The sequence below is a fragment of the Scyliorhinus canicula genome, chromosome 12, assembly GCF_902713615.1.
Source record: "Scyliorhinus canicula chromosome 12, sScyCan1.1, whole genome shotgun sequence".
NCBI classification, from domain to species: Eukaryota; Metazoa; Chordata; class Chondrichthyes; order Carcharhiniformes; family Scyliorhinidae; genus Scyliorhinus; species Scyliorhinus canicula.
In genome coordinates this window covers 14859338-15001295 of record NC_052157.1, presented here as the reverse complement: position 1 = coordinate 15001295, position 141958 = coordinate 14859338, and the positions used below count along the sequence as shown (strand labels likewise).

The window sequence follows — 141958 nt, the reverse complement described above, 5'->3', positions numbered from 1 at the left end:
AAAGTGCATTGTCACAGAATTTCTATGGTGCAACTTCTCTTTGTATCTTGGCATTTTTAAAGTGAAGAATATGTGAAGGTATTTCAATAATAGGTGCATAGAAAACCAAAGCAAGTTACTTCAGATGCTGGAAGTCTGAAATGAAAAGAGAAAATAGAAATGGTCATTAGCCTTTCAGCCTCTGGAGATGCTAGCGTACCTGCTGAGTATTTCCAGGATTTTCTGGCTTTAAAAGATTTGCATTTATACAGCACCCATGATCAAAAGGCATCTTTACAGTTAATTACTTTGAACTGAAATCCAAAGTAGGAAACTGAACAGCCTGTTTGTGCACACAATGAATCAGCAATATGATAATGGAATAAATACGAGCCAGAACACGAGGAACAATTTTTCAAAATACTGCCATTGGATCATTCACATTCAACTGAGAGGATAGATGGTACTTCTCTTTAACATCACATTCAAAAAGTCATTATGACACAGAAGAGGAGGCCATTTGGCCCATTGAGATCATGCTGGCTCACAGTGCAATCCCATTCCCCTGCTCTATCTCCAGAACTGTTGCTTCACAGCGCCAGGGTCCCAAGTTCGACTCTTGGCTTGGGTCACTGTCTGCGGAGTCTGCACGTTTTCCCTGTGTCTGTGTGGATTTCCTCCGGGTGCTCCGGTTTCCTCTCACAAGTCCCGAAAGACGTGCTTGTTAGGTGAATTGGACATTCTGAATTCTCCCTCTATGTACCCAGACAGCCACTGGAATGTGGCGACTGGGGAATTTTCACAGTAACATCACTGCAATGTTAAATTTAGCCTACTTGTGACAATAATAAAGATTATTATTATAACTAGGCATGTTTATTTCCCGTAAGTGGTCATCGTCCCTGCTTTGACCCTTCGGCAGCATGTTCCAGGTCATGACCTCTTACTCTGTAAGAAAGTCCTCCCTCACATTCCATCGGCAACTTTTTTTAGACCATAACAGCGCAGTACAGGCCCTTCAGCCCGCGATGTTGTGCCGACCTGTGAAACCAATCTAAAGTCCATCTACACCAGGGGTGGGCAAACTTTTCCGTGCAAGGGCCACATTCAGAAATTCACAATTTTAAAGGGCCGCATAGTATATTAAGTAAAATAATTACTTCACCCGGTTATGATTCTGGGCGCCTCATATAGAACATAGAACAGTACAGCACAGAACAGGCCCTTCGGCCCTTGACGTTGTGCCAAGCAATGATCACCCTACTCAAGTCAACGTATCCACCCTATACCAGTAAGTAACCCAACAGCCCCCCCCCCATTAACCTTAAAAAAAATAATTAAAACATTTTTTTAAAAAATTAAAAAAAATGTAAAAAAATTTTTTTTTTTTTTTAATGACTTGGTGGGCCGCATAAAGACCTTAGGCGGGCCGCATGCGGCCCGCGGGCCATAGTTTGCCCACCCCTGATCTACACTATTCCATTGACATCCATATGTTTATCCAATGACCATTTACATGCCCTTTTTGTTGACAAGTCCACTACTGTTGCAGGCAGGGCATTCCATGCCCTTACTACTCTCTGAGTAAAGAACATACCTCTGACATCTGTCCTATATCTATCTCTTGCCCTCAATCAAAATTCCGTGTCTCCTCGTCCTTGTATGATCAGCAATTGGGAACAACTTTTCTATATCTACCTTAATTAAGTTTGTAACCATCTCGTACACCTTGTCAAATCTCCCCTCAATCTCCTTTACTCCCTGAACAATTCCGTCTTCTCCATTCTAACCTGGTAGCTAAAATCCCTCCTCCCTGGAATCATTCTGAAAAACCTCCTCTGAGCTCTCTCAAGGATGTTCACATCCATTTTTAAAAATAAATTTAGAGTATCCAATTAATTTTTTCCAATTAAGGGGCAATTTAATGTGGCCAATCCACCTACCCTGCACATCTTTGGCTTGTGGAGGCGAAACCCACGCGAACACGGGGAGAACGTGCAAACTTCACACGGACAGTGACCCAGAGCCGGGATCGAACCTGGGACCTCAGCGCCATGAGGCAGCAGTGCTACCCACTGCACCATCGTGCTGCCCCACATCCTTCTTTAAGTGTGGTGACCCGAAGTGAATGTTGAGCCAAGAGCGACTAGGCGGGTGACAAGCCTAGTTAAAGAGATAGGATGCAAGGTGTTTACTTTAAAGGGGTAAATTGTAGAGGCAAAGTGTAATAAATGCTTAACGTGCTCACATATTTTATTGGAAATGGGTTGACCCTCCTGTAAAGGTGGTAGAGGGAGAAATTAGTTATGAATGGGACCTTTAAGCGATCATCGATAATAGAGCCAACAGCAATCACTATCTTGAGGATCTTCTGCTGCATTTTAAATTCTCTCTCAATCTGGTCACCTTGAATCAAAGCCTCTGGCCCCTCATTGATTTTCTCAGCTCTGGATGATACACATCAGACAAATGCAGATACATCGCTTGCAATTCTGAAAATGTAAGCTTGCAACTAGCTGTGAGCAATGCTACTGTACAAATGCTTGATAGATTCACAGCACATTCTTCTTTCTACTATTAGACAGCTGCTGTTAAAATAGTGGAGTGGGAGGAAGTTAATAGAAATGTGTTAAGGTTTACTAAGATAGAAATCAGTGACTGTCAAATCCGGGCTATAATTATTGCATTTAGGTTTATTAGCACAAGATCCTCTGATGACCCAATTGTTCACCCACCACAGGGCAGGGCATTGAGCCAATGGAGAGCAAGTAGTTTCCAAGTTTGATTCCCGATAAGGAATTTACGAACAGGAGAAGGCCATTTAAACCTTTGAGCCTATTCCACCATACAAGTAGAATGTGGCTGATCCATGTCTTAACTCCAACCCGCAGCCCATCCCCCCCCCCCCCCACCCTCCCCACCCCACCTGCTCCCTGACCCCTTCCGAGTCGCAACAGCTTTTTATGGGGCTGGTTTAGCACAGGGCTAAATCGCTGGCTTTGAAAGCAGACCCAGGCAGGCCATCAGCACGGTTCGATTCCCGTACCAGCCTCCCCGAACAGGTGCCGGAATGTGGCGACTAGGGGATTTTCACAGTAACTTCATTTGAAGCCTACTTGTGACAATAAGCGATTTTCATTTTCATTTCATGAGAAGATAGCTCTCAAATTTCCATTACCCTTTGAGTCAAGGAATGATTCCTGCCACCACCTATGGACAACTTAATTTTAGGATTATGCCCCCCTCGTTCTTATCCACCCCACCAGAGGTAATCTTTATCCATTTTATCACTTCTTCGCTTATTAAGATTTTTATTTGGTAACGGGTTGAAAGGTTATGGAGAGTGGGCAGGATGGGGGAGTTAAGGCAAAGATGAGATCAGCCATGATCGAGTGGCGGAGCAGACCCAATGGACCAAAATGATCTAATTCTGCTCCTATATCTTATGTCAAATGCCTCTATTTGATGCAACCTATTCTCACAATTTAACCCTTTCATCCTGGCCAATATAATTCTGGTCAATCTATGCTGTAATTCTGGTCAATCTATGCTCATCCAACAGCAATATGTTGAGTTAATTGCTATCAGACTGTATGATCGTTGTAATGCTGTAATCAACATCGGTGTACGCAAGGCGAGGACAATCGGCACAATATCACACTCCTGGACAATTTGAAATCATGGTTGTTGGAAAGGAGGGATGAAAGACGACAGGAATAGGCGGTACCATTCCCTCTGGCAATTAACCACCTTGTTAGATTTATATCCCTGACATTTACAATCATGCGGGGGGGGGGGGGGGGGGGGGGGGGGGGTATAACATTCGCGGCTTGTAGGACGATGTAGGATGGGGAAGGCCAGCAATATTGGAGACGATGGGATCATCCGCGATAAGCTATCTTATTCTGTTCACAGGATGTGGGCATCGCTGGCTCGGCCATCACTTGTTGTCCGTGTCTCAAGGGAGGGAGTGGGCATGATTAACAGGGGCAAGGTCAAATGCATTCCCTATTATTTCATGTCTCAGCCCCTCCTGCCTGTTCATCTTGGAGACGTTTAATATTGAGGCCAATAATTCCTCAAAAGGATTTAATGGCTTTACCATTTGTGATGTTCTGAGAACAGTACTAATATTACAGAGAATTAAGGGATTCTAATTACTTAATAAGTCAAAACTTGAAAACAAAATTGTAATGCGCCAGGAACTCAATCTATTTATATCAAGCATTATTACTACAATATTGAGGTAATATGTTACATGAATTAAGGAGCAAGATTAAATTAAGGATGGTGGTGAACGTGGTTTATTATAACTAAGTTAAACATTGGTCTCTTGTTGCTCATCATGTACTAGATATGTAAATATACTTGCAGCCTGAGCTTGATAGCTCTTTGCTATTGTGCTCTTAGATTCTGCAGAGACCAAATTTCCCCCCTGAGTGTTTGTTGCTTGCTGTGTTTGTCCCCACTTATTTTTGTATGTATTTGTATAGCAAGGAATATGGAATTGCATCTTGCTTTACGGCCCCAAGGGGATTGTAAAACAGTTGCAATTCAGGGCCGGCGGGGAGAACATAGTTTCCCTAATAGAGAACCAGCCCTATGTTCTCCCTCTGCTACTGAACCGGACATGACTTGCACTCAACCTGGGAGCGCTAATCAGAAAGCGATTCCCAACCCTTATCCATGCAAAGTTATAACAGCGAGGATTGCGAGGGATTCCCTAAGAAATCCCACTATCGTGCCACCATATTGAGTAGCCGGCCCGATAGCAAGGTCCCAAGGTTGGCCACCCCTCCCCCCTGCATTGCAATTCAGCCCCTCCCCCCCATATCATAAATCAGCACCCCATCCCGAGATCTTCTAGGTTCCCCTCCTTCCTCCAAGTACTGGGGTGACCTGACACACCCGCCCCCCCAGAGACCTCAAAATATGAGTACCCGCTCCCCCCAGAGAGCAGCCCAGAGAGAGGCAGTGGAAAAAAATACTCACTTAGTAAATACACACCAGCTGACCCAGACAGAGGAAGCACCATATGTCAATTCCTGGAATGAGAAAGCAGTGAGTTATGTTTGAACCCTTCAGATCCTTGGGCTGCAAGCCATTCATTCATTTCCCTTAGTGGACTGTGAATGACAGCTTCCACACACACACAGCTGTGAGCCTTGCTTCATTCATGTTTCATTAACTCTAAAGTGCTGTAACCACGATGTTTACAAACATCAACCACTTCAAAGAGAGTTAAGTGCATTCCAAAATCCCCCTTCAAGCTTGAGTAATTTTGAAATGCTCAGCTGCAAATTGAGCTCAGCACTTACCGCTCCAAAATGCAAGCTGGATGGGTCACCAGATTGGTTACCCCTGCTCACCTAAATAATTATGGTACATTCCAGTGATGAGTTTAAATTGGGCCCTGTAGGGCGGCAAGGTGGTGTAGTGGTTAGCACTGCTGCCTCACGGCGCTGAGGACCGGGGTTTGATCCCGGCCCTGGGTCACTGTCCATGTGGAGGTTGCACATTCTCCTTGTGTCTACGTGGGTCTCACCCCCACAAAGCCAAAAAGATGTGCAGGATAGGTAGATCGGTCACGCTAAATTGGGAAAATACATTTTTTTTAAATAATAAATAAAACAATAAATTGAGCCTTGAGACTCTGTATTATAGCCCACCATTGCTGAGTGTGACTGGAATTGAGCTCAATCTGAGGAACTAAAGGTATTTAGGCCGCAATATGGCTCATATTGCCTCATTTATATTCCTGAGGTAGATATTTGTGTTCTCCTGCTGGTGGGTTTTCAGATGGGGGGTAAAATACAGCATTTAGCTTGCTCACTGCCTAGCTACCCACCCTGACCTGTCCCCCGTTTTACAGGAGGTGGTGGATGTATTGTCCACCCACCTTTGGGCATATTGAGGTCCGGAAGTAGCAAATTCTTATTTTTTTCCTTTACTCTTTCATGTGGGTGTCACTGGCAAGGCCGGCATTTGTTGCCCACCCCTAATTGCCCTTGAATTGAGTGGCTTGCCAAGCTATTTCAGAGAGCAATTAAGAGTCAACCACTTTGCTGTGGTCTGGAGTCACAGATCGAGCAGGCTGGGTAAGGAGCATCAGCCTGGGCCTCTGGTTTACTATTCCAGTGAAAGTACCACTACGTCACCATCTCCCACTGATAGTTACCAAAGTGCTTCATCTGCACCAACCACCATGCACCATCCCCTTCCATTACCATCGGCAGGGCGATGCCCACACCAGGTGGGTAGCCTGACTGGCAATTTTATTTTGCGCACTAATGTTTGGCAAGGGTGCCCTCTGGCCATCAAAGCCTCCCTCCCCTTACAAGGTCATGCTTTAACGCCCAACCCCTGGCCTCTCAAACCCAGCCCCCACTCACCACCACCCCCTGCCGCCGCATGCTGGGGGTCTCCAACTAGGTCCCACTGACCTGAAGTCCAGCCTCCGTTAAATCCTCTTCTTCAGCGACTGCCTGCAGACCCAGCAATGGCCACCGCTTAAACCTACAGAGGGTCCGGGTCTACAGAGCGACTAGCCAAACAGATTGACCAGCAGCTCTGGGAGACACGGGCGTCCTCCCCAGATGCGGGTGCAAGTCTTGCCCTGAAGCAATTGCTGGTCCGCTGAGCATTGAACGGCTGCGGGGCATTCTGTGTCAACTCTTCAGGTGGCGCAGGCAGGAAACCCCCGGCCCCTGGTCTCCGATAGGTTGTTTAACAGCTCCTGAAATTGACCTTGGGTTTTTTTCTGCCTGTGCACGAGTTACTCTAGCGGATGGGATTAGGAAGATTGTAATGTCCAGCAGAAAAGGTTAAACTTCTTTCTTTGAATTTATTTCAAAGCAATGCACAACAAATGTGCAATTACTGTAATAGACCAATGGGTCATGTAAAATATTCATGCAGCATAATTCAAAAATAGAAGCAAGCACTGAGTCTAGCAGTGACGCCCGAGTACAGCTTGCTTACAAGGGCTGCGTATTAAATACTTGCCGCACTAATGGTTCCTGCAGCCTCTGCTTTTCTTCTCTGCCATTTAGAGTGAGTGAGCTTATGTCGTGGGTCACCTACCTTACAGAGTACAGTACTGCTCATCTGGAAGGAAGATATTCTATTCGCCAGTCTTTGAGATAGACATCACAGGGCGCAGGGCTTCAGTCAATCATCTTTGAAAGCTTTTTAGCACATTAGGGTTTCATGTACTGGATTTGCCTCTGGTGCGAAGCTTTTACTTCGGATTTGAAAAGTGCCTGTTTCTTTTTAAGTCCATCTGCCAATTTGATTCAACCTTCATTCAAGTCATGAAACAGCTGCGGAACAAGATGTAGCACTCCAATCACTTATTTAAGTCCAAGTTGCTGACATACGCTACACAATCGTAGAATGTACAGTGCAGAAGGGGGCCATTTGTCCCATCGAGTCTGCACTGGCCCTCGGAAAGAACACCCCACTTACGTCCAACCTAGCCCCATAACCCAGTAACCCCACCTAACCTTTTGTTTTTGGACACTAAGGGCAATTCAACAAAGATAATAAAGGGAGTTTGATATCCTAGATAGAGAGATATATTTAACCATAAAGAGTTGAGCAGAGTCCAGAACTAAAGCAGAATAATTTCAAATCAGAGCTCGATATGTTTTCGGTGATGAGCTGGATTTGAACCCACGGAAGAGAAGGAAGTCTGTGTACCCAGCTGTTGGAATTATTTGTGCTAATTTAATTTTTTTCCTACTTGCTTTTAAATTTTCTGTCTGCTGACGTACGTTTAAATCTATGACACTCCAACATATCTTTAATGGGCAAAATGGTGGCACTGCTGCCTCACAGCGCCAGGGACTGGGTTTAATTCCAGCCCTGGGCGACTGTATGGGGCTTGCACGTTCTCCCCGTGTCTGCGCAGGTTTTCTCTGGGTGCTCCGGTTTACTCCCACAGTCCAAAGATATGCGGGTTAGGTGCATTGGCCACTATAAATTGCCCCTTAGTGTCCAAAAGGTTAGGAGGGGGTACAGGGATAGGGTGGGGGCAGGGCCTAGGTAGAATGCTCTTTCAAAGGATCGGTGCAGACACGATGGGCCGAATGGCCTCATTCTGCACTGTTGTGGATACATGAAATCTTTTTATGGGATGTGGGTGTCTCTGGCTATGCCTGCATTTATTGCCTGTCCCGAATTGATCTTGAGAAAGTGGTGGTGAGCTGCCTTCTTGAACAAACTCCATCCTGACTTCTGGTGTGTTGCTGTTAGAAAGGCAGTTCCAGGATTTTAAAACAGAGGACGTGAAGGAACGGCAATGTAGCTCCAACTCAGAATTGTGATTGCCTTGAAGTTGCAGATGGTGGTGTTTCCATATATCTGCTGCCCTTGTCCTACTCGGTGGTAAAGCTTATGATTTTACCGAGAATGTATTAGACGCACGATTGTGCCAGTGTTCATTTCAAAGCACATTGATAGTGCTACAGTGAGACACAGTCCCACGATTGAGTTAGCATTGATACAAGATGGAATTTAGCAGATTGCGAGTCGGGTTACTATTGTACATCACGCCCACACCATAAAAAACACCTGTTTGAAACACGGCCACATCGTCAACTTAAGTGGAAGCGGTTTGGAAGCACAATTAATGACACCAACAAACATGTAATAAATCTCTCTGACCATGTACTCAGGTTGTTCCTGTGCATGGTTTCAATTTTTGTGTCCCACGTCACACAGGAAGAGATATTTGCTGAATTTGAACTCTTCTACTCCCAGCTACCCCACCACAAACCAACATCCATTGAAGATGCTGAATCTTTGAAAGTGCAGTGAACTGATCTGGTGCACACATGTGACGGGATTCTAAATGGTGGCACAGTGGTTAGCACTCCTGGCTCACAACGCGAGGGACCCAGGTCCGACCTCTGGTGACTGTCTGTGTGTAATTTGCACTGACTCCCCTTGTCTGCGTGGGTTTCCTCCGGGTGCTCCAGTTTCTTCCCACAGCTCAAAGATGTGCAGGTTAGATGGATTGGCCATTGCTAAATTGCCCCTTAGTGGTCAAGGAATAGGTGGGGTTACGGGGATAGGGCTGGGGATTGGATCTAGGTATGGTGCTCTTTTAGAGGGTCAATGCACAGCAAATGGACTGAATTACCTCCTTCTGCACTATAGGGATTCGATGATTCTATGACTTGGCCGAATTTCACATACAAACTGAATGTCTAGTAGCATTGTGGGGCCTCAATGTCAAACCTGACATACATATCTGTAAATCCAATATAGGGGCGGTCATGTATGACAAATCTGTTAGAGTTCTTTGAGGAGGTAACAAGGAAGTTAGACAAAGGTGATGCAGTGGACATGGACAAGAATGGAGATGGGAAACACATCAACCATGATTGAATGGTGGAGCAGACTTGATGGGCCAAATGGCCTAATTCTGCTCCTGTGTCTTAAGGAATCAACATAGAATAGAAAGGAATTATCTCTTTAGTGGAGGGGTCAATAACTCTATGCCAATTAACTCATGGATCAGGTGGTAATCCAGAGATTATCACCGTTTTCATAGAATCATAGATTATTTTTCTACAATGTTTCTTCACAAAATCACCAACTCCATCATCTGAGATAAAATCTTGTGATGGCGCACATTCATCATTATCAATGGAATAAATTAATTGTTTCACTTCATCTTCAAAAAGATTTGTGTCTTTGTTCTCCCGATAGAATTCACTTAATTTATTTCTGCAATGGCTTTTAGTTTAAGAGAGATGTGCATGGAAAGTTTTTTACGCAGAGGGTGGTGGGTGCCTGGAACGCTTTACCAGCGGAGGTGGTAGAGGCGGGCACGATAGCATCATTTAAGAAGCATCTAGACAGGTATATGAATGGGCAGGAACAGAGGGAAGTAGACCTTGGAAAATAGGAGACAGGTTTAGATAAAGGATCTGGATCGGCGCAGGCTGGAAGGGCCGAAGGGCCTGTTCCTGTGCTGTAATTTTCTTTGATGTGGAGATGCCGACGTTGGACTGGGGTGAGCACAGTAAGAAGTCTTACAACACCAGGTTAAAGTCCAACAGGTTTGTTTCAAACACGAGCTTTCGGAGCACGGCTCCTTCTTCAGGTGAATGGAAAGGCTTGTTCCAGAAATGTTTATATAGACACAGGCTGTGTCTATATAAACATTTCTGGAACAAGCCTTTCCATTCACCTGAAGAAGGAGCCGTGCTCCGAAAGCTCGTGTTTGAAACAAACCTGTTGGACTTTAACCTGGTGTTGTAAGACTTCTTACTGTAATTTTCTTTGTCCTTTGTTCTTTGTTCTGTCATCAGATAACTTACCCATACTTTTGGTGGATGAGGATGATTGTGCAGTTTGTGCACTGTTCAAAACGTCAAACTTTTTAAAAGTAAAATGACAAACTGTCTTCAAGCCTACCTTTATCCTTTTGCTGCCTCTTCACTTTTCTGCTTTTTTGATGGCACATTAATAGTGTTGCCTCGTATTAATTGATCTTTCTTGATTTTAACGAATATGAATTTTAGAAAGAGCAGGCTTTGTTAGACCTCCTGAGCCCTGGGGTTTGAGTCATCCCTGCTCTCCTCAACAGCCAGCGCCTTGCACATCCCCTCGCTCTATTACCTCATCTAGCTGCTGGTTGCCTGGCTGTAGCCTTGCCTGCCCAGCCCTCCTCAGCCCTGGCCTGGGGGTCGAGTCTCTCCCTGCTCCCCTTGATAACCTTGCCTTGCGGCTGACTCAGGCTGCCTGATTATGGTGTCGCCTGACCATCCCACCTCAGCCCTTCATGGAGGTCGAGTCGTCCCTATTCCCCTCAATAGCTGTGCCTTGTTGCTGGCTATGCCCTGCCTGCCCATCCCACCTCAGCCCTTGCATGGGTGTCAAGTTGCCCTGCTGCTCCGATCGACGACTGCATCTTGCGCCTCACCTCGTTTGACGACCTTGCCTCGCTGCTGTCTGCCTGGCCATGGCCTGCCTCCTGAGCCTTGGGTTGAGATCGAGTAACCTGCTGCTTTTTTGCAAAAACACAGGAGATATTTGCCTTGACTGCTGCCTTTCTCCCTCCTGGTCACCTCAATGACTTTGGACCTGTCTTTTCCTGCTCTAAGGGGTCTCAACCAATCAGAGTCTGTTGCCACTCTGCATTTCCTGCTGTTAGGCTCAAACTTCATATGTAGATATTTCGGGCTCTGATTGGTGCCCAGGAACTGCCCACACGCACCGACCAGCATTAGGCACTCCCATTGGTCAGGGTCCTGTGCTTAAGCATGGTGTGTTTCATTGTAACTCTGCCCCTGACTGCAGGAACTCACTAAGGCTCCTTAGGCTCCTTCCAAACCCATGACCACTATCATCGAGAATCACAAGGAAAGACAGAAGATACTCGGGGACCCCGCCACCTGGAACTCCCCTGCCAAGCCACATATCATGCTGACTTGGAAATATGTCGCCAATCTTTCACTGTTGCTGGTTCAAAATCCTGGACATTCCTTCCTAACATGGATTCTGGGTCTACCTACACCACATGCACTGTAGCGGTTTAAGAAAGCAGCTCATCACCTTCTCAGAGGCAATTAGAAATGGGTAATAATTGATAGACAGCAATGCCCATGTCCTGTGAACAAATAAAAAAAGAGCCTTCAGTGCTATTGCCGGAAAGTTGTCAGGGGCTGTAACCTTTGCAGTTCCTGCCAAAAAGTGTCATTGAAAAGAAGAGGAGAGAAGACTATGGGCGGTATTCTCCGCCCGCTCCAAAAATCACGGAGGGCGTCGTGAACTCGGCCGAGGTTCACGACGGCCTCGGGGCCCGCTCCCCGCGCCTAATTCACCCCCACCCGGGGGGCTAGGAGCGGGTCCCCGTCGTTCCCGGCCGCAGCCTCGGCCGCCGGAAATGACGCCCGTAAGGCGCTTCGCGAATGACATCAGCGCGCAGACGACGCGATCCCGCGTATGCGCGGTGTCGTCTTTCTCCACAGCCGCCCGGCAAGACGTGGCGGCTTGATCTTGCCGGGCGGCGGAGGGGAAAGAGTGCGTCCGTTTTGGACGCTGGCCCGACGATCGGCGGGCACCGATCGCGGGCCTGTCCCTCCCGAGCACAGTCGCAGTGTTCCCGTCCAAATCGGGCGCCTGGATGCCCCAAGCGGGCATCTGGCACCCGTTTCACAAATGCAGCGACCAGGTGTGGTTGCTGCCGTGGTGAAACGGGCGTGAAGGGCCGGCCGCTCGGCCCATCGGGCTCGGAGAATCGCCGTTCGCCGTGAAAAATGGCGAGCAGTGATTTTTCCAAGCTGGTGGGGGGGGGGGGAGAGAATTGCTGGGGGTGCCAGGGAGGCGTAAAAAATGTCGGGAGGCCCTCCCATGATTCTCCCACACCACTTGGGGAGCGGGGAATTCCACCCTATGTATTGAATATTGGTTTTGCTTGTTCCTTTTACCAGTAGAGCACTGTGTAGTTATTTCCTGTGGAATAATATTTCCAGAATGTAAGGCGACATTTCCTAATATGTGGTTCCGCTTCTAATGCTAATATCCATTGACAAACACAAAGACACTAAGCAGCTGAGTTAAATAGCCAAAAGAACTGCCCTGCATCACATTATACAGCAGGTGGTTGTAAATGAAAATCCTGGTCAGTGTTTCATCTCCAAGGCTTCTACATAAATGACTCATACCATTGTTCGTTGAGATCAGAGTTCTGAATATCGTTGATTAGAATATTTGTCTGAAGTTTTCTTTCCCCCAGGAGATAGTTGAGACACTGGATGAGCTGAAAATCGATGCCAAGGCGATATTAAGAAAGCTGACAGCACTTAAAATTATTGTTCATTGACTCTGTCTATACCTCCCACTGCCTTGGGAAAGTGGGCGTCATAATCAAAGACCCCTTCCACCCGGGCTATTCACTCTTCCAACCTCTTCCATCGGGCAGGAGAGACAATAGATTCAAAAACAGCTTCTTCCCCACTGTTACCAGACTCCTAAATGACTCTCTTATGGTCTGAATTGATCTCTTCACACATTTTCTCCACTGAGTAGTACGACACGCCTCTATGCTTCACCCGATGCCTTGTGTCTGTGTAATTACACTGTGTATTTATGTATGCCCTATTTTTTCATGTATGGAATGATCTGTCTGGACTGTACGCAGAACAGTAGTTTTCACTGTACATCGGTACATGTGACAATAAAACAAATCCAAATCCAGTCCAATTAAGTCACCAGGACCAGATGGGAGACATCTGAGGGTTTAAAAAAAATATTTAATGGAATGTGGGAATCACTATCAAGGCCAGCATTTGTTTCCCGTCCCTAATTGCCCTTAAACTGAGCAGCAGCTGAGAGCCATGAGTCACACGTAGAACAGACCAGGTAAGGATGGCAGATTCCCAGATGGAGACTTTTAATTCCAGATTTTTATTGGATTCAAATGTCGCCATCTGCTGCGGTGGGATTTGAACCCAGGCCCACAGAGCATTACCCAGGGTCTCTCAATTACTAGATCAGTGACGATACCATTAAACCACCACCTACTGTGGCAAATAGGTAAGGGGTGGAAATTATGGAGCCGCTGGGCATAATATTCCAATTCTCCTGATGTACAGGGCTGTTGAAGAGGACTGAAGAATTGTAATTTCTAATTGAAGATTCGCTGCAAAATGGGTGTAAGGATAAACCTTCTGATTCTCGACCAGCCAGATTAATCTCCGTGTTGGGAAAACTTATTGAGGTGTTAATTCGGGACAAAATTAAGTCATTTGGAGAAATTTGGGTTAACTAAGAAACGCCAGCATGGAGTTGTTCAAGGCAAATCATGTTTAACAACATTCATTGAATTTTTTGATGAGCGAACAAGGAAGGTTGATAAGGGATGTGGCTGATGATGTACTTCCAGAAAGTGTGTGCTAAAGTGCCACATAACGGAACATAGGTATGAACTGGTTGAGTGACATGACAACAGTGGTGAATGGTTGTTTTTTTTAAGCTGGGGAAAGGTATAGAGTTGGGGTGCTCAGTAGTCAGCACTAGTACCCCATTAATGACCCAGACTTGAATGTGCAGGACACAGTTTCAAAACTTGCTGATGACACAGAAATTATAAGTGTTATGACTGTGAGGAGGATAGCGATAGACTTCAAGAGGACAAAGGTTGTTGAAATGGATGGTCAGTGTAACAAATGAAATTTAATGCAGAAAAGCGAAATGATACACTTTGGTAGGAAGCAAGAGTAGAGGCAACATAAAATAAGTAGAACAATTCTAAAGGGGGTGCAGGGACAAAAGGGTCTGAGAGTAAATGTACACAAATGCTTGTAAGTGCCAGTGCAGGTTGAGGAAGCGGTTAATAAGACATTGCCGGGTAGATGCCATTGTTGTAGCTGTACTGGAACAACTTGGCTAGGGTTGCAGCACGTTTTAGAGTACAAGTCTCCAGTACTATTGCCAGGATATTGTCAGGGCCCATAGCTTTTGCAGTATCCAGTGCCTTCAGCCATTTATTGATATCACTTGGAGTGAATCATATTGGATGAAGACTGACATCTATGATGCTGGGACCTCCGGAGCAGACTGAGATGGATATCCACTCGTCACTTCTGGCTGAAGATTGTTGCGAATGCCTCAGCCTTGCCTTTTGCACATATGTGCTGGGCTCCTCCATTATTCAGGATGGGGATATTTGTGGAGCCTCCTCCACCAGTGAGTTGTTTAATCGTCCACCACCATTCACGGCTGGATGTGACAGTGCTGCAGAGCTTAGATTTGATGTGGTTGCTGTGGAATCGTTTAGCTCTGTCCTATACTTGCTGTTCATGCTGTTTGGCACACAAGTAGTCCTGTGTTGTAGCTTTACCAGGTTGCCACCTCATTTTTCGGTATGCCTGATGTTGCTCTTGGCATGCTCTCCTGCACTCTCCATTGAACCAGGATTGACCCCTGGCTTGGTGGTAATGGTAGAGTGGGGGGGTATGCCGGGCCATGAGGTTGCAGATTGTGGTTGAATGTAATTCTACTGCTGCTGATGGCCCTCAGCGCCTCATGGATGCCCAGTCTTGAGTTGCTGGATCTGTTCGAAGTCTATCCCATTTAGCAGGGTGGTAGTGCCACACAACACGATGGATGGTATCCTCGATGTGAAGATGAGAATTTGTCCACAAGGACTGTGCGGTGGTCACTTCTACTGATACTGTCATGGACAGCTCTTCTAACTTTGGCACAAGCCCCCAGATGTTAAACTTTGCAGGGTCAACAGGACTGGGTTTGCCATTGTCGTTTCCAGTGGTCCAGCCGCTTTCATTCCTGTTTTGTGTTTTCGTAGCCCGGGCCACTTCAGAGGGCATTGCTCTGGAGTCACGACGTAGGCCAAACCAAGGATGGCCGATTTCCTTCCCGAAAGGAAATTAGTGAACCACATGAGCTTTTACAACAATCGATCCATGGTCATCATTCGGCTTTTTTTTTTTTTTTTTTTTTTTAATTTTTTTATTGGAATTTTTTGCAGAAAATATAACAAAAAGTATAGCAAAAAGCAGTAATATGCAACTAACAGCCCCATAACACCCACAATTCCCCCCATACCGTAACATCACATGTATCACATTCCCCCACCCCCCCCCCAAACAAGAGAACTTAACCATAAATTAAAATTAGATAAATCAAATTTAAATAAAATAAGCTAACATAATCAACGCCCCCCCCCCCCCCACCCCCCCCCCCCCACCCCCCCCCCCCCCCCGGGTTGCTGCTGCTACTGTCCCAGTACCCTATCGTTGAGCCAGAAAGTCGAGGAAAGGTTGCCACCGTTTAAAGAACCCTTGCACCGATCCTCTCAGGGCGAATTTAACCTTCTCAAGCTTAATAAAGCCCGCCATGTCATTGATCCAGGTCTCCACGCTTGGGGGCCTCGCGTCCTTCCACTGTAGCAAAATCCTTCGCCGGGCTACTAGGGACGCAAAGGCCAGCACACCGGCCTCTTTCGCCTCCTGCACTCCCGGCTCTACCCCAACCCCAAAGATCGCGAGTCCCCATCCTGGCTTGACCCTGGATCCCACCACCCTTGACACCGTCCTCGCCACCCCCTTCCAGAACTCCTCCAATGCCGGGCATGCCCAGAACATATGGGCATGGTTCGCTGGACTCCCCGAGCACCTGGCACACCTATCTTCACCCCCAAAGAACCTATTCATCCTCGTCCCAGTCATGTGGGCCCTATGCAGCACCTTGAATTGAATGAGGCTAAGCCGCGCACACGAGGAGGAAGAATTTACCCTCTCCAGGGCATCAGCCCATGTCCCGTCTTCGATCTGTTCCCCCAGTTCCCCCTCCCACTTCGTTTTCAGCTCCTCTACTGACGCCTCTTCCTTCTCCTGCATAAGCTTGTAGATATCGGATATCTTCCCCTCCCCGACCCAGACCCCCGAGAGCACCCTGTCACTCACCCCCTTCGCGGGGAGCGCAGGGAATCCCTCCACCTGCCGTCTAGCAAATGCCTTTACCTGCAGATATCTAAACATGTTTCCCGGCGGGAGCCCAAATTTCTCTTCCAACTCCCCCAGGCTCGCAAACCTTCCGTCAATAAACAGGTCCTTCAGCTGTCTAATGCCCGCTCTATACCATCCCCGAAATCCCCCATCCATGTTCCCCGGGACGAACCTATGGTTCCCCCTTAACGGAGCCTCCATCGAGCCCCCCACTTCTCCCCTATGTCGCCTCCACTGCTCCCAAATCTTGAGGGTAGCCGCCACCACCGGACTCGTGGTATACCTCGTGGGAGGGAGCGGCCACGGCGCCGTTACCAGGGCCCCCAGGCTTGTATCCCCACAGGACGCTCTCTCCATCCGTTTCCATGCTGCCCCCTCCCCCTCCATCACCCACTTACGCACCATCGACACGTTGGCCGCCCAGTAATACCCCGAGAGGTTGGGCAACGCCAGCCCCCCCCCCATCCCTACTCCGCTCCAAGAAGACCCTCTTCACCCTTGGGGATCATTCGGCTTTTAATGCCAGATATTTTATTGAGTTTAAATTCGACCACCTGCCGTGGGATTTGAACCCAGGTCCCCAGATTATTCTCCTGGATATCTGGATTACTAGCCCAGTGAGAATATGAAAATGAAATGAAAATCGCTTATTGTCACGAGTAGGCTTCAATGAAGTTACTGTGAAGAGCCCCTAGTTGCCACATTCCGGCGCCTGTCCGGAGAGGTTGGTATGGGAATCGAACCGTGCTGCTGGCCTGCTTGGTCTGCTTTAAAAGCCAGCGATTTAGCCCTGTGAGCTAAACCAGCCACTGCGCCACCGCCTCCCGATGAGTAGTGGAATAGGACTAACCGTATTGTATTACGAGAGAGTCAGTGGAGATTTGATGGCCTAATTGGCCTCCTACTGTATCGCACTGAGCAATAATTCTGAGGAACTCCACTGTGTAAATGATTTGTAACAACATTTCTAGAAAGCCTAGTTTAATAACTGTAGCCCTACTGGTTATGGTAATCAATCAATTGTTTCCAATTAACTGCTCAGGATTGAAGCTGCTGAATACTGTTGTCCTTATTATTTATTGTTTACAGCACTCCAATGTGGTTGGAAATATATAATATGTTGTTACACAAATAGGTTGCAATAGATTTTTTATATTTCGCAAAATAGTAGAGGGTACAAACTTATTTTAAGTTTAAAATTAATTAAAGTATTTGGAAAATAAATATATTTACACAGAGGATGAAATTCTCCAGAAAGCCATGCCCGTAAAACTCTTTTAAAGGTACTGCTGGAACTCAGTTGAAAAGAGGAGTATTAAAGGGCTCAGGGAGAAAGTAGGAGTTGAGACAGATCAAGTGATAAAATGCATTAGCACAGATCTGTTTCTGAGATCTAACATTTCTGTGATTGTGTAAATATCACAATCAACCATCCTGGCAAGTCTTGCTGCAGTGGTATAGAACCTTGGTAAGGCCGCACGTGGAATATTACGCACAATTTTGGTCGCCATACTACCAGAAGGATGTGGAGGTTTTGGAGAGGGTGCAGAGGTTTACCAGGAAGTTGTCTGGTCTGGACTGTGTTAGCTGCGGAGAGGCTGAATAGACTCGGACTGTTTTCATTAGAATGACGGAGGTTGAGGGTGACCTGAACCTCAAGATTATGAGAGGCATGGATAGGGTAGATGGGCGGGCACTCTTTCCCAGGCTGGAGGGGTCAGTCACCAGCAGACATAGATTTAAGGTCCATGGGGCAAAGTTTAGAGGAGATGTACAAGGTAGGTTTTTTACACAAAGGGTGGTGAGTGCCTGGAAGGCGTTGCCAGGGGAAGTTGTAGAAGCAGAAACATTAACACCGTTCAAAAGGCATCTGGACAAACACGTGGGGCGCGATTCTCCGACCCCCATGCTGGGTGGGAGAATTGCGGGAGTGCTGGGCGAATCACGCCACGCCGCCCTGGCACCCCCACGCGATTCTTCCATCCCCCCCAAAACGGCATGTTGCGTTTTGCGACAGGCCGCTCGGAGAATCGCTGCTCTGATCGAGCGGCGATTCTCTGGCCCTGATGGGCCGAGCGGCCTGCCGAATCCGACCAGTTCACACCAGCGCCAACCACACCTGGTTGCTGCCGGCGTGAACATCGCGCGACCGCTGCATGTGAGGCCTGTGGGGGGCAGAGGGAGGATCGAGCACCAGGGGCGTGCTCAGGAGGGGTCTGGCCCGTGATCGGTGCCCACTGAAAGACGCACTCTTTTCTCTCCGCCGCCCTGCAAGATCAATCCGCCTTGCCTTGCGGGGCAGCGGAGGGGAAGACGGCAACCGCGCATGCGCAGGTGACATCATTTAGGCGCCGCCGGCCGCGTCATTCAGGCCGCGCTGCTTTGACGCAAGCATCAAGGCCCGGCGCACGAGATTGATGCGCCGCCGCTCTTAGCCCCCCCCGGGGGGTGGGGGGAGAATAGGGGGCGAGGAGCGGCCTCCGATGCCGGAGTGAAACACTCCGGGTTTCATTCCAGCGTCGGCACTTTGTCTCCCTTTGGGAGAATTTCGCCCATGGATAGGATGGGTATAGAGGGAAACGGCACAAGGAAGTGCTGAGGGTTTTGGCCAAAGTTAGTATCATGACCGGTACAGGCCTGGAGGGCCGAAGGGCCTGTTCCTGTGCTGTGTTGTTCTTTGTTCTTTGTCTTTGTGCAGAACTGTCCAAGAGGATTCAGTGACCAACTGTCAGTAACAAGAGCCCTGACTGATGACCCTCCTTTCCCTCACCAGGTCAGTAGTGTCAACTCTATCCAGTCTGCTTTGACAAAGTATTACATTCAAATTGCTGCTGGGGCAATTGATTGATGTCCTGTTCCATTGCAATTATCAATAGCCTTGGTCTTGCAGCAGTTGACCTCAGCCCGGCACAGGAATACCTAAGGTTTAGAGCTCCTTAATCACATTAAGGGTAAAGACAAAATTTAAAGAGATTAATGAAAGCCTCGGTTTGCCTGAGGTAACTGGTACCACCGAGAATGGTCAAGAACGGGCGCTGAAGGGCAGCACGGTGGCACAGTGGTTAGCATTGCTGCCTACGGCGCTGAGGACCTGGGTTCGAATCCCGGCCCTGGGTCACTGTCTGTGAGGAGTTTGCACATTCTCCCCGTGTCTGCGTGGGTTTCGCCCCCACAACCCAAAAGATGTGCAGGTTAGGTGGATTGGCCACATTAAATTGCCCCTTAATTGGAAAAAATAATTGGGTACACTAAATTTAAAAAAAAAAAAGAACGGGCGCTGATCCTGAAAGCGTAAAGGCCTGTCAGTCATAATTGTGAGGATGGCAATCTCATTAAGAACCCGATTGAGACGAACGAGGGCAAGATGATAATGGCACACCATTGTTTTAAGGTGTTGCGTGGAGTTCCAGAGCTGCCTACAAAAGACACCAACTATTTCAGCAGTGCCTGAATTTCAGTGCACAGAGCTCCATCTTGATAAATTAGTTATAATTTCAATTATAACCCTAACCTTAACCCTAACCCTAATTATGACGAATTTCAGCACATCTGCGGTTTACGGATTTTGTTATCTCTCAGCTAAACTCAAAAGGATTTCCCGGTAATGCACTTCCTTGTTGAGCAAATCATTTTTGTTTGAATGCAGGTTTTAGCATTTCCTCGAAGCTCAAATTTAAAAATCTCAACTTTGTTTTTATATCACTTTATAGTCCTGTCTCTGTCGATCTCTGGAACCCCAACCCCATACAGACAAAGTTTCCATTCCTCTGATTCTGGCCTCCCTCTCACCACTTTGTCTCGCCATTGATGGCTGGGTGTTTATCTGCCTGAACTCATGTCCTGGAATTCCTTCCCTAATTCCTCCTTAGAAATAGTCTCCCCCACCAAGCATTGGTCACCCCTCCTAATAGTTGGCTGTTTCTTTTTTCCTCATGTCCCTACAAAGTGCTTTGTGGCTGTTTTTCAATCAAACTTGTGTTATATAAAGGCAAATTGTTGTTAAAAATGAAAATAGTATTTCACAAAAATAGATTAATAAGTAAAACCCCAATTTTTACATTTTGCCTTCAGTTACTGGGGAAGCAGCAGGACAATGGGACCAACTGGTAGCTCTATTGTAAACCCAGCAGACTTAATGGGCCATTTGGGACAAATGGCCTCTTTCTGTGCTGTATTATTCTTGATGTGGAGATGCTGGTGTTGGATTGGGGTGGGCACAGTAAGAAGTCTTACAGCACCAGGTTAAAGTCCTACAAGTTTGTCTGGAATCACTAGCTTTAGGAGCGCAGCTCCTTCATCAGGCGAGTGACTCAGGTAAGTAAAAGCTGGAATAAAAATAAAAATGTTATAAATTCTCAGCGGGACAGGCAACATCAGTGGAGAGAAAAGAAGTTAACGTTTGAGGTCAATGATCTTTCACAAGAACAGTAGGGTGATAGAAAGGAAAGAGTTTTTAAGACAGTAGAAGAAGAGGAGGCAAGAGGAACAAAAGGGAAGATTTGTGATAGGATGGAGGGAAGGAGGGATGAACTAAGAGAGATGAACAGAGTTTAGAAGAATGAGAGTGTCTTTACTGAGACATATAAGATTCTCAGGGAGCTTGACAGGGTAGATACTGAGAGGATGTTTCCTCGTGTGGGCATGTCTAGGACCAGAGGGCATAATCTCAGAGTAAGGAGTCATCCATTTAAGACAGAGGTGAGGAGGAATTTCTTCTCTCAGAGGGTAGAAAATCTATGGAATTCCTTACCGCTGAGAGTGGTTGAGACTGGATCATTAAATATGTGTAAGGCTGAGATAGACAGATTTTTAATCAGCAAGGGAATCACGGGTTATGGGGATAAGGTAGGAAAGTGGAGTTGGAGATACATGATATCATTGAATGGCGGAGCAGACTTGATGGGACAAGTGGCCTACTTCTGCTCCTACGCCTATGGCCTAATGATCTAATACCTCAGAATGCATTGTGTTAAAAGGCTAGAATGGAGGTTGATACTTTTCTTTAGCTTTCACATAATTACATCTATTTCCCAGAAACCCTGTTTAAAGGATTTGGAGTGGGTTTATTGCCACGTATACTGAGGTACAGTGAAAAGTATTTTTCCGCGTACAGTCCAGACAAATCATTCTGTACATGAAGAACATAGAACATACGATAGATACACAATATAAATACAAAGACATAGAGATCGGGTGAAGCATACGGAGTGTAGTACGACTCCGTAGAGAAGATGCATGGAGAGATCAGTTCAGTCCATAAGAGGGTCATTCAGGAGTCTGGTAACAACGGGGAAGAAGTTGTTTTTGAATCTGTTGTCGCGTGTTCTCAGACTTCTGTATCTCCTGCCCAATGGAAGAGGTTGGAAGAGAGAACATTTAATGCCAGTACACCTGATCAAAATGGGATTGATGAGTGGTATGACAGAAGGTTAATAGTGAACAACTGACCACAGATGGGATGCAAGAAAGAAAATGAAAGTAAGGAGCAGATACAATGAGCAACAAATGAAGAGGAATCTCAGTAGAATGCATAGCTCCGAAGTACACAACTCTTCCTTGAGGCTGCTTCCTGCCTGGTTGATGCCCTGAAAAACGAAATCCTTTTATTAAGAGCTCCCATCACACTGAGAGGATTTCAGACCAATCCATACCAACATCGAATACAGTTTGCTAAATTGAAGGAAGTACAAGCTGTTTTACTTGGAAGAAATGCTCCCAAACATCAGTTTCTCTCCACAGATGTTGCTTGACCTCCTGGGTGTTTGCAGCATCTTTTGTTTTGCTTTTATTTCAGATCTCCAGAGTCCGTGGTATTTTCTTTTTTTAATTAGACATAAAATCTGGCAGGGGCTCTCCCAACCACCCAAGGTGGGATTGGCCCCCGTTTGTTTTGGCCTGTCATCAGGGTTACCCCTGGCCCCAACAAAACCCCAGGCCGTGAATTGGGGAATGCTTATTTCAGTGACTCATTAATTTTGCCTTGTTTCATTATCAATGATTTCATAACGGGGCTGGTTTAGCACAGGGCTAAAGAGCTGGCTTTGAAAGCAGACCAAGACAGGCCAGCAGCACGGTTCGATTCCCGTACCAGCCTCCCCGAACAGGCACCGTAATGTGGCAACGAGGGGCTTTTCACAGTAACTTCATTTGAAGCCGACTTGTGACAATAAGCGATTTTCATTTCATTTCATAAGATGGTGACTTTTGATTCTAGGGAACATTACTTGTGGTTTAAAAATGTTAATGGCTGGATTAATATAAATAGTAGAGATTCTCCTGCAATCTGCATGAGCTAATTGTCTGCTTATTCTGAATTGATTAAAAGAGTCAACTTTAATAGAATTAATAGGATAGATTTGCTCATTAATTGTACTTGATTAATGGGAAGCAGCGGACAAAACTAATGAGAGGAATGGCTATGAGGCCCACCTCAAATTTCTATCCATTTAATGCCTCATCTACTTTGTGACGGCAAAAATAACCCCCAGATTTGATCGTTTTCGAAAATGTGTTCATGGGACTTAGGCGTCCCAGGCTGGGCCAGAATTTCTTGCACATCCCTAATTGCCCTTGAGGGGGCACAGTTAAGAGTCAACCACATTGCCGTGGATCTGGAGTCACATGTAGGCCAGACCAGGTAAGGACGGCAGATTTCCTTCCCGAAAGGAGATTAGTGAACCAGATGGATTTTTATGACAATCAACAATGGTTTCATGGTCATCATTTGACTTTTAATTCTAGATTTTTGTTGAATTCAAATTTCACCATCTTCAGTGGCGGGATTTGAACCTGGGCCCCTAGAACATTACTCTGAGGGCTGGATTCTTTGGCCCCCTCCCGCCGCATGATCGCCACGGGCGGGACGCGGACCATTGACAACGGGCGGGAATTTCCGGTCGGCGGGCACTGGCGTAGAATCCCGCCCTGGGTCTCTGGTTTGCTAATCCAGTAGCGATACCACAATGCCACCGCCTCCCTCCTGCCTCTGTGTTTGTTGGACCTGTGAAAATTGCAAGATGTGTTTGTGACCCAACATTTTTTGCAAAGGCTGAAGCATTGCAAACATCAGCAGCCTTGACACAGGCTTTTAATCACACCCACGGGGAGTTACTTTTGCTTTGGACTGCAATGAGTTGCTGCACAGGCATATTTACAACACCCAGTTGGTATATTAAGACTCCACAATCAGAATGACCAGGTAGCCCATTTCAGTGGCAATGGGCAAGTAAGAGATTTTGACCAGGGGATTTCCCTAATCTTTGATTAGTGCTATGGGGCCTTTAACGAATCACCAAGCCAAACAGACAACATCTCGCCTCAGGAACAGAATTTGCAACAAAATCTAGTGGCACTACACTGAAGTATCAGAATATATTGTCCAATTAAGCTCCTTGTATGAGGCTTTAACGGGCAACTTTGGGCCCAACGGCGCGAGTGTTACCGTGTGAGCAACCCTACAGTAATCAAAACCTCAATGATCGCATTAGCACTGATGACAACACCATAATAATAAAACAGCAGTTGAGGTAATTCCTCTGAATTTCCATCAATTTCTCAATTCCCCATTCTCATTTCGAAAAGAACTGATGTTGTAGAGACTGGATTCTGTGCTGATGCAAACCAAAGTAATTACAATGATGTGGAGCTGGGCCGAAGCAACGCCTTTCTGAGAGTTGATGCTGGCACTTCTGACAATAGAACATTATTTGAAGGTTTGGGAGATAATCATCAGAAAGAGGTACGATCATTTTTTTTAAAAATGTATTTTTATTGAAGATTTCAAGCTTTTATAATTATCACATCAAAACAAAAGAGAAACAGAAAAAACTATAGGTATTAGTGCAAAAACAGGTGAAATCTTTGCAAACATAGGAATGAATAAGACCAGATGAGTCAGGGACAATGTCCCCAGAGTGTTCTTCCCACGAACACAACATCCGTTTGCACCAAGCAGGATGCAGTTAACAACACAGAGTTACATCACACCCATAGCTTCAAAGAAAGAATAATCGAGGGATAAAAACCCTAAGAGCTCTGGAGCTGAGGCGGAATTACAATGACCCCCCACAATGCATTCAAACTCCATTCCAGGCCCAGGACAGAGCAGACAACCATCATATAATGACAAGGCAAGACGGAGTGGCTGGGGTATCACAAGTCCAAGGATATTTCAATCCTCAGACCTCAAACCTTAAACTCGGGATCTCCCAGAGAAAATTAAGAAAGGAGTAAAGAGTAAGAAACAAGCACACAAGACCCAAGCTACCTAACTCCACCCACCGGGGTCTTAGCTCCAAGGGAGGAACCGGCTGCTGGATCATCAAACAATGACTCGCCCCCTCCAGGGACACCAGAATAGCCATGAGACTCGAGGTCAAGAAAGGTATCAAATCCCAGCGGGAAAAGGGGTACTCCGCCCCTGAGAGGAGAGGGCTGTCAGGGCATCCCCTGAAATGGGGATACCCTTGGGAGAAAGGGAAAGCCCGCCCCTCCACCCCCTGGACTAGGGCACCCACAACCAGATCAATTTAAGAAAAAAGGGTATGGCTGCCACAAGACCACTTAGCAAAAAAGCCCGCTCATTTGACCATGGCACCAAGACATCACCACAAGTAGTCAGGAGAAAAGCAAGAACAAGAATAAAGTGAGGGACTCAGTGGAAGTGTCATCTCCAGGCTCTCTCAGAAGGAAGAAAGGAAAAAGAGAAAGAGCAAGAGCTATCAGAACTAATCGCTCAGGCGATAGAAGAGCCCAGACTACCCTCCAAGGCATTCAGAAATGGAGGAAAGCCAGCCAACTGAATCATGGGGGGACCTCACTCATACCCCAGGGGAAAAATAAAAAAAATAGGGTGGCATAGTGGTTAGCACTGCTATCTCACAGCGTCAGGGACCTGGGTTCAATTCTGACCTTGGGTGATACTGTGGCGATTGCACATTCTCCCCGTGTCTGCGTGGGTTTCCTCCGGGTGCACCAGTTTCCTCCCAAAGTCCAAATATGTGCAGGTTAGGTAGATTGGCCATGCCAAATTACTCCTTTATGTCCAAACGTTTAGATGGAACTATTGGGTTATGGGGATAGGGTGGGAGAGTTGGCCTAGGTAGGCTGCTCTTTCAGAGTGTCGGTGCAGACTCAATGGACCAAATGGTCTCCTTCTGCACTGTAGTGATCCTATGATTCTTAGCTACAACACACGGTCTTTTGCAAAATTGTGCTAGACCCAACTGCACCAGGTTCCCTGTGTGGACGCCTTGAAAAAGGGCACCTCCATTCTTTGGGGATAGCAGGATACCTGCCATGACACTGTGCCTGGCCTAGCCCAGTGCCATCCCCAAAGACTCAGGAGAATCTAACCTCAGACAACTCCAACCCTTTCACCCCATCGAGATTGCACCAATCCAGTGCCAATCAGGATGAGGCATTCCTCACCCCCCCCCCTCACCCCCCCCCCCCCCCCCCCCCCCCCCCCATCCAACAAGAAATGACATACAAATTGGCCTAGCCAATGGGGATCCCCAGCACCGAGGAAGGAAACCATCAAGACACCCACATTGCGGACGCCCTGAGATGGAGGGAGAGCCGGTAACCCCCCCTCCCACATCTAGGGGCCCACCACATAAGACCAAGCCAGCGCCAGAACCATCGCCACCCCCCACCCCAGACGGGAGAAAAGAGATTAAACCCCCCTCCGCCGGATAGCAGAGAACAACCCCGTCAGGGCCAGAGAAGCTCCAACAGTAACAAAGACAGCCATAGAGGGAGACCCATATCAGCAGAAAAGCTTGGCTCAATCGAAGGGTGAAGCCAATAACAGTTCAGTTCTCATCAGGATAACAAGCAGTCCCCTGAGGGCCTAAATGGATGAAAGCATTTATGGATGGAATGCTCTAAACCGGAATTAAAAGAAACCAAAATAGAAAAAAAAAAAATCCAAAACTGATTATCTCTGACTGGGTGGATCTTCCTCAATCATAGTGAGGACAAACTAACCCTACTGACCTCCAACCTCCACCCCTTACCTCGCCCCGAAACTGCGCATCTTCCTTTTAGGCAAGACGGCGAGGGGGTGAAGCAAGCAAAAGCACCCGCCTCCCTCCGTCATGTGGGTTGTCAGGCTAAGATTCAAATACATTTAGGATAAAGACTGTTCACAAATCCCGTATTCAACACTCGGCTGAACATGATATGAACTTGTTAAATCAGGATAATCAATGATACTGGCCGTCATATCCACATTATTCATTTCCCTGTGCACCAAGCAGACAACAACATGATCAACAGGGAGAAAAGTCCAGGATAACAACCGAGATGCAGAAATGCAGGCAGTCCTCAGGGTAAAGACTTCTGCGCAGCTGCACAAAGAAAGCCAAAATTAAGGATGAGGCATGATCCACCCTGCCGCCTCACCAGAACCCATGCCGTCAATAACCTAGGCTCCAGTCAGGGGCAGGGAGGGGGGAAGATTCTGCCACCTCAAGCCTCTCACGACCAACACCCGGAAATGGACAACACAGGACCTGTGGCTGGAACGTCACGTCCACCCCAGGCTCAGGAGACGGTATTAAATGTGCCCCATCGAATTCCATTTGCCCAGCCTCCAGATCGAGATTGCCGAAGCATGGCACCCAATTCTCGAACTCAGCTGGGAATCCTCTCCACCATCTGACCTCAGAGACCAAGCAGAGCACCACTCCTCTCCTCTTCCCTTTCTCTCTCTCTCCCGAATCTATCAGGAAGGACGACAGGCCATGCGGCAGGGGGTGGGCTCCCACCAGGGACAGTGCTCTCTCTCTCTAGTGTAAGAACCCTCTTGTGCGCCACCATTGCCTCCATAAAAACACTCCACAAACCTTGGAATTGGGCCTTGACAACCCATACCTCAGAGCAGATGTTTACAGCCAGAGCAGCTTTTTTGTTTGTCATCCGCCAGTGCACATCGTACCGTCAGGGCAGAAGCCCCTTGAAAAGCAATTGCGCCACTAAAGATAGGCCCCATCCCCACACCTTCCAGCCACCACGAAGAAGTGAGGATTTAAACATTCTGACTCTTTTTTTTTTTCATAACTTGATAGTACCCAATTAATTTTTTCCAATTAAGGAGCAATTTAGTGTGGCCAATCCACCTACCCTGCACATCTTTGGGTGGTGGGGGTGAAACCCACGCAGACAGGGGAAGAATGTGCAAACTCCACACGGACAGTGACCCAGAGCCGGGATCGAACCTGGGACCTCGGTGCCATGAGGCAGCAGTGCTAATCACAGCACCACCGTGCTGTCCTTAAACATTCTAACTCAACTCTATTATGCAGAAACACCGACCAACCATTCTTGGAACAAAGTAAAGACCAAGAAAAGACAAAAAAGAAATGTGCACAAGGATGAAAAGATGGGTTAAAAGACGCGTCGAGGCGGAGCACGCGAATATGCAGACGCTCCCCTGCTCACCTCACGTGACTCCTTGATCATTTTAATTACTGAGCAGAGCATCCCAAACCTTTCCAGACCTCCCAAGGGGACTGAGGGAACCTCAAAGAAACATTTTTATTATGTTGAAGCGTGAAAGCACAAAAAAATGATTGTTTTTGTGCAATAGGTACAAACATACAAAAACAAGCTGCTAGGTTTTTTCAATTTCCTTTATGCAATACATTTATTATAATTAAAAAGTAATCTTACTCAACAAAGACTTACCTTTTCTTTGTCATTTTTAAGGGAGATTGATGTGATAATCCCCACACGTTCCTGTTGCGGATAGTGCTAAGATTGTCAGAGAATACAACAGGATATAGATAAGCTGCAAAATTGGGCAGAGAAATGGCAGATGGAATTTAACCCGGACAAATGCGAGGTGATGAATTTTGGTAGATCCAATTCAGGTGGGAGCTATAAAATAAACGGCAGAACCATCAGGAGCGTAGAAACACATCTGGGCGTGCAGGTCCACACATCCTTAAAAGTGGCAGCACAAGTGGAAATGGTGGTAAAGAAAGCATACGGCATGCTTACCTTCATAAGACAGGGTATTGAGTATAAAAGCTCGAAAATGATGTTCCAATTATATAGAACGTTGGTTCGACAACATTTGGAATACTGTGTCCAATTCTGGTCACCACACTACCAGAAGGACGTGGAGGCTTTGGAGAGAGTACAGAAAAGGTTTACCAGGATGTTGGCTGGTATGGAGGATATTAGTAATGAGGAGAGATTGAATAAACTGGGATTGTTCTCCTTAGAAAGACAGAGGCTGAGGGATGACCTGATAGAAGTTTATAAAATTATTAGAGGTATAGGTAGGGTGAACAGTTGGAAGCTTCCTCGCAGGGCGGAAATTACAATTACAAAGGGGCACAAGTTCAAGGTGAGGGGAGAAAGTTTCAGTGGAGATGTGTGGGGCAAGTTTTTTACACAGAGGGTGATGGTGGCGTGGAATGCATTGCCAAGTGAGGTGGTTGAGGCAGATACGTTAGCGACCTTTAAGACTTATCTGAATAGGCGGGGCATAAAAGGATAGGCGATTGGTCTAGACAGGACACATGGTCAGCGCAGGCTTGGAGGGTGCGGCGCTAACAATTGCACACAAAGACTTGAGACATGTACAATCGAGGCTTTATTGCTGTGTGATGCTATTCCTCCGGCGGCAGCTGTAGAATAGGATCTCAGTGACTCACAAGCATATTTATACACAGGTTGCCTGTGGGCGGAGCTAGCCGGCAGGGGCTTACCGGAGGAACCTGTATTACAGGTACAGCCATACATCCCCCTACTGCAAGTACGCATATCTACAGTGGTTATATCACCACATTCACCCCCTGTAAGAAAATTAGTCCGGCGGGGCTGACGTGTAACTACAATACAAAGGATGATATATTTACAAAAGGGTTCAAACAAAGAAAACCAAGAGTCCATCCTGTTAGCAGGTTACAGGTTGAGCCGAATCGGCGGTCGAACGTTCCGCTGTGATCGGCGTAGCTGTGGTGGCGACGTCGGCCCAGGCGGTGATGACAACGATGGTGCAGGTGCTGGCGGTGTTGGTGCTGGCTGCTGGCGGGATGACTCCAAGAGCGAGCCAAAATCTTCCATGTCCTCCAGTGTGGGCAGGGGGACGAGGGATGGACCTGGTGGGGACGAATAGGGGGGCGCCGGGGAAAAGGAGGGTGGCGCGGGGGGAAAAGGGGCGTGGGCATGGGATCGGCACCTGAGGGAGCCAGGTCCCGGAGTGAGACTGGCGGTCGTCAGGGAACTCCACGTAGGCATACTGAGGGTTGGCGTGGAGTAGGCGTACTTTGTCCACCAGGGGTTCCGCCTTGTGGTGCCGGATATGCCTACGGAGAAGGACTGGGCCCGGAGTCGTGAGCCAAGTCGGGAGCGACACCCCAGATGTAGACTTCCTAGGGAAGGCAAAAACACGTTCATGGGGTGTACTGTTAGTTGCGGTGGACAGTAGTGACCGAATGGAATGGAGCACGTCAGGGAGGACCTGCTGCCAGCGAGCGGCTGGGTGGTTCCTGGACCGTAGGGCCAGCTGGATGGCCCTCCATGCCGTCCCGTTCTCCCTCTCTACCTTCCCGTTTCCCCGAGGTTGTAGCTGGTCGTCCTGCTGGAGGCGATACCCCTGCTGAGCAGGAAATGACGCAGCTCATCACTCATGAACGAGGATCCCCTGTCACTGTGGATGTAGTCGGGGAACAGAGCGAAAATGGAATCCAGGGCCTTGATGACGGTGGCAGATGTCATATCCGGGCATGGGATTGCGAAGGGGAACCTAGAGAATTCATCGACCACACTAAGGATGTAGGTGTTGCGGTGGAGGGGAGGGGCCCTTTGAAATCCACGCTGAGGCGTTCAAACAGGCGGGATGCTTTCACCAGGCGCGCGTGATCTGGCCGATAGAAGTGCGGCTTGCACTCGGCACAGACCTGGCAGTGTCTGGTGACTGTTCGTACTTCCTCGACGGAGTAGGGCAGATTGCGGGCTTTGATTAGGTGGTACAAGCGAATGACCCCCGGATGGCAAAGGCTCTCGTGCAAGGCACGGAGCTGGTTCACTTGTGCGCTGGCACATGTACCTCGGGAGAGGGCGTCTGGGGGCTCGTTGAGCTTGCTGGGGCGATACAAGATCTCGTAGTTAAAGGCGGAGAGCTCGATTCTCCACCGCAAGATTTTGTCATTCTTGATCTTGCCCTGCTGTGTGTTGTTGAACATGAAGGCTACCGACCGTTGGTCAGTGAGGAGAGCGAATCTCCTGCCGGCCAGGTAATGCCTCCAGTGACGCACCGCTTCAACGATTGCCTGGGCCTCTTTTTCAACAGAGGAATGTCGAATTTCGGAGGCATGGAGGGTGCGGGAAAAGAATGCCACGGGTCTGCCTGCCTGATTCAGCGTGGCAGCAAGGGCGACATCTGAAGCGTCGCTTTCTACTTGAAAAGGCAGTGTCTCATCTACTGCGTGCATCCCGGCCTTGGCTATGTCAGATCGAATGCGGGCGAAGGACTGTTGTGCCTCGGCCGTGAGGGGAAAATGTGTGGACTGGATAAGTGGGTGGGCCTTGTCCGCGTATTGTGGGACTGACTGGGCGTAATAATAAAAGAACCCCAGGCAGCGTTTGAGGGCCTTGGGGCAGTGGGGGAGTGGAAGCTCCATGAGGGGGCGCATGCGGTCGGGATCGGGCCCCAGTAGTCCGTTTTGGACTACGTAGCCGAGGATGGCTAAGCGGTCTGTGCGGAACACGCACTTCTCCTTGTTGTACGTGAGATTAAGGAGAGATGCGGTGTGGAGGAATTTAGAAAGGTTGGCGTCATGATCCTGCTGGTCATGGCCGCAAATGGTGACATTGTCGAGGTACGGGAAGGTGGCCTGGAGTCCGTACCGGTCAACCATTCGGTCCATTTCTCGTTGAAATACCGAGATTCCATTCGTGATGCCGAAGGGAACCCTAAGAAATTGGTACAGACGACCGTCTGCCTCGAAAGCAGTGTAGGGATGGTCCAATTTACAGATGGGGAGCTGGTGGTAGGCGGATTTCAGGTCAATAGTAGAGAAGACCCGGTACTGTGCAATCTGATTGACCATATCAGATATGCGTGGGAGAGGGTACGCGTCGAGCTGCGTGTACCGGTTGATGGTCTGGCTGTAGTCTACAACCATCATGTGCTTCTCCCTGGTCTTAACCACTACCACCTGGGCTCTCCAAGGGCTGTTGCTGGCCTCGATGATACCCTCCCGAAGCAGCCGCTGGACTTCGGACCTGATGAAGGCCTTGTCCTGGGCGCTGTACCGTCTGCTCCTGGTGGCGACGGGCTTGCAATCTGCGGTCAGATTGGCAAAGAGGGAGGGAGGCTCGACCTTGAGGGTTACGAGGCCCCAAACGGTGAGGGGAGGTAGGGGTCCGCCGAATTTGAGGGTGAGGCTCTGGAGATTGCATTGGAAATCCAGGCCTAGTAAGAGTGACGCGCAGAGGTTGGGGAGAATGTACAGACGGAAACGGTCGAATTCCACGCCCTGTACAGTAAGTTTAACCAGGCAGAAACCCCGGATTTGGACAGAGTGGGAACCGGAGGCGAGAGAAATCTGCCGGTCGGCGGGATGGATTGCAAGGGAATAGCGCCTTACCGTGTCCGGGTGGATGAAGATCTCGGTGCTCCTGGAGTCGATGAGGCAGGAGGTCACATGGCCATTGACCATCACTGTTGTGGAAGAGGGTGCCAGGTTGCGAGGACGCGACTGGTCGAGCGTAACAGAGGCGAGTAGCGGGCGATCGGCAGTCGAGTCTGATGAGTCCGACGAGTAACGGTAGCAACCCGTGTCCCGTGGCCCCGTCCCGGGAGGACAAAATGGCGGCATCTGGAGTACCTGTGTGGGAGAAGATGGCGGCAGACAAGATGGTGGCGCCCATGGAGCGCACGTTGTGGGGTCGGGACAAAATGGCAGCGCCCATGGAACACACATGGTGGTGGGGGATGAAGATGGCGGCGCCCATGGAGCGCACGTGGCGGGGGCGGCGGAAGATGGCGGTACCCACTGATCGCACGTGGGGTCGGAGGAAGCGGATGGCGGGGCCCATTGTGCGATCGGCTGAGATGAGGGGGGGAACGGGGGCGCGATAGCGGCAACCGTCCGGGACTGACACACCGCTGCAAAGTGGCCTTTCTTGCCACAAGCTTTGCAGTCGCGGTGCGGGCCGGGTAGCGTTGGCGGGGGGGGGGTGCTTCTGCTGACCGCAGAAGTAACAGCGGGGACCCCCAGGGAGCGCGGTGCGGCGAGCAGCGCAGGCGTAGTGCGCGGGGGCGGCTGCTGGGGGGGGGCGGTTGCGGGGTCCACGAGGGGTAGGACGGGTGGGCCTGGGGGGCCGTTTGCGGGGTCCACGAGGGATAGGATGGAAGGGGCGAGTGGCTAGTGGAGTAAGATCGTGTACTACGGAATGCGGCCGTCATTGAAAGCGTCAGGGCCTTTGCGGCCGCGAGGTCGGGGGCGGCCCCTTCCAGCAGTCGTTGCCGGATGGGGTCCGATGCAATGCCTGTAACAAAGGCATTGCGCATGAGTAAATCAGAGTGTTCTGTGGCTGTGAGGGCCCGGCAGTCGCAGTCTCGTACCAGAGGTATAAGGGCCCTCCAGAAGCCCTCAATCGACTCACTCGGCTGCTGGACGCGAGTAGAGAGCAGATGTCTCGCAAACAGGGTATTCGTCGACTGTGCATAGTTCTCCTTGAGCAGTTCCATAGCTCTGGCGTAGTCAGGCGCATCTTGAATTAGCAGAAAGACACTGGAACTAAGTCTTGAGTACAGTTGTCTTTTTTGAGCCTCCATCGGGGGAGGGTCCGCTGAAGAGATGTAGGCTCGAAGACTGCAAGCCAGTGAACGAAATCTTTCCTGGCGTGAGGCGACTGCGGATCCAGCTGCAGATGGTCAGGCTTGATCCTGATGTCCATGGTGTACGGAAAATCACACAGCAATAAATTGTGGCGCTAACAATTGCACACAAAGACTCGAGACATGTACAATCGAGGCTTTATTGCTGTGTGATGCTATTCCTCCGGTGGCAGCTGTAGAATAGGATCTCAGTGACTCACAAGCATATTTATACACAAGCTCCCTGTGGGTGGAGCTAGCTGGCAGGGGCTGACCGGAGGAACCTGTATTACAGGTACAGCCATACATACCCTACTGCAAGTACGCATACAGTGGTTATATCACCACAGAGGGCTGAAGGGCCTGTTCCAGTGCTGTACTGTTCTTTGTTCTTTGAGCGGGCGGCAGGCCCGCCCAGCTGGCACTTGTTAACGGGACCTTTAACTGTAGCTCGCAAACCCGCACAGGCAGCTCCCGATATCCTGGGCCGGAATGTTGTTTTGTGAGCCATGATAGCGGCTTTATTTTCAGTTTAATAAACCAGTTTGACCTTTCATTCCGTGCCTGCTGGAATTATTACAGTTCACATTCCTTTAAAATTAGGAGTGCTGCAGGAGAGCTGGATGTCAGAGACACTGACACGCAGACACACACATACAGACACAGGCACACTTACACACATGCACACACACAGACACACATTTACAGACAGACTCTGACACACACACACCCACACAGACTCAAACACACACACCCACACAGACTCAGGCACACACACACACACACAGACTCAAACACACACACCCACACAGACTCAGGCACACACACACACAAAAACACACAGACACACACACACTGAAACACACAGACAGACTCCGGCACACACACACACACACACAGACTCTGACACACACACACACACAGACAGACACAGACACACTCAGACGCACACACAGATACACATACACACAGACATACTCAGACACAGACAGACTCAGACACACGCACTCAAACACACGCACTCAAACACACGCACACACAGACAGACTCCGAAACGCACACACACACAGACTCAGCCACACTCACACACACAGACTCAAACACACACACCCACACAGACTCAGACACACACACACACACAGACAGACTCAGACGCACAGACTCAAACACACACACACAGACTCAGTCACACTCACACACACAGACTCAAACACACACCCACACAGACTCAGACACACACACAGACAGACTCAGACACAGACACACTTACACACACACACACACAGACTCAGGCACACACTGACTCAGACACACTCACACAGACAGGCTCAGACACACGCACACACAGAGAGACTCCGAAAAACACATACACACTCACAGACTCAGTCACACCCACACACACACAGACCCAAACACACACACCCACAGACTCAGCCACACACACCCACACACCCACAGACTCAGACAGGTTCCAACCCCGGGGGTGCCTCTGATGTCAGACAGATTAATCACACTAGGTTAGCAGAGAGTCGAACTCACAGAGGATTGAGCTAACTGTGTGACAGGTTCAATAAATCATATTGAACTAATTTGAAGGTGTGGAGTATCTCTCAGGTAAAGCTGCATCCAGTGGCAGCCCGTATTATCTTACTGTGCTTAACACAACATCCTGCAGGGGCCAGAATTGCGTTTCTGACGGCGTCAACACTTCGCCTCAGGATCAGAGAATCCCGCCCACACACTGAAACACACACACACATTGACTCAGGCGCACACACACTTACGTATGCACAGAATCACACACGCACAGACGCACACACAGGATCACACACACAGACTCACAAACACACACATACTCACACACTCATACACACAAACAGATGCATACAGACTCACACAGATATACACATTGATTCACACACACATACAGACATACACACACTCATATAAACTCACACTCATGCACACTCACAAACACAGACTCATACTAAGTTACACACACACAGACTCACAGTCACTCCCACTCTCTCCCCTTCTCACTTTTCTACCCACACTCCCACCTCTCTTTTTCTTGTTCCCAGGACCCTGCTACCCCAACCCCAGTCCTCATATCCCGCTCACCAGCCCCTGCTCCCTGGCCCCTGCTTCTCTGATCACAGGCGGGATTCGCCGACCCACCCCCCCGCCAGGTCGGAGAACCCCGGGGGACAGCACGAATCCTGCCCTGCCACTCCGACGCTGGCTGCCGTATTCTCCGGCGCCGGTTTTTGGCCGGGGGGGGGCGGGGTTTATGCAGGCTACCGTATTCTCCGGCGCCGGTTTTTGGGCGGGCCAGAGTTTACGCTGTGCCAGTCCAAGGCCGTTGGCAGCGCCCCCCCCCCCCGGCAATTCTCCGGGCCCCGATGGGCTGAGCGGTAGTCGTTTCCTGGCCAGTCCCGCTGGCGTGAAAAGGACATGGTCCACCACAGCGGGACCTGGCTTGTAGGCCGGCTAGGTGAGTCCTGGGGAGGCGCGGGGGATCTGGTCCCGGTGAGGGGGGGGGGGGGGGGGGCACCCACGGTGGTCTGCAATCAGGGCCCACCGATCTGCGGGCGGGCCTGTGCTGTGGGGGCACTCTTTCCTTCCGCGCTGACCTCTGTGTGGTAGTATGTCTAGGGGTATTACGGTAACTGGGAGTGTGAGCTGCCATTGGTGCAGAGGGCTCACTGCCCATTGGCCCAAGTATCGTGTTCTTTGAACGCCTCAGCATGGACTTCAAAGGTCCCCTCCCCTCTACCAACCCCAACACGTACTTCCTCAACGTGATTGGCGAGCACTCCCGCTTCCCGTTCGCCATCCCCTGCCCCGACATGACCACCACCACCATCATTAAAGCCCTACACACCATTTTCTCCCTGTTCGGATTCCCCGCTTACATTCATAACGATAGGGGGTCCTCCTTCATGAGTGACAAACTGCGTCAGTTCCTGCTCAGCAGGGGCATTGACTCCAGCAGGACGACCAGTTACAACCCCCGGGGTAACGAACAGGTGGAGAGGGAGAACGGTCCGCTCTGGAAGACCGTCCTGCTGGCCCTGCGGTCCAGAAATCTCCCAGTCCCTCGCTGGCAGGAGGTTCTCCCAGATGCCCCCCACTCAATCCGGTCACTTCTTTGCACATCCACTAATCAAACGCCTTACGAACGCCTTCTTGTTTTTCCCAGGAAGTCTTCCTCAGGGACCCCGCTCCCAACCTGGCCGACTACCCCCGGGCCCATCCTGCTCCGGAAACACGTGCGGGTGCACAAGTCGGACCCGTTGGTCGAGAGGGTCCAGCTGCTCCACGCGAACCCGCAGTACGCGTATGTGGAGTATCCCGACGGCCGACAGGACACGATCTCCCTACGGGACCTGGCACCCGCCGGATTCCAACCATGGCCCCCGGCGCCAGCCCCCCCAACCACCCCCCAACCCCAATTGCTTCCGGCAGGCGCTCCCCTCCCTGGCCCGCCGACACCCTTACCTGCGCTGCCTAGAGGACCGGACAACCCTCCCCTGGCCCGGCTCTCACCAGCTCCGACTATGGGTACGGACGCAGCCACAAGGACCGGATCATCGCTCCTGGAGTCACAGACGCCCACAACTCCAACGTCTCCAGCGAAGCTCCGCAGGTCGCACAGGACGTCCAAGGCCCCCAATCGGCTGATCGAGTCTATGTGAACTGTTGATGGAACTTTGTTCTTCCTTGTTCTCTCGTTTTTTTTCTGTCAAACCTGTATATAGTTACTGTGTTCTGACTCGACCCCGTACATAGTTGCGGGCCAGTGGGCAGCCACCATTGAAGAGGTACGATCCGACAACACTAGTCATACTACCAGTCTCTTACCCACTCGCACGGGACACCCCCCCCCTCTCTCTCCATGTCTGCATTCCCCGTACATGCCCCCCACCCCCCCACGGTTCCTTTCTCAACAAGGGGTGAATGTGGTAGTATGACTAGGGGTATTACGGTACCTGGGAGTGTGAGCTGCCATTGGTGCAGAGGGCTCGCTGCCCATTGGCCCAAGTATCGTGTTCTCCGTATTCCTATTGGCTAAGAGGAAGGTAGCTCCGCCTACGAGGTAGGGTATAAGAACCCATGTGCCCGAGCAGCCAGGCCATTTCTGTACGTCTGCTGCCGGGCTCACTTCTTGCTGATTAAAGAATTTGTTTCGGACTTCACCTACGTTTCGTGCCCATTGATTGTGCATCACTCTGTAGGGCTCCGCCATGGCCGACGCAGAGAAGAACCCGCCTGCGCATATGCAGGAACACACCGGCCGGTCTGCGCAGGCATGGAACCACGCGGCGGTTCTGCGCATGCGCCAGTTGGCACGGCGCCAACCCCCCCCAGTGCCGGCCTAGCCCCCGTTAGTGTGGAGGATTCCGCACCTTCTGATTGGCCCAACGCTGGAGTGGGTCGCGCCACTCTTGGCGCCGGCATCGGGCCGTCCGGCCAGTTGCGGGAGAATCACGCCCCACATTTCCCGGACCCAGCGCGCCATTCCCCTCCCTGGCCTCCCGGCCCTCTGCTTCTCTGATCCTACTCCCAGGATCCTGCTCCCCAAATCCCAGCCCCCGGACCCTGCTCCCTGGCCATTGCTCCCTGGATACCCCTCTCCGGATCAAACTCTCCAGCCTCTGCCCTCTGGCCTCTATTCTCTAATCCCTGAATTCCACTGTCCGGCTCCCATTTCCATTCCCCCAGCTCCTGCCTCCACTCACTGCACCTGACTTTTCCTCCATTTTCAGCTCGTCCAACTAGAGCCCGGCTTCCCAGTGCATTGGCTGTTGGTAGTCTGACCAGCGCATTGAACAATAGCCAGCGCATCATGAAAACCGCCTTCCATTGCACAAGCTGGAAGAGCCATTTCTTTCAAATTTAAAAGAGCCAGACCCACTGCAGGAACCTCTAAATGGGTTCACGAGGCCCCAGTGTTCCGCAGAATCCAGTTTCGGAAACGTTGAGTTTATGGTGTGATGCACTATCAATTACGACGAGACGAGAGTAGAATGTAATCGAGGCTTTATTACACAGAGATGTGTGGCCTCCTACAGCAGCTGCCGAAATGGCTGCTGTAAGGGGAGCACACATATTTATACTCTGCCTACTGGGCGGAGCCAGCAGGCAGGGATCTACCCCCGTACCTGTAGTACAGGGGCCTTACCGTAAAACCCATATATATACAGTATATACATCAGTGGTGACTACCACATGGTGGTGCAGTGGTCAGCGCTGCTGCCTCACAGCGCCAGGGTCCCGGGTTCAATTCCAACCTTGGGTCACTGTCTGTGTGGAGTCTGCACATTCTCGCCGTGTCTGCGTAGGTTTCCTCTGGGTGCTTCGGTTTCCTCCCACAGTCCAACGGTGTGCAGGTTAGGTGGATTGGCCATGATAAATTGCCCCTTAGTGTCCAAGAAATATATATATATATATATATATGTCGGTTAGGTTCAGGGGTTATTGGGATAGGTGGAGAAGTGAGCTTGGGTGAAATATTCTTTCAGAAGGCCGGTGCAGACTTGATGGGCCGAATGGCCTCCTTCTGCACTGTAGGGATTTTTTGATTCTATGATATTATGAAGGGAAATGGTTTCATGGAGGGTTATTAGAAGATAAAATGCTTCAACGCCGTTGCCTAGTGACCATTGACAGCTAAATGTAGGCGACTGAACCGATGCTCTAATACATTGCATGGTTTGAAGCTCATGAGTCCTTTTTAGTTGGCTCATAATTAAACGTAATCATCGACACTATTTTCTGCCTTAAAAAATTATTGTGTGATGGGGTGAGCCGGATGGGGGTGGTCGAGAGTTGGGTGGGTGGTAGTTAGTCCCCACCTTTCATGTGACAGCTCCTGGTACTGGATGTTGTTGAAACACCACAGGAACGCTGAAGTAACCCGTCTGGAAAAATGCAGGGCTGAGTGTTGCTTGATCCAGGACTCATGGTCCAAGTGGCTGGGATTTGCCTTAGATTTGTACTGTACCTTATTGCTATAATAGTACTTTTCTTTCTGTTTCCGATGTTGTAAAAGCGTACAAATAATAACAAATGGGCAGGTCAAGCCATGCAGAATTTCTTCTTCACCCAAAACTTAATATAATCTTAGAAAATCCCAAGCAGCCGTGAACTTGCATGTGGTCCTCTGATTGTAAATATAGCAATGAGAAGAGTTCACTGCTGAATCATTGCTCTGTGGTTACCACAACAGAGAGCGGCCCTGAACTTGCAGGACCTTTAGATTACTGTAACCTCAACACCCGTCAAGTTAGATAAACTCAGTTCAAACCCGCTTTGGCATTTGAGACACTCCCCGGGTGTGACACTGGAAAGCTGATGGCTTTTGAATTCCTGGAGGTAAATGCTGGAAGAATGATCAGGCAGCACAGTGTGATTCCTCACAGCAGAGGCCAGAATCAGTGGCTTATCTCTTATTGAGCATTACCAGCGCTTGAAAAGAGAACAATACAATGTCCTCAGCGTAGAATTCTAAAGCAAAAGACTTTGGGCAGAAGTTTACACTTTTCCGCAAGGCGGGTTCTGTGGAGGTGTAATTTCATAGCTGGGAGCGAAACCCACCCTTTCACCTATTGAGACACTCAAGTGGCCACTTAATGGTCATTTGAGGGCCTTTTCCCACCCCAGCCTCAATTTTTAGGCCGGCAGGAGTAGATCATACAGTGCAGAAGGAGGCCATTCGGCCTATCAAGTCTGCACATACCCACTGCACCCTATCCATGTAACCCAATAACCCCTCCTAACCTTTTTGTTTGGTCACTAAGGGCAATTTATCATGGCCAATCCAACTAACCTGCACGTCTTTGAACTGTGGGAGGAAACCGGAGCACCCGGAGGAAACCCACGCAGACACGGGGAGAACATGCAGACTCCGCACAGACAGTGACCCAACGGGGAATCAAACCTGGGACCCTGGCGCTGTGAAGCCACAGCGCTATCCACATGTGCTACCGTGCTGCCCAGATGGGTGTGACTGGGGTGGGTAGCAAAGAAATAAACTTTTCTCCATCCCGGACCGTAAAATTGGGGGGGGGGGGGGGGGGGGGGGGGGGGGAGGAGGGACTGCTGTTCTCTGCCGGCGATTTTGTGACCAGCGACAGTTCAAAATATAGCAAAAATATTTTAGACAATTTGGGGTAGTGAAAAATTAGAGTATGATCATGCAAGTTACTGGAAATACTTGTAAGTTTATCATTTTATACTTCATGTGAAATTTCACTGAACAATATATCATAGAATCACTACAATGCAGAAGGAGGCCATTCGGCCCATCAAACCTGCACTGACCCTCTGGGTTTGCTACCTAAGCCCAATCACCACACCCTATCCCCACTAAGGGAAACTTGGACACTAAGGGGCTATTTAGCATGGCCAATCCACTTCACTTGCACATCTTTGGAATGTGGGAGGAAACCGGAACAGACTCAATGTGCAAACTCAACACAGTTATGTATAGTTTTTTTCACCTCTTTCACTAACTTATTGTTTTAATAACAATGATTGTGTTGAAGCTTTTGCTGATCTGATTTTTCCTTCCCTTATTCCAGGAGTACCGAGATCTCCTGTCATGTCTGATCAATACCCTCACTCAGATTGAGTAATGCAGCAAAGCTTGAACCGGGGTCCAGTTACAAAGCCCGTCCATGGGTGAATGTGCACGCAGCAGGATTATAATTATAACTTGCAAGTGGGCACAATGCGCATTAATTCTGAATATTGTGAAACAAAGTAAACATTTCCACCAAGTCTCTGCGTGCTCAGTGAGTCACACAGCAGCTGAAGGCTTTATGCTTTGGAGAATGAGGTTCAATCGCCTCATGTCACCTCTGCTTAGAAATATCAGCAATCCTAGATCACAGGAATCGGCAATGAGTCATGTCTCAAATTCAAATTTTGCCCATCTGAATGATCAGACTTCTGGAAATTTGTATATCCCTTAATTTGCTGCAAGATCTTGGCTTTGATGCCCTTTGACAATTCATGAAGAGACCGGAGGCAACATAAATTTGGCAGTCGGGTTTTGAAGTTTCAATATTATTGTCTGAACGAAAGGATTATCAAAGCGTAGAGTGGGCGAAATTCTCCGCCTCTCAACGGCTTGAATGCAAACCGCGCTCGGGCGGAGAATCTGGCGCCTGGTCAAAATAGAGGTCTGAGCCCGGCGCCGATTCAAGGGCCATTCTCCGGTCCCGCCCTGGTGGCGATAACGGGGTTTGCGCCCTGCGCCGGTGGTGACACGCAAAACCAGCATTTGCACGTATTTAAATGTGACCAGCGTGTTTGACCCACTATATTGCGGGCCTCCGCGATGCTCCTTCCTCCCCCCTCTCAGGTGGAAGTCACGCAGGTGCAGTTAACTACAGGAATTTACAGACGGGCACTGGAGGCCTTGGCTGCTGAGGTAAGCAAAATGTGAAAGACTGTTAAAAATTGTAGCGTTTGCTGGAGGGTGGCTGACAGGGTCAGGGGTGTAGCAGGGAATGACTAGTTGACAGCACCACGGACTCACGCCCCCCCCCCGGGACCGGGGTGGCCTGGCTCAGACCGCCATTGCTGCAGGATTTGTTTTAAATGTAAACATTTGGTACAAGTTACAGGCACCTGTACAGGCATCTGTTGAGTGAGCAGCCGGATAGCGATGAGGACTGTCGGATAGCGATGCTGTCGGATAGCGATGAGGGCTGTCGGATAGCGATGAGGGCTGTCGGATAGCGATGAGGACTGTCGGATAGCGATGCTGTCGGATAGCGATGCTGTCGGATAGCGATGAGGGCTGTCGGATAGCGATGAGGACTGTCGGATAGCGATGAGGACTGTCGGATAGCGATGAGGACTGTCGGATAGCGATGCTGTCGGATAGCGATGAGGGCTGTCGGATAGCGATGAGGACTGTCGGATAGCGATGAAGACTGTCGGATAGCGATGAGGACTGTCGGATAGCGATGAGGACTGTCGGATAGCGATGCTGTCGGATAGCGATGAGGACTGTCGGATAGCGATGAAGACTGTCGGATAGCGATGAGGACTGTCGGATAGCGATGAGGACTGTCGGATAGCGATGAGGACTGTCGGATAGCGTTGAGGACTGTCGGATAGCGATGAGGACTGTCGGATAGCGTTGAGGACTGTCGGATAGCGATGAGGACTGTCGGATAGCGATGAGGACTTTCGGATAGCGATGAGGACTGTCTGATAGCGATGAGGACTGTCTGATAGCGATGAGGACTGTCGGATAGCGATGAGGACTGTCTGATAGCGATGAGGACTGTCAGAGGATACAGCAGGATTTAGATCGTTTGGAGAGTTGGGCGGAGAGATGGCAGATGGAGTTTAATCCGGACAAATGTGAGGTAATGCATTTTGGAAGGTCTAATGCAGGTAGGGAATATACAGTGAAAGCTTGCCTTCATTGGCCGGGGCATTGAGTATAACATAGAACATAGAACAGTACAGCACAGAACAGGCCCTTCGGCCCTCAATGTTGTGCCGAGCAATGATCACCCTACTCAAACCCACGTATCCACCCTATACCCGTAACCCAACAACCCCCCCCCCCCCCAACCTTACTTTTTAGGACACTACGGGCAATTTAGCATGGTCAATCCACCTAACCAGCACATCTTTGGACTGTGGGAGGAAACCGGAGCACCCGGAGGAAACCCACGCACACACGGGGAGGACATGCAGACTCCACACAGACAGTGACCCAGCCGGGAATCGAACCTGGGACCCTGGAGCTGTGAAGCATTTATGCTAACCACCATGCTACCCTGCTGCCCCAATAAGAATTGGCAAGTCATGTTGCAGCTTTATGGAACCTTAGTTAGGCCACACTTGGAGTATAGTGTTCAATTCTGGTCGCCACACTACCAGAAGGATGTGGAGGCTTTAGAGAGGGTGCAGAAGAGATTTACCAGGATGTTGTCTGGTATGGAGGGCATTAGCTATGAGGAGAGGTTGAATAAACCTGGTTTGTTCTCACTGGAACGATGGAGGTTGAGGAACGACCTGATAGAGGTCTACAAAATTATGAGGGGCATAGACAGAGTGGATAGTCAGAGGCTTTTCCCCAGGGTAGAGGGGTCAATTGCGAGGGGGCATAGGTTTAAGATGTGAGGGGCAAGGTTTAGAGGAGATATACGAGGCAAGTTTTTTTACACAGAGGGTAGTGGGTGCCTGGAACTCGCTGCCGATGGTGGTGGAAGCAGGGACAATAGTGACGTTTAAGGGGCATCTTGACAAATACATGAATAGGATGGTAATAGAGGGATACGGACCCCGGAAGTGTAGAAGATTTTAGTTCAGACGGGCAGCATGGTCGGCACGGGCTTGGAGGGCCGAAGGGCCTGTTCCTGTGCTGTACTTTTCTTTGTTCTGTGTTCTTCGTTCTTTGTTCTTTGACTGCTCACTGTGTCCTGTATATGTTCACAGAGCCTCTGGTCATTTTGGAGCCCATCAAGGGCACCCCTCTGTAAACCCTCAGACCCCAGCTGATCCATCAATAGGATGGGCACACCACATGCTGGCACGCTTCAGTGAACTCATCAGGAGCGCAGCCCCACTGCAGGGGCATAGCGGAGCTAACCAGTAATACATGTGCCATGGCCTTTTGGCACACACCCTGGCACACTGCCTCTTCAGGGCAAAGGCCTCACCAGTGGCACTATCATCTAGCCCACTCCATAAGCTCACCAGTTGTCTCCAAGCCTTTCCTGTCCACCGCGCTCCTGCTCCCATCCATCCTGCCCGGACAGGTTCTCACAACCTGTCCTAGCACCCAGTACCCACAGCACACTGCAGCTACACTCCCAGCAGATGCATACTTCCCTGCCTCACCCCCATCTGTCAGAGCTGTCCACACACAAGCCTCTAAGAATGGAGGTGATTAAGAATATAGAACGTACAGTGCAGAAGGAGGCCATTTGGCTCATCGAGTCTGCACCGACCCACTTAAGCTCTCACTTCCACTCTATCCCTGTAACCCAATAACCCCTCCTAAATGTTTTGGTCACTAAGGGCAATTTATCATGGCCAATCCACCTAACCTGCACGTCTTTGGACTGTGGGAGGAAAACGGAGCACCCGGAGGAAACCCACGCAGAGACGGGGAGAACGTGCAGACTCCGCACAGACAGTGACCCAGCGGGGAATCGAACCTGGGACCCTGACGCTGTGAAGCCACAGTGCTAGCCACTTGTGCTACTGTGCTGCCCTACTGTGATTGGTGGCACACGGTGACCCTTTCCACCGCACCGGAGGTGGTATGCCGCGTTTCTCGCCCTCTGACTAGAGATGTCTTTGGTAGCTTCTTCTGGCGGACCTGGACCTGGATGAGCATGGCCAACCTTTGGGTGCCAGAGGTGACGGGGTTCCACCCTGTTCTACCCACTGCCCATCAGATGCACCAGTGTCAGGTGGGGTGGGGTGGGTATTCATAAGCGCTGAGGTGTCTCAGCACCTCCCCTGAGGGAGGCATCGTCACGGGCCTCATCATTCCCTCCTCCCTCAGGTTGCTCAACAGGCCCCCAGGCTCCATTCTGGGACGGCGGTGAGGCCGCAGTGAGCTCCAGAGGCTCCCCATTCACCTGACGCTGCCAGTCCTAGAGGCCCGCTCTTGTCTCAACCAAGATCTTGATGCCCGAAACTATGAGTACAGAGGCTGGGCCTCGTCCCTCAGGAATTGAGTCATGTACCTCTGTGCCTCATGTACCTCTGCGCCTCGGGCATGCCCCTCTGTGACTGGCCCAGTCAGTCAGTGCCCTGCCAATACTCTCAATATTCTCAGCCATGACTGGGCTGTGACTGGGCCAAGCTCTGAAGCACCGCAGCAATGTCCATGTGGGCCTGATACATGGCTGCCTGCGACTGGGGCTCCCCTGAGCCTCAGCCATCGACTGTCCCAAGCCTTGGATGCCTTGACCCATGATTGTGACATTTTGACCGAAAGCTTCCACCGCGGATGCCGCCCGTTCAGTGTTGGCCTGGGTACCACACATTGTCGGCATGATCTCCTTCACCTGAAGGCATTTGGACTTGCCCTCCAGGTGCTGGAGAGTTGCTGACCACCTCTCCTGTCGATCCTGGCTCTGCGTCTGCATCGCCACCAGTGATGGGATCATACTTTCCAGAGACACAATATCTGTCCGGACTACAGCTGGTTACTGGGATCAGGCCCTCCGACTGTCCACTCCCTCGGGAGTTCCTACTGTCAACCTAATGTGCTGCAACATGTGTGACGTGTTTACCAGATGGTGACCCAGGAGCCTCTTCACTAAAATGCTCCAATGAGGTGATAGTCTCGGTGATGGTGAAGAGTGTAGGTGAATGCAGTGCCGAGAAGTCGGTGCCAACCCCGAACTGGTCCTCCAGGGTGTGCTGGGGTTGAAGCTGGGGGCGAGGTGCCCCAGACGGGCAGGCCTAGTCTGATGGTGATAATGCAAGACAAAAGACATGACACATGATGAGATCTTGGGAAGGAGTGTGTGGGGGAGAGGAGTGACTCACTTGCTGCAGGGGCATCAATTTGCATTGTGGGCTCACTTGGTGATAGCCTCGGAGATAGCCCTCTCTTGCTCCTCCCCGGATAATGTTATTGCCATCTGCTCGGTGGGGGTGAGAGCCCAGAGGTCTGGGACACCTCCTCCGATCTTCTCCCACTCCCTTCTGTTATGGGCTGTCTTTCCCTATGCGACGCATAAAGGACAGGGTGAGATGTATGGAGGCAGTTACATGTGGAGCGTGTTGCTGGTGGCATGTGTGTGCAAGGCACCTGGTCAAAGAGGACAATACAAATGTTGGGGTTTGGCGAAAGCTGGAATGTGAGGGAGATGTGAGCAGGTGGATTTTGATTGGCGTCTGTGGGAGAGGGGGTGAGATGTGAGGAGTGAGGGACAGGAGTGATGCCAGGAGAGCATAGGTGGTGGCTCACCTGCCTGAGCTGCCCTAAGGAGGTTGTTCATCTTCTTGCGACACTGCGTGCCAGTCTGCTGCGCTGAGCGCCTCGGCCACTTTCGCCCAGGCCCGGTTGACGACCATGGGTGGTAGCATCCTGCCCGTCCTGGGGAATAGGGTGTGGCGCCAGTCCTCCACCACATCCAACATTCTCCCTGAAGTGTGGTGCTGCTCTTTGTGGAGCCATCTTCCTGGCTGGAATGAGAGTGTGTGGGGAGCTCGTCAAGCTCTCCAACGGAGATTCCAGCCCCAGCGAATCAGACGCTGGCAGGAATGAGAATTGTTCTCGATTCACGTGGACAGAATGCTGGCCCATTAGCATGTGCTGAATTGCTGCAGAAATAGCGCCCCCAACAGGAACGTGAACGGCACGCAATTCAGTCCCAGCATCAACACTTTTAGAGCTGGATTCTTCAGCAGTGCCTGCTGCAAGATCGCCTCAGGCGGGACGCGGACCACGTAAAGGTCCATTGACCTTGAGCAGGATGCGGACTGTTGTGTTATGTACTCTGGGATAACACAGGCTGCAACTCGATGCAGCTTTGACCAAAAGATACTCCAGACTTTGAAGTAAGTTCAATGTGATTTACTGAACCATTAGCACAGTTCTCTATGAGTTCGACTCTCCTGCTAATCTTGCTATAGTAACTCAGTCTAACTAACCAGTTTGCTCGAAGCTACGTGATGGGTGTGATGCTTCTGATCTGCCCCTGTCCGACTCTCTAAGTGTCGCCTGTGGAAAGAGGCAGAGCATCTGTGCCCTGTCCTTATATATGGGTTGTGTAATGGCCCCTGGTGGTAGTGTCACCTCTGGGTTTCTTGACTGCCCATTGGTCATGTCCTATTCTATGTGTTTACTAGCTGTATGTCTACATGTCATGACGTCTCTGGTGCTCCCTCTAGTGTTTACTTAGTCATAGTGTATTTACATTAACCCCTTGTGTATTTACAGTGATGCATATTACCACACGGACCATGTAAAGTCCATTGACCTGTGGCGGGACGCGGACCATGTAAAAGTCCATTAACCTCGGGCAGGAATTTCTGGTTGCTGGCAGACTCAGCCGAAGAATCCCGCCCTCAGTCTCCCAAACAGAGAATTTCACCCCGTATCCATCTATGAAGATGATGAAACCGTCTAGTGTAGGCCTCAGGGAGTGCTGCATTGTATGAATTTCTGTCATTTTACGTTTTAACTTCCAAAATTTGTAAAAGCTAATAAACAACTTCAAAAAGCTGCCAACTCACAAAGCCCAGCATCCAATTGAAATTAGGGCCAAATAAAAGCCAGAGAGTTACAGCAGGAGGGCATTTGCAGATCCCACGCTGTCAGTGACAGGTTTTACTTGAGCAATTCAGAACTAGCCATATTATACCACCCTTTCCAGTAGTTTTTACTGTCCTCTGCTTAATATTTATCTGGTTGCAGGCCCAATGGTCTCGATCTCAAATCATCTCCTTTAGCAATGTATCCCATGTTCTGGTAATCTCTTTGTGAATAAATGCTCCAAATCTCTTCCCTGAGTCTCTTGGTGACGATTTAAATGCATGACCACTTATTTCCCAGGTGAAATTGTCTATCCTTATCGCTTCTTGGCCTTTTGGCTAAGATGAGCGTGAGGTCAGGTGTAATGCTTGGATCTGGTATGTCTCTCTTGGGGGACCATGAATTGGATTCAATTTGAATTGGTTTTTGGAGCAGGTAAGGAGCTGGATTAGGGCTTTGCCCCTGTCCACACTCTTAGCCCTAGCTTTGTAACTCTGATAAAGTAATTTTAAAAATGGAATTGTCTATCCCTTTTCACCTGCTTTGATCCTTCATTTTGAAAATTCCTTCAAATCTAGTTTATTTGCTCCTGTGTAAACTTTCCGAGTATTTTGATTCTCAGTGGTAGCAATGAATACTTTCAATCCCTGAAATCCTGGAGAATTACGTTGTACACTTGATGTCTTCAGTGTCCTTTCTGTTATGTGGCGTGCAAAACTGCACATAGCGCTCTTATGACCTATCGAATATTTTGTAGGAAGTTATCACTTCTTTATGGTTGTACTATGTGTTCCTACATACAAAATCCAAAATATTGTTGTCTGTTCTACTGCAAACAGCAACTTGCACTTTTGGAGGATTATGATCACAATTTATCTGCGTTATAACAGTCACTTTGGGGTGCTTCTGAAAGATGTTATAAGATAGTTGATAAATGAAAATAAAGATTAGTGCATTTCATGATCTGGATGTCTCAAAGTGCTTTCCAGCTAATTAAGTCGTTCTGAATTGCAGTCACTGTTGTAATGAAGATAAATACACGTCTGTGTATTTTAAAATGTAACCATCAAACTTCGAACACGGAAATAATTTATTTTTGCACAGCCATTCCTCTGGGGCAACATGGGCATTTACACGCAGAGGGTGCGAAATGCAAAGCACATCAGACTGTGATCTCATCAATATTTTTTACAGGTTGATGGATGTGTCGTCAGCTGCCTCAACCATAATCTCTGGAATTCGCTCCCTGGGCCTCTTTATCTCTTTGCTTCTCTCACCTCCCTGAAGCCAAGTTTAAAATCTACCTCTTCGAACTTTTGGCCAACCCTTTCAAAATCTCTTTCTCGGGCTCGGTCTGAGATTTAGTTGTATATCCACCGCTGTGAAGGTTTGGGATGTTTTAGATGTTGATTTTAGAGGTGTTTAGATGTTATAGAATGCTAAACATGCTATATGAATGGGGGGAGAGGAGGGTGGTGGCATGGTGGTTAGTGCTGCTGCCTCACAGCACTAGGGTCCTGTATTCGATTTCAGCCTTGGGTCACTGTTTGTGTGCAATTTGCATGTTCTCCCTGCAGAGGTTTCCTACGGGTGCTCCGGTTTCCTCCCACAGTTCAAAGATGTGCAGGTTAAGTGAAATGGCAATGCTAAATTGCCCCTTAACCCCACCTACCTTGCACACATTTGGACACTACGTGGATAGGGTGGGGAGTGGGCCTAGGTAGGGTGCTCTTTCAGAAGGCCGGTGCAAACACAACGGGCCGAATAGCCTTCATCTGCACTGTCAGGATTCGATGATTCTATAAGTTGCATTTTTTGGTATCTGAGTTCAGTATTGTACAATAAACACCAGGTCTGGGCATTCATTTGTGTTTTCCTTCCATACAGTCTCAAGTACAGGTAGCACTGTGGGAAATCTCAATGGACAGAGCTTTAACTTCTGTCCCTTTACAATTAATTTCTGTCATTTCATCAATCGTCATCATTGGTTTAAAGATTCTTCATGTTTGCTTTTAAAATGTTTACCTTTGTTTCCAAATCCCTCCAAATGGCCTCTCTCCAATCTCTTCTCCCTCAACCCTCCAAGACATATCTCCTCTTGAAATTCTGGCCTCATGTGGAACACAGATTTTAATCACTGCTACATTCAGTTGCCAAGACCCTAAGTTCTGAAATGATCTTCCCCCACCCCTCTACCTCTCCTTCCACCTTTAACATGGTCCTCAAAACCTACCTCTTTGACCAAGCTCTTAGTAAACATACTGATCTAATTTTGTGACTTGATGTTATATTTTCTTTTATAATGTTCCTGTGATGTGCCTTGGGACATTTCATTCTATTAAAGGTCTCATTATATAAAAGCACTCGAACAAGTAGTGGTTGGGGTCTGGAATGCACCTCCTAGGGCAGCATGGTGGTGCAATGATTAGCACTGCTGCTTCACGGCACCAAGGGCCCGGGTTCGATCCCGGCCCCGGGTCACTGTCCGTGTAGAGTTTGCACATTCTCCTCGTGTCTGTGTGGGTCTCGCCCCACAACCCAAAAAGATGTGCAGGGCAGGGTAGGATTGGCCACATTAAATTGCCCCTTGATTGAAAAAAAAGAATTGGGTACTCTAAATTCATTTTAAAAATGGAATGCACTGCCTGGATGTGTGCCAGAAGCAGGTTCAATCGAGGCATTCAAGAGGGTATTAAAGGATTACTTGGATAGAAGAAATGGGCAAGGGGGTGCGGAGAAAGGGCAGGAGAATGGCATTAAATAATAATGCACCTCAGAGAGCTGGTGCAGACATGATGGGACGAATGGCCTCCTTCTGCTCCGCAACAACAATTTAATTCTCTGGTTGGCAATCAGTAGCTAGTGGTGTCCCTCAGGGATCCGTGTTGGGCCCACAATTGTTCACAATTTACATAGATGATTTGGAGTTGGAGACCAAGGGCAATGTGTCCAAGTTTGCAGATGACACTAAGATGAGCGGTAAAGCGAAAAGTGTAGAGGATACTGGAAGTCTGCAGAGGGATTTGGATAGGTTAAGTAAATGGGCTAGGGTCTGGCAGATGGAATACAATGTTGACAAATGTGAGGTTATTCATTTTGGTAGGAATAACAGCAAACGGAATTATTATTTAAATGATAAAATATTAAAGCATACCGCTGTGCAGAGAGACCTGGGTGTGCTAGTGCATGAGTCACAGAAAGTTGGTTTACAGGTGATTAAGAAGGCAAATGGAATGTTGTCCTTCATTGCTAGAGGGATGGAGTTTAAGACTAGGGAGGTTATGTTGCAATTGTATAAGGTGTTAGTGAGGCCACACCTGGAGTATTGTGTTCCGTTTTGGTCTCCTTACTTGAGAAAGGACATACTGCCACTGGAGGGTGTGCAGAGGAGATTCACTAGGTTAATCCCAGAGTTGAAGGGGTTGGATTATGAGGAGAGGTTGAGTAGACTGGGACTGTACTTGTTGGAATTTAGAAGGATGAGGGGGGATCTTAATAGAAACATTTAAAATTATGAAGGGAATAGATAGGATAGATGCGGGCAGGTTGTTTCCACTGGCGGGTGAAAGCAGAACTAGGGGACATAGCCTCAAAATAAGGGGAAGTAGATTTAGGACTGAGTTTAGGAGGAACTTCTTCACCCAAAGGGTTGTGAATCTATGGAATTCCTTGCCCAGTGAAGCAGTTGAGGCTGCTTCATTAAATGTTTTTAAGGTAAAGATAGATAGTTTTTTGAAGAATAAAGAGATTAAGGGTTATGGTGTTCGGGCCGGAAAGTGGAGCTGAGTCCACAAAAGATCAGCCGTGATCTCATTGAATGGCGGAGCAGGCTCGAGGGGCCAGATGGCCTACTCCTGCTCCAAGTTCTTATGTTCACCTTTCCTTGGATCCACTCAGAACCTTGGCCTTGTTCTCATTTCTCGTGTGTTTATAGAAAAAGTCTCATCACCCTTTATTGGCTTCTTCAACAGAAATTAAATTAAACAAATAACAAAAGAGGCAAAGATGCTGCTATCTCCTGTGGAAGAGTTACAGGTGAAAACTTTGGCTGTTTAAATTATTCTCCAGCTCTGTTTAATGTTACATCAATATCAAATAGTGGAGGGCCTGCCAGAATACCGCAAACATCAGTAATTCTTACCATGAATAAATTTAAATAGTATTATTAAAATCCATCATGAGCCCTTGCCAAAATGATGCTGCAGAATTCAGAACTCTTGTCACTGAGGAGTCAGAGACTGATCGGATTTCGATTGTGAATGGGGCAAATTAACCTGAGTACCCATTGTTCGAACACTGCTGTTGAATTAAGCTTTGTGTAACTGAACGCCAGTTGCAATTTGACCTCAAAGACTTTGACAAGGCTGCTGACTATCCGTGAGCTTTCACATTTGAGTGGGCTGGGCGAGAAAGCTTTTGAAACTTTAATTTGCACTTGTTGAAATTGTCCTGCAGCTGTGTGAAACTGTATGGATTATCTTGCAGCCTGTCCAAATTCGATGTGATGATTTCAAAACCAAGTTACAGACGTACGTGGCGTTGATTCGAAAAGACTAAATGTTACTGGAGAACATAGGAATAAGAGATCATTCAGCACCTGAGCCTGTTCCGTTATTCATATAGATCATGGTTAATCTTTAATTTAACTGCACCTATACCCACTTTGGTGCTGTAATACGGAGTAACCTTGCTTAACAAAAATCCTTCCATAGCTTTGACAGAGTCTCCAGTTTTGAAAGGTTAGCTCTCTGTTCTCTCCACGGATGCTGTCAGACCTATTTAGATTGTTCAGTATTTCCTGTTTTTGTTTCAGATTCCAGAATCCGCAGTAATTTGCCCAGTTCTAAATTGACCCCCACTTTTTTGGCGGCGAGCACATTTCACGAGCTTTTGTATGAAGTGCTTTCTCATATCCATTCTGAATGATGGTTTCACCTCTTAGAACCACATAATTCCTACAGTGCAGAAGAAGGCCATTCGACCCATCGGGTCTGCACTGACCCTCTGAAAGAGCGCCTTACCCAGGCCCACTTCCACCATCCCCATAACCTAATCTGCATATCCCTCTTTCAAGCTGCCCCTTGATTTTACCAACTCCGCTTGGTGCATGCCATTTATATACAGTTGTGAACGTGAATAGTCTAAATTCCCGCAGGCGAGTTACTTAATCTGGAGGGCGAATAAGATTCCAGTGTGCTGAATTTTTACCGCTTTTTATCCGTACGCAAGAGGATGGACTCAACCCGGATCTTGGGTTCATGTCGCATTACACGTATACCCCAGCATACTGTCCGGGTTTGCCGAATCCTACTAATTGTCCAGGATTGAGACAATTCAATTATCTGTGATTATCACTCACTCCACTCAGTTTGTTCCCGTAAAGATTTATTTACCTGTGAAAACTCACATTCCAAACATTCTTCACATTCCAATTTGTAATTATCTTGTAATTGTGTCTCTCCTATATATACTGTGATTGTGAACCTGCCTCCACTTCACCTAATGAAGGAGCAGCGCTCCAAAAGCTTGTGAATTTAAATAAACCTGTTGGACTTTAATCTGGTGTTGTCGGACCTTTTACTGTGCCTAGCCCAGTTCAATGCTGGCATCTCCACAATAAAGGCTTGTTACTGAGCATTCATGAGATGCAAATAAGGCACTCAACCTTCCTTTATTATGCCAGGAAAATCAGGAGAACATCTCCCACTAGTTTGCTCCCAGGCCCGCCACAATTTCTACTGTTGCCAGGAACAGAGGATTCTGTCCGTTAATTCTAGTCAAAATTTCCCAAAAAACAACTAATTTTGAGAAAATCAACATGGTTCCCATCGTGATCTTCTCGCACTTAGACTTTTTTTTGGCGGGGGAAGGGATGTGATTTGCACCAACACTGAGAGGTGCGAGGTCTAAACATACCGGCAGCCCGGCTTAACAGAGAGGGTGCCCCAATCACAAAGTGACAGTGAAGGCACCCTTCCTCAACCTGCACTGCCTCTGGAACCCTAGTCATATAAACCTGGCAGTGTCAGGTTGGCACTTCCAGGTGGCGGGGGGAGGGGGGGGGGTGCAGGAAGTGCCAAGGCATTGCCCTCACATGTCCCAGACCACCTGGGACTCCACGCCCTGGCATGGTCATCACATCTCTGGCTGGATTCCCCGCCCCGCTGTGCCACTTTTCTGCCCCGACCCGCCGGCGGGATTCTCTGTTACGCCGGCCGGTCAGTGGGGTTTCCCATTGTGGGGCAGCGTCAGGAAACCCCCAGGCTCCAGCAAAAAGGAGAATCTCGCCGGCGGAGAATCCCGCCCAAAAAGCCTCTGGTAGGGGAGACCAGTAGTTACTCCTGCTGGCTTCACACTGCACTGACGGGGTGAGAATACCGGGAGCCAGGAGAATCCGCCTTAAACTGTCCCGGCATATTTAAATGATGATTTAAATGTACTAATCTGGTTCACAACCAGCGAGAAGATGAACCAGATTACATGACGTGAAACAGGCAGGGAGCATCACGCAGTGCTCGATGTCTGGCGCAAATCCCATTTTGGGGCTGCCCGCTATTCTCCTAACAATGGGATTTGCGCTGCGCGCAATGTGGTTGGAGAATTTTCCTCTCTCTATATAGATGCTCCCAAACTTGCTGAGCATTTCCAGTGTTGTGTTTTATGAGCTGCGTGCATTAGAGGTAATTAAGTTTTCTTCATGTCATCAGGGCAGTACCGAGATACTGAGCTGTGTTTCTCTCTTTGAGCTTTATCCAGCCGAACACCAGATGTCAGATGGACATGCATTAAAAATGAAGCTGAAAGTTCCCACTGGATTGCGCGCTGCACCCAACCCTATTCTATTTCAATGTCATAATATTTGCAGAGCAGTTTCTGAATGTAAGTGTTGAATTCCCACGGAATTTCTAGGCGGCTGGCTTAGACGCTGTCGGCGCAGTGGGCCTTTCCCCTTTATCAGTCTTTTTCAATTATAAAATACAACCTGGGAGCTGAACTTCCAGGACAGCTACTGATTTCCAATAACATCAGTGGAGACTGCATGATAGTTTCCACTCTGGTGAGATAGATTCTTGATCAGGAGGGGAGTCAAGGGTTACGGGGAAAGGGCAGGAAAGTGGACGTGGGGAGTGTTGGATCAATAATTATTCTATTGAATGGTGGAGCAGGCTTGAGGTGTCGAACTGCCCACTCTTGTTCCTATTTTATGGACTTTGATGCAATCTAAAAATAACGGTTCTATATACTCAAAATTGGAACAGAAATAATGAGGAAAAGTGCACGTTCAACTTACCTGCCAGATACCAGGGCCACTGTGTCAAGAAGCAGTTTTGCTTTATGTCTCCACAATTTCACAAATAATCACCAGTTGGATTTGGATTTATTGTCACGTGTACTAAGGTACGTGAAAAGTATTGTTCTGCATAAAGTCTAGACAGATTGGTCCATAAATGAAAAACATAGGACATACGATAGACACACAATGTACATACACAGGCACAGACATCGGGTGATGCAGGTGGGAGGGGTCTTTGATTATGCTGCCCGCTTTCCCAAGGCAGCGGGAGGTGTAGACAGAGTCAATGGATGGGAGGCAGGTTCGTGTGATGGACTGGGCGGTGTTCATGATTCTCTGTAATTTCTTGCGATCTTGGGTGGAGCAGTTGTCATGCCAGGCTGTGATGCAGCCAAATAGAATGCTTTCTATGGTGCATCTGTAAAACTTGGTAGGAGTCAACATGGATATGCCAAATTTCACTGGTTTCCTGAGGAAGTTTAGGCACTGTTGTCATTGCATCGACATGGGTGGACCAGTTCAGATTGTTGGTGATGTGCACACCTAGAAATTTGAAGCTGTGAATCATCTCTACCTCGGCACCATTGATGCAGACAAGGGTGTGCATGACACTTCATTTCCTGAAGTCAATGACTAGCTTCTTAGTTTTGCTGACATTGAGGAAGAGATTGTTGTTGTTACACCACGCCGCTAGGTTCTCTATCTCCCTCCTGTACGCTGCTTCATCGTTGTTCGCGATCCGACCCATTGTGGTCGTGTCATCAGCAAACTTGTAGATGGAGTTGGAGCCAAATTTTGTTGTGTGTATAGGGAGTATAGGAGGGGCTAAGTATGCAGCCTGGCGGGGCCCCAGTATTGAGGACTATCATGGAAGAGGTGTTGTTTATCCTGATTGTGGTCTATTGGTCCAGAAGTCGACGATCCAGTTGCAGAGGGAGGAGCCAAGTCCAAGGTTTTGGAGTTTCATTCAACATAACATTATTTTAACATCACACAGTTCAGTGTGTCCACCCTTTTCAGAGTGTACCTATAAACAGAGTGGTTATTTTAGACATTTCTGAAGGGTGGATTTCAAGGACTGGATGATTGAAGTGTATTTTCTAGGCATGCCTGGGAGCTTGCTGCCATTGAAAATGTGTTTTCTGATACTTTGGGGTAGATTTTTCAGTGGGGCAGAGTTCAGAGACAGAAGGGCTCAGTGACAAAATCCCTCAGTAAGTTCTTTAATGTTAACCCAGTTTTCAGAAGTAATCTTTATACGTCAGAGAATTTTTAATGATGTTTAAATTACTTCATACGAGGTGGATAGAATTCAATGCTCAACACTGAAGTGCATTGCAGTCACCTATTGTTAGTTACAGAAAAACAATTTAACTTAGATGAGGCCATTAAAAAAACACAGCAGAAATGAGGAAACAAGTAAATATGAGAATTAGAGAAGAAAGATATTGGAATACTCTCCACTTGCTTTGATGAGTGCAGCACCAACAGCATTCAAGGAGCTAGACACCACCCAAAGATACAACAGCCTACCTGATTGACATTCCATCCGATACCCCAAGCAATTACTCCCTCCACCATCACTGAGCATCCATTGACAAGATGCACTACAGCAGCTGGCCAAGGCCCATTCCAAATGTGTAGCCACTCCCACCTAGAGTAACAAAGGCATCAGACGAATGGGAGGACCACCAATTGCAATTTCCTCTCCAAGTCCCCGAACATCCAGACTAGAAAATAAATTGTCATTCCTTCAGTCTCGTTGGATAAAGATCTTGGAGCTCTTCCCCTAACAGCTCTGTGGCTGTACCTACACCAGCAGCAGTTCCAGAAGGCACAACACCACCACTTTCTCAAGATAAATTAAAGGTGGACATAAATGTTGGCCTTGCCAGAGGTGCCCCCATCCCATAAAAAAAGAGGGAAAAAAGATACAAGAAGGAAAAGTAAAAAAGCAGTTTAAAATTTTGCACTTCTGAAATATCCATCAATTGTATCTTGATGTAATGAAAATCTATCTTGTAGTAGTTCATTTTCAATGCTAGAGAGGTTGACCGGCAGTAATTTCTACTTATCATGTCATTATAAGGATGCTTAGAATTAAGTAAACGAAACTTAACTTTCTGTGGTGAGTTTGAGTCACACAAATGAATTTGATCTTCATGTTGTTCTATTCATTTCAAAGATAAGCCTGTTGGTGAGCTGGTATTTACACTAACAGCGGAGCAATGTATCTCGGACAGCAATTTTAGATTCCCTTGATTACCTGTGCACCTTCCCTTACTTTGTAGTATTTGTCTATCAATAAGAGCAAACATCCTACGCCTCACTTTGAGAGCAAATAATTGCCCAATACTTTTAGGATGGAGTATCTTGCTTCCTTACGGCAACTGGAAGAGCAGCGTTAAAATGGGACTGTTTATTGATCCATGCATGTTTTCCTCTTCCTGTGGAGAAGCGCCGTGTCTCTAACCTATCTCTAATAGTTGCCCACAATTGAAATCAGGAGTTTACCACATGAGAAATTACAGGGACAATTCTTTGAGAAGGACATTTGTTGTGGATCATGCACCCAACCGAATAAATTAAACAATGGTTACTGAGCCAGTGAAATGGTGGAAATCTGTCTGAAACAACATTCCTTCTAAACCAGATGTATCTACACTCAATCGCCGGTGAGTCTTCAGTAAAGTTATATTGCATTTAAAGAAACAGCGGTTGAAACCTAATATGAACAGTTAGCAATTTTTTAAACAGCGGTTGGTAAAAATGAAGAAACTTCTATTTAAGATATCTGAATACAAAGGATAATGAACAAAGGTTGTCTAAACTTTTAAATTCCCAAAGCATCTCAGCCTTCTTTCTAATCCTAATCCAATTTAGTACAATAATTAGTACAATGGTATTTAGTTTGACATTTCAAGTGCTAAATTGGTTGCGATAAGATAACTAAACTTTAACACAGGATGTGCACAATCTAGAGTTCAGTGCTTCACAGAGAATCTGATACCAAATTTTTTAATCTAATATTCTGGCTTTATGTTCAGCCTCTGTCGTCATATGCTCCCATTAACTCTGTCACATAAGATTTGGAATCTGAATTTATCCGAGGAGGAAAAATAATCAGAAAATGCTGGAAATATTCAGCAGGTCAGGTAGCATCTGTGAAAAGAAAAGCAGAGTTAATGGGCAGAATTCTAATGCCCTTCTCCAGTGCAAGTTAGGAGGTGGGCATTTAATCGGGTGGGATGTTAGCAGCTGGGACCCTGCCACTTTTCTGTCCCTTCCCTTACTAAGTCAAGGGCAGGGAGGCTCGTGGATGACTTTCCCACCCTGCTGACAATTGCGGCTCTTAATTGAGCCTCATCTCTTGCTGCCGGCCTCCCTTTCCTGCTCTCCAGGGACCTCCATCCCGTCCTCATTCACTTGTGGCCTGGAGTCCTTTGCTGATCCTGGGCCGTGAGTGGTTGCATTGGCACCAGCTATGACTGCTGCTGCTGCCTGCAATGGGCAGCTCCTGGCCTTGGCTGACAGCTCTCATGAGGTAGGATTTCAGCCCTCAGGGGTCAGTCATCCCAAGAAAGGCCACTGGCTGCTTAAATGCTCAAACAGTACTTCATAGAGCAGGCTTTCCCCAAAGGAGGTGGTTCAGGGCTCTCACCAGCTGTCCAGCCGATGGACGAGACCCTCCCTTGCAAGGATTAATACTAACCAACCTTTCAGTTCTGTGACCCTTCATCAGAACTGAGAACAGTTAGAAATGGAATCGGCTTTGAGAAAGTGGAAAGGGGAGGAGAGGGAGGAGAGAAAGAAGAACGGAAAAGGGAGTGGAAGGCAGGAGAGATTAAATGAAAAAATGTTTCATGGTACAAAAGCCAAAGGTAATGGGACAAGTATGGCAACAAAAGATGACCAGTCGATGGCAAGGTAGCAACTGTGCAAATGCAAAATTAAGGGATTAAGAAAGAAACAGGAGGGGAAAAAAAGGAGGGGTGGACTGAAAAAAAAAGCACAAAAATAGGGGCGGATATTATCATCTAAAATTGTTGAACTCAATGTTGAGTCCAGAAGGCTGTAATGTTCTCAGTCAAAAGTTGAGCTGCTGTTCCTTGAGCTTATGTTGTGGTTCATTGGAACACTGTAGCAAACCAAGGACAGAAAGGTCAGAATCAGAGCAAGGAACAAATTGAAATGAGAAGGGAGAGGAAGATCAGCTTGTGGACTGAACAGAGGTTCCACAAAGCAATCACCCAGTCTGTATTTGGTCTCCCCAGTGTTGAGGAAACAACACGGTGAGCATCAAATACAGTATACTAAATTAAAAGAAATATGAGCAAATCATCGTTTCACTTGGAAAGTGTGTTTGGGTCCATGGATGTTGTTGGGGGTGGCTGAGGAGTGGGTCAGGGTATTGTGAAGGGAATTTTGAAAGGGGAGGGCAGGGCGCGGAAGGTGGGGCTGTGTTGGATGGTGACGTCATACTTGAGGTGACAGAAATGGTGAAGGATGATCAATTGAATATGGTGGTTGGTGGGGATCGAAGGTGACTACATGGGGAGTCCTATACAAGGAGAATACAGAGGAAACTGAACAGTAAAGAATAAGACCCTTGGAGCAAAACGATGGTGGTGAGTTATTGTACATGGAGAAAATTCCAACAGAGCAATAGGAGGATCCTAGGTTCAGTCTTCAAGTGTGCTGAGGTAGCTAAACTCAGTGCTACAAGTCATCTCAGTACCCCAGCATTAACAAATTGAAAAAGATCGGCCATAGCTTCTGTGGTGAATGTCACTTAGTAATTCACACTGTATTTACCAATACTAGCGTTATCCGACCACTAGCGGGAGTAGCTCTGGGAATGCTCAGGGGTTTGTACAGGGCTCCACCCTTGGCTCCGCCCATGACTCCTCCCCCTAGACTGCTATATAAATAATCGTGTCCAGAGCCAGCCTGAGTTCATCGAGAGTTCAACGGGTAACAGGCTGGCTCTGAAGTAAGTAGATTAAAACCACTGTTCATATCTGAAAGCACGTGTCTCGTGAATTGATGGTTCCATCAGCTTCAACTTCTTATCATTATGCGGAGAACTCTGCTGGAGAGCACATGCGTCCAACACTCGATCAAGAACAGGCTCGGGTTTAATTTTAGTGCTTTGTTTATTCATTAATGTAACCTGAACATCACTGACAAGGCCAACATTTGTTGCCCATCCCTTATTGTCCTTAAATGGAGTAATTTACTCGGCCATTTCTAAGGACAGTTAAGTAAGAGCTAACCACCTTACTGTGGAGTCACATGTAGGCCAGACCAAGTAAGGTCAGCAGATTTCCATCATTAAAGGGCATTAGTGAATCAGATGGGTGTTTAGGATAATCAATGACTGTTTTATGGTCACCATCACCGAGACTAGCTTTCAATTCCATATTTAATTCATTGAATTTACATTCCACCAGCTGCTGTGGCAGAATTAGCCTGGACTACTAGACCAGTGAATTACCACTGTGTGCCTTTAAATTCAAACACAAAAAATGGCATTTGTGAAAGCTGCTGATAGCCATGGAATCAAAAGCCAAAGACTCCCAAGAGGGAAAAGGAATAGAATGGTGTGCTGAGAAAGAGAGGTGGGAAGAGGTTCATGTGGAGGATAAGTTGTCCTGAATAGTCTGGAGGTGATCGGGGGGGGGGGGGGGGGGGGGGGGGGGGGAGGGGGAGACATGCTGGGGGTAGAACAGGGAAGGGGCAGTCAGTCTTTATTAATTGTATGACTTCAGAGAAGGAAGGGGAGGAGCAGGGGATTTTATTAGGGTAAAAATAGTGGTTCAGAATGAAAATACGCTCTCCTCTCCAAATCTTTGTTACTTCTCTGGGCACAGATAAATGACACTAAATGGACTGTGAACAATGAGCTAAGGGTGCTTCATTTGATGTGGTGCTATTTTTCTCCAGAGATTCAAGCTGAATGCACCTTACCATTAGTTCCCCTTTCTACTTGTTCCGGGAAATGAAGAATCACCAATAATGAATAGACCAGAACATGATTCACTTCACCTACAGTTAATGCTCCAGAGAAACATATTTAGTTCATATTGTGTTCAAGAGTAAAAACCCAAGATTTTGTAGGGTTAAATTGCGTAGTGTTGAGCTATTTGAGTGTTGCTGGAACTGCACTCTCCAGGTAAGTATTCCACCACACCGTGCTTGTAACTTGCAGAAAGAGAAAAGGTTAAGGGAGTCAGGTGAGTTGTCAACCTCATAATACCCAGCTTCTGACCTGGAGATGAATGGGAAGACCAGACCAACAGCCTCTACTGCCTAGAAGGACAAGGACAGCAGAACATTGGAACACCATCACCTACAAATTCTTCTCATACTACACACCATACAGACTTGGAAACATATCGCCAATGTTGTTATTGAGCCAATATTTTGGAACTTACTCTTTAACAGAGAAGTGGCTGTACCTCACCACACAATCTGCAATAATTCAAGAAGACAGTTCATCACCAATTTCTCAAGGGCAATTGGAAATGGACAATTCCAGCGCCACCTAGATCCTGTGACTCAATATAAGAAAAACCCAGGTTCTGGTTTCAGTGGACCAATTCTCTTCTAAGCAGCCAACAGTGAATACAATATTGGCAGTCAGTATCAGGGTTATTGTTCCTTCTAAGTTACAAAAAAGGCCACGCACAAGTCAGCCCCTTTCCGTGCGGGACCATGCTAAAAAATGTTAAAGGTACTGCACACTTAAACAAATCAGTTGCGAGGCGACACTGATTAGGAGTGAGCTAAATTCACCTTCCTAGATTTAGGATGGCTGCGGCCAACCATAGCACTGCATTGGCTGATATTAGCTGAATCACCACAGGGATTCAATGCTTTTGGTGCATGGTTTAACTATCTACTGGATAAACTTATTCAGCCGTCATGCTGGTTTTAAGTTGAGAGAAAAAAGGCACAAATACCTTGGCCACATCCAACCGCACTGTTGTAAAAGTCTAAATGGTGAATTATTCAAAAGTAAAGCTCTATTAATGACTTGCAATCACTTCCAGCAAATTCAACTACCAGGCAAATCTTTGGTAAATGTAGCAGCATTCAGACCCTTGCATTGGAAACTGTACTAATAGATCCACTCAAAGTAACATTTAAGAAAATTAGAATCAATTCATGTCACGAGGGAGATTTTATTTAACTGTATTTTTATTCCGTTTCAAAGAACTCCCCTGACAGATTACAAGGTAAAATAATTAATTGCTCGAGCACTGTAATAATGGTGGTTTTTACTCAAGGCAGGAGTCATTGGCAGGGAGAAAAACCCTGTTGCCATCTCAGAACATCACTAGATGAGTTCGTGTTTACAGAAAGGCAGCGAAATTCTCCGTTGGCAGGACCCTCTGGTCTGCCGGCAGCGCACTGGGTCCGGGATTCTCTGAGCCTCCGTGCCGCAATCGCACTCGGCACGGGGGCGGAGAATGGGGCGACAGACCCGCGATCAGGTCCAACGCCTTCATGTGATTCTCTGGGGACCGGAGAATCGCCACCAATCGCAAGTGCGGTCGACGCAGCAATGGTCGGGGGCCATTGAAAGAGGCCCCCGCGGCGATCCTCCGCCGGCAACAGGCCAAGTTCCCGCTGGTGTGGTTCCCTCATGGTTCCACCTGGCGGGCACTCGGAGTAGCAGCTGTGTACATAGTCCGTGGCCGGCCTGGTGGGGGACGGGGGGATCCGTCACCGGGGCTGGGGGGTGGCCTCCAGGATGGCCAGGCTCGCGATCGAGGGCCATCAATCGGTAGGCGCGCGCGATCTGGGTGGAGGGCCTATATTGTTGGGGCCGGCCCGCTGTGTGGGTCCGCCATGTTGCATGGGGCCGCTGCGCGCATGCGTGGACCCTTGGCCGGAAATGCAGGGCCCCGTATCGGCAGCCAGAGCTGCGTGGAGTAATCTGGGGCCCTGCTAGCCCCACCTTCAAAATAGAGAATCACTCTGGACTTTCTCCAGGAAAATCCAGAGTGATTCGCTCCCGTTTCTCGCGGGCCTGGGGACATAGCCCCATTAACAGAGAATTCCGCCCTGGGTTTCCCACTGCGCTGCACCAGAAAATACAGCTGGTGGACCGGAGAGCCCCGCTGATGATCCATGTAAGGCTCAGTGTCAATAGTAATGCCTGAGGCAATTATTCCCACTGTTTTAAAACTGGCGCAATAAGGAATTTCTCTTGCAGTGTAGAGGTGCAGCATTTTGGACATGGTTAAGTACTCCCTTCACATCCTCTGCAGTCTGTGTAATCTCCAGCTTCAGTTGTCCTGAGTTGACTTCTCATCCAAGGAGGAAGAATGTGAAAGCTTCAATTTTGAGGTTGTGCAGTAAACAAAAAAAGAATCAGAAATCCTTCATTGTTATATTCCAATCTCTTTGAGGCCCTTTCTACGATCTTACTGAACACAACTTTTTTTTAGTCTCTTTCCTTTCACTGACTAACGTGGCATGGTCCTGAAGCTGATTCCAACACTTTGTCATTTCTTCATTCCGGCTCATCACAGAATTCAATCTTAAACACAAAGATGAAAAGCAAAGACAAGATTATTAGGTGGGATTCTGCAGTCCCTCAGCCTTGTGTTTCTCGGGGAGTGGGGGAGGGGGGAGGAGGGCGGCGTTTGCTGGTGTTGGGATTCTTTATTGTCACCATTTGTCAATGGGATTTCTCATTTAAGCCATCCCTCGCCGCCGGGAAACCGGCAGGCAGGGTTACGCTGTCAGCAGGAAAAGAGAATCACAATGGTCAGAGAATTCAGATCTCAATCATAAACTCAGTAAGTAAATGAATTGACCAGTGCAGCACAATAAGCACAATCGACAGGGCAGTTCCAGATTCCATCCCTGGTCAGTGCCTAGTTAGCTAATCTCCATTGGGACAGAAAGAGCACACAGACTGATCTCAAGTACCCATATTCTAGGAAAAGGAGAAAAAATATAAGCTAGTGTTTTTTTTTCCGCCCAATTATCATCCAGCCAGCCTTATTTGAAGCTGTAAACAAGCAGGGTCGGATAGAGTGCGGCTGTGAGACCTTTTCCCTTTCATTACTTCCACTCTACATAGTTAAATAACCTGAACAAGTGGGCAAAGAGGAATAAAAAAGAAGCCTATTATCTACATAAGAAATTGCAGAGGTGCAGAGGGATCTGGGTGGTTTAGTGCCTGAATCACAAAAGGCTAATACACAGGTACAGCAAATAATCAGGAAATCTAAAAGATGTTATCATGTATTATGATGGGAATTGATTCAAAAGTAGGGGGTGAATTCTCCGTTCCTGCGGCTAAGTACCGGCTCGAATGGAGAATCCGCAGGAGGTTCACATGAAAAAAATCCAGGGAAACCCCATACCGATTCCGGTACGAGTGAAGGGGTAGCACCGGCACCGACTAAAACGCCAGCCTCCCGTGCCGAAAACGACCGGAGAATGGGCGGGTCCCGGGCCGCCCATGCGCAGGCCTGATGACCTGCAGCAGTCACGCCGTACAACATAGCGCCGGCCATGCGCGGACAAAACCCGCCATCCATGATCCCACAGCCCAACCCTTGGTCACCCCCCACCAGTCCCACCTGCCCTCGCAGAAGCCCCCTGTGGTGAATGAGAGTCACATGGTGTTATAAGCTACCAATATCACTCTGTTCAAATTATATATATGTACCGATATTGTAAGTGCAGTTGCACTACCTGACCACCAGGGGAGTAGCTCTGGGAGTACTCGAGAGTTTGTACTGGGCTCCCCCCTTGGCTCCGCCCAGAACTCCTCCCTCTGGAGCTGCTGTATAAAGATCCGTGCCACAGGGCCAACCAGCCAGTTCACCGAAAGTTCAACGGCTAACAGGCTGGCTCTGTTGTAAGTATATTAAAACCGCTATTCTAAACCTACAAGCACGTGTCCGTAGAATTGATGGTTCCATCACCCCCCCTCCCCGGCCAGCGGCACAGATCTCTGACGAGTATGGCGTATGCTGGACACAGTCTACAGCCGCCACGCCGGGTTCACGATTTGTGTGACCACAAGTGCCTCGCGCAGTCGATAATTCGGCTCATTAGGGGTGGAGTATCGCGGGTGGGCCGGCCGATGAGGCACCAATGGCATTGTGACTGCGAGACACGGTGACACCATTTCGGAGGGGGTGGAGCATGGCTGATTGGCGTCAAACCGGCATCAGCCCCAATTTCGGTGTTGGCACCCATTCTCCGTCCAATCGCCGAACATGATTGTGGCGTCGGGCAACGGAGAATCCCGCCCAGGGTCTTTGAATAATTTTAAAGCTGAGCTAGATTGATTTTTGATTAACAAGGTGGTGAAAGGCTATCGGGGGTAGGCAGGAATGTGGGATTGAGGATACAGTCAGGTCAGACATGATCTGACCGACCGGCAGAACAGGTTTGAAGAGCTGAATGGCCTAATTCGTATTTTAAAAATGGCCACTTGGACAATCATAGGATGCTCAGTGCCTGTGGAGTCATCATAGAATCCCTACAGAGCCGAAGGAGGCCAACCGGCCCATTGAGTCTGCAACAACCCTCTGAAAGAGCACCCTACCTAGCCCCAAACCCCCACCCTATTCCCATCTAACCTTTTGGACATTAATGGGCTATTTAGCATGGCCAATCTACCTAACCTGCACATCTTTGAACTGTGCAAAGAAACTGGAGCACACGGAGAAAACACATGCAGACACCGGGAGAACCTACAAACTACGCACAGTCACCCAAGGCTGGAATTGTATCTGGGCCCCTGGTGCTGAGGCAGCAGTGCTAACTGCTATGTAACCTTGCCATGTACTATCATAACCTTCAAATGAGCAAAAAAAAAAATTTTTTAATATATATATATGTACTGCTGGTATACTTCCTAAATGAGCTTATGAAAAAGGTACTACAAAATGTATTCTTCAAGAGACTGAATTATCAGATTACTTCAGCAGACATCTTTTCCTAAAAATAATGAGCTCACCGTTCCTGCAGAAAATGTTCACATCTCTTTTCCCAAGTATTCGGTGTAGGAGGCTTTCGGAGCTCTTTCCCCTTTCTACAACTGTCCAGTGAAAAAAGGAAAAGCAAGGAGAAGGCAAATAACGAGCTGCTGCTTTCCTTTCTGTCGAGGGAGTCATCATTCAACTTTTCATCTCCTTGTAGCAACAACAAAGACCAGGATTAAAACAGATTGAAGAATTTTAAACACCCAGGGCAGAATATCACATTTTGGCTTGGTGTCAAATGCGTGTCTGTAGTCCCTGCACACTGTTGGGCCTGGTCACCTGATGGTGAATTTTGCCTTGATTGGCTAATTATTGCTCAGAGGGCCTGCTTGCTAACCAATTGAGGTTGTCGGGCTCTCAAAGCTGGAGAAGTAACCTGCCATTGCAGGTAAGGAAGAGACAGGCCACCTTCACTTTGAGGTGCTAAAACGTTTGCCCATCATTGTGAAGGTAAATTCTTCTACTGTGGCTGCAGCTGTGGCCAGGAAGGGTGGGGTGATGGAGGGGCCCAAAAGCACAGGATCCCACTTTAAATCTGTGGACTTGAAGGGCAGCAAGTGAGACTCAGAAGCTTTGTCAGCAAATATTATCAAGGTTTGGGCCTGGATTTTCACCAAGTGGAGACTTACAAAAATGGTGGCCAGGACCTGGAATAGAGGGCAGGATTCTCCGAGCCCCGCACCAGGCCGGAGAATCGCCGCAACCGCGCCACGCTGCCCCGATGCCGGCATGCGATTCTCCGAGGAGCGGAGAATCGGCGCCATTTACGCCGGCGCATTTGGTGTGGCGCCGGTCGCGGTCCGTTGTCCGCGGCCGGGTCGCCATTTATCTGGCCTTGACGTGCCGAGCACTGCGTGGAGACGGCAGAGTCCCACCGGCGCCGTCCACACCTGTTCGCAGCCGGTGGGATCTCTGCACACAGGGTGGGGGCGGCCTGTTGGGGGTGTGGGGGGGCCTCCGATGGGGTCTGGCCAGCCTCTCCAGCCCCGGCTCCTGAACCCCCGCACCATGTTGCGTCAGAGCCGGCACGTTGAGGAAGTCCCCCGCACATGCGTGGGTTGGCATGGTCAGGGTGCCAGTGTCAGGTCGGCATTGCCAGGGAACAGGCCCAGGGAGTCTTACCAAGTAGAGGGGGTGAGGGGGATCCCACGGGTCTCACCAAGGTTGGGGGGGGGGGGGGGGCGGTGGGAAGATCAGGCCAGCCAGACAAAATGGAGCCTTTCCTTCTTGCAAGCTTGCTCGACAGCAGGAAATCCCTCTTGAGTGCAGCCTCGCCAAAGAGAAACTCCCTGAGGCCAAAAAAAGGCAAAGTGCTATTGAATAGCGAGATGTTTCTCAGCGCTGGAGAAGGAGTAAACATTTGTGCAAGACAGATCTGAGATCTAAGTTTATGACCTGCAGTAATTTAAATTCCCAGCCCTTTAAAATAAAAAAAAAATTTCCAGCGTCACTCAGAGTAACCAAAAACACACCTGCTGCTGGAAAGCATTGTTTGACAGGCCATCGGATATAACTTTAAAAAAAACATTAACTTTGTTTTTGTAATTTCAATAGACTCGACTGTTTTGGTTTGCCAAGGTTTGGATAGATGCTTGGCAGAGTTTCAAATGGTCCAGAACCAATTATCTCAGGGAAGGGCTGAACAGGCATTTTGATTTATGGCCTTGGGGATGGTTTAGCACAGTGGGCTAAACAGCTGGCTTGTAAAGCAGAACAAGGCCAGCAACGCAGCTTCAATTCCTGTACCGGCCTCCCCGAACAGGCGCCGGAATGTGGCGACTAGGGGCTTTTCACAGTACTTCATTGAAGCTTACTTGTGACAATAAGTGATTATTATTATTAATATTATTAATACAACTGTGCCTAAGTCCCAGAGAACTGAGATTGGCCTTCTAACCAACCCACCTCGGCACTTGTACTCCTCTTAACTGTTTCCAGAGACAGTGGGCCTTATTCCATCCTCCCTCCGCCTCACCAGAATGAAATGACGACAGGTGGGGGCCCTTTTAAAGGAGATGGATCTGCTGGGTTTGGAAATTTCCTGACTCAACCTCCACAAAAATCTGCCTCTTGGCGTTTCATTCTTCGCTACTGTCCAACTTGTGTACTTCCGTTACAATGTAAATTAAAGATTCCCAGTTTTGTCAATTTTTCTTACACAAGTCAGTCCTCTGCCTCAATGTAACTTTTCATCACTTTATCATTTGGGCAATATATATTAAACTTGCACTGCCCAAATTAGAAGGTTAGCGGTGCAATACAAAGCATTCAATTCCAAAAAGCTCAATATTTACATGAGATTAACCTAAAAAATATTTTGAATTGTGAATCTTTTTCTACCTTTGATAAAAAGAAAACTGCCACCTTTGTCAAAACCAAATACCGGCTCCCAAGGTGATGCTATTACATGTGAGGGAGGCAGAATACATTGGCATAAAACATCCCCTTGGGTCAGGTGCAGTAAAGCGATTGTGCCATTTGTAAAGATGAGTAGAAACTAGAAAAAAAGAAAACAGAAGGTGTTCTTGTTGTTTACTCAGTTCAAAATACAATATTTATGTTGTGTTTTACTCGAGGTTATATGTGAATGGCAGCTCCTCGCTCATATAAACACACAAAATTGGAGCAGAAATAGGCCATTTGGCCCCTCAAGCCTGCTTCGCCATTGGATAAAATCATGGCTGATCTGTTTGCGTTTCAATTTCTACATTTCCATCTGCCCCTTTGATTCTCTTGCCGAACTAGAATCCATCTACTTCTGCCTTAAAATATATTCAGTGACCCCCTCCTCCACCACCTTTGGAGGCAAAGACTTCTAAAGTTACACAACCTTCAGAGAAATAAATTCTCTTCATCCAAATGAGGAAATATCATTTCCACCTCTACCTTGTTAACACCGTTCAGTAATACCATTCAGGGTCTTATCTAGAGTCATATTATGTACTCAGCAAGTCACCCCTCACTCTTCTAACCTCTAATTTGATTTGATTTTTGATTTAATTTATTGCCAAATGTACCGAAGTACAGTAAAAAGGTATTTTTCTTAATGGAAACACGCACAGTCTGTCTAATCTTTCCTCATAAGGGCAGCAATTATAAATATTGGCAAGAATTTATAATGGAAACAATTGATATAGGGCAGCACAGTAGCACAGTGGTTAGCGCAGTTGCTTCACAGCTCCAGGTTCGATTCCCGGCTTAGGTAACTGTCTGTGCGGAGTCTGCATGTTCTCCCCGTGTCTGCGTGGGTTTCCTCCTGGTGCTGCGGTTTTCTCCCACAGTCCAAAGATGTGCAGGTTAGGTAGATTGGCCACGCTAAATTGCCCTTGGTGTCCAAAAATAAAGGTTGGGTTGCGGGGATAGGATGGAGGTTTGGGGTCTTCTTTCCAAGGGTCGGTGCAGACTCGATGGGCCGAATGGCCTTCTTTTGCACTATAAACTCTATGTCTATGTCTAACCGATCCATTCCAGATATCAATCTGGTAAAATCAATCCTCTCAACCACCTCCAACACGTGACATCTTTTCTTAAATAAGAAGACTAAAACTAGAACTTGATTGTGCCTCCTTCCACAAACATTCAAACCCTCCAACACCGACGAACAGTGTCAGCTGTGTGTACCATCTGCAAGATGCACTGCAGAACGCACGAAGATTCCCTGAACAGCACCTTCCAAACCCATGGCCACTACCATCTAGAAGGACAAGAGCATCAGATAACTAGGAACCCCACCACTTAGAGGTTCACATCCAAGTCACTCACCACCCTGGCTCAGAAATATATCGCCGTTCCTTCACTGTTGCTGGAACAAAGTCCTGGAACGTTCTCCCTAACAGCACAGTGGTTGTACCTACATCTGAAAGACTGCAGCGGTCCAAGAAGGCAACTCACCCCACTTTCTGAAGGGCAACTAGGGATGGGCAATAAATGCTGGCCTAACCAGCGACGCTCACATCCCGTAAATGAATAAAAAAACAATATTCAAGATGCGATCTCACTAATACCTGTACAACTAAAGCACAATATCCTTACTCTTCTTTTCAATGTCTCTCGTAGTAAAGGATAGCATTCCATTAGCTTTGTTAATTACTTGCTGTACCTGACTCCTGCACTAGAACATTGAGATCCCTCTGCAATTCTGCAGCTGTTCTCTGTTTAAGTAACACTCTGCTTTTTTATTCTTCCTGTCAAAGTGAACAACTTCACATTTTCCCACATTATGCTCCGTTTGTCAATTTCTTTTGCCCACTCAACCTATCGATATCCATCTGCAACCTCCTTATGTCCTCTTCACAGCATATTTTTCTACCTACCTTGTATCATCTGCAAAGTTAGCAAATATGCCTCCATTCCCCTCACCTAAGTAATTGATATAAATTGTAAAACGTTGAGGCCCCAGCATGGGGCCCTATGGGGCTTCACTCGTCACATCCGTCCAGCATTGTGGGAAGAGGGAGGGGCCTGCCGCCGGACCTCATCATCAGGCTGCCCACTCAAAATGGCGGGCTGATACCGGGATTCCGTCAGAATCCGGTGAGAGCTCCCCCATGCATATATTTGCATGGTTAAGGAGAGAGACTCCACCTGGGCCCCACTCCTAGTGCCAGCGGAGACCAGTCCTGATTCTCCGCTGGCCTGAGCCCTTGGACAAAACTTTCCAATTCTGTGCTCACCAATGTGTGATAATCTATCCACTACAATTAGTGGACAGAAAAGTGAGTATGGGAAGCCTAGAATTCAAACCCAAAGTCTAGTTGTCTGTAATTAGAGTTACTGGTTTATGCTGATTTAGTCAAATTGTGCTTTTGTTGTGTGTTTTTATTATGAGACTCCAGGACTTTTATTAGCATCTTTTGAGAGCCATTTTCCATAATCCTATCCATTTTTTCATGCAAACCGATGGCGGAACCAATACAGACTGTTAAACTGTTGAGACGTCAAAAAAAATCCACCTGCCTTTGATAGTTGTGGTACAAGCGCTATTGCACTAACAGTAACTCCTGGTTCTTCATTTCTGTAGGGAGGAAAATGTGTCCAGTTAGGCTTTACTTCCAAGATCTCAGAGGTAAAACATTTCATTCAACAACTCATGTTCTCACCACAGCATCGACTTGCCGGCCAAGCTGCTTTTGGGCAGAGATAACAAAGGGGTCAATTTCCTCCTCACGTGTTAGCCCACGGCCTATGAGCTGTTCTGTGTGACTCTGAATCATGTTTTATTTTAATATTTGGTGCAAATGGGAGATGGCTATAACGATGGAACAGAAGCATGCTGTGCAGCGGAACAGTGGAAAGCAGGATGGGGAATTTTGACAAGGTCAGTTTTTGAACTCGGGTAATCTATTCTGGAAAAATCCTAAGGCAACTCCTGTAGTTTCCATTCTGTGGAAGCACGTCAAACAGATAGATGCCAGTGAATGGGGAGTTTTCCTTCTCTCCATAGTAACTGGATTGGCTCACCATTTGATCTTTTGGCAAAAAGTAAACATAAATGTAACAAAGAGAAAGTTGTCTCCCATGTATGCTGGGGATAAACTTTGTGAAATATTTAAGCATGCTCTTTGTTCAGCAGAGATATAATTAAGTCTCGAATAAAAACAGAAAATGCTGGAAATGTGCAAGGTGTCAGCAGTTCAGGCAGTATCTGTAGAGAAAGGAATAGAGTTAACGGGTCGCCCTCCTGTAAATAAATAATTAAGGGTTATTTGAGCTTAACAAGCCAAACAATAATACGCTGCCCACGCCATAATAGTTAGCATGGGCAGGAAGGCAGGAACGGACGGGCTCTTTTCAAAAACGTTTTTAAAAGAGCGGGAAGGAATGGGTTACTATCTTTGGGAGGGCGTGCTCACTGTACATCAGGGGCAGCCCCCCACAAAGATAGTACCCAACCCCACTACCCACGTCCTTCCTACCTGCCTGCTGTCCAAAACCAAAACCCAACCCCACCCTAAGATGGACAAACCCTCCCTGCCTAATGTACCGGATTGAGCTCACTTACCATCTTCTCAAGGGCAATTCTGGGTTGGGCAACAAATGCTGGCCTGTCAGTGACATCCACATCCCATGAATGAATTTTTAAAAGTTCCAGGACCCACTGGCCCTTCATCTTGGGCCTGCTTGCAGTGCCAGTAGCTCTCAAGGTGAGGACTTCCCCATTGATGGGAAGTCCTACTGTGAGGGAATTTAGCCAACCCACATCAGGGCAGATGTGTGCGGACCGTGTTTGCTTCCAGCCAACCTTCCTTCTGCGGGGGTAGATGGCAGCCCATATTTCACCTTGATGATCCTTCATTAGATCTTGGTACTGAAAGATCGTCGACCTGAAACATTACGCAGGATTTTTTCTGTGGGGTTCAGGACCCCGCTGTCATGCTCAAATGGGGGTCAGATGACAGCACAGTCTGTGCAACAGTCACGCAATGTGATTTAACCCAGAATGGCCTATTAATGGCAAGAGGGGCAGGGCAGGCTCACTATCGCAGTAAAGAGCTGGAGGACAAAGCAGCAGCAGGGAGCATAGGATTAAATGAGGGAGATTTATCATAGAATTTACAGTGCAGAAGGAGGCCATTCGGCCATCGAGTCTGCACCGGCTCTTGGAAAGAGCACCCTACCCAAGGTCACCACCTCCACCCTATCCCCCTAACCCACCCAGCACTAAGGGCAATTTTGGACACTATTGACAATTTATCATGCCTATGATTTGGGGCTTGTGAAGGCTAAAAATCAAGTTCATTAACCGCTTTCTCACTCCACTGAAGTTGTTCGGCCTGCTGAATATTTCCAGCATCTGCAGTATTTTTCTTTTTATTAAAGCCTCTTTCTGATCATAGACATTGAATAGATGAATGGAAAATGAAATTATCTTAATCGTATCTAAACAGGATTTTCTACACATGTTTCTATGCAAGTTTCACACTCCAACTCACCTCTTTCTCAATGTGGAAATGCTGCCTTCGGTGTGTTTAGTGGCTTTCACAAGGTATACTGCACCATGTTTGCAGGTTACTAACACTTGAACTTCCCTATATTCATTAGGCGATCCAAAAGGAACACAAAAATTGGACTCCAGAAAATGCAGGTTCCGGATGGTACTGTCTCTTGAAACTGACAAGACTGATATTGGGATGCCTGAAAGAACATGGTTTTGTATCTAATGAGTTAATGAATTTACAGCCAATAATTAGATTCACTTCGAAACTAAAATTAGTAACAAGCGGGTAACAACTGAAAATTCATACACATTAACCACTCAAATGGCCAAATAAAACAAACACTTACCCAAGTATAAATCCCAGATTGTGATTGTCCCATCTGCAAGTGCAATCACCAAGAGAGATGCACATACTTCTGAAGCAGAACAAGTGATTGGAGAAGCGTTGGGCCAGACAATATCAGCCTTTGGATCCAGTTCTGCAGATCAAAAGAACAGTAGAAACATTCTTTTAATCCCACATTTAAACCAAGACCTTGAAAAACCTCAGAAGTCACACATACAGCAGAGACATATATTTCATTTGAGATGCCAGAGGAAAAGCTAAAGCTCATGTTAAAGGAAACTTGCAAGTTTGAAAGCGGCAGGACAGAAAATGAATAAAATCTAGTTAAAGGAAGCCGAGGGTAGGGTTTTAATGGCTTGTATTTTCTAATGGGAAAAAATCAAGGGTCGCAAATTGTCTTTAAATGAATGAAGCTGATTGGAAGATGACAATGAGAGTCTTGATTATAACAGCCTATGGAAGAGACTATATAAACACACCCTCTTCCTTTATTCTGGACATTCAGAATTTCTGACGGACAGGGGTGATTCTCTGGCTCAGTTGTACTTGGCGCAAATACCGTCATGTCTGGAGAATAGCAGGAGAGGCTTGAAACGGGAACTGTGCCAAACAGTGTGCGATGCTCCCCGCCCAATCCAGCTGATGTAATCTGACTCGCGCCATTGCTGGGCATGGACCAGATAAGCATGTTGAAATGCTAATTTAAATGTGCTGGGAGTGTTTCAAGCCGGATTCTCCCGGTTGCCTATATTCTCCTACCCGCTGGCACAATGTGAAGCTGGCGGGAATCACTACTGGTCTCCACCACCGAGCCAGGGGCGGGATTCTCCCGTACCTGGCGGGGCATGGGGTCCCGGTGGGACGGAGTGGTGTGAACCTGTGGTGAATGTATTGCATTAACCATTCACCATTTATGTAACTGTATCGCGCTTTTGCCCATGAGGGCTCCACCTATGGACCATTGTAAGGCATTACCTGTGATGTATCATGTTGGTGCCTTTGTGGGCTCCGCCCATGGCTCCTCCCCTTGAGGGGAGGTATAAAGAGCAGTAGCCCTGTAGGCAGCTCTCAGTAGCAGAGCAGTCGCAGGCAGGCGCTGTTCTAGTCGATTAAAGCCACAGTTTACTTCTGCTCCTTGTTTGTGTCAATTTAATCGACTACAACACCACAATGGAATCGGCCCTCAAACCTGAACGACTGGAACTCGACCTGCAAGCTGCGGAGGCGAAAGTGATTTTTTTCGCACTGGCTCCGCTGTTTCGAGGCCTACCTCGCAGCCTCCTCCCCGCCTTCCGTCTCCGACGATCAGAAGCTGAGCCTCCTCCACGCCCGGGTGAGCTATCGAATCTCTGTTAAACCCGAGTGAGCTTCCACCTACGCAGACGCGCTCGCGATGTTGAAGCGCTTATATGTAAGGCCAGTGAACGATCTCCTCACTACGCGCCGACAACGCCCTGGGGAATCACTGAAGGAGTACCTACGCGACCTCAAAATCCTTGCGCAAAGTTGCAACTACCAGGCCGTTACGGCCACTCAACATATGGACCTCGCAGTCCGGGACGCCTACGTGGCTGGGGTCAGGTCCAACTATGCGAGACAGCGCCTACTCAAGAAGGGGGCCCTAGACCTGGAAGAGACGGTAAAGCTAGCCTCCTCCCTAGAAGTAGCGTTCCAAAGCCTCAACGTGTTCCCGTCGGATCACGCGACTCCCTCGTGGACCCCCGACCAAAGAATACCCCAGGCCTGTACCGCACGGCTGCCCGCCCAACACGGAGGGCTACCCTGCTATTTCTGCGGCCAGCATCAGCACCCCAGGCTGTGCTGCCCAGCCCGGAACGCAAACTGCAGCGACTGCGGGGAAAAAAGGACATTTTGCTAAGGTTTGCCTGGCCAGGTCGAAACTCCAAAATCGCAGGCCCAACCCTCAGACTCACAGGCCCGCAGTGTAGCAGCTTGCCTACCGGTTCCGCCCCCGGATGTATCATCGGCCTCGTGCAATCCGTGGAGGCAGCCATCTTCAAGCCCGCACAACGTGTGCGACTTACGGGGGCCGCCATCATGGCCTTCCTCGCCCACGCGGCCTGTCACGTGCGACACGTGGGGGGCCGCCATCTGCAACGCCATCTGCAACGCCGCCCGACACATGCGACCAATGGGGGCAGCCATCTTGGGACCACCCCAGCACCTCCGACCACACCGGCTACCCGCAACTCAGCACGGTCACCATGGACCAGTCGCGACCCAAACACCTCCGGAGCTCCATGATGACCGTCCGGGTAAATGGACACGAAACACCCTGCCTGTTCAACTCCAGGAGCATGGAGAGCTTTATTCACCCAGACATGGTAAGATGCTGCTCACTCCCAATCTTCCCGGCACACCAAACCATCTCCCTCGCTTCTGGGTCGCACTCGGTGCAGTTTCAGGGGTGCAATACCGCAACCCTAGCAATACAGGGTGCCGAGTACGCTGATTTTAAGTTATATGTACTCCCTGACCTCTGTGCTCCTCTCCTATTGGGACTGGATTTCCAGTGTAACCTCAAGAGCCTAACTCTGAAATTCGGCGGGCCCCTACCCCCACTCACCGTATGTAGTCTCGCAACACTAAAAGTCGACCCTCCCCCACTCTTCACAAATCTCACCGCTGACTGTAAGCCAGCCGCCACCATTCAGGACAGGACTTTTATCAGGTCCGAGGTCCAACGACTTGCAGGAGGGGATCATAGAGACCAGCAATAGCCCCTGGAGAGCTCAGGTGCTGGTTGTCAGGACCGGGGAAAAGAACCGGATGGTTGTAGATTACAGCCAAAACATAAACCGGTACACGCACCTTGATGTGTATCCCCCTCCTCCGGATCGCAGACATGGTTAACCAGATTGCGCACTACAAGGTTTTCTCCACGGTGGATCTGAAGTCTGCGTACCACCAGCTCCCAAACCGCCCGGGGGACCGCCACTACACGGCCTTTGAGGCAGACGGCCGCCTCTTCCACTTCCTCTGGGTCCCCTTCGGCGTCACACACAGGGTCTCGGTCTTTCAAAGATCCATGGACCAAGTGGTGGACCAGTACGGGCTGCGGGCCACGTTTCCGTACTTGGACAACGTCACCATCTGCGGCCATGATCAGCAGGACCACGATGCCAACCTCCAGAAATTTCTCCAGACCGCCCAAACCCTTAACCTAAAGGAGAAATGCGTTTTCCACACAACCAGGCTAGCCATCCTCGGCTACGTCATGGGAAACGGGGTTCTAGGACCCGACCCTGACCGTATGCACCTCCTCCTGCAACTCCCCCTTCCCCACTCCCACAAGGCCCTGAAAAGGTGCCTCGGTTTCTTTTCCTATTACGCCCAGTGGGTCCCCAACTATGCGGACAAAGCCCGCCCACTAATCAAGGCCACCACCTTCCCACTGGCTGCCGAGGCCCGCCAGGCCTTTAGCTGCATCAAGGCGGACATCGCCAAAGCCGCAATGCGCGTGGTGGACGAGTCTGTCCCCTTCCAGGTGGAGAGCGACACGTCAGAGGTCGCTCTCACCGCTACCTTCAATCAGGCAGGTAGGCCAGTAGCAATTTTTTCATGCAACCTCACCGCCTCTGAAATTCGACACTCCTCGGTCGAAAAAGAAGCCCAAGCCATCGTGGAAGCTGTGCGGCACTGGAGGCACTACCTCGCTGGTAGGAGGTTTACCCTCGTCACCGACCAACGATCGGTAGCCTTCATGTTCGATAATACGCAGCGGGGCAAAATCAAGAACGATAAGATCTTAAGGTGGGGGATCGAACTCTCCACCTATAATTACGATATAGTATATCGCCCTGGGAAGCTCAATGAGCCCCCAGATGCCCTGGCCCGCGGCACATGCACCAGAGCGCAAGAGGACGGACTCCGGGCTAGCCATGCTGACCTCTGCCACCCAGGGGTCACCCGGCTTCTCCACTACATCAAGGTCCGCAACCTGCCCTACTCCACTGAGGAGGTCAGAGCCATGACCAGTGACTGCCCGATCTGCACGGAGTGCAAGCCGCACTTTTATCGTCCGGATAAGGCATACCTGATAAAGGCATCCCGGCCCTTTGAAAGCCTCAGTATCGATTTCAAAAGGCTCCTCCCCTCCACCAACTGCAACACATATTTTGTCAACGTCATTGACAAATTCTCCTGCTTCCCCTTTGCAATCGCCTGTCCCGACATGACCGCCGCCACCGTCATTAAAGCCCTACATAGTGTCTTCACCCTGCTTGGTTTCCCCACGTGTGTTCACTGTCACTGGGACTCGTCGTTCATTAGCGACGAACTGCGTCAGTACCTGCTCAGTAAGGGCATCGCCTCAAGCAGGACTACCAGTTATAAATCCTGGGGAAATGGGCAGGTGGAGAGGGAGAACGCGACGGTCTGGAAGACCATTCCCCTAGCCCTACGGTCTAGGAATCTCCAAGTTTCCCACTGGCAGGAGGTCCTCCCCGACGCACCCCATTCCATTAGGTCCCTTCTTTGCACGGCCAAAAACGAGCCCCCGTCATGACCGCCTGTTTGTTTTCCCCAGGACATCCACCTCCGTGGCCTCGCTTCCATCCTGGCTGAAGACACCGGGGCCCGTCCTACTCCGCAAACACGTCAGGAGCCATAAATTCGATCCCCTGGTTGAGAGGGTCCAGCTCCTACACACCAATCCCAGTACGCATACATAGAACACCCCGACGGCCAACAGGATACGGTTTCCCTCCGGGACCTAGCACCCGTAGGCTCCACTACCACCACCACCCCAACTTACCCCACCCAACCTACACTGACTAGCGCCCCCGCGCCTACATGGCACCCACACCCACTCCTGCCCCACCATTCCCAATTCACCGAGCAACAGGAACGAAGCTCCGGAAGACACGCTCCCGAAGTCCACGTCTGTACCCGCACTGGCAACGTCATTACCCACGCCCGCACGGATGAGTTCGACACCCACGCCAGCTTCCATACCAGAGCTCCGGCGATCACAGCGCACGATCCGGGTGCCGGACAGGCTGAACTTGTGAACCCTTCACCCCCGCCGGACTTCATTTTTGAACAGGGGTGAATGTATTGCATTAACCATTCACCATGTATGTAACTGTATCACGCTGTTGCCCATGAGGGCTCCACCTATGGACCATTGCAAGGTATTACCTGTGATGTATCATGTTGGTGCCCCTGGCTCCTCCCCTTGAGGTGAGGTATAAAGAGCAGTAGCTCTGTAGGCGGCTCTCAGTAGCAGAGCAGTCGCAGGCAGGCACTGTTCTAGTCGATTAAAACCACAGTTTACTTCTACTTCTTGTTTCGTGTGAATTGATGGTCGCATCAGAACCACTCCGGCGTCGGGCCGACACAAAGGTGGGGAATCCTCCGCACCTTCAGGGGCCCGGCCCGCCCTGGAGTGGTTGGCGCCCAGCCGGCCGTCGGGATAGGGGCTTGGCGCCATGCCAACCAGCGCCGAAGGGCCTCCGGCAGCCGGCGCGAGTCGGCGCATGTGCGGGAGCGCCACCGCGTGCTGGCGTCATTCCCGCGCATGCGCGGAGGGTTCGTCTCCACATCGGCCATCGCGGAGGACCACAGCGGCCGATGCGGAGGAATAGAGTGCCCCTACGGCACAGTTCCGCCCGCGGATTGGTGGGCCCCGATCGCGGGCCAGGTCACAATGGGGGCACCTCCCAGGGCCAGATCCCCCCGCGACCCCGCAGGAACCCTCAAGCCCGCCCGCGCGCCAGGTCCTGCCGGCAAGGGGCCTACTCTAATTTACGCCGGCAGGACCGGCTACAGACGGGCGGGACTTCGGCCCATCGCGAGCCAGAGAATTCGGCGGCCCCGGCACCCATTGAGACGCGCCGGACCCCGCCATTCTCCGAGGCGGGCGAGCGACTCACGCCGGGCTGGTTTTTGGGGGGCGGGAGAATTGGGAGGACGCCGGGGGCATGATTCAAGCTGACCCCCGGCGATTCTCCCACCTGGCCGGGGGGGGGGGGGGGGGGGGGGGGGGTCGGAGAATCCCGCTCCAGATGTGATGATTACACCAGGGGCTCTGAGGACATTGTAGCGTCCAGTTGGTCGGGGACGTGGCAGCCTGGTTGGCACAACCAAGGGGCAGGGCCTGAAGGGAGAGCATGAAGGGGTAGTATGAGGTGTGGCGGGGGGGAACTGAAGGTGTGGGGAAGCATGAAGTGAGGGGCATTTGGCAACCCCACAGTGAGGTCGTTCACCTGGGGCGGTGATGGGGGGGGGGGGGGGGGGGGGGGGGGTGGTGAACAGAGACCCATTGGGAGGGCTCCCGATCCTTGGGGGGTACAGGGAAGGCAGGGAAGGGAGCGTTGATGCCAGTGAGAATAGTGGTGGAGAGTGGTGGAATCCTGAATCCCTGATGCTGGCAATGGTGATGGCAGGGGTGGGGCCTTTCCTGCCACTTTGAGATCAGGGCTCCTTTTAAAAACGGCAGCCTGATCTTTGTGAAGTCAGGCTTGCTTGCATGATTAGGCCCTGCCCCTCTCTGTGCCAGTGACCCCCTCCAAAAAAATTCAAAGTGTGGGTGGATTGCAATCTGGATCGTGCTGACCCAACCACCGGGAATCGCACCAGGTTTCCTGCCGGAGGCCCTACTTAGAAATGTTTGGGAGAATTGCGCCTATAGATTTTGGTTCTGTGTGGAACTTTGAAGAAAGGATTTACATTTATTGGCACTTGATTCAATTGCAGACATAGAAATAGGACAGTTATTTGTGGCAAGAGTAACTACATTGGTCTAAGTTTCATCGATAGAATCTGTCCATAACACATTTCAAATGAAGCTATTTATGTACATGGGAATCCCAATTTTATCTGGGCAGTTCCTGTAAAGGGTTAATTCAATTGTTCAGAGCCCACTCTCATTGTACAGAATATTATTTATACCTATCTTTTCTTTCCCCACTGGTATTTTCAGTGCGTAATGGAGTAGAACATGACTGCCATGCCACCACACACATAAAGTATTGGGAATACCTAGAAGGAAAATCAGATCAGTTCAACAAGTCCACAATAATATATTTTTTTAATTATTCCTGTATGGCATCGCTGGCAAGGCCCATCCTTAATTGCTCTTGTGCTGAGTGTCATGCTCGACCGTTTCAGGGGACAGTTAAGAGTCAACCACATTGTTATGGGTCCGAAGTTACATGGAGGACTGACCAGATAAGGACGACAGACTTCCTTCCCTAAAGGACATTAGTGAACCAGCTAGGTTTTTAATGACAATGATAGCTTCATGGTCATTACTGAATCTAGCTTTATATCCCAGATTATATTAATTGAACTTAAATTCTACCAGCTGCTATGGTGGGATTTGAACTCATATCTCCCACGCATTAGCTCTGGACAGCTAGTTCTGTGACATTGCCACTATAAAACTTTCCCATTCACCTCAAAAACCATCCATACACTCCTTAAAGGGACAGAATCCAGCCCAGCATGTTTTGCGCAATCTTTTTCATTGACATTGATCAGGATATCCTTGGATTACATTTTGGTGCTCATCTCGGCGAGTGATATTGATGCTGGGAATTAAGTACCTAGCACCAGGAGAATTTCTTGCCCTGGAAACCTAACTCCTGGAAAACAGCCCAGATGGTCCAATTTTCATTTAGATGTGGCAGGATGGGATGAAAGTTGTGCCCGACGACTCTGGAAACAGTTCAGATGCAGCAAAAATTGCGGGAAGAGGTTCAGGGGTAGCACTATTTCATTCAGTCTTCCGGTGCCATTTTGGCTAAGCCAGGGCCCCTCTCCATCTGTGTGACAGTTCAGACTGTAGTGTCAGCATCACGTACTCTCAGGGATCAGCAATGGATAATAAAGCTCCTTCTACACTGTCCCAATAACGCATCAAGCCCCAACTTTGAAAGGACTCTCCAGGGTTCAAAAATACAGCCAGATCAATCAACTATCTCCAACTGCAAGGGTTCCATGCAAAATAAATTTGGGAAATTTAATCTGGTTCCAAGTGTGCACGAACCCACATCACAAAGCCGCCCATAACTAATGGTGAATTGGTGATTACGGTCAAAAAGCATAGGTTTGCAGATGGAAACTTTTTGGTGTCGTAAGAGAGGTAGTTTCAATGTTGGGGTTGGATGCATTATTAGAATAGTGTTGAGGGAGGGAGCTTTACTTTGCATTTCCCAACACCTGTATTTGGTGCTGACAGATGCTTGAAATGGAAATTGTTGTATTCCCAACACTAATATCTCACCTTGATGTGCATTCATACAGAAATAATTCGAAAACATTCTCCTCAGCATTTTACTTGAAATGTCAGAAAGATGGATTTTAAAATAAAAGACCAGTGGCAGTAGAATACAGGTTGAATCTCCAGCCCATGGCAATCCCAATCTCAGGAGAGCTGTCAATGGGAGGTTTTAGGTAAACACTAGGCTGGCATAATCTTAAAATCCAAGGTGAAGAATGGGGCACTCAGTTTCCAACCTCAGGTGGATTGCTATGGGAAGGCACTGGGTCAACGTCAAGCAGCTTTTATTACTGCTGAATTGAAAAAAATTACTCCAGCCTTGTTATTAGCTACAGGTTGGATGGACTATGGATGTCAAGGGTAACTTAAGAAATGGGAGACACATTAAAGGGAGACTTATCCATTGGTAAAAAATAAATAGATAAACAGAAATAAAACGTATACCTTTTTTGTATTAAGACCATCTTACCAAATTGGGTTCTCTGTTCCAGGCCCACTGGAAAAATTCGTCCAAGGTTAAGAAAATGAAATGTTGCTTGGCTGAAACAATTGAAAATGTTTATTTTGCTAAAGCTACTTCTATAATAAAATGATTAATGCAAAAATGTATACATATTTTGGTTAAAAATGCTAAATGAGCAAAACTTATAGAATCTATTCACCAATCTATAAAATATATTAAAAGTTTGGTTTAGTCCATAGTATCTGATTATTGTTTTGGGCTGATGTGCATGATGCAGGGTTTACACATAAAATTGCATTGTCAGAGATTCAACAAGCCCCAGCTTATTAGCTGACTGGTGAAACAAACGACGTAATTCAATGGAAAATTTCAAAGTGTGGTTTTGGGTGCGTTAGGCAGGGTTTTCGGCAACAGCTGCAATGTTGAAATGGAGACCGCTATTCAACAGCACTTAGCCATTCTTTTGGGCCATTCGGAGTTTCATCCCGGTCAAGGCCACACTTTGACATTGCCTGAGTAGCACTGTCAGATGCCCGGGTGCCAGTGGGAGTTCCAGAGTACTAGCCTGTCCTGACCCCAATCACCCGGGGAGCTACAATGGCCTCCGAGACCCCCTCCCCTCCCCCACACCCCAACCAACCCCGGTATGCTAGCATGCCTGTTCCATGCTTGTTGAAACCTGGACTAATCGATACCTGGTTAAGGTCTGGTAGGCGTTGCCATTGACTCCTGGGCGCTGGGTGAATGCAGCATCGGGATATTTAATGAGCCGAGCAAGTCGGGTGACTCACGACTGGCCCAGCGTGAAGTCCGATTTGGAGCACTCCCGGGATTCAACCGCCGCGCCTGGCTCCATGCTGGGCACAACTCAGTGGCTGAATCGTGCCCAGAGATTCACGTTTCTTTTTACAATGTACAAGGTGCAATGTTATACATGAAATGGTAAATCCTTATTCTTCAGATATCTGGGCTGTATATCAAGAAACAAACTCTACTAAATATTCAGAAGCTACAAATGGGGGGAATCCTATTTTGCATCATCTGGACTGGCTGCGATCAGCTTTGCAGTAACCAATTTAAAGCAACATAAATTTCCATTATAAAGAAATATTAAAAATAGAGGCCCTTTAAATCACTGTCTTTTTGCGGTGGATTTTAGTGTGAAATCAGGGGCGGCATTCTCCCCTACTCGGCGTAACGGAGGGTCCCGGAGTAGGGGAGTGGTGCCAACCACTCAGGGGTCGCGCCTCCCCAAAGGTGGGGAATTTTCCCCACCTTTGGGGGCCAGCTCCGCGCCGGAGCGGTTAGCACCAGAAGACTGGTGCAAAAAACCGGCAGCGGGGCTGGCCGAAAGGCTTTCGCCGGTCGGCGCATGCGCGATGTGGGGTTCTCTTCCGCTTCCGCCATGGCGGAGGCCGTGGCGGACGCGGATGAAAATAGTGCACCCAGGGCACTGGCCCGGAGTCTGAGTCTGAGCGGGGGGCCCGATCGCAGGCCAGGCCACCGTGGGGGCACCCCCCGGGGTTCGATCGCCCCCCCCCGCCCCCCACCCCCCCAGGGGCCCGCTCGCGCCGCTGATCCCGCCGTTCCAGAGGTGGTTTAAACCTCGGCGGCGGGAGAGGCCTCCCAACGGCGGGACTTCGGCCCATCCGGGCCGGAGAATCACCGCAGGGGCCTCTCCGATCGGAGTGCCGAGATTCCTGCCGCCGCCACTTCCCGGGTGGCGGAGAATCTCTGCCACGGCGGGGGCGGGATTTTCGGCGGCCCCAGGCGATTCTCCGACCCTGCTGGGGGTCGGAGAATTTCGCCCCAGTTCTTGGAGACTACTGCTTCAAAAAAACCTGAAATCCATTCTTAAAAGCACAGCCCAATTTCAGATCTGGTGGGAATTTGACCTACCTCATATCTGGTGTCAATAAGATTTTTCCCCGCCAATTTAGCTTAAAACAATTTTATAGAGGGGCAGCAGGGTGTGCAGATTGACCACACTAAATTGCCCCTTAATTAGAAAAAATTAATTGGGTACTCTAATTTTTTTTTTAAACTTTGTAGAGAAAAAAGTTAAATTGGACCACTTTTTCATCGGGTGGTATAGGCAGGATGAGGCGATTGACCCTCTTCTGTGCAGTAAGAGTCTATAATTTCATGTACGTTCAAGGTTTTCAGCACTGCCGGTTCTTCCCCTCCCTGTTGTACTTCTGAGCCACTGTTAGATAGAAAGTCAACGTTAAGGGTATAAGAATATTTGCGCAAATGAGTGCATTGTGGGTGTATCATGTTTTTGCAAATGTACATATTAGAAATATGCACTCTCTCCACCTACCCAAAGGGATGGGATCTAACCCTCCTCGCCTTGGAGATCTCGGGCGAGTGTCATTCAATGCTGGTCTCCACAATCGGGGATCAGATGGAACGGCACTCTTGGGGTTCTCCCAGGGTTCTGGAGGTTCTCAGGTGCTTGCCCTCTGGGTAGGGTGGTACTTTGGAACTGCAGGTGCCACCCACACACTTTGGCAGTGCCAGCCTGACACCCTGTCAGTGCCAGCATAGCACCCTGGCAGTACCACTTGGGTTTCAGGCTGGCACTGATAAGGTGCCCAGGTGGCACTGACAGGGGCACTGTCAAGCTGGCACTGCCAAGGTGCTGAGCTGAAATTTTTCCCCACTCTGCAGATCGGGCCTGGGGAGGGGTTGCGGGAGGGTGGACAGATCAGGATGCCATTTAATAAATGTGTCTCGATCTCCTTCTGCACTGAGAAGTTCTGGTGATGGAGCTCCTCAGTGCAGAAAATGGAATTAAGTGTGGCCTCGTCGGGGTGTTCCCTGTTGAGGCCCACATGTACCTGAATGGGAGTTCTCTCAGTGTTCCGAGCATCGGGACACACCTGGCTAAATGCGGTTGTTACAGTTCCCATTCGGGTAGATCGCTCCCCAAATGTCTTTTTTATGTAGTGAGCAATAATGAGCTAACTAGATTAGGTTTTCTAGAGTTATAGAAAGAGCACATTTATTAGCCACTGAACCTGAAAGAAGGAAGTAATAAAAACACAATGGCACACACAGTTATTGGCAATAAGAGATGTTCGAGTCCAATAAATAAAAGTAAAGGGGTATACAATTAAGTGTCTTTTAATTATCCTTGGGGTATAGATTGTTAAACTGTGTGGCTGTTTTCTTGGATTCAGTCAGATGTCGCTGATGTTGCAATTCTTATGAGATCTCCGTTCATTGGTAGATTTCTGGTGTATTGACTCTTCGATCTGATTAATTCATTTGCTCCAAAAGAGAGAGAGCTCTTCATACTTTCTCTTCTGTTGAAGTCTCTTGAAAAAAATCTCTGTTCTAATGACCTGCCTGCCTGCCCTGTTAAACCTCACCGACTATGTATTTCCAAGGGGTTTGGGTGGGTCTGATTGCGGCATATTGTATCAATATCCAGCACTTGCATTTTAACATCTCTTTCTTAGATAGTGTTGAATTTCAATAGGTATCTGGACTAGGAATTGTCTCTCTTGTCACACATGCTTTAGGGCTCATCTTGGAATGTAGCCTTGCATTTTAAAGCATTTAATCTGTCTCAATTCAAATTGTATATTTTGAATTTTAAGTGGCTCAATTGGCAGTCTTCTTTAGTCAGTGTCTTTCAAAAAGTTCCTTTTAAACAGTTCAGTATAGGTTTGAACAGCTGATGATATTTCGGTTTGACATCACTCAGGCACAAATCCTGTCGTTGTGAGAATGTGTACCAATTATTTGTATAAAATATCCTTGATGTCTAGCTGCCATCTGAGGGAAGGCAATCTGAAATGCCAGAATGGTATCCCAAACACTCAGGTGATGAGCCAGATAGATTTCAATGATACGGTAATGATTGTAGGCTTCGGAGGTGTAAAGGATGTGCATTATCCAGAGAATTTAGATTCACTTTCAATACCCTTGTGATGCAGTTCTAATCATGGTTCTGGCTGCACTGACAGTCCATGCACAGCTTTCCAATGGGGTTTCCTGCCCTCATTACCCAATATTATTGCTCCTTTCGCTGATGGGGTATGACAAGCATTTGAGCCATTAAAGATGTTAAGGCTGCAGATGCTGCATTTCTATCGCAGCTACTGCATTGGTAAATTATCAGTGGTGAATCTTGAACAATTGCCAAGATGAGTCAGGGTTTTGTAAATTATTTTCTCTGGGAGCAAATCTGATTGTTGGACAAAAACAAATTTTCCCAGGGAGAATGGACGAGAGATATTCATACCAATTCACAGGACTATGTGAGGTGTCCAGGTTGATCACTGAGCATGGTAGCACAGTGGTTAGCATTGTTGCTGCACAGCTCCAGGGTCCCAGGTTCTATTCCCGGCTTGGGTCACTGTCTGTGCGTAGTCTATACGTTCTCCCCATGTCTGCGTGGGTTTCCTCCGAGTGCTCCGGTTTCGTCCCACAGTCCAAAGACGTGCAGGTTGGTGGATTGGCCATGCTAAATTGCCTTAGTGTCCAAAAAGGTTAGATGGGGTTACTGGGTTACAGAGGAGTGGGCTTAAGTAGAGATTTCTTTCCAAGGGCTGGTGCAGACTCGATGGGCGGAATGGCCTCCTTCTGCACTGTAAATTCTATGATCTATGATGCATAAAGTCAATTCTTGTCGCAATGTCAGTCGCTCAGTCCCTTTAATCCAAATCTGGCCTTAGGGTGCTCAATTCTGCAACTTTGGTGCAAACTTGTTAAAGTCAAAATATTAATAATAAAACAAACCTTTGCTTTTCTTCACTCTCTTCGCTGGTGTCTTTAGAAAGATAGGTATCATACATTTCTTCAAATATTTTCTTTTCCTCAATCCATTGCTGAGCAGAAATAACATGATTTTGGCCTGTACCAATAATGTTGGCATCATCAAGCTTCTGAAGGGCGTCAAATGGATTCTTCCAAAGATAATCTATATTAAAAGTAAAACTCATTTTGTCAAACCACTGTAGGTTTAGTGGCATTTTAATTAGGTGAAATACAAGGGAATAGAGGTATGTTTAATTGGTCACACCCACATGGAGAACCCATATAAATACATCACTAATTGTCCAACTGTAATTGACTAATTGCATCTCTGCAATTTTCTCAAGCTCTATATCCCAGCTTGGACACTCAACTCTTCTGCTGTTGGTCTATTACAAGTCCTCCCATTCCTTTACTCTACCACCTGCAGCACTGCCTTGAGCCAAAATGCTGTTGCTCTGGGAATCCCCTTTCCAAATAATTTCTGCCTTGCTAATTCTTTCCCCAAACTTCAAACACAACCTCAAAATCTGCCTCTTCAGCTACGTCTTGTATTTTTCAGATTCATTATTATTAAATAACTCAGATTCTGGGGCCAATCGTGAACAAGTGAAGCATCAGAGGCTCTGCCTGTATCTTTAGAACCATATCTCGGCACGATTGAGCATCTTCAGAATAAGAGGAACCAAAATAATTTCTTGCTCTTGAAAGCTTAATACCAGTACACTGCATATTCATAATGAAACATCAGTGCTTAAGAAGGTAAGGACAGCTCCATGGCTGAAAGGTTGTGGGGAAAAACACAACGCAGGTGTTAAATTGATCAGGTTTTTAAAAAGGCAGAGCTCATGGATGGCACAGTCATGTCTTTCTTTTTATTTAAATATATTTTAATACAAACATGTATCAAAACAGGTTACAGCAAATAAACACCCTGGGAACCATACTTCCAATCAACTATTACAGTCTGTTCAGATTGTTTCCCCTCCCCCCCCAGCGACGAACAGCCCCTCAAACACGGTCACAAAGATCCCCCACATTTTCTCAACCCCCACTGCAGAGCCCCTTAACTCATACTTTGGGCCCGATTCTCCGCTCCCCACACCGGGTGGGAGAATCGCGGGAGGGCCGAGCGACTCACGACACGCCTCCCCAGTCGTCCCCCCGCATTTCTCCCACCCCCGCTCGGAAGAATCGGTGCTCGCCGTTTTTCATGGCGACCGGCGATTCTCCGGCCCGGATGGGCCGAGCGGCCTGTCGTTGCCGACCGGTTCATGACGGGGGCAACCACATCTGGTCGCTGCCGTCGTGAACATGGGCACCAAATGCTCGTTTGAAGCTTGTGGGGGGCGGAGAGGGAAGTGAGCACCACAGCCGTGCTCAGGAGGGGACTGGCCCGCGATCGGTGCCCACCGATCGTCGGGCCGGTGTCTCAAAGCGACGCACCCTTTCCCCTCCGCCGCCCCGCAAGATCAAGCCGCCACGTCTTGCGGGGCAGCGGAGGGGATGACAGCAACCGCGCATGCGCGGGTTGGAGCCGTCAGCCGTCGTGACGTCAGCCGTGCATGCGCGGTTTGGAGCCGGCCAACCTGCGCATGCGTGGCTGACGTCACTTAGGCGCCGCCATTGCGTCAAGGCCCGGCGGACGAGAGTTACGGAGCACCGCTCCTAGCCCCCCGGGTGGGGTGAATAAGGTGCGAGGAGCGGTCTCTGAGGCCGTCGTGAAACTCGGCCGAGTTCACGACGGCCTTCCCGATTCCGTGCGGGAGGGGAGAATTCCGCCCTTTATCCTCGCCAACTGCAGGATGTCGTTTACGATACCCAAGCGAGCCGCTACCGCCAGTGGCGATGCTGACCGTCACTCCAGTAAAATTCACCGCCGTGCAATCAGAGAGGCGAAGGCCACGACATCGTCCTTCCTCCTCTCTATGAGCTCCGGCTTCACTGAAACCCCAAATATGGCCACCAACGGGTCCGGGTCCACCTCCTCCTCCACTATCCTGGCTAAGACCGCAAACACTCCCGCCCAGAATCTTCCCAATTTTTCATAACCCCAAACCATGTGTGCGTAATTCGTTGGCCCCCACCCACACCTCTCACACTCATCTGCTACCCCCTGAAAGAACCCACTCATTCTCGCCCGAGTCATATGCACCCTGTGAACCACTTAAACTGTATCAGGCTCATCCTTGTACAAGAGGAGGTCCCGCCAGTCATGTCTTTCAATATTCATTAATATCATGCATTTCCATGTCAGGTGTAATGTGGAACATGGAAAATATTGATGTGGAGATGCTGGCGTTGGACTGGGGTGAGCACAGTAAGAAGTCTTACAACACCAGGTTAAAGTCCAACAGGTTTGTTTCAAACACTAGCTTTTGGAGCGCAGCTCCTTCCTCAGGTGAATGAAGAGATAAGTTCCAGAAACATATATATAGACAAAGTCAAAGATGCAAGACAATGCTTTGAATGCGAGCATTTGCAGGTAGCCCTTTCGGGATCTTGTCTGCTTTCTTGCATCTTTGTAGAAACTTAATGTCAGTGTCTATATGCGCGATCTTCTTGGAGATCCTATCCAAGGATCCTTACTGTGCTCACCCCAGTCCAACGCCGGCATCTCCACATCATAGCTACCATCGACACCACAAACATCAAAGTGGATAAGATTGGTGGATAAGTTGCTTGACATTCCAGGCCCCAAAATACTCATTCCAGGTTAAGCAGCGTTTCACTTGCATCACTTCCAATTTGTCTACTGCATTCGCTGCTCCCAATGTGGTCTCCTCTATATCGGAGAGACCAAACGCAGACTGGGTGATCACTTTGCTGAGCATCTTCGCTCTATGCGCATTCAGGACCCTGACCTTCCTGGTGCTTGCCATTTTCACAAAAGACCCTGCTTCCAGGCCCACATGGCCTGCTGCAATGTTCCAGTGAAGCGCAACGTAAACTGGAGGAACAACATCTCATCTTCCAGTTAGGCACGCTACAGCCTTCAGGCCTGAACATCGAATTCAACAACTTCAGATGATCAGCTCTATCCCACCTCGACCCATTTGTTTTTATTTCATTTTAACTGTATTTTACCATTTCTTTCTTAATATGCATTTATAGCCCCCCCAATCTTATCCACCTTTCTTTCACCTCTCTCCTCTTTGCTCCCTTTCCCCTCCTCCCACATCTACAGTTCATCCTCTGATGTTAGTTTCCCGGATGTTTGACCTTTCACATCTTTTGTCCTCTCTGGGGACTGCCATTAGCACTCTTTCCCCTTGGTTTCTGTGGCCATTGGCACCTGGTTTCCCTGGGTTTCTATGGCTCTGACTCATCTTTCATTCTCACTCCACAGTATAAATATTTCCCACTTTCTCTGTCTGTTAGCTTTGACAAAGAGTCATCGGACTCGAACGTTAGCTCTTTTCTCTCACTACAGATGCTCCCAGACTTGCTGAGATTTTCCAGCATTTTCTCTATGGAACTCGTGGGGGTCTCCCAGGGGATTCGGGCCACTATGTGCATGCACTCTGGGCAGGGTGGTACCCTGGCACTGCTAATTCCACCTGGGCACTCTGGCAGCGCCACCTGGGTGCCAGCCTGGCATTACGAAGGTGTAAAACTGGCATTTTGTGCAGGGCGGTGATCGGGCAGGGAATGCTGCCCTGCGTGGGCGAGGGGGGGACCATTTAGTTAAATCACGTCCTGACTGTGGGTGAATTGCGATCTGGATTGCGCCCATACATCCAGCGGAAATCACCTCACCGGTCCCACCCAGAATGACACTTAGTCATTTTTTCACAGAATTGAGCCTAGTGTCTGAGAGGCACTTAATTCAGCAGGCCTTCCCCAAAGGAGGTGATGCGGGGCTAATGCCGGCTCTCCAGCCAGTGGGTAATATCCTCATTGGCTACATTAAATACGTTCCATGGTTTTACATGCACTCCCAGCCTATGCTGCCTCAGCCAATTGACCTGATTCACAAGTGAATCTATTTTCTAATGGAGAATGGTACAACATTGCCTAACCCACAGTGCAATCCTTGTTGAGACTAATTCAACACAGATTGAAAACCAAACCTTGGTCCTTTGGCTAAATTGCATCTGGTTTTTAACAACAAACCATCAGACATGCATTTTCTGACTACAGAGCACCAACTTAAGTGAGCAGTAACTCATTATAAATCCCCACTACCAGTAAGTGTTCCTAAAAATAGAGACATTTTGAAGATGCTCTAAGTACAAGCTCACGGACGTAATTCTGACACATACCTGTGATCTGTTTGGGTCTTTGTTTCATCACCAGAACAGTAAGTGTCAGTTTAGCATCTTGTATATTTAGCAGATTAGCTTGCTGAAATAGAAATATACACAACATAATTTAATGTAAAAATCGTTCCCTTCTTTAATAGTAAGAAGTAATTTTGATAGTTTACTGTTTTGACATTGAAAGCTGCACTTTAGAGGTGAGGTGAGCATGACTGTCCTTGACATCAAGGCACAATTTGACTGAGTTTGACATCAAGGAATCCTAGCAAAATTGAATTAATAGGTCAAAGTTCTCCACTAGTTAAAGTCATGCATAGCACAAAGGAAAAAAGTTGTGGTTGTTGGAGGCCAATCATCTCAGCTCACGTGGACTGCAGAGGTCAAAGAAGGCAACTCATCTCCACCTACTAAAAGGCAATTAGAGATGGCAAATAAACATTAGTCTCATTCTAAGAATGAACACGAAAAATGAAAATGCCCCTATTTTGAGAGCGCCAATTATAGTCCAAAAATAAATAAATAACGGAATGATATTAATAGCAATATACAAAAACTTTTTTTTTAAATCTTTCTGGCCAGGAGACAACCTGAAGACTCTTACTTAGACTTAGAAGACTTACTGCATCTAGAAACGCAGGAGGCAGACAAAGCACATGCTTATGTCTATTTTCTGTAGCTTGCATTTCCTGGAACAGAATACTAGCCTGAAGCTTGAATGGGTGCATTGCCTGAAGTTAGCTTGAGGGGCACCACTCTGTTTGGCTGCTGTATGAACACATTTTTGTGGTAAATAAGTCCTGCTGTGGGACTTGAACTTGGAGCTTCTGGCTCAGAGAGAGGGACGCGACCCACTTTGCCACAAGGCCTCCTCCAACCTGAAGTGGCTTCTGAACTAATGAGGAAAGGAACCAGCAAATGACTATCTTGAGAGACTTGAAAACAACTGACATCTAAACGACTTAGGAATATTTCCTCGAAGACTGGCCTGTGGAACGGCTTTATTCCAGGCTAGTAACTAAATACTGCAGCCTACGATCCAGACTCAGAACGTGTGAATATGCCGAGAGAAATCCTTTTTTATGTATAAAGTAATGAACAATGGGAACCTCCAACAGGCATAAGCAAAGTAGCACATTTTTGAATGAATCTGATAAATCCAAACTGTCCACATTGTGTCAATTTGACTCAGTTGCTAGCCACTTTGATTCACTCCCTGAAGACTGTGGGGTCAAGATGTGTAACAGCTGTTTGTGTTCAACACTGAATTTCTAGTGCAGTATTGAGGAAGTGCTGTGCCGTTGGATGTGCGACACTTGAGATATGATGCAAAACCAACCTGTTTGGATGGATGTTAAAGATCCCATGGCAATAAGAGAAAGGGAAAAATAATTGGGAGTTCTCCAAGTAACGTGGCCAACATTGCTCCCTCAATCAACACGACCAAAGTGATTTATTAATCATTCACCTTATTACTAGTTGAGGAATCTTGCTGGGTCTGCGTAGCATGCATAGGGGCTGGCTGAACAGAACGTTTCTGAAAGACATGACCAAGTGTTATAGGAATTAAATTAAGCTAGGATCTTTTGAAACTTGTAAAATATTCAATTAAAGCAAGATTCACAGTAGAATAAACCTAGAAGCATAAGAGATGCTTTCTGCCAAGCAGTGTGCTGAAACAAAGCGGTTCAGTTAGTGTCAAATGGGAGTACAGATTTCCTAAGAAGCAGCTGATGAAGTAGTTTGTTCACTGACAGGTTTTGCAGGCTGCTTCAGTGCTATTTAATATCATGATGTCTTGGCCAACGCAGAGTGTGCAGAAGAACGGAGTATTATTTAAATGGAGAAAAATTGCAGAAAGCTGCAGCACAAAGGGACTTGGGGCTACTTGTGCATGAAACACAGAAAGCTGGCACACAGGGGCAACAGGTAATCAGGAAGGCTAATGGAATGTTCGCCACTATTTCAAGGGGGTTGGAGTATAAGAGTCAGGAAGTTTTTGCTGCAACTGTACAAGGTACTGGTGAAACCACATCTGGAGTATTGTGACTTTTTGTCCCCTTATTTAAGGAAAGATACTATTTCATTGGAGGCAGTTCAAAGGTTTACTGCGATGATCCCTGGTATGGAGGGTGTCATATCTTATACAGGACTTACAGGATGGGCATGTGCCAGGGTTTTAAATTCCCCCCACGAGATTAAACGTCCTCTTAGTATCTACCCTATTAAGCCCATTCAGAATCATGGACAGGATTGTCCGTTTGCCGACACCGAAATCGCGAAATGCGATTGGGCAGAGAATAGTTTCCGACACCAAAATCGGGGGATGCGCTGATTTGACGCCAAATCGTGATTCTCCATTACCGTGTAAGTGCCATCTATGTGTCCCGGAACGGACGTACAGTGGACACTGTTTGCATATAATTAGCGGACCTGGAATTCTCGGGTGCCTCCGCGATTCTCTTCCTCAAATGGGCCGAGTTCCCAATGGCACGGCTCACTTGTGCTTTTAAAAATCGTGAAACCGGCGTCGTGGTTGCTGAGGGAGAGAACGGGGTATGGAAATTGTGGAACATCGCCATAATTTGCTGACAGTTGTGCCGCTGGCCGGGGTGGGACGGCTTCTGCCAAGAAATGGCAGAGTAGCTGGGGGTGGCCAGGAGGCGGGCTGTGGGGTCGGGCACACAACACCATTGCCGCAGCCGGCAAGATAGCCATGCAGCTGCACACGCCACTGGAACCCACTGTAAACCTAGGACTACAGGTCATTTAGGTGACCCACAGGCCCCCCCCCACCTCCCCCCCCCAACCCAAGGTGCCGTCTGGCCCCAGACGACCGGCCAGCTGTATGGGCGCGCTATATATGAGGCTGTAGTTTGTCAGCCTCCCGAGTGTCAGTCATGGACCCAGTGAATCCCACACCGTTTTCCATTGGAATCAATTGTGTTCCACATGGCGCCAGTGCTAGTCCCTTAACAATAGTGGAATCAGTCCAGGTGTGGCACCAGTTTTGCTATCGTGAAAGTCCACGAATTGTGTTGGCTTCAACACTTAGTCTCAGAAACGGAGAATCCCGCTGTATATACTTTTCAATAAGATCACCTCATCCTGCTGAACTCCAATGAGTAATAGTCCAACCTACTCAATCTTTTCTACTGGAACAAGCCCTTCATCCCAGGAATTAGCCAGTGAACATTCTGTGAACTGTTTCCAATTCAAATAAGTAAGGAAACCAAAACAGTACACTGCACTTTAGGTGTGGTCTCACCAATATCCTGTTGTTGTAACAAAACTTTTTTTTTTAATATAAATTTAGAGAATCCAATTCATTTTTACCAATTAAGGGGCAATTTAGCGTGGCCAATCCACCTAACCAGCACACCTTTGTGCAAACTCCACATGGACAGTGACCCAGAGCCGGGATCGAACCTGGGACCTCGGCGCCGTGAGGCAACAGGGGTAACCCACTGTGCCACCGTGCTGCCCTGTTGTAACAAAACTAACTTATTTTTTTATAATAAGCAGGTTGTGAGGAGTTAGTGTCAAACACAAACCCATATCCTTCCACTCTGTGGCACAGTACAGTACATAGCTGGAAAACCTCTGAAACTTTACAGGAATATTACCGATTATGAGCCAGGTTTCAACTTCCAAGTTTGCAAGCAAATTCTTGACTGCAATGCTTTCTAAAAAGCAATGGAAAATTAGTTTACAAGGTCCAGAACTGGGAGCTGAATAAGCCTGGATTTTTGAAGACTTGCTCCATTGCATTGCTTCACAGCACTGCTTGCTAAACAGCCAATGGTTTGAAAGCAATATATTAAAAATCAATCAGTAGGTGTAAATGACATGTTCTAACACATCAGATGTAAACTAAGGTACAACAGGGAACAACACTTAAAAGAGGATTTTGTTTAGGATCGACCATGTTCATCTATGTTGCAATATTTTGTATTTCCCACACTTTAAACTAGAAGGTGCAAAATAAACAAATCTAGAGTGCTTACAGGGTTAATTTTAACGTAGAGTAGTTAGTAATTTGGTACAAACCTAAGTTATACAGACACAAAAGCAAATTAATAGCTGTACTGTGCACTGAGCTGATGAAATAACCTCTCTGTTAAATGAATGAAATGAAATGAAATGAAAATTGCTTGTCACAAGTAGGCTTCAAATGAAGTTACTGTGAAAAGCCTCTAGTCGCCACATTCTGGCGCCTGTCCGGGGAGGCTGGTATGGTAACAGCAACATTTGTATGTTTGCACCACCTTACCTACCCCCCCCCCCCCCTCCCCCCCCCCCTTCATCCTATCTCCAATAAGATTACACACATTACAGCCCAATCTGGTTATGGAACGGTTTTTGTGTTAATGATTTGTAATTTCACACACCAAAATATTGCTTCAAGGGTGTTGTAAACAGTCCATTTTACATTAAACAGTGAAGCAGTCTTGAAGGGCTGAATGGCCTCTTCCTATTTATTGTGTTCCTACACTCATTTGTTACCTATATGCTGATTAGGGATAGGAGTAACCAAGAATGCTTGGCAAATCCTCCTAGTTCCTCACCCGTCATGTTGAACTAGAATAAAAGTTAAATACTGCAGATGCTGGTGATTTGTAATAAAACAGAAAGTTACGGAAAAACAATGCGGGTCTGGCAGCATCTGTGGAGAGGGTAACAGAGGGCGAGATTCTCCACAAATGCAGAGAATCGTAAAGGCTGCCGTGGGACAGGCCGTGACCCACGGCAGCCTTCACACCCATTTCCGGGGCCGATTCTCCCCCCCAGGCGGGACTAGGAGCGCGGCCCCGTGCGTCATGGCGGCGCAGCCTTGACGACGGTCGTCAAGGCCGCGTGTCAAGCGTCACGCCGGCTGACGCGGCCGATGACGTCAGCCGCGCATGCGCAGGTTGGACAACGCCAACCCGCACATGCGCAGTTGCCGCCTTTTCCCTCAGCCGCCCGGCAAGACATGGCGGCTTGATCTTGCGGGGCGGCAGAGGGAAAAGAGTGCGTCCGTTACGGACGCACGGCCCACGATCGGTGCCCACCGATCGCGGGCCTATGCCCGCTTCACACGGCCGTGGTACTGCCTGCCAATCGGGCCCCCAGATGCCCCAAATGGGCATCTGGCGCCCGTTTCACGACGGCAGCGAGCAGGTGTGTTTGCTGCCGTGCTGAAAGAGGCGTGAAGGCCCGGCCGCTCGGCCCATCAGCCTCGGAGAATCGCCGCTCGCCATAAAAAACGGCGATTCATGGCGTGGGTCGGGCGGGAGGGCGTGAAAAATGTTGGGAGGCCCTCCCCCTATTCCCCCACCCGGTGTGGGGGGCGGAGAATCGCGCCCAGAGTTAATGGTTCGAGTACAATATGACTCTCCGTTGGAACTGAAGAGAGGCAGGAATGTGATGTGTTTTATGCTGTTGAAAAGCGGGATGGGGCAGGTGGAGCAAAAGAGGTCATGGATCGGTTAGAGGACAGAGGAGATTAAATGACAAAGATGTCATGGGGCCAAAGGCAAAGGGAGTGGTAATGATAGTAGTAGAAAAACAAAGAGTGGACTTCTCCTAAAAATGACAACGTGCCATTTCGGGCGGGAAAACCAGTGTATCTCCTTTCGCAATTCACCCACATTGAGTCATTTATTTGGAGCCAGGCTGAAACGCACCAAAGAAGTAATGTGTGGGAACTGAAGACAGCTTCACAGAGATTAAAGGTCATCCCCGATCCCAAAGTGACAGTGCAACATTTCTCCCCCCCCCCCCCCCCCCCCCCAAACATCTCAGGTAACTGAGCTTCAGTGCCTCTCCCAACACCACCATTCTCACCAGCATCAACGCCCCCCTCAAAGGGTCTCCCTTCAGGCCGCACCTCCTTCTCACCAGCAAAGAGTTGCTCCTTCGAGACAGCATCAGCCCCCCTCAGGTGAGTGACACCCCACTATGGGGTCACCAAATGGCCTCCCAACCCCCTCCTGTTAATAGTCCGCATCCTTTATGGCCTCACCCTTTGACTGGCATATGCCCTATCATTCCCCCGACCAGCCAGGAGCTCCAATGGCTTCCGAGCCCCTGGCATGGTAATCACACTTGGTCTCCAGTGGTGGATTGAAATGGCAAGTGGCTGGAAATCGGGATCTTGCTTGCGATTGAGCGGTCACCCAGTCGGCATTTTGGTCTTGACAGCAAAGTCCTTGTAGAGGAGGTGGCATTGTGAGCACCAAGTACAGCAGACTAAATTGAAAGAAGCGCAAGTAAATCACTGTTTCTCCTGGAAGGATTATTTTGGGCTTTGGACAGTGAGGAAGGAGGAGATAAATGGGGCAAGTGGTACACCTCCTGTGTTTGCAAAGGAAGGTGCCACGGGAAGGGGGTGAGGTTTAATGGTGATACAGGAGTTGGTCAGGGAGTCAAGACAATAAAAAATAAGGTCAATGGGGCAGGAACAGGCTAACCTGATGATTTACAGCTTTAAGTAGCAGCATATTTTCAGATAACACGTTAAGCTTATGTACGTTAGTATCCTGTGGTGCAATGTCAAGGTTTTTGATAGCGAACTCTGCTTGAAATTCTAAAAAGGTTATATATGTGATTGACTATTATCAAATCTAATTGACCTTCCCTCATTCTGAAATTCTCAGAATTGTCGTATTAATGCCTGTGCATAATTACTTGGCTAGTTACTATTATTCCTGTGTCACAGTGATTTCAGCTGATAGGCAGCCACCATTGTTCTACATTAATCGGCAGAGTGGGAGTCAAAAATTGAAAAAATATATTGTTCTCTTAGATTTGTCTGTTAGTAAAACCCTTACATCAGGGGCACATAATCTTAACATTCACATCACCTTGTACGGTAATTAATTGACCGCTTTACAAACTCATTAGCCATAATTCTCCAGCCGTTCGCACCAGCGGGCTATTCTGGTTCCTTCGGCAGCGAACCCCTCCCACTGGTTGTCCGGAGGTGTGGAATCGCTACAATGCGAACTCCCATTGACAGTGGCAGAACCAGAGAATTCTGCCGGCAGCGAACGGCGCGCCACTGAGAAACATGTGGCAGGGAGGCTGGAGAATCCCGTCCATTAAAATTGCACAGATAACTCTCTCACTATCAGAATTCCATTCCAATTAAAGGTCTCAGTTGAAAGGTGGCACAGTGGTTGGCAGTGTTGCCTCACATAGTCAGGGACCCGGGTTCAATTCCAGTCTTACTGTCTGTGTGGAGTTTGCACGTCCTCCCCGTGTGTGCGTGGGTTTCCTCCGGGTGCTCCGGTTTCCTCCCACAGTCCAAAGATGTGCAGGTTAGGTGGATTGGCCATGCTAAATTGCCCGTAGTGTAAGGTTAATGGGGGGGATTGTTGGGTTACGGGTATACGGGTTACGTGGGTTTAAGTAGGGTGATCATTGCTCGGCACAGCATCGAGGGCCGAAGGGCCTGTTCTGTGCTGTACTGTTCTATGTTCTATGTTCTATGTTCCCCTCGTATCTGCGTGCGTTTCCCCCGGGAGCTCCGGTTTCCTGCTACAACTCAAAGATGTGCTGGTTAGGTGGGGTTATGGGGTTTGAAGGATAGGGCAGGGTAGTAAGTCTAGGTAGGGTGCTCTTTCATAGGGTCGGTGCTGACTTGATGGGCCGAATAGCCTCCTTGTGCACTGAAAAACTAACCTGTCCTTTTTCAGAAATGTTGAATGGCCTGCTGTGTACTTTTAGCACTATTGTTTTATTTCAGATCTCCAATATTTATGCTTTTTATTTTGAGAAAGTTTTTCCTGCACTTAATTCACACTATGCAGAATTATCAGTTGGAAGGCAAAATATTAGTTTTGTGGCAATCTTTTCTACCCACTTATTCTTACCTGAAGCCACCTGAATAGATAACACAATCCTGTGCCTAATTCCACAGTGCTTTGTAATCTTGGTACCATGGTCAACCGTGATTGCCTTTGCACCCTACATCCAGTGAACCATCAAGACTGCATTTTGTACCTTCCCACAATACTTATTTGAATCCTCAATGTTTACAAACTCGCCAAATAAGTCCTTGCCTATCCCATTTTTCTAAACCTAGGTTTACTAGCTCCCACGGAACTATAAGTGAGCCTTACTTCTGTTGTGGGCAAAGTCTTGGAAAGGATTATAAGAGATAAGATTTATAATCATCTAGACAGGAATAATTTGATTAGGGATAGTCAACACGGTTTTGTGAAGGGTAGGTTGGGCCTAACAACCTTATTGAGTTCTTTGAGAAGGTGACTAAACAGGTGGATGAGGGCAAGGCAGTTGATGTGGTGTATATGGATTTCAGTAAAGCGTTTGATAAGGTTCCCCATGGTAGGCTATTGCAGAAAATATGGTGGCATGGGATTGAGGGTGATTGAGCGGTTTGGATCAGAAATTCTCTAGCTGTAAGAAGACAGAGGGTGGTGGTTGATCGCAAATGTTCAGCCTGGAGTTCAGTTACTAGTGGTGTACCACAAGGATCTGTTTTGGGGCCACTGCTGTTTCTTATTTTTATAAGTGACCTGGAGAAGGGCGTAGGATGGGTGAGTAAATTTGCGGATGACACTGAAGTCGGTGGAGTTGTGGACAGTGCGGAAGGATGTTGCAGGTTACAGAGGGACATAGATAAACTGCAGAGCTGGGCTGAGCAGTGGCAAATGGAGTTTAATGCAGAAAAGTGTGATGTGATTCATTTTGGAAGGAGTAACAGGAATACAGAGTACTGGGCAAATTGTAAGATTCTTGCTAGTGTGGATGAGCAGAGAGATCTTGGTGTCCATGTACATAGATCCCTGAAAGTTGCCACCCAGGTTGATAGGGTTGTTAAGAAGGCGTACAGTGTGTTAGCTTTTATTGGTAGAGGGATTGAGTTTCGGAGCCATGAGGTCATGTTGGAGCTGACAAAACTCTGGTGCGGCCGCATTTGGAGTATTGCGTGCAGTTCTGGTCGCCGCATTATAGGAAGGATGTGGAAGATTTGGAAAGGGTGCAGAGATTTACCAGGATGTTGTCTGGTATGGAGGGTAGATCTTATGAGGAAAGGCTGAGGGACTTGAGGCTGTTTTCGTTAGAGAGAAGATGGTTAAGAGGCGACTTAATAGAGGCATACAAGATGATCAGAGGTTTAGATAGGGTGGACAGTGAGAGCCTTTTTCCTTGGGTGGTGATGGTGAGCATGAGGGGACATAGCTTTAAATTGAGGGGAGATAGATATAGGACAGATGTCAGAGGTAGGTTCTTTACTCCGAGAGTAGTAAGGGCGTGGAATGCCCTGCCTGCACCAGTAGTGGACTCACCAACATTAAGGGCATTTAAATGGTCATTGGATAAACATATGGATGATAATAGAATAGTGTATTTGGGCTTTAGATTGGTTTCACAGGTCAGTGCCACATCGAGGGCCGAAGGGCCTGTACTGCGATGTAATGTTCTATTGTTCATATAAGCCAGCAAGAGTCAGTGCCTTCAAGCGAGGAGGGAAAAATAACTCAAACTTCTGGAATTGCTCAGCCAGTCTGAAGAGGGAATAAAAAGGTTAACTTTGACTTCTTCAGATAAAGGGCTTGAAGCTGAAATGTTAAGAGTTCCTATTCTTTTCAAATGCTGATGAACATGTCATATATTTCCAGAACTTGTTTTGCATCTACATGCGGCTTTCATTGGTGAGCAGCCTAAAAGGTAAAACAATGGCATGTCTGTCATCTCCTCACATACTCCAGATTGCTCCAGTTGTGTCATTTGCTTTTCAAACTGTTCCAGCTCTTGTACCCAATTGTCTTTTGGCAATCGATGCACCTCCAACCAGCTCTCGCCTTTACCTGAAAGCGAAATCACAAATTTCAACTGAGACATAAACCAGCAAAGCAGTAAAAACTTGACAATCTCTGTTGGAAATACAGGTTGCTTTAAGAATAAATCATGTTTTGCATCAGAATGAATTGAGAACAAGTGATGCTCATTGAAGCTTGTGTTTAAGAAGCTGGGTTTTCGCCCAGGGGAGGGTTTGCTTCTGGACAGGGAAAGGAGAGGGAAGAGTGGAAACAAGCACTTTGTACTGAACCCTAGTATCACAATACAACAGTTGTGAAGCATCAGAATGTCTTCTGCTGTCTAGTAAGTGGACATTCACGTAAAACACAGCCAACCAGGATGGTACAAAAGAGAATAACATGTATTGAGGTGTAAAAGCCAGGTGCTGTTTGCCTGCTTTTGTGGATATAAATGATTCCACGGCACTACTCAAAGGGAATTTTCCTGCATCGTAACAGTAAATGATATCCCTGTAACCTTGCAGGAAAAATGAAAGGGAAGTACATTTTATGTAATTGTTGCACATAATAAAAATTGTATTGTGACGCTAGAGTGGAACAGGTTTTTTGGAGAAAAGTTGGATTTTATTGCACTTTCTGTAACCTTCAGTTTGAAATATTTTGTAATGAACTTTTACAAATTTCATGAATGAAGTACTTTTTGGGGGGAACAAATTGTGTGATATTCATAACACCTGCAGGTGCAACAGGTGTTTAAGAAGGCAAATGGAGTTTTGTCCTTCATTGCTAGAGGAATGGAGTTTAAGACTAGGGAGGTTATGCTACAACTGTATAAGATGTTAGTGAGGCCACACCTGCAGCATTGTGTTCAGTTTTGGTCTCCTTACCTGTGAAAGGACATACTGCACTGGAGGGTATGTAAATGAGATTCACTAGGTTAATCCCAGAGTTGAGGGAGTTGTATTACGAGGTGAGGTTGAGTAGACTGGGACTGTACTTGTTGGAATTTAGAAGGATGTGGGGGAATCTTATAGAAACATATAAAATTATGAAAGAAATAGATAGGATAGATGCGGGAGGTTGTTTCCAATGGCAGGTGAAAGCAGAACTTGGGGGCTTAGCATCAAAATAAGGGGAATTAGATTTAGGACTGAGTTTAGGAGGAACTTCTTCATCCAAAGGGTTGTGAATCTATGGAATTCCCTGCCCAGCGAAGCAGTTGAGGCTCCTTCATTAAATGTTTTCAAGATAAAGATAGATAGTTTTTTGAAGAATAAAGGAATAAAGGGTTATGGTGTTCGGGCAGGAAAGTGGAGCTGAGTCCACAAAAGATCAGCCATAATATCATTGAATGTCGGAGCAGGCTCGAAGTGCAGATGGCCTACTCCTGCTCCTAGTTCTTATGTTCTTATTATGATTCTTGTTTTGTATACAGAACTTTCCAATATGATCTGTAAAACAGGAAGTTATCAATAAGCTAGCTGTTCCAAAAACTGGTAATCGCACAGATCAACAAAGCAACACTTACCAATAAATGCTATTTCCATTCAAATAAACTTGAACTACAATCTTATTATCTATACAAAAAAAGTGAATTCATTATTGGAAGTGGAGTAAAGGAAACATTGCTTGACATGCTACCACATCCCTCAACAACATCTCTGTACAGATACAATGGGCCAAATAGACTTGTAATGAGCAGTATCCATCCACAATCTAAAATTAGATACTTTCTGAAGCGCAGTTACTAAGCCAGAATTTGCAGCAGTGGTGAGTTTCATAGCTATTAACATTAGATTCATCTGCTCATTGTTGACATCATGCTACATTTGCACTGCTAATTGCTGGAACATCAACAGAATAATGGCACAATGATGCCAATGCTGCACCTTGAATATCACGAAAGCTGCCTCATGCGAAGATCCCCATCCCTTTCCACTCTGCATTTGGTGGTGTTGATAAGAATAAAATGTTGGGCAAGAGATCAGGAAAATTATCTTCATTCCCTTGAAAAGGTAGACAGGACAAGATGGCAAGGGGTGGCATGGTGGCACAGAGCTTAGCACTGCTGCGTCACGTCGCCAGGGGCCTGGGTTCAATTCCAGCTTTGGGTGACTGTGTGGAGTTTGCACTTTCCGAGTGCTCCGGTTTCCTCCCACAGTCCAGGGATGTGCAGGTTGCCTGGATTGGCAATGCAAAATTGCCCCTTAAGTGTCCAAAGATGCACAGGTTAGGTGGGGAGAAGAGCGGGACGGGGGATGGGGAAACGGGCTTGGATAGGGTGCTCCATCAAGAGGGGTGGTGTAGACTCAATAGGTCGAATGGCCTCCTTTGCACTGCAGAAATTCTACGATTCTATTCTAAGGCATGCAGCCTGAGGTGTGAGCACTTGATGCTGACATGCCAAAACTGGGAAGTTATTTTATTCCTTCGGTTCTCACCCTTCGTATTAATCAAAATACTGAGATTAAATGTATAAATAGAAAAAAATTAACTACTTTCAATTCAGTGGTGTTTTGCAAAATCACATTTATAATACAGAACACATTTTCCCCACTGAGTTGTGTGGTGTCTATAATTTGAGTTTTATATATTGCAATTTATGTCAGCCCACATTATCCTTCGAACAAATAATACAAATGACTGCTGATCCTCTCCTTCCCCTGACTGTTTTCACATCTTGATGCATTTCACCTATGCAATACCTGATCTCTGAGAGCTTACTGCAGAGAGTGGGTGTTAAAGGTGCAGAAGTATTTCATATTTTATTTCCATTCTTTGCATTCAGTCGGGGATTAAATCAAATTTTGTACAAGCGGTAACAGATCTATGTATAGATCCACCTCGCGCTATACACCATGCTTGATGTTTCTTTTTTTTTAAATTCAGAGTATCCAATTCATTTTTTTCCAATTAAAGGGCAATTTAGCTTGGCCAATCCACCGACCTGTAGAAGCCAGGTATTTCTAATACACCTAATATAGGTAAAAGATAGCTGTTTAAGCGTTAATATTAAGCCCCAGTTTTAAATTAAGGATTAAAAACACATATTTTGCAAATTCATTTAATCATTTTCTCCAACACAACTTTTAGGCATATAGTTTTAAAATAACACAGAAGTCTGATAAGACAAACACTTTTCAGTACATTTCTCCAAGGACAAGGGCTGAATCCATGGCAACGAGGTGACAAGAGCCCAGTAACTTAAAGGCTCTATTGTTCTCATTTTGAGCCATTAGTGATAACAGCCTGAATCATATTCCATAACTTATACAGGCTGAAACATTCTAGACTATTGCTGGTTTGTTTTTAATAAATGGACAGTTAGAACATCGAATCAAATATATTTGATTCCAACATTCTCAAAACATAACAATTTCATAGAAGCATAATTCACTTTACTAGATTAAAACAGACAGTTTGATTTACATTCTAGTCATTGTCCAGCATTGCATGACAAGATAACATGAAGTCTCCATTGTTACAATAGCCAAGTCATCAGAAAAACAGTTTCTGCTGGCCTTGATAAAGCACAATATCGCATTCTTTAACATAGACAAGTATGCAGAAACGAAACAATTAGAAGTAATGTTACATATTAAAGATGGACGGCTTGCCATCAAATCAGATGTGTTTGAGTCTAACCCAAACCAATTAGGATTATATTGGGGTGTGATTAGATGGCTTAAGACAGATATGAAACAGTATAACTGAAGAGTTTTGTTCTGCCATTTTTTAGGGTGGTTAATTGGTATGTTGGTTTGAAGCTGAAGATTATCTCTCTCTCTCTCTCTCTTTTTTAGACTTTGACTTTAAAATTTATTGTTGAGCTGTTTGCCTAAGCAAATAAATTTTATCTGTGATTGTTTGAAAGTTCAATTGTCTACAAATTGTCTTTTTGTGAGCCATATGATGGCTGGACTTTAAAATGACTTTCAATTGTAAGACAAATAAAACAATTCTTATTTGCACCTCAGAAGTTTAAACTTAAATTTCTACTGAGTTCCAGTAATCGCAAAATGCTGCTGGTAACCGAATGGTTAAAATCCTTCACTACCCTGCACATCTTTGGGTTGTGGGGGAGAAACTCATGCAAACACAGGGAGAATGTGCAAACTCCACACAATGACCCAGAGCCAGGATCAAACCTGGGACCTCGGCGCTGTGAGGCAGCAGTGCTAACCACTGCAACACTGTGCTGCCTGTTGTGCTTGATATTCCTTTCCATTGAGATCAATAAGTTGAAAATTGATCTGCTATCGGCCCCACTGAAGTTGAATTTTACACTACCTACTCGACTCTCTATGAAGCCCGAGTCAAGGAAACTGTTAATGCATCTTTTACATTCCTGGATGACACATTTAAGATTAAATTTAATGCTGTCCTCAGTGGCGAGTTTGGTGGCTGGTGGCCATCGAACCATCTTCCTGCTTCTGGCCCGACTGAATATAAGGTGGGAATGATCCTGTACAATCATCCTGCCCTGCTGCAAATTGAGACCCTTAAGTCAGCAATTAATATCCACTTAAGGATCTCATCCTACTGCCACTGGGGAATAGGGACTCACCATAGAGGAAGTCTGAGAAGCAAGCCTTATCAGGTTTGCTTACAGGCTCCCAATTGTTAGGAAAACAAAAGGTAGTTTAAAGGGAATCTATATTCTTATTGGTAAACATTAGAAATAAGGTATCGTTTTACATGTGTTTAGTTTAATGTTTCTGAGCCTGGAAGGGTTAGATTTATGCTGGACATAGGTGTCTGTATGTGTGGGATTTGGTTAAGTTCCAACTGTGTTTCTGTTGTGCTTGGAGAAGGCTACGGCGTGAAGAATAAATAAATAGGCCAGTAGAGATATGTGGGGCCTTGTAGGGTAGAAAAGCTTTTAAGATTTAGTTTAGCTAATTTTGATCGCAGTTGGAGGCAGGGTCTCAGGAAGTTGACATCTCTCAACTCTGCCAGGAGAAAGACTGGTTAGGATGGGAGCTGCAGTGGTAGGTTTCCTGAAGCACAAGTTACAGTCCAGATAACCAGGGAATAGGGACAGAAAGAGTGTTTAACACGATTGGGGTTAAGTGAACAGAAACCAAGGTACTGTTCAGAAGAATTCAAGGAAGAGTAAATTAAGTGCTCTGAGTTAAAGAGACAATCGTAGTATATAGATTTAAAGTAGGATAGCAGACTTCAGAGGTAGATGAAACGTCTGATGCTAATTCAATACAGTCTGGAAATCGAGAGTTAAAGTAATTGTGAGCAGTTTGCACAACAGTCAAGACCAAGAACTCCTAATAGGATTAGTTTGAAATCTTGGACTGGATCCGCTGTTAAAAGTAGAGTGGAAACTTTGTTTGAAAGTGTAATTTGAAAAACCTAGAGTGGATTTTAGAATGCAAACTGCTAAGGGAAAGCATTATTATGAGAGAAGATTTTAAAGCGTGTTCTTGGCAGTAGAGTTTGGAAACTCTCACGTGATCATCATCTGGGGGATTGATTCTGAGGAGAAATCCACAGACATTAATTAACTTGGGTTCAGAGCAGAGTGTGTGTTTTTGACCACTGTCACCCTGTGTGCTTTAAAGGGGCTGTGTGTGTTAATGAGACCATTTATTTTAAGATTTGTAATCCATGTTAATCCTAAAACCGGTGTGTAATTGTTACGATAAGCGCGGAGTAAAGGAGTATTGCATTATAATCCGTTTTGTCATGTTTAATAAATATATTTTTCTTCTTGTTAAAACCAATCAGTGATCCTGTGACTCTGTTCCGCCAGGATTTTTTTTTTTTTAAGTAAAAGTTACGGTTAGACTTCCATCGCCAACATTAAATTATGTTTAGGTATAAGCTCATCATATGAGGCATGACCCTAACACAACTCCATCCCTATTGCAACTGCATCCACCTTATTTCTACTTTATCAGACATGGTGTGACATGCATCATTCTATCCATCCCTTCTCCCAATCAGCTACATATGCATTCATCTTTTGATTAGTATCCTCTATCGATCTGGTAAGTCAAAAATGTGGACTGTAAACCAAGACATAGTGGCTAAGCAAAATGGTAAGGGGAACTGGAAGAGGGTGTAATCATGATTAAAGTTGGCGTTGCTGAGCTCCTCCCTCAAAGATCAATCATTTTGCCTCTATTCTTTGGAGTTTGATTCCTCTCCTTTGCCTTTCTTCCTACCTCTCTCCCTTCCTTCAAACCTTTCTTGAAATCTATCTTCTTGCCTCTGTCCTCGATTCTCGCTCACCTGAATCCTACCAAACGCTTCCTCGACTTTCCCTCTTAGAATTCACTCAGAAATGGAAGAGATGCTAGATAAATGCAACTTCTACTTCAGGAAAAGAACTTCCGCATTTTTTTAATTGTCAGACAGCCTGCTCAGAAACCAGAGAGCCAGTTTTGAAAGCAGGGATTGCTGTTCACCAGTGAGCAACCCTACAACCACATGCTTGCAGTGAATCTAATCTAATCACATTTTGTAAGCATGCAATTGATGGGTTAATGGTGACAATCCAATCCTAGAATCAGTAATACAATCACTCACTGGAAATCAAGATGTAAAAGCTGTACAAAGGTTCAGGCTGAATGATTGGAGCCTGTCTCAGTCTAGTTATTTTTATAATTATCCATCCCCAGTGCTCTGAGCATATGCTGCACTGGTCAGAATTACCATCTCATTTCATGGCACAATTGATGAGAAAGTATGGAAAAGAAAACACATTTTGCAGAATAATATCTTCAGGATTTTCAATATGTTCTATGACAGCAATAATGTTAAGAACAATGGTTTCAATGTTGCCGATGACAGGCTGACTGACCTGGATTTATTGGGGATTTGCATCATTCGTCACATCAAAATTCAATAAGCAAGTCTTAAGTTCAGAGTTTATTTAAAAAATAACATTTTCTGAACTGTTGACATGCAGGTAAAATTTCATGTGAAATGCAGTATGCTCATAGGTGAAATGCTATTGATTTTGAGAAGTCATAGAATACAATAAAGAATTTACGTTATAAAGAGCAGTTAATGAAATTTTCCTTGCCTCATTTGGAAAATGATTTTATGATGAGCTAAGTGATGATTTCAAGATTATGATGGAAATTTGCAAAATGGAATTTCGGTAAATTGTTTATGACAGGGTAGGAGGATTAGATGCAGAAAAGAGCAACAAGAATGGTCCTTTGTGTAAGGCAGGTCGGAATGAATAATGATGATAATTGATATGATGATTTATTAAAAAGGAGGCAGGTTCAATCAATAATCTCAAGAGTAAAAAATCCTCGACAGGATTCTCCGTTCCTGAGACTGTGTTGGCGAAGCAGCAGAATTCGCGGAGTTCTACGACAGCAAAAGTAGTGCCACACAGGGACTGATTCAAACACAGATAAGGGGCTAACACCGGGTCCACGTGGAACACAATCAATTCCAATGAGAAAGGGTGTGGGATTCGCCTGGTCCGTGATTGGCACTTGGGAGGCTGACAAGCTGGGGCTGCATATACACACTTCACTCTCCACACACACCACCTCGTCCAAGAAGATGGGAGCAAAACACTGACGCGGACCTAGAGACCCAGCTACACGCCGTGGAGGAGAGGTGGGTGACCCTGTAGCCCGGGTGGGAAGGAGGCTGCCAGCTGCCGCTGTTCGCCGGGCCTGGATGCAGGTGGCGGGGGTGGTCAGCGCCATGGGCAACACCATCCGGACTGGCCAGCAGTCCCGGAATATACAGTCACAAAGATGTGCAGGTTAGGTGGATTGGCCGTGATAAATTGCCTTTAGTGTCCAAAATTGCCCTTATTGTTGGGTGGGGTTGCTGGGTTATTGGGATAGGGGGAGGTGTTGACCTTGGGTAGTGTGCTCTTTCCAAGAGCCGGTGCAGACTCGATGGGCCGAATGGCCTTCTTCTGCACTGTAACTTCTATGATAAGACTATGATAAGACTATTATACTGCACAACCTCTTCAGAGCAGCCAGGACCCTGGCCACTGAAACCACCAACCACCCAACCCCTGGGCTGCATGCGTCGGACTGTCTAACACTATGCGTTTTCTATTTCTCCCCCCCTGCCCCAGGAGAAGGCAGCTCATAACTGCCAGGAGTGCAAGAAAACTAGAGGGAGATGGCTGGACTGCGGCATCCCCCCTCACCGCAGCAGAGCAGAGGGTACTGGATGTGGTCGACGGGCCTGATGAAAGGGCAGTCGCTGGGATGGAGATGAGCATCAGGCGAGAAAGGTGCGATTCCCCATGGTCCGTGTATCACCCCTCACACGACCACCCACACACCCACCCTCACACCACACCCATCCCAATCCCCACTGCACCACCAACACCACTCTTACATCCCCTCACAAACACATGCCCCTCCCTCACAATGCAATCATGTGTCTTGCAGGAGTTTCTGGCGATGTGGCGGGTCCTAATGGTGTCCCCCGCCCCCTGACCACAGCCACGGCCAGAACCTCAGGTTCCGGCAGCAACGAGGATTACACCGACACCGACAGGATCCCTCAGCCCATATCTCAGGATACCGAGGAGCTCGAGTCCGGGGATGACATAGATTTCCCGTCACAGCAGTCTCCAACACCCTCCACCATCCCAGAAACACTCACCTCGGTTGGGCATGTTAGTTGGGGCACCAAATGGTGTGGACCATACACATGCTCTAGTGCAGCAGGTGGAGGTAGGAACTCCCGAGGGGGCAGATGATCAGATGGAGGGCCGGCTCAGGGACTAGCTGCCTGTTTCCGACATGTTTCCGACTTCCAGAACAGATGGTTCCATCGATAGTGGAGATTCAGTCTCAGGCCCAGGGACTACATGAGGGGTTTTAGGCGAGTATCCAACACCTGCAGATACAGTTGGAGAAGTCCAACCGGGTGCAGGAGCAGGAGGTGATGCCAGCCATGTGTGCCACCCAGGCCATGGATCAACATGCCCAAGGCCTGGGACACATTGTGTAGGTGGTGGCCAAGGTCCAGGACGGGGCTGCCCTATCACAGGCAGCCATGTGCCAGGGCCATCTGTACATTGCAGCAGCGATCCTGAGCATGGCCCAGTCACAGCAAGCAATGGCTCAGAGCATCGGCGGCATTGCCCATGCGCTAGCCAACATGAACAGACGCAGAGGCAGGTGGCCCAGTCCCAGAGGGAGATGGCAGAGTCACTGGCTGATGTGGCACAGACCCAGAAGGTGGTGGCACAGTTGCAGTGTGATGTGGAGTAGACGGAAGTGGTCCACTCCCTGTGCTCGATGACCGCGAGCATGCAGATCCTGGTCGAGACGGCAGCAGGCTGCCAGGACTGGCAAAGCCAGGTGGCGGGGGGAGCTTCGGGTTAACGCCGCTTGCACCTCTGTCCCGTGGAATAGCCTGGCGGTTATTGGGTACCGTGAGGGAGGAGGTGATGGGGCCCGTGCCGGTGACTCCTGCAGGGAGGTGCTGGTGCACTGTAGCATCTCGGAGTCCCCCCACCCCCCCCCCCCCCCCCCCCACCCCCACCAGCCCTCCTGTCCCTGGCGCATAACATGGGCAGTAGGCAGAATAGGACGGCACCACGCCACCTGGGACACCCGAGCTGCAGGCGGGCCCATCCAGGCCCGTTTGTCCCAGAATATGGCCGGCAAAGGGGACCCAGGTCACAAGGCAGGAATCACCGTAGGCCACATCCACTACTGATGTACCGTCTGAGGATCCACCTCGGCGTAGCATTAGGGCCCATAGGACAGAAAGGTAGACACCAGTTAAGTTGGAACAGGTGTTGGGCACAATTTAACATAGGGGCTAGGGCACAAAGTTGGAAATATGTTTTCACATTAAACACCTGTGCACAAAGTTACAACCTGCCTCAGTGCTCTGTCAGAAGGGTGTGAGGGGTGGGCTGGTCAAAGCTGGCTGCAGAGGGGGCATGGACGGGGTGGGTAAATGTTGTGGTGGGCTATGGTTCAGCCAGCGTTCACCGCTCCGGTGTCGTCATCCCCACCATCCCCAGCTCCACCACCAGAGGGAATCGATCGGACTGCATTGAGCGGTAGGTGCACCCACTGTGCTGTTCGGGAAGGTGTTCCATTATGTTGCCCAGCCACAGTGAAGGAGTGGCAATATATTTCCAAGTCAGGGTGGTGAGTGACTTGGAGGTGTCATGTGATTGTCCCTCTAAGAAAGGTTTGGTCTTACCACATGACTTGTAGCACAATTTCAGTGATGTCATTTGTAGGTGGTGCTGGGCTGTGGCTATCAGGTGAGAGGGGTTTAGGATTTTGGGTTTCAGTTTTGGTTTTTTGCTTTGGACTGCAGAAGAAGAAAACAGTGTTTCCCTGTTTTCATTTTGAAGCTGTTCCTGGGAACTGAAAGCACATTAGGTGTGGCAAACTGCCTTGGTAACTTTAAAGATAGAGTTGCTTTCTGGAAGGAGTTTTGAATCTGCTGGTTGGAACTGGATCTGAATCTCACGGAAAGGACCAGATCCATTCAAATGAGATTGCAGTGTGCTGGGCTACGCGTTTGAAAGGGGTTTTGGTTTATTAGATTTTGTATTTAATTGGAACAGCTACGATGGGGGATTCATTAAGAGTTATGTCTGTCGATTACTGTAGTTGTTGTGTTTTTTTTACGTTTGCAATTGATAACAAATTCTTGCTGTGTTTTGTATATGTTAACTACATTCTTATAATAAAACATTTTTTTGATGAAAGCACATAGGAAGTCTGATGAATCACACCTGAAGTGAAGGCTCCTGTGCTCAACCAAGCTAAATTCAACATAAAGGTTATAGGTCAGGTGAACTTCATAGTACACTTGGGAGTTTCTAAGCCCTGGCCCATAACAGAGGGGAACCTCCAGGTGGTGGGGTTCCAGGTCTCTGCTGCTCTTGTCCTAGATGATAGAGGTTGTGGGTTTGGAAGGTATTGTCTAAGGAACCTTGGTGAGTTACTGCAGTGCATCTTGTAGATGGTACACACGGCTGCCACTGTTCATCGGTGGTGGAGGGTTTGAGTGTTTGTGGAAGGGGGAAGCAATCAAGCGGGCTGTTCTGTCCTGGATGGTGTCAAGCTTCTTGAGTGTTGTTGGAGCTGCACTCATCCAGGCAAGTGGAGAGTATCTCATTGTAGTCCTGACTTGTGCCTTGTGGACAGGCTTTGAGGGTCAGGAGGTGAGTTACTCACGGTAGGATTCCTCGCCTTTGACCTGCCCTGGTAGCCACATTATTAACGTGGCTAGGCCCAGTTCAGTTTCTGATCAACGGTAACCCCCAGGATGTTGATTGTGGGGTATTCAGCGATGGTAATGCCATTGAACGTCAAGGGGCAGTGGTTATATCCTCTCTTGTAGGAGGTGGTCATTGCCTGGCACTTGTGTGGCACGAATGTAACTTGCCACTTGTCAGCCCAAGTCTGGATATTGTCCAGGTCTTGCTGCATTTGGACATGGACTGCTTCATTATCTGAGGAGTCACGAATGTTACTGAACATTGTGCAGTCATCTGTAAACATCCCCACTTCTGACTTTTATGTTGGAAGCGAGGTCATTGATGAAGCAGCTGAAGATGGTTGGGCAGGACACCTCCTGAGGAACTCCTGCAGTGATGTCCTGGGAATTGAGATGATTGACCTCCAACCACCACCACCATCTTCCTTTGTGCCAGGTATGACTCCAACCAGTGGTGAGGTGTCCTCCTGATTCCTATCGACTCCAGTTTTGCTGGGGCTCCTTGATGCCATACTCGGTCAAATGCTGCCTTGATGTCAAGGGCAGTCATTCTCATCTCATCTCTGGCATTCAGCTCTTCTTCCATGTTTGAACGAAGGCTTTAATGAGATTAGGAGCTGAGTGACACTGGCAAAACCCAAACTGAGCATCCGCAAGCAGGTTATTGCTGAGTAAATGCCGCTTAATAGCACTGTTAATGACTCCTTCCATCACTTTGCTGATGATGGAGAGTAGACTGATCGGGTGGTATTTGGCCGGGTTGGATTTGCCCTGTTTTTTGTGTACAGGCACCTGGGCAATTTTCCACATTGCCGGGTAGATGCCAATGTTGTAGCTGTACTGGAATAGCTTGGCTAGGAGTGTGGAAGGTTCTGGAGCACAAGTCTTCAGTAATATTGCCGGGACATTGTCAGAGCCCATTGCTTTGAAGCATCCAGTGCCTCCAGCCATTTCTTGATATCAGATGGAGTGAATAATATTGGCTGAAGACTAACATCTGATGCTGGAGATCTCCGGAGGAGACCAAAATGGATCATCCACTTGGCACTTCTGGCTGAAGATTGTTGCAAATGCCTGAGCCTCGTCTTTTGCACATGTGCTGGGCTCCTCCATCATTGAGGATGGGGATATTTGTGGAGCTTCCTCCTCCAGTGAGTTGTTTAATTGGCCACCATCATTCACGGCTGGATGTGGCAGGACTACAGAGCTTAAACCTGATGTGTTTGTTGTGGATTCACTTAGCTCTGTCTATGACTCAGGAAGGAGAATCCAGCCCAAAATGTGGCAAAGATCAGTGGTAAGGCAGAGGATTGGGAAAGTTAGGAGAGCGGAATGTGCAACAAGACCTGGGTGTCCTCGTACACCAGTCAATGAAGGTAAGCATTCAGGTGCAGCAGGCAGCAAAGAAGGTATATTGGCCTTCATAGCAAGAGGATTTGAGAACAGGAGCAGGGGTGTCGTACTGCAATTTTACAGGGCCTCAGAGATGCCACACCATAGACCATAAGACATAGGAGCAGAATTAGGCCACTCAGCCCATCGAGTCTGCTCCGCCATTCAATCATGGCTGATATTTTCTCATCCCCACTTTCCTGCCTTCTCCCCATAACCCCAGATCCCCTTATTAATTAAGAACCTATCTATCTCTGTCTTAAAGACACTCAATGATTTGGCCTCCACAGCCTTCTGTGCAAAGAGTGCCACAGATTCATCACCCTCTGGCTGAAGAAATTCCTTCTCATCTCTGTTTTAAAGGATCATCCCTTTAGTTTGAGATGGTGTCCTCTGGTTCTAGTTTCTCCTACAAGTGGAAACATCCATTCCACATCCACTCTATCCAGGCCTCGCTGTATCCTGTATAAGTTTCAATAAGATCCCCCCCCCATCCTTCTAAACTCCAACGAGTACAGACCTAGAGTCCTCACACCTGGAATAGTATGTGGAGTTTTGGTCTCATTATCTGAGGAAGGGTGTTTTTGCTCTCGAGGGAGTGCAGAGAAGGTTTACCAGACTGATTCCTGGCTTGATAGGACTGACATATGAGAAGAGATCAAATCAGTTAGGATTGTATTTGCTGGATATCAGAAGAATTGGGGGAGTGGGGGCAGGGAGGTCGGGGGAAATCTCATAGAAATCTATAAAATTCTAACAGGACTAGACAGGGTAGATGTAAGAAGGATGTTTCAGATGGTGGGGCTGCCCAGACCAAGGATTCAGTCTGAGGATACAGGGCAGATCGTTTAGGACAGAGATGAGGAGAGATCTCTTCAACCAGAGAGATCAACCTCTGGAATTTGCTATCACAGCACAGTAGTTGAGGCCAAAACGTTGTGTGCTCTCAAGAATCAGTTGGATATAGCATTTGAGGCGAAGGGTATCAAAGGATAGGGAGGGGCGGGTGGGGAGACGGGATTAGGCTATTGAGTATGATGATCAGCTATGATCATAATAAATGGCGGAGCTGAATGGCCTCTTCCTGCTCCTATTTTCTATGTTTCAATGTTTCTCCTAAATCCCCAAGCTACTAGGTTTAGAATTATTCCCTTGTTTCTCCTAAAGTACAAACTACAAAAAGAATGAACTTGCAGCATGTTATGTCTCTGAGGATAACTAAAATGCAGCAAATTAGCAAATTATGTTGAAGTGTCTTCATTATTGTTAAGCATGAAACCCAAAGAGTAATGCACTGAATAATTAGACAAAGTAATATATGAGCACTTTGGAACATTCAAGAATTTAGAGAATGTTTTACCTTCAAGAGTTAGACCAGCAAAATCTCCACCTTCAGATAATTCAAATTTACTACAAGTGATTTTTTCACTTACATTATCCTAAAAAAAAGATAAAAATCTATTTTGTTTCATGAAAACAGCAGAAAGATTTACCATTTTGAGGTTTGTTTGATATTATTTTTGGTGCATTAAAACATTTAAACAACAACCAACTTGAAAGCAAGAGATGCAGAATTCATTACAAAAAGACTGTTTAATCAACTGTTAGACTCAAATCTTCAATCAAATGGATATTATGGTTTTCACTTGCTGAACGTTTTATGCCTTTGAAGGATTGGTAACTTAACACTGAGGAATAAGAAGCTATTATTATTAAACCAAGGGAGCGTATCCTTTCTTTACTGGGGCACGGAGGAGTCCAGAAGCTTCGGAGGTAAGGTTGTCAACTCTGGTTGGACAATATTCTGGAAACTTCCATCCCAGATGTTCCTGCCTCCAAGCACCTTGACACAATGCTCCCACCACTTGTTACCTGACACATCAATTTGTGTGGTTATTGGTCAATAATGGCGACTGCATTATCAATAATCGCCTGCAGTGCATGGGTTTACTGGTTTGAGCATCCAGGTACAAGGACCAGATTGGATCATGGCCACTTGAAGCCTTGGTGCTGGTTATCAGTTTGGTTGGAGTAAAACAAGAGGAGAAAATGCCCTCTGGCTTTTCTCTCGGTTGCTCGGAATAATTGCCCGCAAAATTAATCTTCAGCTCTGGGACAATCTGGGGTACTTGGCAACATGACTTGGAAGCTACCCAGCAAGAAAGCCATTGTCACTCTCCTGCCCAGACCCATATTAGAATGCAGTTTAGGTTTTCTTGACGTGACAGGATCCCAATTTGCAAAAGTTCATAAAGGTTCTGCCTGTTTTAGATGAGCATCTCATATTCTTGAAAAATGTTACAGGTTAAAAAGGTTAAAGGGGGCAAAGGAACCTGCCTGAATTTAACTACCCATCTGCCTGGCTTCCACCGGATAAATAAAGTTGATATAGATCCCAGAGTAAAGCATTCTCTATTCCACCACACCAATGTGACCTAGCTACCCTGTCACCAACACAGTCTCCTCAGGGCATCACAAAACTGTGGTTCTTTTTCCCTCATAGTTTTCCACACGTGGTAATCCAAACTAACACACCATATGACATATGGTTTGCGGAATGTTTACAGTCGTGAATCATGTCCATTTGAGCAAAAACATCACTCAAAATCAACTCTTGGCCACAGAACACCAGCTATTGGAATGAAATTATTTTCCTCATTTATTCCATCAATCTTCATTCTCCCTGCACTCTTCGCCTGAAGGTTTTGACACCTTCCCATGGGAACAGTTCTAAAGGTGCACTGTGATTTCTTGTTTTTAATCACAGTAGGGAAGGATATTACAATTGGTCACAGGCACATGAACTACAAGGTTGTTGAGGCAAAACATGTACGGCCTCAGTTGGATTACATAACAGTGCCAAATGTGAGACTTTCCTGACCTCTGTGTTTCATTAAAAATGTATTGTTCATTACAATTCCATAATTCACATTGATAGAGGATGACTTACAAATGCATTGAAAACTTTTATCAAAGCAAAGGCGTCCCCATAAGAAAAAATAAGACGTGCAACACCTAAAAGACAAAAAGAGAGAAAATACATATGAACCCATGCTTGAAGAGAAAAGGATTTGTATAGTGGATGTGAAGCACTATAGTAATACATTACAAATACATGTGTGCAAAGAAAAATTGAATGCTGTAATTCTGCAATGAAAACAAAAAACACTGGTAATATACAGCAGGTCAGCTGTATCTGGCAGGAGAAAAAAGTTATGTTATAAAAATAGATTTTCATTCAAAATATTCCATCCTGATCACTATCACTGGGACTCCCTCCCTAACAGCACTGTGGGTGCCACGTTCACTTCAAGTGAGCAGCCCACCGTATTGGCAACACATGCTGGGTTTGCTCATATCGCATGAACAAATTTAAAAAATAATTCTTCCTGGATGGTTCCATGTTTCTCTTTGTAATTGCTATTTTAGAAGTGAACTGGGGACCTTTAAGTGAGGCCCTTCCATCTACTCGAATCACTTTATCGGGATGGAGGGCAGGGCTAGCAAACAGCAGGTTGGAATATACGAGTTTGGGCTGGCCTGGTGAGGCCTCTGGAGCCATCAGACCTCAACAGACTTTGTTACTTGGTTTAGAGTGCAACACTGGGGTTACTCCATAATGCATAAGTATGCAATGTAATCCACTTGTGAATGACATGATAATTCAAGAGGAGTAATCTGATGTGACTAGTAATGTAATTTTCCATTCCAAGAGTGCCGGACTGATGCACTCCTCCTCATGAGAAGGGGAGGTTCCCTGTCTCATCCTGCATTAGTAACAAGATGCAGGGGTTACCACTTAGACATGCTTTTACCTCAAACTGGACTCTCACCTTATGAACAGCCTTAGTGGAGCTTTGAAAAAGCCATAAGTAGATAGCCTGCTGATATAAACTTTAGAGTAAACTTGTACATTAAGAATGACAAAGGAAACAGAGTACCCGAAGAAATTGGAAATTTGCCAAGATGGGAGAAATTTAGGAGAATAAACTTTTAAACAATAAATATCTTTAAGTAAATACCCATGTCATCCAGAGCAGCGAGTAGATAAAGCTGGCCTCCAACGTGTCTGACTTGAAGGGCAGCAATCTCAATACCTTCCATGTTCCAAACAGATTTAACAGTATGATCCTCCATGTTCAGAACTCCTACACCTTCAGACAGGCCAACAAATATAGAATTTGCATCCACAGAATTTGCAAAACAGTTTAAATTGCCAGGAAGCTGTTCAAAATGTAAAGGAGATAGAAATCAGATAATCAAAGCCAGCAATGAATACCTTTCTGGCCAAAGATATTTTCATTACAGGCAAGTTTAATTGGCATAAATCAGCAGCAAGATTCAAAATTACAGTGTAAAGTAAAATCTTCCCTACTTTCCAGCAATGACATTTCTTCACATTGATGAATTGAAACAAAATAAATTAAGGATAGTATTTGATCCAAAGAGGGGTCATGTAAAGTTGACAGAAAAAGTAGCATGCTTGATTGGAAACACTCAAGAATTCAGCAAAGGAGGACCAAGAAATTGACCTAAAAAGAAAAAAGGTTAGTGAAGACAAATGTGGATCCCTACAATCGAAACAGGAGAATTTATAATAGAGATCAAGGAAATGGAAGAGCAATTAAACAACATTAGTTCTGTATTTTTTAATATAAATTTAGAGTATCCAATCCTTTTTTTTTCCAATTAAGGGGCAATTTAGCATGACCAATTCACCTACCCTGCACATCTTTTTGGGTTGTTGGGGGGCGGGGAAAGACCCACGCAGACATGGGGAGAATTTGCAAATGGACAGTGACCGGGGCAGGGATCGAATCTAGGTCCATTGATTCGCAGGTAGGAAACAGAGTGTAGGAATAAATGGGTCTTTTTTGAAGTGTCAGTGGGTGATTAGTGGGATCCCCAGGAATCAGTGCTTGGGTCCCAGATATTCACAATATAAAGCAATAATTTGGATGAGGGAACCAAATGTAATATTTCCAAGTTTTCTGAGGACACAAAACTTGGTGGAATGTGACTGGTGAGGAGAATGTTGAGAGGCTTTAAGGTGATTTGGACAAATTGAATCCACCTGGGTGTCCTTGTTCACAAGTCACTGAAAGCAAGCATGCAGGTAAGGCAAGCAGTCAAATGATATTTTGGCCTTATTTGCAAGAGGAATTGAGTACAGGAGTAAGGATGTCTTACTGCAGCTGTACAGGGCATTAATGAGACCACACCTGGTGTACTGTGTGCAGTTTTGGTCTCCCTATCTAAGAAAGGATTGACTTGCCATGGTGAAATGCAGCAAACGTTCACCAGACTGATTCCTGGAATGGCAGGAGTGTCGAATGAGGAGAGCTTGAGTCGACTAGGCCTTTATTCACTGCAGTTTAGGAGAGTGAGAGGGAATCTCATTGAAACATATAAAGTTCTGACAGGGTTGGACAGACTGGATACAGGAATATTGTTTCCTCTGGCTGGGGAGTTTAGAACACGAGGTCACAGTCTCAGGATACAGGGTAGGCTATTTCGGACTGAGGTGAGGAGAAGCATCTTCACTTAGAGGGTGGTGAACCTGTAGAATTCTCTACCACAGAAAGCTGTGGAGGCCATGTCACTGAATATATTTAAGAAGGAAATAGATAGACCTCTAAAGGTGTCAAGGGGTATAGGAAGAACCTCACACATGATAAACAGACATTCAGGTGAGGCACGTGTGAGTGCTTGTGCTCATGGCACCACACTCAAGCCAGAGCCAGTATATTTAAAAAAACGTTAAAAAGTCAAATATTAAAGGTCAAATAGGGGTAGCAAATAGGAGCAGGGTTAGGTGACACATGTGTAGAAAAAAATGAGAGTAAACTTGATGAAAGAATGTTTTTTATGTGCTGTAACATTCACCGATTCTACGAGTCAATTAAAGAATGTATGATCTTCGCACGTTTGCATGAGTTACTTGATATATCTAGAGACATCACCTAGCCAATTGGCGACGGCAAATATGCCCAAAAGATGCAGAATTGAATAACATTTGCTGGATAATAGTACACTCGCCCACCTGAATTTCCTCTGATGATTCACGAGTAGGTGGTTTTATCTTTAATTTTTCGGCTTCTCTTTCTGCTTCCCTTCTTTCAATGCTTTCCCAGGCACCGTCAATAATACATCCAATTAATTTATCAATCATCCTGAATGGTTGGGGCAAATTGTCGAGCCTCAGATCTGGATCCTTCAGATAATATTGGTCTTCATCACCTTCAATCCAATTATGTTCCGAAGGAGTTGGAACGTCCAAATATTTATGACTGTAGCTCAGCATTCTGCTTAATATCCACGGCCTCACAGTTTTTCAATACTCTAGAAATATAATCAAAACCATCTTAGTCGTCTTCCCAGAGAATTTGCTGATCCTTCTTCTCTTGTTCTATCCAAGAGTCAAATCCTACATTTTTATCCACTCTGTTGAATTCAGAGCTCATCTTCACCATTTCAAACCTGACTCATTTTACCCCATCTCAAAATTGCAGAAATCCCGAACTCTTAAAATAGTCCCACTACTCTGCAATATTCGGCTTCTCGCAGGGAGTCAAGCGATAGGTAGAAAAGTGGATCATCCATGCTTGTATTGAATAGCAGATCAGGTTCAAGGGGTTCTTGTGGTCTATTCCTCTTCCTATTTCTTATATTTTCAAAAATGAGCCAAAGAATTAATTAATTACATTTACAATTAATTAATTAATGATCTGGAAGAAGGAACTGAAGACACTGTTGCTAAGTTTGCATATGATACAAAGATCAGTGGAGGGACAGGTAGTATTGAGGAAGCAGGGAGGCTGAAGAAGGATTTGGATAGGGTGGGAGAGGGCAATGAAGTGGCATATGGAATACAATATGGAAAACTGAGGTTATGCACTTCGGAAGGAGGAATGGAGGCAAAGACAATTTTCTACATGAAAATGCTGAGAAAATCAGAAGCACAAAGGGACTTGAGTCCTTGTTCACGATTCTCGTAAGGTTAATGTGCAGGTTCAGTCGGCAGTTAGGAAAGCAAATGCAATGTTAGTATTCATGTCGAGATGGCTAGAGTACAAGAGCAGGGATGTACCTTTGAGGCTGTATAGGCTCTGGTCAGACCCCATTTGGAGTATTGTGAGCAGTTTTGGGCCCCATATGTAAGGAAGGATGTGCTGGCCTTGGGAAAGGGTCCAGAGGAGGTTCACAAAAATGATCCCTGGAATGAGGAGCTTGTTGTATGAGGAACAGTTGAGGACTCTGGGTCTGTACTCATTAGAGTTTAGAAGAATGAGGGGGGATCTTATTGAAACTTACAGGATACTGCGAGGCCTGGGTAGAGTAGACGTGGAGAGGATGTTTCCACTTGTAGGAAAAATGAGAACCAGAGGACACAATCTCAGACTAGAGGGAAGATCCTTTAAAACAAAGATGAGGAGGAATTTCTTCAGCCAGAAGGTGGTAAATCTGTGGAACTCTTTGCCACAGAAGGCTGTGGAGGCCAAATCACTGAGTGTCTTTAAGACAGAGCTCGATAGGTCCTTGATTAAGAAGGGGATCAGAGATTATGGGGAAAAGGCAGGAGGATGGGGATGAGAAAAATATCAGCCATGATTGAATGGCGGAGCAGACTCGATGGGCCGAGGAGCCTAATTCTCCTCCTATGTCTTATGTCTAAGACTTTCTTCTCTGGCATTAAGATGGAATCCAGCATAAACAGACAGAATGAAAGTTTGTCTACTGGCCATATGAACCTCACATGAATTGACCTTGGAAGTTTTCAATTCAGTTCTTTGTGGTTATGTGTATATATGTGTTAAATTAGCCATCTCATTCAGACAGTCCACAAAATGGCTAGTGTGGAAAGGTTTCACACAGACAATATTAGGAATGTTCTTTTGAGGCTAGAAATTACTTACTTTGTTTGACCAAGTTCAATGAAGCTTTACTCAGCATTTAATTATATTGTACCTGAAACGGCATTGCATGGTATTGACACCTGTTTGTACAACAGGAAGTGCACTATTCCTGTGAATAGGTGTCTCATGCGTTGATGAGTTTGAAACCACAAGAAAAATATTTTCCCACTTCCGATTCTTCCAATACTCTTCAACTGTGATGTTGATTGGCACTATGTGGTTAGATCCTTCATTTAGGCTTCCAACACAAAAAGGATATCTTAACAGCTAATTGAGTTTGAAGCAGTTAATCTGTGTTTCTCAAGAAGCAAATATTAGACGTGGTCTAATAGCCTAGTTGCGCCCAACTCGGTGACGCGACAAGGCCGTTAAATCTCACAAGAGGCCCCTCGCAAGAATTGCAACACTCAGAATGCCTCGCGAGATCTATTAAATGTTCTGCGATGCGGACCAACCACCAATCCCATGCCCCACCCCCCAGACCTGCCCACCCCTGCCCGACACCCGGCCGCGGACATGTGCCCGGGGCTGGGGCCCATCTCCTGGGTGTTCAGAGGTTGGCCGTTGCATCTATGGTACTTCCTTATGCAGTGTTCACACACAGTGTCCATGCATCAAGGTGTGATTGGAATGCTAGGCAATGAGCCCCACATTTACATGGCTCGACCACCCACAGGGATCACCTTGGGATGTGTAATAATAATATAACATAATAATGACTATTAGCAATAGCCTTCAGCCACATGGACAGAGGCCTCCGCGATCAGTGGGAGTTATGACTGGTTGATGGGGCAGACAGGCAACGGCTAGGGTTGCCCCTGGTAAGGGAACACACAAAACAGGAGTTGGCATGGCGGACCCTCGCACATCTGCACCCCCACCCCACTGCCCTGCAGGGCTCCCCAAGCCCCAATACCCTAGCCCTCCATAACGGCCCACCCCCAACTGGGGCTGCCCCCCCCATATCCCTGTCACCCCAACCAAGCACAAGGGCAGCATGCCCAGTGCCCCAGGCTCATTGCCTATGAGTTAAGGTGTCCGCTCACCTTCTCGGCTCCCACAGCAGCCCATCCACCAGGTTCACGTTTTTCAAAAAGAGTATTAATCGGCGCCAGCGTGACCACTTGTTTGTGAGGCCGTTGGATAAGAGGGGGGTTCCTGTGCATTGTCTGGAAATAGGGTTAAGTGGTGATAATTGGCTTCTCGCCACACTACGGCGCGATCCTGATTTCACCTATTGGAGCCGGTTGTTTGCATCGCAAACAGTTTGGCACCCTGGCGCAATTCTGGTTTGCCATCTCTCCCGCTATTCACCGTAATCATCTCACCAGGTGGCATTACGAGCTGGTATGGGCAGTGCCAAGGTGGTAAGCAGGCATTTTTTGCGCGTGCGCAATCAGGTTGGGGGTGCCCTGTGTGGGTGTTGGGGCGGAATGGGGGTTGGGGGAAACGGACCCCCTTCCCCCCCATAATGCGTTCAGACTGGGAGGGTGGTCGGGGATCGCTTCGGTGGGCCTCGGCGATCGGGACGCCATCTCTCGCTACAATGGGGAGTTCCGGCGAGCGGGGCCGAGGTTCAACACAAGTGGCATTGTCCAGCCATGTGTTTCTCGGCGCTGCGAGCGGTACGCTACGCGCTCGCTCCGGGACTTTGTTCCCATTTGGCTGAATCGAGCCCAGGGATTCAGAAACCCCAGCAGTTTGGCGGTTGTCTGGGCGCCATCCATTGGGGAGGAAAATCAGACATTAAAATAAAAAGGGAGGCTCGGGGGGGGGGGGGGGGGGACCGGCACGGCATTTAAAAGGAAAAGTCAACAACACCACAATCAGAAGGTCCGTACACGAGCTGGTGGAGACCTTTCGCTCTCGCCCCCGCTCCGCCAGTGGATGAAAACCGTTGGGTTCCAGCTCGGGTTCGGACTCGGGCTCCAGCGCGTCGGGACCGTCGGTTGCTGGGATACCAACCGGAAGCGCGGCCCGTACTCCTAAAGCGTCCGCCTGTTGCTAGGATACCCGGACCGGAAGCGCGGCCCGTCCTCCTAAAGCGTCCGCCGGTTGCTAGGATACCCGGACCGGAAGCGCGGTCCGACCTCCTAAAGCGTCCGCCGGTTCCGCTTATGTAATTCGCACCGGAGGTGGGAGAGGCCTCGTCTCTCAATTTAAAACAAAATACTGTACTTATTCGTGGTACGCTTTTCACCCGAGGAACCGCATCCGTCGAGATTAGTTTCAAATCGGTGAAGGAGATCCTCGCGCGAATTTTGTTAAAGTTTGTGGGGGAGGCCGGCCCCAAATCCCCCTTTCCTGCAGAGACTTTGAGGGTGATTTGGGGCTTGAGGAGAGTGAGTGGATTTCCAGGCCTTAGACTTTAAAATTCTTTTTTCTTTGAATGATTTATATTTTTTTGACCATCTCATCCAGGCCGCTCCAAATAATTTAATCCCCCCCCCCCCCAACCCAGCCAGATTCTAAATTTACAAGTTGTTTGACATCCAAACTCACAAGTGGTTCGGTAGCACAGACCCACTAAAATGTCCTGCCAACTACTACGGCAAACCACAAATGAGAACAGAAAGTTCTGGATAAATGGGCCTGGCGGTGTCTGTGCAGAGGGAGAGAAAGAGAGGGAGATAACGTTTCAAGTCCAGTCTCTGCTGCAGTAAAGGGAAAAATTAGATATTGGCTGGTTCAGCACAGTGGGCTAAACAAATGGCTTGTAATGCAGAACAATGCCAGCAGGGTGGGTTCAATTCCCGTACCGGCCTCTCCGAACAGGCACTAGGGCCTTTTCACAGTAACTTAATTGAAGCCTATTTGTGACAATAAGCGTTATTATTATTATAGTTTCAACTTCACGTTTAAACTGTGATAAGGCCGTGGCCACAGCCCGAGGCAGCAATGCAGAAGCAAGAATTGTCACTATTTTGCACCGGTGTAGATTGGATTTGGGTTTATTATCACGTATACCGAGGTGCAGCAAAAAGAATTGTCCTGCGCACAGTCCAGACACATTGTTCCATACATGAAAAAACATAGGACATACAATTGATACATAATGTAAATACATAGACACAGACATTGGGTGAAGGATACAGAGTGTCTTCAGACCCGTAAGTAAACATAAAAGAGCAAGGTTAGAGATAGTGTTAGAATTAAGTTTTAAAAGGTTAGTGCGGTTATAAGAGATATAAGGAGGAGGTTCTGTGGGAGAGCCGCCACGCTGCAGTGCCATCTTGAGATTGATGTATTTGTCTTTTAATTCCTTTTTTTTGAAAAAAAAATTAGGTTTTTTCCTCTTGTATGTTTTGCCCGCTGTTTTTGCAGCGCGAGGCTCCTCTCTCTGGTGGTCGTCAGCAAGTTATTGAGTTCTGAGTCGTTCATTCCCTCAGGGGTTCAAGGGTTTCTTTTGCTCTTCAGTTCCCAAGAAGCCCGGCTCGTTGCTGCATTCCATTTCTCCATGGATTCTTTTGTGAAACTCACTTCCCTCAGCCAAGGCAGGGACAGAATCTTCAGGTATAATTTTCAGTAATTAAACCTTCATGCTAATTTTCAACATCAGTCTGACAGGTAGAATCTATTTTATAATTTCAGTAGCGCAAATGTTGCATTTTCATATGATTTTATTCTGTTTAATCTTGTTGCACATCTAGTATTTTTGGCATCTGTGTTCAATGTTTTAACATGACTTGCATGCAATCGAAAGATTTCTTCATGTTGTACGAAAAAAGCAAACATTTTCCCATGTCATTACAAACTGACTGACAGTGGGAAAGTTGAGGCATGTCAAAAGTTGAGGTGTTTCAATTCTCTGATTTCATTATCTCAAAGGCTCCATCCAACCTCTTTGTATTTTAATAGCTAAGATTTAAATCATTCTTTAAATGTGTTTGCTTTGTTGTTTATTGTTGTCGTTCAAAGACATTTAGTCTCATTTAATCACGTTTATGCTAGTGCAGGCCAGTTTTTAGATATCAATACTCCTTGTAAGCTTAGAATAATGTTAAATATGAAGGTTAATTAAACTATTTGAGTGTCAGGGTGAGATGCTAGATACTATTTCTGGATAGTTTGTGAATTTGTTAGTGTTTGTTTCACACTGAGTTCATCCTCGATGCTAGATCATTTATAGTGTTTACAATGAGGGCTCAAAACAGCATAATCCATAGAGACATGTAGAATAAGGATACTGGCAGGTAAAATGAAGGAAAGTCCTTAAGTTGTTTTACAAGTATGTGAAAGCTAAAAGGATAACTAGGGAAAGAGAAGAGCCCATTAAGGACCACAGTGGTAATTTGTGTGGAGCTGGAGGACACAAAACTTTATGGCAGTGTTCACGAGACATCAGGGGGAAGGACTGTGATAAAGGTAGAGAAATTAATATAGAGAGGAGATTGTGAGTGGTCTGTCATGCTTAAAAGTAGACAAATCTCCAGAGCCAGGTGAAAATCTCAGGCTGTTGAATGAGGCAGTGGAGAAAATAGCAAGGGCGCTGGCAATAATTTTCCATTTCTCTCTGGCCACAGGAGAGGTGCGGGAGGACTGAGCCTAGCGAATGTGGTAATGTTATTCAAGAAGGGGGGGAAAGGATAAACAAAGAAACTACAGCCCAGTCAGTCTAACCTTGGTGGTGGGGAAACTATCGGAAGCAATTCTGAGAGACCAAGGACGTGATTTAATGGAAATTGAACAGTGTCCCTTTTTGGGCACATTTAGCAGGATGTCTCTCGGTGCTTACAGTGCCGATATGGACCCTGCTATTAAATGAGACTCTTTCATTTATGGGCCTTGGCGGGAAATGCCCCATTGAGGCGGCACTTCTCTTTCCTGCACAAACGATCCCCGCTTGCCAGTGCAGGAAGAGATTGGGGCACTATTTTTAAATGGCTCCCCGATCTCTGAACACTCCCCCCCCCCCCCCCCCCCCACCCCCAAATGTGGCCTCCATTCCCCACTCCCCAAATGCCGCAACTTGGCAATGAGCCCCCGGCACACCACCACATAAAGACAGGGCACCACCGGGCCCGATCCCTGGCATGGGCACTATGCCTCCTTGGCAGTGCCCCTGCAAGCACCCTGGCACTGCCAGGGTGGCACCAAGGTAGCACTGCCAGACTGCTGGGTGGTGGCGGTGGCATCGTGTGTGGCGGGATACCACCATGCCCAGAGCCCATCCAGCTTACGCCCTGATCGCCTGGGAAATCCCATTCCTACCCCAAGTGTCACGTTTGTGAAAACCAGAGCTAAATGATGCCCGTTCGGGATCTCTGAGGCAAGACGCTTGGGTCCCGTGCCTTGGATAACTCCAGCGTGAATGTATTAAATGAGCTTAACTGCACACTTAAATATACAAATCTGGATCCCACCCATTGAGGGCAGGATCCAGATAGTGACATCTCACGAGGTGTAATCAGTGTCATAAATTGCTTCTCGCGCGATTTACCGGCTTCATCGCATCCCCAGTTGAACGCGGCAAGGCCATCCGATCGCACCTCTAATTAATCTGCATTTGGAGAGGCAAGAATTAATCAAGAACAGTCAGCATGGATTTGTTAAGGGGAGGTCATGTCTGACCAGCTTGGTTGAAATTTTTTAAGAGATCACCAGGGTGTGTAGACGAGGGCAATGTATTTGATGTTATGGGCGGCACGGTAACACAGCGAGTAGGATTGTTGCTTCACAGCTCCAGGGTCCCAGGTTCAATTCCTGGCTTGGATCACTGTCTGTGTGGAGTCTGCACGTTCTCCCTGTGTCTGCATGGTTTTTCCCCCGGGTGCTCCAGTTTACTTCCACAAGTCCTGAAAGACATGTTATTAGGTACTATGGACATTCTGAATTCTCCCTCAGTCCCTGTCCCTGAACAGGTGCCGGAATGTGGCGACTAGGGGCTTTTCACAATAACTTAATTGCAGTGTTAATGTAAGGTGGTTGAGGGTGGTGTTTGGGTGGTTTGACACACGTGGCACAGGAACTGCAACTCAGCGGGGTCTAATTTCTGAGGCCGATCTCCACTTTGGCGACTGCCCTTTCCTCCGGCCCACCGACTCACTGCTGCTCTGTTGCAGTGAGGGGCAGTTATGAGCGACCATTTCTTCTGGTGGGGGAATGCAAAAAATGCAGTAGTTACACAGTCCGCTGCATGAAGCCCAGAGGTGGGCTTCAGTAGCCAGGGCACTGGTGGCTTCAGTAGCCAGGGCACCCAGCCATGGCGGCAAGTATGGGTGCCAGCAGCATGGTGCAGGGTGAGGATTCTACCACCCTCCTGGGGCAGTGGGGGGGGGGGGGTTTACGGATGTGTGGGATGGGGTTAGTGCCAGGGGCACAGTGCTGCCTACTCACCCTGGCCGCCCTGAGGTGTGGTGCAGATTTTTACCGCACTGCAGGCCGGTCTAGATGGTGTTGCTGGTGGTGCTGACTGCCTCTGCCACTTGTGCCCAGGCACAACAAATGGCGGCTGGCAGCCTCCTTCCCAGGCTGAGTGCATGGTGGCCCGCCTCTCCTCCACCGCGTCCAAGGGGGTCTCACGCTTGGCATCGGTGAATTGTAGAGCTGCACGCCTTGCTACCATCTTGTTGGATGAGTTGATGTGTGTGGGGAGTGAAGTGTATATGTGCTGCTGCAGCTTGTCAGCCTCAATATATGTGTCAATCCTGAATCTGGGGGATCCCGCACCATTTCTCATTGGAATCGCTTGTGTTTTATGTGGCACCGGTGGTAGCACCTTAACAGTCGCTGAATCAGTCCAGGTGCGGCGCCAGTTACGCTGTCGAAGTCCAGGATTCTTGCCCCGGCGTCAACACTTAGTCTCAGGGAATGAGAATCTGACCGAGGATGTTTCCCCTCGAGAAAGTAGTTGTAAACACAGCCGAAATCAGATCTGCCTCATTGCGTTCATTTAGATTGAGATGCGCTCGACTCCCATTTTGATATCGGTCTCCAGCATGCTAATCGCCTACTTCCTCCCAGACTACTTTCCATACTGCTTCACCCACTCGTTTGGACCAGCTTCAGAGCAAGGTATTACTGGCCAAAACTACGTTTTCTGATTCCAAAGCTGCAGGAAGATCATTGTGTGTAAAGTAGCGTTGTATCACAGTTTACACTTGTAACTGCCCACCCCCCAAATCACAGAATTTTAACGCTGGGAAGGAGCCCATTTGGCCCATTGTTTCTTCACTGGCCCCTTAATCTTCATGTAGATTAGGAAAATCAAAATGGCAGAGGTAACCATGAGGAAGAATTCATAGAGTATATTTGGGACAGTTTCCTGGAATAATATGTTGTGATCCAACCAGGCATCAGGCTAACTTGGTAACGTGTAATGAGATAGGCTTAGTGAACAATCTCAGAGTAAAAGATGCCCGTGGGAGCAGTGACCATTACAGGTAGAATTCAACTTGAGAGTGAGAAACGTGGGTCAGAAACTACTGTGCTACTTAAATAAGGGTAATTATCAAGGAATGAGGGTAGAGTTGCTGGTGTTGACTGGGAACGGAGTTTAGCAGGAAAGGTGGTTGACCAGGCATTTCTGAAAATAGTTTATATCCCAGTGAGGAAGAAGGATACTCAGAAGGGGATAAATCAACCATGGTTTACCAAGGAAGTGAAGGATAGTATTGAACTGAAAAAAAATAATAATGTGGCAATGATTAGTGGTCAGCCAGAGGATTCGGAAAGTTTTAAAAACCAACAAAAAATGACCGAAAAATAATAAAAAGGGAGACGATGAACTATGAACCTAAATCAGCACGTAATATAAAAATGCATAGCAAGAGTTTCCTTAAATAAATAAAAAGGAAGAGAGAGGCCAAAGTGAACAAAGGCCCGTTAGAGAATGAGACTGGGGAAATAATAACGGGGAACCAGGAAATGGCAGAGGAATTGAACAAATACTTTGCGTCAGTCTTCACGGTGGAAGATACTAATAACATTCCAAAAATAAATAATCAAGGGGTACAAGGCGGGGAAGAAATAAATACAACAACAATCACCTAGGGAACAAATACTAGGGAAACTAATGGGGCTCAAGGCCGATACGTCCTCTGGATCTGATGGGTTGCATCCCAAGTTATTAAAGGAAATAGTTACAAAGACAGTGGATGCACTGATAATCTTCCAACAATCCTTAAATTCTAGAAAAGTCCCAGAGGATTGGAAAACTGCCAATGTAATGCCATTATTCAAAAAAGAAAGTTTTTTTCTCTCACAATACATTTGCTTCTTTTGCAAATCACTTTAAATCTATTATCTCTCATTCTTGATCTTTTTATGAGCTGAAACAGTTTCTCCCCATCTACTCTATCCTGCCCCCTCATGTTTTTGAACATCTCTACCAAATCTCCTCTCAGCCTTCTCTCCAAGGAAAACAGTCCCAACCCCTCCAACCTATCCTCATATCTGAAGTTTCTCATCCCTGGAACAATTCTTGTAAACTTCTTCTGTGCTCTCTCCAATGCGTTCGCATTCTTCTATTGTGTGGCACCCAGAACTGTACAAATACGGCAGCTGAGCTCTAACTAACGTATTGTATAAGTTCAGCATAACCTTGCTCTTGTACTCTAATGCCCCTATTAATAAAGCCCAGAATATTGTGTACTTAATTAACTGCTCTCTCCATCTACCCTGCCGCATTCAATGATCTGTACACATATATCCCCAAGTCCTTCTTTAGAATTTTACCCTTTATTTTATACTGTCTATCCATGTTCCTCCTGCAAAATGCATCACCTCACATTTCGCCGCATCCAACTTCATCTGCCAGCTATCAGCCAAGACATAGACAAGTTGATGGACATCAGCCCAATCCACCAACTTGTCTATGTCATTTTGAAGTTCTACACTGTCCTCCTCGCAGTTTACAATGCCTCCACGTTTTGTATCATCCGCAAACTTTGAAATTATCCCCAGCACACCAAAATATAGATTATTAATATTTATCAGGAAAAGCATGGGTCCCAATACTAGCCTTTGGGGAGCAACCCTACAAACCTTCCTTCGTCCGAAAAATACCAATTGACCGTTCCTCTCTATTGTTCAGCCAATTTTGTGTCCACATTCCTACTGTCCCTTTTATTCCATGAACTACTTTGGGGCAGCACGGTAGCATAGTGGTTAGCACAGTTGCTTCACAGCTCCAAGGTCCCAGGTTCAATTCCCGGCTCGGTTCACTGTGTAGTCTGCACGTTCTCCCCATGTGTGCATGGGTTTCCTCCGGGTGCTCCGATTTCCTCCCACAGTCCAAAGATGTGTGGATTAGGTGGACTGGCCATGCTAAATTGCCCTTAGTGTCCAAAAGGTTAATTGGGGTTACTGGGATAAGGGGGTGGGCCGGTGAAGACTCAATGGGCCGAATGGCCTCCTTCTGCTTTGTAAATTCTATGATTATCTCACAAGTCTGTTTTGTGGCACTGTATCAAAAGCCTTTTGAAAGTCCAAGTACACCACATCAACAGCATCACCCTCATCAACCTTTTCTGTTGCCTCCTCAAAAAACGTCCAGCAGTTAGTAAAACATTATTTTCCCCTTTAGAAATCCATGCTGGCTCTTCCTGATCAATCCACATTTTTTCATGCTATGCCCAATAATTGTTTCCAGAAGCTTTCTCAACACGGATGTTAAACTGACTGGTCTGTAATTCTGGGTCTATCCTTGCAACCTTTTTTTGAACAAGTGCATGTGTATTTAATCTTTTATTATTATTGTCACAATTTCATCAGGCTGAGTGAGGCTGTAACTCGAGGAGCAGTATATTTTTATCCTCCAATGATCAATGAAGACCAAACATAAATCACAGATGAAGTGTGATGAGAGGACAGTGGATAATTGAATCTACAACAGTCCCTGTTAAATAATATAATTTTCCTTTGTCAGGGACCAAAATATAAATGCAAGATTTTTATCATAGAATCATAGAATTTACAGTGCAGAAAGAGGCCATTCGGCCCATTAAGTCTGCACCGGCTCTTGGAAAGAGCACCCTACTTAAGCCCACACCTCCACCCTATCCCAGTAACCCCAGCTAACCTTTTTTTGGACACTAAAGGCAATTTAGCATGGCCAGTCCATCTAAACTGCACATCTTTGGACTGTGGGAAGAAACCGGAGCACACGTTGGAAACCCACGCAGACACAGGGAGATCGTGCAGACTCCGCACAGACAGTGACCCCTCCAGGAATCAAACCTGGGACCCTGGAGCTGTGAAGCAACTGTGCTAACCACTATGCTACCGTGCTGCCCTATATCAAGTGTTTCCATTATAAATTTTTGCCAATATTTATAATGAAAACTCTTGAGTATTCCTGCCTGCTCTAATGACAGCCCCCAACTGAAGGTGCTGCACCTTCATCACTGACATGAGGGCTTCATTACACGACCAGTTTAGAGAAGCATTTTCCCTTAATCTATTCATACACATATTTATAATAGAATTCAAGAAATAAAAGCAGAATGTGTAATTGTGTAAAGTAGGGACTGAATTATGACCGCACAACACTGGTGTAATATTGCTCACTCTAATTCCATTTTGGTTGAAGCCTGAATTTGATTTTTTGTGCAAAATGCCAAATGAGATTGACTGGTATTGCTAATAATGACCAAGTAGCAGTTTGTGAAGCAGAGTTGTTTGGAAGGATGTAAACGCAATGGAAGCAGTTCAGAAAAAGTTTACTGGACCAAAACTTGGAATGGGTGCGTTGTCTCATGAGGAACAGTTTGTATCCGCTGGAGCTTGGAAGAGTAAGAGGTGACTTGACTGAAACATAAGACCCTGAGTGACTTGGTGGATGTTGAAAGGATGTTTCCCTTTACTCGAGACTCTAGAACTGGGGGTCACTGTTTAAAAATAAGGAGTTGCCCATTCAAGAAGAATGAGGAGAAACTTTTTCTGAGGTTCCTGACTCTCTTCCTCAAAAGGCAGTGTAAGTATAGTCTATAAATATTTTAAGGCAGAGGTAGATAGATTCTTAATAAACAGGGAGGTGAAAGGTTATCTGGGGTAGGCAGGAATGTTGATTTAAGGTTACAGTCAGATCAGCCATGATCTTATTAAATGGAACAGCAAGATCAAAGGACCGAATGGCCTACTCCTGATTCATGTGGGGCATATGATTTTGTCTACTCGAGGCTGTGGAGCTGGGAGATGTGAAGCTTCAGCATTCCAATTTAATATGCCACTTAAATAGTGGCATTATAAATGTGGAGATCATAGAATTTGCAGTGTAGAAGGAGGCCATTCGGCCCATTGAGTCTGCGGCCCTTGGAAAGAGCATCCTACATAAGCCCAAGCCTCGACCCTTTCACCGTAACCCCACCTAACCTTTTTGGACACGCAGGGCAATTTAGCATGGCCAATCCACCTAACCTGCACATCTTTGGACTGTGGGAGGAAACGGTAGGAAACCCACGCAGACACGGGGAGAAGGTGCAGACGCCACACAGACAGTGACCCAAGCCTGGAATCAGATCTGGGACCCTGGAGCTGTGAAGCAACTTGTGCTAACTACTGTGCTACTGTGCTGCCCATCTAGGCATTTATGGGAAAAAGGTGTGTGTATACACTTAAATACATAAGCATCTTTCTCAGGGCTAGCTGGGAGCGCTATTTTCATATGTTGCATACCGAATCAGGTGACCTGGATGAGGATGGGGAAGGAAATTACATGCCACAACGTGACCTTATTTAACTTGGTCTTTGACCTATGATGCTCCCATTCATAAACTGCCTTGCTTTGGCATCATATTGTGCGCAGGAAGCTGAGTTGATCTGTTTGCATATCTTTACACTCTCCGATCACCATGGCTATGATGGAGTCTACATAAACCTCGAGTAGCAAATTAAATCTAGTTCATTGGTTTGTTTTGGGGATTGTTATTTCTTGTGATTTCAAGCACAGCTCCATTGAATCCTACAATAATATTGTAATTAATTCGATAACTGAAGAACCAGGGACATTTACAGGAGGAACCATTTTGACCTGTCATGTCTGTGCTTTGTTTTTGTTAGCATGAGCTTCAAACTGATTCTGTGGTCCTGCTGTCTCTAAATAGGTTTATATCTTCCGCTTTAATATCTAGTCACTCTTTCCCCTCCCTTATAAGTTTCAATTGTATGCATCAACTTATCCTGTGACAAAGTGTCTGTGAACTGACAAACCTACGTTTCTTTGAATCTCTTTTCTCTCTTTCTTTGAAGACTACGTTTTAAATTGGTGGCTTTGTAAAAGGATGGAAATGACACAAATGATCACTTATGGGGTGGCATAGTGGTTAGCACTGCAGCCTTAGCGCCATGGATTCCAGCCTTGTGTGGCGTTTGCACATTATCCCTGTGTCTGCGTGGGTTTCCACCGGGTGCTCCGTTTTCCTCCCACGGTCCAAAGATGTGCAGGTTAGATTGGGTTATGGGGATAGGGCATGAGAGTAGGCTGAGGTAGAGTGCTCCTGCAGACTCGATGGGCGGAATAACCTCCACTATAGCAGTTAGATGATTCTATGGATTTCTGTGGAATCTTAATTGATCTGTTTAAATGATTCATGCAAAGATCTCTCCCTGGTTTGTGCAACACTTGTGGAAATTGCCCAGTTGCTTGCTATCCTTTCACCCCGGAATCTGGTTTTGAATCCAAACTAGGTGAAAATTGTTTTTTCTCTTGCAGGGGTCCTATGTAAAATCTATAGTATAACATCTGATGCAACTTGTATTAGTTTAGCAGAGCTTTCATGTTGTAATTTTGACACAACACATTTTGAGAAGAGTGCATTTGCCAAAACATTAACCACTAATTGCCACGTGTAGCAGGAAATAAGCTCTGTGCTTGCGTTTTGTTTTCTTTCAGAACCACTCAGTATGCATGCACGTTACTTAATTATCTAATTCACAAGAATGATAGCAACAAGGAGCTGGTTTCAAAGCTCAAACAGTTGGAATCTAACATGAGTGCAGGACGTAAGTGTAAGTATACAACAAATTCTGGAAAGGACGGATAAAGCAGCAATTCCATATTCCTGCTTTTTGCTCGGTGGAGTGAAGTTACTCCTCGCGATGTATAACAGTGCGATAACAAGTTCATGTAAAATTGTTTTTATGTGCTCCGTTATAGCATTAATTAACCTCTCCAACAGGGGTATGGGGAGAAGGCAGGAGAATGGGGATGAGAAAATGTCAGCTATGATTGAATGGTGGAGCAGACTCGATGGGCCGAGTGGCCTAATTCTGGTCCTACATCTTATGGTCTCCAAAGCGAAGTGTGAATTTATTATAAACAGTGCTGAGAGGAATAGATTTCCCATTTCCCATTTCTCTCTCAAAATTAGGAGATTTTCTGCACTGTTACTGCAACTTTAAGGCTGGAGTATATTAGTGACATTTACCTACTAACGTGGGCTGTGTCATTAAGGATGAGCTACTATTTATCGAACATTTCCCACATTTTCAAATTCTGCCAAAGAGCTGTGCATCTAACGGGATTGCTTTTGAAGAATAGTCCCTATTGTAACAGCAAATGTGATAGCCAAGTGGGGACAAGAAGATCCCACAAGAATTGAAAAAATTAGATGACTTGTTTGTTGCTTGGGGAATGAATATTGCTCAGATAGTGCCATGGAATATTGTTGCATTCATCTGAAAAGAAGGTTAATGTCCTGTGAAAGATAAATAGGTTCCCCTAAAATTACTACACAGAATTATAAATGCTAAATCTTCTTGAGCAGTGCAACTGAGCAAAGTAAGAGAACATTTTATTTCTTTTTTGCTTTTGTCAAAATGTGATTCCAGATGTATTTGAGTGGTAATTTGATGCAGTGTTGATATTGCAACTGAAAATGAGTTGATCAGCAAAAATGAGCCTTTTTTAATAAGGTTGTCCAGTTCTCAGTCTGTGAATACTCTGATATAAAATTGCTGAAAGTGTCCTAAAACGACACTGGACCCATTTTAATAATTTGATTGATTTTAACAGGATAATTGATGTACACTAGTTCGTTTCTATGTAAGTTAAATACGTTTTGATAAAATGAAGATGAGCGTAGTTTTGAAAAGTCTTCCTGAGCCAGTGCAATGGATGGAATCTATGCAATTTGGACAGTGGGCTGGGCATGATTGGTGTGTCGGTGGCTTGCCAGACCATTTCAGAGGGCAATTAAGACAAGCACATTGCTATGGATCTGGAGTCTCATGTAGATTAGACAGAGTAAATTTCCTTCCCTAAAGGAAAGACATCAGTAAATCAATTTTTACAATAATTGTTGATAGTAATCACCTTTATAATTTCAGATTTATTAGTCGCCTTTGAGATTTGGATTTATATGCTCATAGCCTTGTCATGGGCCTTTGGATTGAAAGTTGCCAAAACCCCAGAGGGAAGACCGTAGGCTGCTCTCCCCTTTATGTGTGTGAGAGAAATAGAGAGAGAGAGATTGAGATTAAATATCCTCAGTTGGTGCAGGAATTGAACTCCTGCTGTCGGCATCGCTCATCATCGCAAACCAGCTGTCTAGCCAACTGAGCTAACCAATCCTCCATATGAGATTATTAATCCAGTGACATTACCTCTGCCACCATCGTCCCCCTTAAGATGTACCTTTGAAGTGTAGTTGTTGTAATGTAGGGAACTTGACAATTTGATTGTACACATGGAGCTCCCACAAGCTGCAATGCGATAATGATCAGACAATGGTCTGTAACTTCCTGGCTCCCCAGAATCTGATTTGGGGGGGGTGCCCCAAAGGTAAACTGGGAAACCCCCCTCGGAAATTCCCAAGAGAGGGTTTACCTGGCTACGGGCTAACTTCCCCTGGCCAATTTCACTGCGCTGGAAACTATCTGAAAAAGTGATTTAAATTGTTAATTTCGGATGGTTCTGAGGTTCCTGACTTTCTTCCTCAAAAAGCAGTGTAAGTAGAGTCTACAAATATTTTAAGGCAGAGGTAGATAGATCTCCTCCCCCCCCCCCCCCCACCCCCCCCACCCACTTTCAATGCAACCTTTAAACCCATCTGCTTTACGGCAGCTTGTGCTGTGAAAAGGGGGGGTGTCCTTCACTCCATTCTTTTTAGACTTCGCAGTTTGAGTCGCACCCAACCTGAGTCAGGCACTTTAGAATTTAAGTGCAACTAAATTGGTACGGAGTGGCAATCCACTGCTCATTTCCACTCTGAGGCAGCTGTAGACCAATCTGTTTAAAGGATGCCAGAGATGCATATTGATTAGGATGCCAGAGATAATTACTGTGGGATCTTTTTATTTCCATCTGAGGCAGCAGATAAGGATGTTATTTCTATAAATCAAGAAGTGGAGTTCAGTGGTTGGCGGATTACTTGAGCAAACCTAAGGAGACACAGTGATACAAGTGGATAACAGGGATATAGTGATACAGTTGTGGGAGAAGAGCTAGGAGTTGTACACTTGAATTCTTAAAACTGAGTAAAGATTGGCTTTTGGTTTCCTACTTCACTAACCGGCTGTTGGGGCCACAATGTAATGTGGCATCACTGCCAGAACTGCACTGGGTGTGTCAGCCTAGATTTCTGTGCTCCATTCTCTGGAGGGGGAGTTGGACCCATAAACCTAAGGTTAGAGTGCGGAACCTCTGCTAATGTGCAGCTTCACTCATTCTGCAGGAGGAAAAGAGGGTAGATATCTGGGGAAGAAAGTCAAGGTGGGGGAGAGTTGGGGTGGGGCAGAGAGTGAGAAATGAATGTTTCAAAGGAGAGGCAAGAGGGGTGACACAGAGTGAGATGCTCAAAGGAATAGAGAGAGTGACCAAGGTGTAACTTGGTTACAAGAGCTATATTGGGTCAGACTAGATGATGGAAAGCTCCCATGATCCAAATTTGAGTTTAAAAACAGAATGAGGCAGCAGTTGTTGGGTGGTAACCAAAGGTCCCTCTAAGTTCTGTGGCCATGCAGCAACCCAAAAGTTCTCAAACAGGCCACGCACTCATCATCCCCTTTAACATCGGCAGTAGCAATTTTTTTAATTCAGAGGACCGCGCATTAAAGCTTCGCATGTGAACTCCCGAAAGTAATGGTGGAGGATACTTTGGTGGTACGTATCAGATGCCTTGAAGGGCTGTTTGCAGAATTACAAGGAAAAGTTCCCAAAGGCCCATTGAAGAGAGATTGGATCAAGAGCAAAAGTTGATGGACAGAGGTGGGGATAGTGGTGGAGATTGTGGGAGTGACTATCCCTGAGGGAAGAAACAAAAGGTAGAATTACTTGGAAATAGAATGGAGAGGATGGGCCAAGAGAAATATACCATCGGTTCCCTTCATGTATGGTGACTGGCTTGCTGAGTGTTTTTTGTTGCTATTCCATGTTCATTCATCCAGCATCACTGTGCATTACAATCATCAGTGTCTAATTGTATCTACCTTCCTGAGAAATAAAATAAATTGGGATGGCACTTTCACAGAGCAGGTCTGAGAGAAATAAATTGTCATGGAGCAGACCTCCAACACAGCCTGAGATCCAGTCTAAACAGAGCTAGAATTCATACTGACCAATAAGTCAGCGGCAGTTTGCACTGCAGCAGTGCCAGGGAGCTACATCTAACTGCCGACGTTTAGTTTGCTTTTGTCCTCCCAACATGTGCATTTTTTAATCTATTGATTGAAAAGAGAAAGAACTTACATTTAAAAACACTTCATCACTCACGTCCATCGGACATTACGACCAGTGGATAACTTTGTAAAGTGCAGTCACTGTGATTACGTGCGCAGTAGTTGTGCACACCAAGATCCCACACATAGCAATTGAGTAAATTACCATTCTATTCACCTGAACAGGCGGAAAGGATTTCAATTTAAATCTCATTCTACAGATAACACTTTGAGAATGTAGCACTTTCTCATTACTTCACTTGGATATCAGCACAGATTATGTGGTCAAACCTGTAAAGATGCTTGAACTATTATGATCCCAGACGAAACCCCAACAGTGGCTAAGATACTAGACCGAAACCCCAATATTTTAGTTTATTTTAAGATGGATATGGACCTGGATACGAACCCAGGAAGTGTAGAAGATTTTAGTTTAGATGGGCAGCATGGTCGGCACAGGCTTGGAGGGACGAAGGGCCTGTTCCTGTGCTGTACTTTTCTTTGTTCTTTGTTCTAAGACTGGAAAGAAGATTTGCTCCAGGAATGATTGCATGAAAAAAATAGGGTTTTGGTATTTCTAAAACAAAACCTTTATTCTAAATACAATATTAAACTTTTTACCTTCACACCTGAAAAGAACAGCTTACAATTACCCCTTAACACGATACAATTTAAAATTAAACAGCAAGAAAAGAAACATACAGCTCTTAATCCATTTTAAAATTAGCATAGAGTAATACTTGCAGTACAAGCCTTTTCCTTGTTTTTTGATGAGGCTGCTCTGCTTTAAAATAATACTATTTTTTTCTGTACTGGGAAAGAAAACTGCCATTGTCTGAAGTCAAAAAAAAACAAGAGTTGTCAGATCGGACTTCACTTCCAAATGCCTGCCTCCTAAACTATGTCCCTATCCACAATTTTCTCCAAAACCGCCTCTCTCCACAGCTTCTGAAAATGTCTCTCTGTGTTCCTTGGCTCCACCCAGCAATGACCTCATCTCCCCTAGCTGAAAAACAACCCATCTCTGCAGGCTGCGAAGCACATTAACTCCCCAGGGACTTCCCCAGGCAAACCACCAGGCATTAGCCCAGACTGAAAAACACATTCCTTGGTCAATATCACCTGATTGTCCGAGAAGCAAAACAAAATCCTTTTTAAAACCCTGACCACTGCAAACAAACGCATTCGAACCCCAGGCTTTTAACCTTGAACTTGTCCCAATATTTAGAAGCCAATATTCTTAAAATGTTCCAATCGTCACAGAACTTCTAACTTTTATGTTTGAAAATGACAGTGCTACCCAGCTGATCCATTTTATCTGTGTAGTGAAATTAAACCATACCTTTTTCACTGGTGAGAAAATTATTCTTTTGATGATAAATATAGCTTGGAAGATTCGCAGCGTGATAGAAATTATAATTATACAGCAAGAAGATTATGATTATGGTTTTCTGTCCACATAGAACAGTATTCATAAAGCATTATTTTGTTCCATGGATTCTGGTCTTGATGTGAGTTGTATAAACTCTGTTTCAACCTGATCAACTTTTATGGCTCGTACATTTCAGCTAATATATAAATAGCCTCTATAAGTGCTGTAATAATGTATGTTTCCACCAAGATGGAAGCGATTTAACTCCTGAAAGCTCAGCTAGAAAGAAAAATATTGCTAATGCCGCACCCAGAATAATTTAATTCTGCTTCAAATAGTTAAAGCTGGTGCTGTATTAAATCCTTTCTGCTTTATTTCAGTGTTCCGGTTAGGTAACACGGTGGATGCAGTTCAGGCAGCCAGAAGGAATGTTCAGCTTTCGGACTCCATACTTCGGTTTTGCCTCACCGTCATTCCTCTCAGTCGGGCTGTATACTTCGTCTGCGATAATATTCTGTGGATGGGAGCAGTGGGCCTTGTTGATGTTGACAAGGAGAAATGGAACAAGCGGTGCAATCGCTACTACTATTTCTCGTTGATTGTCAGCCTGAGCAGAGATGTCTATGAGATTGTCCAGATGCTGAAAGAAGAAACACGGGTCCAAAAGGGGCAGTGGTGTAAATCCGTCAACCACCTGGAAAACAATCACGTGCGGAGGGATTTTGTCTGGACACTGAGGGTCAGAGCTGAAGCTTTCCTCATGCTGCTTTTTCAAAGCCTGAAAAGCAATCCTCCTGTATTACTCGACATTGTTAAAAACCTCTGTGATCTCGCCCTTCCTTTAGACAAACTAGGCATATACAAAACCAATCCAGGAGTGGTGGGTCTCTGTGGCCTTGTTTCTTCAGTTCTCTCAATTCTAACTTTAACACACCCAGCACTGAAATTAAGACCATGAACAAACTCTGTGCCCTCTGAACAAAAGTATTATTCCTTCTCTAGGATTTCTGTCAGAGTATGTTTAGGAATGGGAATCATTTGCTTTCAAAATGTAGGTTGAAGTTTCTGCAAGCAGCATTTGCTCTCAACACAATTGGTTGTTCAAATATTTTCTTGCTGTATCTTGGAGTGCAAACGTTTCAGGCAACTTCCAACGTGTGCTGCCACTTAGAACTTGAAAACTTTTTTATTTGCAATTGGCATCCTATGAACAGATCAGTTATGATTGCTGTGCTGGGGTCAGGTTGACAGTGTACCATTTAGATAGTAAAACAGACCGAAAGTACACAAACTGGGATTTGAGTCCAGACCAAGACACAAGATTAAAACATCATACTATAAATATCTGTCTCGCTTCACTTGAGCTGTATATCACCAACAGCTTTATCCATGATGAACATGACTCCCCAGTTTCTAATATCCACCTTGAGGTTAAATAATGAAAGTTCATTTCCACTGGATGGATATTGGGTAACAAGCGGCTGTAGGTTCAGGATTATAAATTGAAGAGAAACTTTGGAATCTCAAGAATATGAAATGCTTTAATTCAATTATTAAAAACTCTTCCCCCCCCCCCCCCACCCACACACACACACACACACATGCAGCAATGTGGAAAATTGCCCAGGTATGTCCTTTACACAAAGAGCAGGACAAAACCAAACCAACCCATCCAATCCAAATGCCATCCCACCAGTCTACTCGTAAAGTGATGGAAGGGGTCATCAACGGCGCCATTAACTGGCACTTTCTGTGCAATAATCTGCTCAATGACGCTCAGTTTGGGTTCTGCCAGGGAGACTTAGCTCTTGCCCTCATTACAGCCTTGGTTCAAACATGAACAAAAGAGCTGAACTCCAGACGTGAGAATGACTGCCCTTGACATCAAGACAACATTTGATCGAGTATGGCATCAAGGAGCCCTAGCAGTGGGAATCGGAAGGGGAAAACTCTCTTCTGGTTGGAGTCATACCTAGCACATAGGAATATGGTTGAGATTATTTGAGGTCAGTCATCTCAGTCCCAAGACATCACTGCAGGAGATCCTCAACGTAGTGTCCTAGGCCCAGCCATCTTCAGCTGCTTCGTCAATGACTTTCCTCCCATCATAAGGTCAAAAGTGAGGATGTTCACTGATGATTGTGCAATGTTCAAAACCATTCTTTGTTCTTTAATGTTTTGGCCAAGGGTGGTATCATGACCGGTACAGGCTTGGAGGGTCGAAGGGCCTGTTCCTGTGCTGTCTTGTTCATTCACATCTCCTCAGAATAGTCCATATCCAAGGGATAATATTCAGCATTGGGCTAACAAGTGGCAAGGAACATTCACGCCACACAAGTGCCAGGCAATGACCATCTCCAACAAGAGAGAATCTAACCATCGCTCCATGACATTCAAAGGCAGGATCTCGCACTCCTGGGGGTTACCATTATGATTATTATATTGACCAGAAACTCAACCAGACTCTCCATATAAATACTGTGGCTACAAGAGCAAGTCAGAAACCTGGGGTCCTGCAGTGAGTAACTCATTGCCTGACTCCCCAAAGCCTATTCACCATCCACGGCGCACAAGTCAGGACTGTGACAGAATGATCTCCGCTTGCCTGGATTAGTGAAACTCCAACAGGAAGGAAAAGGGGAAGTGCAAAGAGACCTGGGTGTCATGGTGGAACAGTGGCTGAAGGTTGGCATGCAGGTACAGCAGGCGGTGAGGAAAGCTAATGGTATGCTGGCTTTCATAGTGAGAGGATTAGAGTATAGGAGTAGGATGTCTTGCTGCAGCTATACAGGGCCTTGGT

At 46.9% G+C, this 141958-nt stretch overlaps 2 protein-coding genes across 8 annotated transcripts; one reads left to right on the top strand and one right to left on the bottom strand.

The window, feature by feature from the left end:
* Positions 1–62885: 62885 nt before the first annotated feature.
* wdr93 (WD repeat domain 93) lies at positions 62886–123132 on the bottom strand. Of its 3 annotated transcripts, none has more exons than XM_038814636.1 (17): positions 123032–123132; positions 119318–119614; positions 117297–117498; positions 116225–116289; positions 114635–114713; positions 100616–100719; positions 92367–92435; positions 90905–90986; positions 86625–86805; positions 81879–81949; positions 80077–80166; positions 73163–73294; positions 72811–73012; positions 70835–70892; positions 68219–68375; positions 65854–66028; positions 62886–63408 (listed from the first exon to the last, which is right to left on the bottom strand). In XM_038814636.1, the coding sequence occupies exons 2-17, from the start codon at positions 119576–119578 to the stop codon at positions 63285–63287; spliced, it is 2052 nt and encodes a 683-aa protein (XP_038670564.1). In that variant the 5' UTR covers positions 119579–119614; positions 123032–123132; the 3' UTR covers positions 62886–63284. The 3 variants fall into 3 exon arrangements, with proteins under 3 accessions (XP_038670564.1, XP_038670563.1, XP_038670562.1); XM_038814635.1 differs by having other exon boundaries at positions 119318–119616; positions 123048–123132; XM_038814634.1 differs by lacking the exon at positions 123032–123132 and adding an exon at positions 122237–122979 and having other exon boundaries at positions 119318–119616.
* A 171-nt stretch (positions 123133–123303) lies between these two features.
* pex11a (peroxisomal biogenesis factor 11 alpha) lies at positions 123304–141693 on the top strand. Of its 5 annotated transcripts, XM_038813670.1 has the most exons (5): positions 123304–123532; positions 124608–124703; positions 134023–134138; positions 139539–140158; positions 140195–141693. In XM_038813670.1, the coding sequence occupies exons 2-4, from the start codon at positions 124648–124650 to the stop codon at positions 140114–140116; spliced, it is 750 nt and encodes a 249-aa protein (XP_038669598.1). In that variant the 5' UTR covers positions 123304–123532; positions 124608–124647; the 3' UTR covers positions 140117–140158; positions 140195–141693. The 5 variants fall into 5 exon arrangements, with proteins under 5 accessions (XP_038669598.1, XP_038669594.1, XP_038669595.1 ...); XM_038813666.1 differs by having other exon boundaries at positions 139539–141693; XM_038813667.1 differs by having other exon boundaries at positions 124515–124703; positions 139539–141693.
* The last annotated feature ends 265 nt before the right edge of the window (positions 141694–141958 follow it).

Coding starts and splice junctions, on each gene's coding strand:
- wdr93 (XM_038814636.1), bottom strand. CDS start 119,578: ATGCTGAGCTACAGTCATAAATATTTGGACGTTCCAACTCCTTCGGAA. Junction 114,714..116,224: donor TAAAAGTTTTCAATGCATTT/GTAAGTCATCCT, acceptor TCTTTTTTTTAG/GATAATGTAAGTGAAAAAAT. Junction 66,029..68,218: donor CAGTTTTCTTTTTATCAAAG/GTAGAAAAAGAT, acceptor TGTTGCTACAAG/GAGATGAAAAGTTGAATGAT.
- pex11a (XM_038813670.1), top strand. CDS start 124,648: ATGGATTCTTTTGTGAAACTCACTTCCCTCAGCCAAGGCAGGGACAGA. Junction 124,704..134,022: donor GGCAGGGACAGAATCTTCAG/GTATAATTTTCA, acceptor GTTTTCTTTCAG/AACCACTCAGTATGCATGCA. Junction 134,139..139,538: donor CATGAGTGCAGGACGTAAGT/GTAAGTATACAA, acceptor GCTTTATTTCAG/TGTTCCGGTTAGGTAACACG.